The 144,179-nt window shown below is 39.4% G+C and overlaps 3 protein-coding genes and 1 long non-coding RNA gene across 7 annotated transcripts in view; 1 reads left to right on the top strand and 3 right to left on the bottom strand.

Annotated features, from left to right (window-relative positions):
• Positions 1–26,706, bottom strand: part of tspan9a (tetraspanin 9a) — a 186,431-nt gene extending 159,725 nt beyond the window's left edge. The window contains exons 1-2 of the mRNA XM_055009037.1: positions 26,408–26,706; positions 2,096–2,152 (exon numbers count right to left, since the gene is read on the bottom strand). The gene's annotated coding sequence lies outside the window, so the exon portion shown is untranslated. The remainder of the gene's footprint in view (positions 1–2,095; positions 2,153–26,407) is intronic.
• Positions 26,707–86,967: 60,261 nt separating this feature from the next.
• LOC111574746 (protein arginine N-methyltransferase 8-B) lies at positions 86,968–113,491 on the top strand. Of its 3 annotated transcripts, none has more exons than XM_035952511.2 (11): positions 86,968–87,143; positions 87,379–87,791; positions 91,606–91,851; positions 93,478–93,633; positions 99,499–99,562; positions 100,623–100,765; positions 102,808–102,898; positions 104,164–104,279; positions 108,635–108,785; positions 110,842–110,963; positions 111,473–113,491. In XM_035952511.2, exons 2-11 carry the CDS (start codon positions 87,723–87,725, stop codon positions 111,554–111,556), a joined length of 1,242 nt encoding a protein of 413 aa, XP_035808404.1. In that variant the 5' UTR covers positions 86,968–87,143; positions 87,379–87,722; the 3' UTR covers positions 111,557–113,491. The 3 variants fall into 3 exon arrangements, with proteins under 3 accessions (XP_035808404.1, XP_035808403.1, XP_035808405.1); XM_035952510.2 differs by having other exon boundaries at positions 86,968–87,253; XM_035952512.2 differs by having other exon boundaries at positions 86,970–87,253; positions 102,811–102,898.
• Positions 95,166–103,281, bottom strand: LOC129348601 (uncharacterized). The gene is made up of 3 exons (XR_008601200.1): positions 102,937–103,281; positions 96,093–96,230; positions 95,166–95,984 (listed from the first exon to the last, which is right to left on the bottom strand). It is a non-coding gene; the product is annotated as an uncharacterized LOC129348601 (long non-coding RNA).
• Positions 113,492–113,503: 12 nt separating the features above from the next.
• On the bottom strand, positions 113,504–133,741 carry cracr2aa (calcium release activated channel regulator 2Aa). 2 transcript variants are annotated; one of them, XM_055009304.1, is made up of 18 exons: positions 133,600–133,741; positions 129,133–129,542; positions 127,481–127,595; positions 127,191–127,380; positions 124,725–124,871; positions 123,722–123,812; positions 123,531–123,626; positions 122,301–122,488; positions 121,650–121,721; positions 120,290–120,335; positions 120,039–120,127; positions 119,573–119,912; positions 119,145–119,277; positions 118,341–118,422; positions 116,513–116,627; positions 116,222–116,323; positions 115,780–115,856; positions 113,504–114,855 (listed from the first exon to the last, which is right to left on the bottom strand). In XM_055009304.1, the coding sequence occupies exons 2-18, from the start codon at positions 129,352–129,354 to the stop codon at positions 114,768–114,770; spliced, it is 2,193 nt and encodes a 730-aa protein (XP_054865279.1). In that variant the 5' UTR covers positions 129,355–129,542; positions 133,600–133,741; the 3' UTR covers positions 113,504–114,767. The 2 variants fall into 2 exon arrangements, with proteins under 2 accessions (XP_054865279.1, XP_023135270.2); XM_023279502.3 differs by having other exon boundaries at positions 127,481–127,592; positions 133,600–133,740.
• Positions 133,742–144,179: the final 10,438 nt, after the last annotated feature.

The following is a 144,179-nucleotide window of genomic DNA, read 5'->3' as shown; positions in this document are numbered from 1 at the left end:
AAAGCTACTGCTGAAGTCTAGCATCTACCCTGCCTCACAGGGATTTAGAGCAACAACCTTAGGGCTATTAATTTCCCTTTTTGCACTCCAGAAAATGCCCATAAACACCAAACCATCTCCATGGATGGCCTACTAAGAAGAGATCCCTCATGTTGCTGGTATGAAAGAGATTCTACAGTAGTTTATGAAGTCATTCTCATCTCTTGTGTACATGCGTCCCTTAGAAATAGCTAAAAAAAATCTCTGCAACTGTGTCGCACCTTTTAAAAACATACAAGTGAACATTGGTAAATGTGCTACTGAATGTCTAGCAGATGTCGCTGCCACACTACACAGTCCACTACCAGCCAGCTGAGGCTAGAGATGCTCATCCTGATCATAATGAAGTGTTTGACCTCAGCTCAGAACATTTTAAGGAACAGAGGAGCAAACAACTATTAAGGGCTTCAGTGCAGCTTTGCCCCGAACAACGTGACCCAGAATTTAAAACCTGCAGCCTGGTTTCACATAGAGCTCTCGCTGGTACCTGGTCAGGCCTGTTTAACATGGATACTCATGATCCAGAGGTTTTCCTTATTCATGTTAGTGCACCTTTCAGTCTCAGTATTTCAGCAGATAAGAAGTTAGCAGCTCGTGTCATTCTTCATGCAGTCTTTGGCTTTCATGTTTCGTGCTCATGCTCTGAGTAACTGGAGAACAGAAGCACCTGTGTGATGTAATGCTACACAGAAGTCCTGCAATCACTTTTTTCCTCAGATTGAGACATTCAGTGACAGCAGTTTTAGTCTTGTGTATGTTGGCTGAGTTCCTTTAGCATTATTGCTGCTTACTAGGTTCTGTATAGTATACTTAACATTCCCCCTTAGGTAAATAATAATAATAATAATAAGCTCTTTGACTTGCAATGGAATCTCATAAATGCTACAGTTGTAAGAAATACGTGCCTCCCAGCTCTAGCAGTCAAAACCCAAGACAGTCCTTGGCTCTTGAACCTTATCAGTTAACACAATGAGACAATCATATGTGTTTGTTTAACCAGAGGCTGCCTCAGCCTGAAGTCCAGGGCCAGATCAATGCGAAGATAGCACAGAAAATGACTGCTGCTTGGCTAAATCAAAACGCTTTCTGTCCGTTTTGTTGATACGAACCTCCAGACATGCTGTAGCGCTGCTGCCAACACAAGATAGCTTGTGGCTGAACCACACTATTCAAACACAGTTGGTCAGACATGCTAATATGAAGTGACTAGACTGTATATAAATCATATTCAGATGCCTTTTGACACTTTAACAGTTCTGTCATTTAGAAATAACACATGGTAAGCTACTCACAATGATCACAGATTTGTTTGCCAACTTCCTTTTTAAAAAATATAACTTCAAATTTGTTCTTTAAGATGCACCTTTAAAGAAGCAAGCACATGAACTATGGAACTCACTATTCTTCCTGACACTCCGTGACCCCAGTGACCTCACGGAGAAATACTCACTCCTTCTCCACATGTGTCTGCAGCCCTCTTTGTCAAAACTAAGCTATGCCCATAACAAATTACTACTAAAGGCAACACTAGAGGTCATGCAGGTTGTGTCCCTTAATATTCAGGGCTTGTCTGGGAGCATGTGTGTGAGCAAGAGGCTATTTCCTGTAGTCACCCACCCCACAGTTTGGAGGGAGGTGGGCAGGAAACGCCCATACCAGAGCAACAAGTCAGCCCTGAACAGTCTGTAATTTAGTCCCAGGAGCGAGTTTCCTGGAAGGTCTATTGTCTGTTCTATCACAACACTCTCAAGCATGCTGAGAAACACCCCCAGCTAGGCACTACAGGGGGGCAGGACTGCTGGGATTTGGCCAATTCCATCTCATTACTCGATATGTTTTCTTTAATTTCAGCTAAATTCATTCTTGATAGTCACATTCTACTTGTATTCAGCTAAATGGTATCAAAAGGGGAAAAGGTTCATCAAACGAGAGAAGTCTTTTGCAAACAAACAATAACTTAGCGGTGGTTATAGTTTGATAGGCTAAAGACAGAATTAGGCCATCTCGAGGCTGGAACTAAAAACTAAGCGGAGTGGAACGTGGCGTAATTTCTTACCAGCTCTGATGTGGTCGGAAACAGAGGCAGCGGGCTCTCCAGTCCGCCTGTGACAGCCTGTCAAACAGAGGAAGAAAAACAAGGACTGAGAACGACTCCTCAGATTAAATCAACTTCTAATTGGAAAACTTCACAGTACGGTAATGGCACACACAGCTAAGGAAAAAAAAGTGGGCTGTTTAAAGGTAGATATTTAGAGAAATGACAACGTCACGCAAGCCTGTGAACACTGGAGCGGTGGAGCGAGGAATGCTCTTTACAACAACAGCATCCTGCACGCCAACACAACTGTCAGCGGTTGATATACTGTACATGTTTGTACAATTTTACTCGCATTAAAAACATGTCTATTAAACACTGTGACACACTAAGACATAAAAAATGACACACGAAGCCACATGACTCTACGCTGCTGGCTTCCTCGTGAGGCAAGGCCATTACGGCTGACCACAAATTTAGCATCTGGGCAATTCTTTGCCAATGGAGATGACAGTATGAAATGAACAGACAGGAAAATTACAGTCCTCACCATTGCACTTCCCAAGCATCCGAATGATGCTATACGCAACCACTATGGTTATGAGTAGCTGTCACAAGATCAAATAGTCCAACTGCCTGATAGTCACAGTCATGCACAACTATTTTAGGCACGGCAAGAGTAAATCACAGTGTGTTTCATGCATTATGTGACCTATAATGAGCCTAGCATGGTGCTGCGGTCATGAATCAGTGTCTATGTGGAAACTGCAGGTAGACAGTGCAGACCACAATCTGTCCTGTGAGCTCAGATTAAACCACAAACCCTCGGCCGCTGTCTGATGTGACAGCCACTCAGTCTGCTTTTTCTTGTGGACCTCTCCTCCACACAATGTCAGCTGGTCCAAAACCAAAGACAGTGGCTTCTGAAACTGCCGAACATGTCCACAACCTGCAGATTTCCACTTGCCGTCCTCATTGAATTTCTAGTCAGGCAGGCGTGCCACCACAAAGCCAGAGCAGGAGCTCCACTGGAAAGAATTAGACAAAAAAACAAAGCAAAACAGAAAGAGGAAGGGAACAGCAGGGCTAAGTATAGAAAGAAAGCAACACCGTGCCTTAGAAATTACATCTCTACACAGCTTATTATGTTTATATGCGACATAATTCCTGGCTAGCTTTCATGAGCGGAGCAGTGGGTTTAAACATGCGTTGGAGGCAGCAGGTGCTGGCTGAGGTGCATGACGTGGAAAGTACAACAAAAACTGGGGTTTGCATCCAGACTTCTGTCTGTGGTTTATGTTCAGGGCTTCAAAAGCACTTTAGTAAAGGCTGGGAAGGATCATAGGTGGGGAAATGTAAATATACATGTCGCTAATCAATCAATGTGGTCATTTTTTGTTAAAACAAACTATGATCTTTCCCTTACCTTAACAAAGAGTAACTAATTCTGATCATTAAAAATCTGAATAATGTTTTACTGCATGCAGATAGTGTAATTACTGATACATTCAGTCTGAAAATAGTTGCCAAATATTTGTTTCCTCAATATAGTGATAGAAAGATGTTTAATGAAAATATATCTGCTGTTGCAATTTTGCAATTTCGTTGCTTAGAAACTTTATTTCTAGAAGGAAGGTTTGGATGGAAAAGGTTAGCAAAATAAAAGGCAGTAGGCCAGAAAAAATGAAAGAAGGAGCAAATGTTAGCTGGAGATGTGACATTTATTTACGCAGTCTTCCCTTTGCTTTAACCAAGTGCAAAGTCAACAAGTCACTTGTTTTAATTTTCTGTTGTGGCTTCAACGCTATAAGCTTTTGTGGTACGAGTAATAAGGCCAGGGACTGACATTTCCCTCTTCCATATTTTCAATCTTTCATGTGTGACAAAAATCTTTTCTTTTTTCCTCAAAGAACAAAAAGGGCAGAAGGCTCCACTTCGTTTGTTTTTGGTGCCAGTAGTCAGCAGACCTCTGAGAAAACTATCTAATCTAGCATCAGTGAGCTGATTCATTAGGGGCCTAGGGTCAAAACTGATCTAAGATCTGAATTACTGCTCAAGCCAACAAGACATACCTCTGCAAGACGCAGCACCACGCTGCTATTTTCTCCTTTCAAGTAACACTAGTTGGTGAATTAAAGCCTCTTAGATATTTGACACTGAAGACTGAAGTATCAAAAGAAGGCATGCCTGAAGTCATACATCTCAAGCAGCCACCTCAGATAATGATGAGAGAAAAGAAAAGATCCCTGCCCTGCGGCCGCATACTGTAAATAATCACTTGACATTCCCACTGAAATGCGTGATGCGCTAAGAACCTGACAATTTGTCTGCCGAGCTACAATACATCTCAATGGAAGGCTCGCTGTGAGTCATGTCAAAGTTAGATTTAATTACACAACCTGCAAATCACACAGCCAGTTAACATTCTGTTGCACCTTCACACATGAATGCTGAATACTTTAACACTGAGCACATTAACAGGATGCTGCAGGACCAACAGCATTGTAGAAGTTGGATCTCCTAGTTCTCAGTATAAACGGCTGCAGTAGGCAGGTCTGAAGGACATCCCCATGAGTGAGAGAATCCCTCTAACTATAATCTTAGTACTTCCTCTCCCATCTTGCTTGTACATTCTCTCTTCGCCAGATCCCGCGGGCCCGCCTCGTTTTTTTAGGCTTTGCCCATAAATCTTTTATTTTTCAATTTCTCTGTGACACTAGAATCTGCCAGCAAGATTGCACAACACTTACACTGCACAGAGAATAGAGAAGAAGACGGCACTTATGAATATATTTTTCTGTAACAACCTATCTATCTGAGCACAAACACACAATTATTTCTGATATCAGCCTCTCCAGTGACAGGATGAGCTGCATTGCTCTGTCTTACATGACTGTAATACTTTTGGGCAGTTGATTGGATAAAGTAGGAAAACAATGTCACTATAAGTTTTGGGAAGTTGTGGTGGAAATTTTCACTCTTATTCATTCATTTAAAAGAAATGCCGACAGTATGTTCATCAATTCAGAGGGCAAAAGAGTCGTCTCACTTAGAGTCTACCTTATCATTCTGCTACAGGAAAAAGAACAGCTCTGGCTTGTTTCTTCTTCAAACTAATTGTAGAGACTAAGCCAATGCTTGAAGCCCCTGAGGTGTTTCACCAGGACTTAAAAAGTTGACGCACCGACAAATTTTACCGCATCTGATGAAGAGAGCCTGAGACAAATGCTTGCGTTCCAATAATCCATGCATTTATTGCTCCAAACAATTGTAGCCCAACATTCTTCATCTAAAACAAACAATTCATCATTACTGGCTTCTTCAGTGGTCGAAATTGTTTTACCTTTACAAAGATTGGCTCCTACTTATAATGTAGCGCTCAATTGGTTCCTACACCAATCACAATTGACTTGGGTGGAGCTAAATGAAGAATGTACTGTTCCTTAAAAAAATGTTGCTTTGGTGGAATATTTGCAAGCAAGATTAAAATGGATAATTCTCCAAAAAACAACAAAAAAACTAGCAGATCTGCCTTAGTGCACGATCGAAATCCTCTGAAAAACTTGAAATTCATAGTGTGACTGGTTGTTCTGTCCTGCGGTGAAAGAGATTTTGAAAATGGTGAAATGCAGTTAGCAGAAAGGAAGTCAGACTTATACCCACAGTCTACATCCAGCGAGTCACACTAATAAAATAGTGACACCTACAGGAGGAAAGTATGAACAAGAAATGATAGTGGTATCACCCTTTAACCGCTATTCCCTTCCCTCCATTTACCCGACAACATGTAAATATAATGAGGCTAAATGTGGGATAGGCCCTTCATTGTTGTCATAACAGCTTCAATGACAGAGACATCTGCTTGCTGGTATTTCTCTCTTCCCCCTATTGTTTATCTCCTGTGCAGCCACCATGTTTGTTTCTTATCCATCTACTAAACTATCTGCATAAGTTTGCCCGAACCCTATTTTATCCCCCAACCCTGCTGCATGTCTGAGGGCCTGAACCAGACAGAAATCTACCCTCAGGAGCAGCTCACGTTCCAAACAGGAAGACTGAATCAATGGAGATAAAACTCTATTTATACCCTCCCAGCAGGCATCCTGAGAGTCAAATATGGCCACATGATGAGCTGTTTGTGATGTAATGCATATCAGCCGTGAACGTAATGCTTTAAATCGCTATAGAATGACCACACAGCTACATTTGATCAATAGCAGAATTTGTGTTGCTAGAAAATAGAGAGCTATAAAGGATGCACAAAGCATTGATTTAAACTGAAGCAGCAGTTGTTTTTTTTTGCTTTTTCAAAGTGGCCAGGCATTCTATTTTAATGACAGTCAGTCAACAGCGAGACGCACACTCACAGCTTTGGTCGAACACCAAGACAAATATGGTGGTGATCAATCACTGGAAAGATTTGTCAGCTTTAAGCATTCACACAAGCGGGATTCAACTTCCATCAATTACTGGGAACTTTCTTTCCATAAATAATTGATCATGACGCCGAGAGTGCAACAAGAGGAAAATGACTACAGCTATTCAGAGAAGTGCAACGGCTTGACTTACATAATGAACTAACGCAGCTATATGTATGCGAGGGAGACAGAAAACATGCAGGAAAAGGTCACAACAGGTCAGGCTGTTGGACAGGAAACACCTAATTCATGCCTGAAACTACTCATGACCTTTGAATAGGAACAACAGACCTGTCAGCCTCAAGGAACACTGACATTATAGTGACCTGGTTGGTACATCTAAGCATTTCATTGCAAAAACACTTTGTGCTACTGATGTGTTACACAGAGAACACAATGTTTCTGTCAAACCCTTCAGGATCTGACTTGTCTTCATCAATTCAAAAAGCATTCACAGCCTTTACTGGCCACATATGCCTCCTAAAGCACTGGTCTGAACAGCAACACAGCATATGTTTGTGGTCTGAAAACTGAACTGAAAATGTTTGGTACATTTTTAAAAATCAGAAACATGACCAGCAAAAGAAAGGGACTTTTGTGCAAAATTGGTTTGCAATTGTGCTTAGTCATCATACACCATGAACTGAAGAGAAAGAGTTAGATAGCCCTGAATAGGGTGAAATGAGGTCAAATCATTCATTGTTAATGTGGGACGAAAAGCAAAGACATTTGAAAGCAAAATCTATTGGCAACATAAAATCATTAGTGCTTTTGACTGTTGTTTTTTTCCTTCCTTTGGCATTCTCTTCTCTGACTCTCTTTATCGGCTTTTCATTACTTCATTAGCCGCATTAATATCAGCTGCAAACACAACTTAATGACTCGATGACTTGGTATGTTTTCCTGCAAGTTTGCCTGAAGCCTTCATAAGTAAATGATTAAAGATTCAGGTGGTTTAAGATGATCAGCAACAGCTTTTTTAAACTTGTCCCACATGCACAACGTGACATCAAGTCCATATGCTACAGCAAAGTCATAACAGGCAATCTTTGTCACTGCAATCTGTTACTGTCTCCAGAAATAACAGAAAAAGAATCACTTGTACTATGTGGAAGTAGTCGGTTGTTTTGTAGAGCAGTGGGATGGAAGATATTGCACAGCATTAACAGCATTCTGGTTTCCTATCTAACATTTAACGTAACACACATGGTAGCCGCTGTATCGGGTCCAACACAAACTGAATGACATTATTTTTTTAAAATGGTGCTTTTATTTTCTACAGTGGAACCGTAAAGCTTGAGAGATTGACATTTTAAGTGACATCTTAGTTTTTAGCACAATATAATCTAATTATCAATTCTGAATCAGAGAGAAACCCTAATGAGAAGAACATGCTTGGATAAAATACTAATACAGAAAATAAGAAACACACAAACATTCTTTTAGTTAGATGGCTAAAAAACCACAGCTGCAGTTTGTCCTGACAAAAACTGTCTAGGCTAGAACCTGACAGAGACAGACAATACGCCGATATAAAAAGGGCCCATCACTGAAATACAGCCCCTATTCATGGCCAAGACACTGGAAGGTAATGCAGATGCAGCATCTGTTTCTGTGGTCCAAAGGTTGGTTTAGGATTGACTTAGGGCCTCTAAACGATTGTGCAGGAATAGTATAAATAAAGAGGAGTGAAGTGTCCTATAGATTTTGGTGTTTCAGTCAAGCAAACTGACATAAATTGATGATAACTTTAGAGTTGAGGACATTCTGACATGAGGTGTGATGAACCCCAACACAGCACTGAACATATGAAGTAGCCATATAGCCTTCCATGAATGTTAAATGATGAGTGCCAGTAAATCGGAACACGTATGCACACACTGATGAGGACTGCCATTGATTTAACAGGACATTAACAGCTACACTATGGCAATAGGAGCCAAGTCTTGAATGAGATACTCTTTAAGGGATTATTATGGCGTGACGATTGCCCAGGAGAGACAGGCCAGTTGCTGAAAAGTCCTCACTAACAAGCCTGAGTAGCAGTATTAGGCCTCAACCACAGCCTCCTCAGTCAGAAATATACCAGAGCTGGGACACCTACACCAGCCTGACGCTGCTACAAACATAATCATCACAGAAAACCTCAGTCAGTCTGTGGAAACTGGGTTTTTACAGAGAAACTATTGTGCAAAACCTGGACATGATTCAGCAGAGCACTGCGTCTTTCATGACATCAAGTATGCCCTTTGATCGTTTATAGGAATTATCAAAGCATGATTGTGAAAAAAGAGGTTTGAGAAAACATCTGTCAACACATTCAGTTATACCGCATCAGTCTTACTCCCACTGAAAATTTGTCGTGAGAAATAGTTCCAACTGTGATGCCATGCAGTTTTCCTTGAGAAGCCTAGATCTGCCTTTGAGTTAACATTAATTTGCATGAACTTATTTCTCGGGAAAGATCAACGTGTTCTTTAGACAATATTATCATGGAAACTCACAGACATGGAACGAAATATTAAGAGGAGTGTGTCATGAAGCTATAATGGAAGAAAAAAAATACATACACTCATGTCATTTTTATCTCTTCTCAGGCTTCACGGTTATAATGGAAATCAAATACCTGTGATATACAATTAGACCGGCCTGCATGATAATTTCACGGTTGTGGGAAACTCCAAGCAACTCAAATAGAGAGAGCAGCAGTCAGCGTGGATTCCTAGTGTGCAACATTAGATTGTTCAAAATGACATAAAACAAAATTCAAAAAAAACAGTAAAAGAAGGAAGCTGACTAGCCAGTTTTAGCAGATTGATCAGTAATGGTGTATATGTTGTCAGATATATGTCGATAAATAAACTAGGGACGGAGCAATGATCGACCTGGCCAATTATCGTGGTCGATATTTGGCGTTTTTCCCATTATCTGTGTTTCTATTGGCCGATTATTGATGAATTAAATGCACTACTTCAGGTCTGGGTGCAGCCTCCTCTCTGTCTGTCGTCACTCTGTGGTCTCAGCAACGTCTCTCAAGCAGCAAAAACTGAACAAGAAACACAAGTTGCTTCCACAAACCAGGAAATTAGCTACTCTCACAGTGGCTAAAGCTATGCTAATGGTTAGTGGCTAAGTTAGAAGGCAGCCAAATTACCCTGAAACAGAGTCTGGAAAACAATAATAATGCTTTAAGATATGGACCCTGTTGGGTAATAAAGGAGACAGAACAGTGAAAGATAGAAGAAATAGAGATTAACAGCAGGAGATCTCAGTCGAACCCACATAAACAGAATTTACATATTCAGTTATAGCCAGGCTTGTTAATGAAGAAGCCGAATATCGGTAATTGGCCCTGCTAGATCACCAATAAATGCCACTGGTTTCGGCCCTGAAAAACAAATATTGGTTGATCCCTAATGCGAACTTTCTATTACAGAACCCAGCACAGAAAAAGGTGCCTGAGGTAATTCACGAACACTGTCATAACATTGTTTTAGCAGAAAAGGTGCTCAGATTTTTTCCAGTCCTCTCAGCACTCTCTGCAGCACATGTAGCAGGGCAGACAACGATGCGGAGTCAAGCTTCGTGATTAGGAAAAAACGCTAACTAGTTTGTGAAATTCATTGCTGCACAGTTAAGAAACAGCTACAGTTACAGCATACAAGATCCCTTCGCTGGGCTGTTTCAAAAATGCTAACAAGAGCCAGACATTGGCAGACAGACCTCGGAGCTTGGACCAGCAGCACTCCCACAGCTGAGAACTTCAGTCAGTGAGCTCAGTGCGGTCTGTCAGAAACACGAAACATCACTCTTGGCCACAGTGTCCGAAAAAAACAGCAACACCGATGGAAATGCATCTGTGAAAACTCTCAGTCCAGAACTTTCACACAGTTTAGACAGAAACCAGTGCCACCCTACACGACTTGATGTGGCTACCATTTTTTCTGCTCTCTGAAAAGCATAAAAGACTCTAAAAGGGATCTCACCTATACTTCATCGAGTGTCCTCACACCCACAATAGGCGCATTCACACAGTTCACTAGTGGCCCATTTGTAGCCCCAATCGTGAACCTGAAATCTGCTTTCCATGTGAGCTGAGTGTAAGCCAGTCCATTCAGCGTGCATGCTCGGGGTCCATCTGATTTGCATGTTAAACAGGATCTCTCAAAATATGTGAATGCATGTGTCAAACAGGCTCAGAGCAGGGGCAGAGAGGGTCCCTGCTACCACCCTCCAGTGGTGTTTGGAGAGAGGGCAAAGCGAGTAGCTGGAGAAGAGGATCATGGGTCAAGCAGACTCTGTCCCTTCAACAAATGCCAAGCAGTTTGTGGTCCAGGGCTGGAAGAACAAGACCCTACTGTGTGCATCACACACCTGCCAGCAGCATGTGGAGCAGTAGCCTATCCGACACAAGACAAAACAGGCCAAAAACCTTCACAAATGAGAAGCAAAGATTAGCATTTTGGCTGAAAAAAAGGCTGAAAATTTTCTGTCATTTTGGGTTCATGAGGAATTTCCTTGAACTATCCGCTCCACTGAAATCCACCTAAATATTTGTATTCAGTTGTTTAAGTTGTACACATGTTGGTATACCTGACTAAAATATTTTCTATGTGTTGCTGGTAATTAGCTGGCAATAAACAAATAATGTCATAACGAACACTGTCTTTACTTTCCCTAAAATGTTAGATCGCCCCGTTTCAAGAAACTTCCCATGACACATCTGTTCCTTTTTAGGTCACTTAAGAGAGTAATGCGAGTTGGATAATAAAATAAAGTGTTGCAAACAGATTTGAGAAAAAAATCCAAGCACAGTAAATAAACACGATAAGGTCAAAGCCATTACTGCTGTAGTCCTAAGCTTAGCTACACATTACTGCCAGTGTTGTGTTCTTTGGGTCAGCGTTTATTCACACAGTAGATAAGCTTGTGCTTGTTGTTGCTTCCTTCATTATAACCAAATAGTCGCCCCACAGCAGGTTTTGTACCCGCTTGTCATCAAGAGTTTGCGCGTTTTCGCTGTGCCCAGCTTTAGCTTTTTCTCCAGTCCACAGACATGTATTATAGGTTAATTGGTGATTCTTAATTGGCTGTAAGTGTGAGTGTGGGCAGGTACTGTGTTAGCATTGTGATAGACTAGAAACCTGCTCAGTGTGAACCCCATCTTCTATGGGATAAGGGGGCTATAGCTGATGGATCGATGGATATATAGCCAAAGTCATCAATGACATCAGCAGGTGTATTTAACAACATTAAAGATAACTGCAGTCAGTTTTGTTGTTGTACTTCCAGGCCCTGTCATTGTACTGCATGGCGTTACTTATCTCGGCCATTCCTCCTATAATTCAACAGGTCAGAATGTCTGCCTTAAAAAAAAAAAAAAAAAAAAAAAAAAAAAAAAGGTTGCTGCAGAGCACCTGGTGGTCACACATATGCACTATCCAGTAAGGTTGAATCCTTACTTCACAGGTCCACTGGAAAAATGCCCCTCTCACAACAGGAAAAAAAAATTATCTCAAGGAACTTTTGCCTTGAAATAAGTGAAAAAAATCTGCCAATAGAACAAGTGAAAAATGGCTTGCTAAGATTTCTTGAAATAAGATATGACATTTAGAATATTGAGATCTTAAAATTAGCTGGGAAAACTTATTTTAAGCTATATTTTACCAGGATTGTCAAGCTTAGGTGTCTTATAATAAGCCAGACATGCTAAAAAAAATTAGAAGTTTTTCACTCAAAAATAGATTTTTGCTTTCATGTAACCTCATAGTTTGGGATGTATTAAACTTATTTTTAGTTTTCTTGTAAAATTCAACTCAAAAGAAGACAATTTCAAGATTGTTTGACATAACAAGAAATTTATGATGTATTGTCTTAACCCTCCTGTTGTCTTCATTTACAAGCACCAAAAAATATTGTTTCCTTGTCTGAAAAAAATCCAAAAATTCAGCAAAAAAATTCCCCAAATTTATGAAAATTTGCAAAACCTTCAGGAAGAAAATTCCAATAATTCCTTAAAAGTTTCCCTTAAAAGTCTTAATTTAAAAAAATACCCCAAATACCCCTTGTAAATATTTTCAAAAAATGAGTAAAAATCTTCCAAAAATCCTAAAAATATCTAAAGTGATTCCATATATATCAGTAAAACTTCTAATATTTTCTTCAAGAACATTCACATAAAAATCAACCAAAATCCAGCGAATTTCACTGGATTTTTTTGTGAATGTTCTTATGAAACATTTTTAACATTTCTTTTTTTCCACCAAAAAATGTTCAAAGATTTTCCAAAAATGTTGAAAATGTGGACATCAGAAGTTTCACTGTGAAAATATATATTTTTTCCCACATTTTCAAACTTTAAAACGGGTCAATTTGACCCGTAGGACGACACGAGGGTTAAAACAAGTCCCTCCATCTTGCTGAAATGTCACTTAAGTGAATTTATCTTAAATGAAGTGGGATGAAACATTTTGACTAAAAATAAGACAAATAGACTTGGTAAGATTTTGAGTTTTTGCAGTGTCCAATTCCAGTTCTGATGCTACATGTCCACTAGATGTGTTTTTCCTGCATGTAAACGTGTCGCATCTGAAAATCGGCCGCATGGTGGGCATGTGCTTGAGGCCAGTAGCTGGTGTTCAACTCCTGCCGACCTTCTTCTCCAACTATCCTGCCTGCCCCTGATTGGACAAACGCATCGACTAGGGAGCTGTCTGCTCCTGGATTTCAAGCCGGACCAACATGGCGGCTCGGTTGCAAACTTTCTCTTTTATTACGAAAACAGTTCAGCAAAAATTATTTCTGAATGCATCTGAGATGAGAAATACGCTGTGCAGCAGTTGAATCTGCCCTTGTTTTAGTTCACTGATGGCTAGTTGGATGTTAGATGAAAGTTTTGCGATGTGTCAGACCTCCACACGCCGCATCAAATTTGCATAAAGCAGAAGTCAAGTCTACTTTATGCAAATGAGCTACAGCCTCTAATAAAGGCAAAACAAAAAAGTCCACTAAAACTAATTAAGTCCTTGTAATGATAATAAAAGAATGGCTGATACATGTTATTCCAGTAAATTCGAAATCTAAATATTCTAGTTATCTGTAATTTATTTCTCTGCTGCATGACAAGAGACGGTTTCTTAAAGTAACATACCACTCTGCTCTCTATAGCTCTATTACATTCATTAAATAGCCTCATTTAAGACATCAAATCCATTATGTGGGATCAAAAAGAGAGTTCTTAGTCAAGCAGCAGCAACTGACATTTCACAAATTAACTTAACACATCACACAGTATATTTAGCTTTACCATCCAAGAAGTTGTAAGCTGGGACATTGAGAGTAGCTTCCCTGTCAGTCTGTACATTAATCATTAAGTTCTGTACCTGAATGAAGAGCCTTTATTGTTTGACTAAATGTTGCACATTGTTGTTGATATCTGAATATACACATTTTCCTGAAGTAACTCCAACAAACAGCATCCTGTCCCTCTTACTTAAGTAGAATTTCATACACAGCATCCAAAAAATGTTTAATCACCAGCATTAGATCTTAAATTCAGTGAAGCGTGCACATTTTAGTGAATATCTAATGTTTTTTATCACTATTTAGAGTCAAGTTTCTCCACAACAACAATACCATTTGCCACCTTTTTGCAGTTTTTTTAACAATATGTTCATAAATTGTCGAGCTGTAATGAGAGACGGTTTTATTGTGTGCTAGGGGAGCTATTCTGGATAACTGAACATGTCCTAAATGTCCTTGGCAAAACGGTAAAAGACTCCAGCTGAGCCTAACAAGTTGACAGTTTTGCGGAAACCAAAAGCCAAGTCGTTTTCATTCTCTTCAACACACCGAGAGCTCGTCTGGCTCGAGCGTCAGAAGTGTGATTTGCAGTGCTACGTCTAGCTTTGTATGTGCTTTCCCTGCATGCTTGGCTGCAGAATCTCATTTTGCAACAACAATGCAGAGAAAGTGCCAGTTACTCAACACAATGCTCCAGTCCATTGCCCTCAATTGAAAAGCATCACTTCCTCTCAAGATTGCACTCCCATTGTACGATTTGAATGAATTCCGGCAAATACAGGAAACTGAGATGTTCCCTTCTTTATTTTGAACTCTCAGAAATAATCAATACAGCCTGTCAGCAAGCGAAAAGGCTGCATGTGCATATAAATAAAAGTAGCTTTTTGAGTACTTGTAGTTTTAAAGACAAACTTTTTAGGTAAGCATGTCTCAAGGTTTGGTGTGTGACTGGTTAATACAATTAAATACAAAAGGTTTATTAAAATGGAATAAATCTTACTTTCTGTAAAAATGTCAAGGCTTGTCGGAGGTTTTATAAAAGCTGACCTTCAACTACAAGTAATTCATTTCTTCCCTTCAAAGATGTGTTTCTCTCTCTCTCTGCACTCTAAAAATCAATGTTTGGGCTAAAATACACCAAAAAAGTAAGTCTGCATCAGTCTTTTTGAGTTAAGAAACCTTCTAATGAAATTATGTTCAACCAACAAACTATACTGAATTAGGCGAGTTACTCTGTGCGATACGATCAAAGGGATCTTAAATCACCAGTTACTTAATATATTTTTATGTTTTTAAGGACTTGAAGTCTTAAAAAATGCATTTACTGAGGAAACTTGATTAACTACAACTTAAATTATGTTCAAAATCAACTAATGTTTAAATTTCAGTTTAAATTAGAGATAGGCATGGCCAATCATCGAGGCCTATATTTGACATATTTCCAATTATCTGTTTCAGTATTTTTATTAAGTGATCATCGATCAATTAAATACACTATTTCAGGTCTGATGCAACCTCTTTTCTATGTTTGTCGTATCTCAAGCAGACACTACAAAAACTGAACAACAAACACAAGACGTTGCCACAAACCAGGAAATGAGTTCCTCTCACAGTGGCTAAGGCTACGATTATTAGAAGGCAGCCACAGATTAACCTGAAACAGAGTGTGGAAAATAATAATTAATAATTCTTTAAGATATTGATCTTATAAAAGTGATCTAATAGTGAAAGATTAAGAAAGTAGAGAAGAACAGCAGACGTAAATGCTGGAGATAATTGATATCAAGAGCGTCCTAATTTAATCACTTTTAGTTCTATTTTCCGTGATCACTTGTAGTCTCCTTTATTGATGAAGGAACCTAGTTATGAATGACAGGTTCTCTTCTATCACATGCTGTTAAACATTACATTTAATGATCCCAAACATTGGTTATCGGCCTTTCTTGAGTCCCTATAATTGCTATCGATTCTCACTTTAAATTACACACAATACTGATTTGGTGAAATGTCAGCATGACCCATTAAAGCAATTTTTGCAACTTACAAGGTTTATTTGTGTTTCTCTAGATAAATAAATTAGATATTTTCCTCTGTAAACATCAATTTAATTAAATGGTGGTAACCGATCCCAAGGGTGTTGGCTTTTTCCAGGATGGATCCATTATCAACATCCAAACCCAATTGAGCAAACCAGAAGGTTCACAAATAAATCAAAATCAGTCACGGGTTGCGCAATTTAAGCTGTCAAGCTGAAATAAATTCCAGCACTTTCCTTTTTTTCTAACCATTTTTAGACCAAGACGTCAAAAAATCCCCAAATTGCCAGTTAGCTGACCACAGCAAACACACACCATTCGTTTTAAATAAACACAAAATACTTTAGGCAGCTTCTGTGTCATACAAATAACACAACAGGAAATTGGGAAACCATTATAACCATCTTGAAATAACAGGACGCAGATAAATAAACTGAAGTTAATCTTGGAAAAATGCATTCAGTCCCTGGTGATTTTTTAGAGGATATCAAAACACATCAGCTTTAATGACAAGATGAAAACGTCCCACCTATGATGCACCTCCATACTAAAAAGGTTGAGACAGCCTTCTCTTCAGGGTGTCACACCTGTCAGTCTCAGAGGTCAGAGGTTGCAGGATGTGCAAGATCAGGAATAACTTTGCCAGAACACTGCATTCAGTTCTTGAATGTGTGAATAAACACTCAATGAATCACATCACATTCATTCACTTTCACTGTTTGTTTCTCAGATCTTAGTTTCTGTTTCATTCTGGCAATGTCTTTGTTTCTATTAAAAAAATACAAATGTACAAAGAAAAGAATACTTTGTACACAGAAACCTTTGGCATCATTTGAGTCCAACAACACATTTGTAGGCTCTTTTATTTATTTGCAGCTGTGCAAATCAGAGAAAAACAGGCTCTAATCAACTGTTAAGACCAGCTCATGCTTCCTGCACCCATGTTATTATCAAGCTCACTGTGGTGTAAATTTAATCATCTGCTCAACTCCACAAGGATCTTCAGATGTCCACATGAAGCCCCACATTGGTGGCAAAACTATCCACAGTATAAATTCACCAACTGTGCACGTGCTTGAAAAGTAAACTTGTTGTTGTTTCATGCACCGTATGTAGGTCTTGTATTCTATCTTTTCTCCTGGCATTCTGGTTAAAAGGTCACACCAACGGTTTTCTTTTTTTGACTTTTCCATTCCCTCCACAACATGTTTGTGGGTGTCTGAGGCTGTTTTGAACTTATTATGGAGCAAAAATGAGCATGCTAAAATACACAGGGATGCAGATGTTAACTGGGTTTAACAGTTTCCCACATTTACCATCTTAGTTAAACAGTTGATGGTGCCGATATGTTCTAAGCACAAAGAAGGAGAGCCTCATGTTCCAGAAGTTTTGAAGGAATTTGGAAGATCACCAAAGTTTTGACACTGAATCACATGTTAAGTGGAAACTTTGACCTGCTTGTGGCGCTAGATTAGTCAGAGGATTTCCAATGGTGTTACATTTTTCCCTGAGTGAAAGATGAATGCATGTACCAAGAATTAAATATAAAACCATCCAGTTACTGAGACGTTTCACTCAAAATCGCAAATGTGAAGCTCATGATGGACCTACAGGATGTTTTAGTGGATTGAGATTTATCATCTACAGGGCTACCGTGAACATCTGTACCACATCTGGTGTCGAGCCATCTGATAGGTATTTCAGAGGAAAAGGGAACTGTTTTACTGAGTTGGTGATGACAGGAGAAGAAAAATCTGCACATAACCAAAGTCCAATATTTCACTAAATGAAAAATATGTCAATCTGCTGGTGGTGCTTGGGGTGAAGTTAGGTGATCACCAAAGTCAGAAATATTCATCCTCTGGGGAGCATGAACCATGAATTTAATGGAAATCCCTGCAGTAGTGACAAAGCTAATTCAGGCTAGACCAAAGGTGTGTAGGTTCAAACCAAGACTTTTTGATTATCAAAAACCAGGACACTCGGCCCGGCAATGAGATACTCAAATGACACTCAAAGATTACTCAAAGATGCCTTATAATTTCTATACATTTAAAGTATGCCTCCTCTATATGAATAGAAAACTGTTAAATATTATCTATAATCAAAGACACAAGTTCAGACAGGCTTCTCAGAGGATACTCAACATGTTATATTATGACGAGTTTCAAAAATACTGAATGAAATAATGATAGAAATAATGTCTCTTCTGTATTAGAATAAATACATAAATAAATAAATAATACCTCTGCGATATTAGCAATCCATCTTTAAGAAATATAGCTCTCGCAAACTTACAAAAACTAACAAAAAACATGTGTTAGTCAGTTTTAGTTCAATTTAGTCGCCCAATGAAAAACAATGAAAACCAGGACATTTTCAATACTTTATAAAAAAAAAACAACCAGGACAGCCCGGACAGGATGTGAAAACAGAACAAGTCCTGGGAAAACAGGACGTTTGGTCACCCTAGTATAGCCATGGTGCTAACATTGCTAAAAATGAGGGTTGAATTTTGTTTACGCTTCAACAACTCTGATTATGATTTCCCAATCTGATTCTTCATCCAATTTAGATTTTTTTTTATGCAGGTAGGATTACTACAGCAACAATATCCTGCTTTTAAATTAATACATACAATAGGTTTAAACTCTTATTGATTCTTTTAAATTTGGGCTTCTAGAGTTGCAACCAAATGACAGATCCAACTAAAAACTAAAAGCACTAACAGTAAGAGCAAGAAAGAAGTGTGATAAACTCAACAGAGGCAGCCAGCTGTCAAAAAGGTGCAGAATCGCATATAATTTTGTCATATTTTATTTGCCATGACATGACATAAAGTAGAAAAGCAAATATCAGACGTCTATTTTCCACTGATGGGACAGAGTTTTCAGTTAGAACGTTCCCTTCAGAGCTGTGTGGCTCCAGATGCTTCAGCAACTAAACTCACACTACAGCCAACATATATTTTATGTCCATCTGGATCTTTGAATGTGGAATTATAACAGAGCAGCACAAGCAAATGTTATCCTCGATATTCAGTGTTGGTGGGTTTCAATACAGAGAAATAATGAGGAAGGTTTTACCACAAACTTGGATTTAGATCATGTACTGAAGCTATTGAAGAAATTCAGCCAGTAGTTATGTGTCCAGTGTTTGTTGTGGCACCATTTAATGGCCTGCTAAAGGTTTGTGGATGCATGGAGCATAATGGTGTGACTGTCGTTTCTTTATTTTATTAAACCAAAAATGTCTCATTTAGGTTCTTGCAAATAAATCATTGGTTAAGTTTTTTTTGTTTTTCATAATGGCAGTCTATGATTGAAAGCAACAAACGAACACACTACTGTGAGAAACATTCATGAAACCAGGCTGTTTAGGAGTCATTTTCATTACACTTTTCACTCTATCGCAATAAAAGTGACGAATGGGTGATGAATAGTCTGATCCATCCCTCTCCCCAAATCCATCACACATGGGACATAAAAAGGCAGCACAAACTTCATGGGTCTAATGAGTTCCAGATATGTTAAGTAACAAATGAATGCATCACTTAATACTGTCCTCCTCCCTAAATTATAATTCACGGATGATGAAAGGAAGAGCCAGGTCTCAAAACAGTATGTCACTGCCAATAAGCGTCTAAAGCAGAAAGGATCGTGTTTAAAGAGTTCAATTGCCATGGCGAGGTCTCAGTCCAAGAAGCACCAGGCTCTGCAGTGACTCACAAGGGTGCTTTTGATTAGAGGACTGGCATGAGGCAGACGGAGAGCAGGCTCTGCCTCGCCAATGAGCCTCCCTTGTGTACATTTAATCACGGCAGGTTCAAAGCCTAACAAATTACACTTTCAGGATCTTTTCTATTGTACCAACAAGCATTTAGGACAACAGACAGCACAGGACAGGGGAGACTGCCCTCAGAGTTGTGTCAACCAAAGGTGGCAGAGGAGGAAATGTGGAATTGATTGTTCTTTCAAAGTACATTAAAATAGTTGCAATTCAGAGTGAATCTCCAAAGTGAGACCCAAAGTAAGCTCCATGCTGCCTATATTCAGCACAAGGATTAAAATTTCCTTCACAATGCAACATATGACACATTGGTTGGTTTAAATATAACCTAAATATCATTCAAATATAAACTATCGTGGTAGGTGGCGTGGCTTACTGTCAAAAGTGATGCCCTTGCATCTTTTGCAGTTCGGTGACTAACCATGAAAGAGGCCAGACTGAAGTGTGAGCGGAGGTGTAGAGGGAGGTGGCACAGAAATTTGGATGGCAAGGATTAATGGTTTGACAAAAACTTGCTTGTTGTCTGTGGGTGGCAGGCCTTTCATCTGCAGCCTTTAATTTAACGGGCATAGTTGGTTATTTTTCCTTTTAAATTTCATAGTATGTAGCGCTTAATTACACACGTTTTTAGAGAGACTTTGCAAAAGACAGAAAAACAAAAACAAATGTTGGGGATGTTGCGTCCAACAAACCGGCCTCTTTTGAACGCAGCAGGATGCAGAATAGTTGGACCAGAAAACACAGCAATTAAACTTGATTCATCTTTTCCTTTATACTCATTCAAAAAACATGCAGGAGGATGTTTTTTCCTTCTGGCATAGTCATGATTTGTGATGAAAAAAAACATCAATACACTTATTTGAGTCACCATCAGTTATTATCTACCATTTGCTTGGAGCATTGTGCAACTTGTGGCAGTTTTTACCCCAGACTTTACCTCTCCAGTTGCACAAAAGCTGTCTTGCCTTGACAATGGAGGCTGGGTGCATGCATAGCGTACAGGATGTCTGCAGACACCATTCAAAATAAAAAAGAGATGTCATTCGTTTTGGTGGCAAACCTTGAGTCTCTGTATTTTTCACCTTGCTTCGATCACTCAAAGAGTTCCTCTTGTGAGAAAACTCTTCAATTTCCATTACAACACAGTCTGTTGTGTACAGGGGAACAGTGCCTTTAAAGAGGATTAGAGCAGCAGGAATGATTGATGCCAGCTACTATCACACCTAATAATAGTGTAATCCTCCCAAACCAAACCTTTCACAACTGCAGTGCCAGTGCTTCTGGACACACAGCATCTGTCAAATCCAACTTCTTGCTCTTCCACACTGAGTCTCATAAACACGACTCTAATGTAAAACTAAACTACACAACTGTTCAAAAGTCCTGTTAATTGCCTTCTTGTTTTCTGCCAAGACGTCATTCTACCAACATTGGGTAATTTGTGCACTTACAGTTTGTGATGTTTTGTTTAGTTTTTTTAATTTCATTTTGCAGATTATTGTGAAAAAAATCTTCTTATGCTTTAATTAGGCAATTAAGTGTTGCACAAGTTTGATTTTTCAGGCTGCATTACTCATTGTTTCCTCGATCTCCAGCATAAAGATGAGCTAACGGCAGGCTACAGGCCAAGCGCATTCATTCTCATGTTGTAGGAGTGATGTACTGATGTGGATTCTGGTGCACTGTATCTCTAATTTAAATGCATTTGATCTATGTTTGTTTCTTCTTGTAGGAAACAGGGAACATTTGTGACAACAGACAAATTCCAGACAAACCTCCACAAAAAACAGTGCAATCTAAAGTCATATATTCTAAATGCCAAAATGAGTTATTTTATTCTCGTCTGAGACTCCTGCACTTTGTCTCTTTACCCAAAACATGACATCACTTGTACTGACTTAATGGTCACATTTTATACAGTACAGCTATTCAATTAACTGCTGAAAGCTGAAACTTTACATGCACTGTAACAGTTCACGATCAAAGTCCTGCTAACAGTCAGCGGTGCCATCTCTTACATATGACCGGTCAAAATGGTCTGGAGCGGAGTTATAGGATCCAACCAGTCCTGGACCCACTACACCCTCATACACTAAGAGTGTAAAGTAAGTAATGACAAATAAAATCAACACCGTCAAATCAAACACGGCTACAGTAATGTGATCCATTCGCTTCAAAAGGAAACTCTGCAGTCCAGCTCTCAGCTCAGCTATGACAGCAACACTGGAACTTACAACTCTGTTTATGACTGGAATGGACATGATTCATATCTATAAGAATTTTCATGATTCAATGTCACAGAAACGTCATTAACTACAACCAGGCACCTGCTGGCTTTCTCTGCTTGCTTTGGACATCCATTAAATTCTATAATCTCTGAAACACAACATCACAGAATGACAGAGAAGTGCAGGCATTGTGTAGTTTATATAAATCATCAATGCAATGGGATACTTTTCTGTCTAAGTAGTAATATTATTATCTCTTATTGTGTTCTACTGTTTATTTACGATAATCACAAAGCGCAAAATCTAATTAACACTCTGAACCCTAGAACCAGCCAGCAGGTTTGAAACAGATATCATCTTTTAAAAAGATTAAAACTGTACCATTTATCAGAACCAAAAACTAAAAATAGCTAAATTTGATGGATTTTTAATTTAATCCTTGAACTGATTGCGTTTCATGCAGTTCCATCCGGCAATACAACCGATTCTAAGCTCAAAATCCAGATATTTCAACGAAATCACTTAATTTTACATTTCTTGTTTAAAATTACACCAAAAAATTTATATTTGCAGGAACCAGAGGGTGTCAAAAACAAAAAAATTCTTCATAGTCATGAGTTATTCAGCTGCAAATTATATCGATGTTTTATCCTAGTATTGGTAATACCTGTAGGTACTCGGAAAAAGGTATGTGGTGATTTCAGGTTTTTTTTTCAATGTTTGTAAAGTAAATAATAAAGAAATTTGAATGTGGTTTCTGTTTTTATGATTTATGGCATCGCCATGCTGCACAGAAGACACTTCTGAGTTCTCTACTTCTAGTGATGGTTCTGCTGTTTCCATAGAGGTGCAGGAGTTCATACTGAAGTGAAAAATGAGCCCACAGTGAGGAAAAATGTGACAGAAGCATTTAATTATTCAATAAAAAAACACTTTCGTAGGTCACTTATCTTTAAAATTTGGTATGCAAAGCTCTAAGCAACATCTGATATCTTGTGTCCTCGAGGTCAGATGAAAAAAATTCCACACCAGCCTCCCAACAAAGACAAAGGGAACAGACAGAGGCTATAGCAACGGAGGCCACTGGGAGAGGAAGTTCTCCAAGCTAAAGTCAACAAGTCTGTTGTTTCAAATCCCACTCAGCCTTGAAACAAAACTGCATGACACGGTGTGAAAGCAGAGCAGGGAGCAGCAGTCCTGACCACACTTCTAAGCGTGCAGTGAACATGTAGAGCATGTATGGCGTTTACTCTAACGTGGCCTTCACTGTAGTGACATTCAACATTAACAAACTGCAGCTCCAAACTGAGCATGAGGGCTACAGCCTGCTGTCGTTGGCGCCCTTCCATGGTGAGATGTTTCAGCAATGATCAACAGAACAATGGTCCAAGCCGAAAACAATGCAGGGAAACAATCGACTCCTACGGAATATTAATATGAAACAGGATTCATCCCATCCTGCTTGTCACACGGGTTCAGGCATGAATTCAGTTTTCAGTGAGAGACGTCTGCTGCACCTTGAACCCAAGCAGACGTGATCCTGACTTAGAAATAGACTCGAGTGTAAACAACTGCCTATCACTCACAGAGCGAGGTCAAAATATAGGCACAGAATGTGCTGCTCACAGTGTACGTAGGACTGCGAGTTAGATATCTGATCTGTATCTCATGAATGCACAGCCAGAGAAGGCCAAATGTAAAAATGGGTAGTCTCGCCTGGATGCCTGAAATAGGGGCCACAGCTCAGGCTTTACTGACATAACATGCAAAGTCAGAGTGAGTCACGGCACATGTTGGTCTGCAGCAGAGAACCGGTGATATCTCACCCAGACAAAGACAACCTTCCTGTTGCTGATTGGCCCGGAGGGATGCGATTAAAGTGTCAGAAAAAGAAGAGGGGGGGAGACAAAAGAGAGCTAAATGTTGATATAGCAGCACAGCTCATCCTTTGTGAGACCTGCTGGGATCAGATCACGAACAGTCCTGCCCCCTTCGACCCAGAGAATAGGAACGTTCATGAAGGGACCGAACAGAGAGCCCAGCACTGTGGCGACTGTGTGGGGCAGAGAAAGCCGAGGAAGTAAACACATTCGGAGGCTCACATTGTTGCTTTTGTTTACCGCTGCAGAGAATCAGCCAGTATGTCCCAGAGGAAAGCCTCCTCACAAAGGTTATGATTGTCACTGACTGAAAATAGTCACAGAGAAAGTTAGCTGCTGATAGCAACCTTTGAAGTCGGTGACTGAGTTGGTCTCTTTATGTAAACCGAGGACCAACGAGAAGCAGCTGAGCACTAAAAACCACTTACATTTATGTTTAAATGTAGCTTTTTCATGCAAACAAAGCATAAAAATGACTGTAAAATGAAAGGACCACTTAAACATGCTGTTTGTAGTGAAATACATTACGGTAGACTTGTACGGTTAAAGGGCAGCCGAAGACAAAATGCACCCTGGAGAGTTGTTGGAGTAATTAACCGCAAGAGTGAAATTAAGTAGAAAACATATATATTTCTTCCCAGCAGTGGGTCAGGGGGGCACTGACCTCATGCCATGAGAAGAAGAAGAATGTGGGGTCAGATGGAGACCTCTCTTCTCTCCCACACACCAGAATAGACGGCATACCACCATACTGGTACACATGAGGTAAAAAATAAAGAAAGAGACAAACCGGGCTGTTGTTTTGATACGGCCCCTTGTGATTACTGAGCTGGGATCTTGGTGGTGCAGTATGTTTTTAACAACCTATCCACTGTGATATTTCATCAGTTTATCACACTTGTCTCAATTCAAAATTCATCAAAAATGAACCATTTTCTTGAGCCAAATTCAGTAAAAACCAAAAATTCTGCACTAGTTGTTCCAACTGTGAAGCTATGAGTGAGATGCTACCTTTTTAAAAAATAAAAATTACACCATTAATCAGCAAGATTTGTCAGTTTTTCACAAATCAACCAATTCGACACCTGATATTCCATCAAAATCACTTCATTTTACAAGTGTTGTTTAAAAATACACCAAAAATAAAATATTTGCAGGAACCAGATTGTGTCAAAAACGAAAAATTCTACAATCCTGAGTACAACTGAGAAGTCATGACTTATTCAGCTGTTAGCAACAATCATGTGACAAAAATCCAGGGACTTTTGGCTAAACTGGGCACAACTGTGGGTTGTTTTTACTCAGAGTTGATAGGAGACGCGATGAAAACCAGTTTAAAAGCTACATAATAAAATATCTGTTGCATGTACAGCCACCATTCTATCCAGTATTGGCAGCACCTGTGGGCACTGTGCTTGTTGATTCCATATTTTTTCAGTTTTGTAAACGAAATATTCATAGAAATTTATGACATTAAAATCGTGTTATGCACCACAGAAGACATTTTTTAATACTCTCAACTTCTAGCCATGGTTGTGCTGTTTTCCTAGAGGTGCAGGACTTCATATTGCAGTGAAAAATGAGCCCCGGGGAGTAAAAAAATGTGGCCAGAGCAAAGAAATGTCTCAAAACTGCTTGGGGTTCATTTCTAATCATGATCAACAAGCTATAAAAATCAAAAATAAACTACTATTGTGTGTAAAACTCCACAGGACACTCTGCACAAATTTATCAGTGAACAGGATACTTCGCAAAACTTCTCACTTTCAGTCACCACTCTGGTGTACAGGAGCTGCTCTGAGGTCAGCGGATGGAAGAAGCTCCTCAGTGCTCAGACTCTAAAGGACATTTTCAGCGTCAGGCAGTGATCAGGCTCATCAGAGTGTCTGCGCTCAAAGAGGAGACGATCGGCTTGTATCCAGTGATGAGCCCATTGTTGAACGAGTCGTGTTGTCGCAGCATCTCATTCAGCTGTTCACTCCAAATTTCTGCTTGGAATTCCTGACATTCCCTCAGTCTTATGTAATCAACTTCAAATGTGACACGTGCCAAAATCTATCAGCTACGACTACACGTTAAACCAAACAGGAGTAAAGTGATTTCATTTTTTAAGAACAGTATTAAAACATGACTTTTTCAGCCTGTAGAATAAACAGAATGAACTGTTTAAATGATCAGTTTCAGGCCTAAATTTGGCCTCAGTCACAGCTTCTTGGCATGTGACCGACCCATGACAGCTTGCCAAAAAGTAAGCAGCCTGTGGCCATAAAATGGGAATATTATGGTCTGTACAGGAGTTCATTAAGATACTGTAACCAGTGGGTTGTAAAAGCACACTTCTATGGACTCACTGTAACAACTTACAGTGGAGTAATGGTGCAGCAATATTCCCACAGTACTTAAAAATACAAGAAACTGGCTGCTACTACTCCTCTGCTTATTATAGAGACGTCATGTCGTGGCTGATTTATGGTCAAATATCCACATGTGCCATAAATAAATAAATAAATAAATAAATAAATGCAGCCCAGAGAACAGAAGCAGCATGCTGTCGTTTGGAATCCACAGTAAACTTGGACGGGACGCAGAACTCCGGTGTCATTACGCAGCGTAAAACGTGGCCTAAAAAAAAAACAAACACTGCTGTCAGTAAACAACCACAACGTAAACAAAGTCTTACCTGGTAAAAATATCTTCTTCTGTTACTTCACTGCAACCTGTCAACGAGGAGAGGAAGCAGGAGGATCCGTGTTGGAGAGGAATCACCGCCACGCAAACTTCGGCTCAGCTCAGCAGCTTTGCTCCAAAACTTTCCAGTCGGACCTCTTTCCGTCTGTATTCCTCTTCTGTCCTGCTTTTAAATAAATGATCTGGGACTTCAGCACTTGTAAAAATCGATGGTTTCTTTCTGACAACTTTCTGTGCCGCTACATACGGTATGTGGGATGAACTGGGGACTGAGTTTTCTGGTTGGACGAGGAGGAAATGAAGTTTGGAGGAAGGAGAAAGGGGCTATTACTGACTCCTACAGGCGTGTCTGCGTCCCGAGTCCTCAAATGAGAATCACAGAGGCTGAGGAAGCCCATAAAAAACCCAAACACGTTTGATTTATTACGATATGACTCTGGGGTCCGACTATTTGTTTAATTTGACTACTGCAATAAAGTGGCTTTTAAGAGATGACCACAGAGATTAGGATGTGTCAATGTTTTTCCTGATTTAAAAAAAATCCCGTTGTCATGAAGTGTTTTTTTTTCTTTTAATGTGGGCATTAACTGTCAAAGTGTAGTTTTATGAATCTGTAACAATGATTAAAAGTAAAAATGAATACAGCAGCACTCTGTGGTCATGGTGTCTGTACAGAGCAAACATTAGTGGTGTTCAGAGCTACCAGCTTCCTCTGCTGCCATGTGTGGAATCAACAGACCTGACTGAAGCATGGGGAGGAAACTGACTTTTTTAATGCCCCAAAACATCAATTTCAAAGAAGAAAAAAAAAGATGCATTACAGCAGCAGACAGGTTTCTGTCTAGAATAAAAGGATATAAATACAAATAGGGATCAAAACCAACATGTTAGTCCCAAACTGTATACTTTGGGAACTGCAAGTAAATTCATCAAGAGTAGAGTTCTGGAGAAAGTCACAAATTTGGACCCAAAACAGTCAAAACACTTACCCACAGCATGAACTTTTTTAAACACATTTTTTTATTCAAACTACATGTTTTTATACATATTTATTTAAAAATGTAGAAATACACAATCCAGACACAAATATCATTACATCTCCATTTGCAATTCAAACAAAACATCTCCCCCAGCTTGTCAAATATGTAAAATCAAATTAAGATAAATTAAAATAAGCAATAAGAGGAGCCTATAGATTCATAAAGGAACCTAACTTCAAATGGAGTTTTGCTGGGGGTTTTTTCTCTCCATTGAATCCACTTTCTTTATTCTCTCTCTCCATTGTTGGAGGGTGGGAGGTAGTGGACTGAGCCAATACACAGTTATCATTTTCTTTACCACCAGTAGTAGGATATGTAATAGATATGCCTTTTTTTAACCATCGCTGCTTCTGAAATAGAACTGATTACATAGAAAAATGACTCAAATGGCAAATCAACGCTTACAATGGATCTTATTTCTGCATGAATCCCCTCCCAAAATAGTTTCAGTTTTGGACAGTCCCAAAATAGAAAGAAATATTTTATAAACTCTGCCAATTCTTTTTAAATACGGGGGAAAGTATTTGTTTTCCCAACATACAGCATCTCTACAACAGAATGAATACCATTAAGCAATCAAGTGTACTCTATATTAGTAATGATGCTGTGCAAATGAAAGCAGGGTCAAATGACATAAATATAAATATGTGAAGTACAGATTTAATGAGATTTTGCTTGTTTAATGTTGTCCTACTCTTCCTGAAGGGTTTGGTTAAGTTGATGGACATTTTGGGGAACATTGTCAGACACATCCTCTAAGGACATCACAAGGCAGATTGGCTGTCATATCATGCTGTTTGAAATGACTTTTTGATGACAGTTGTTTGAGTTGTGGACATTCGAGTACCTGGTTACACCTCTACCTGTCATGCCAACAGTTTGTCATTGTCTTGCTAATTTCATCTGTGGCATCGTGTCTTTTGACTAAAGCTGCATTTTAAGGAGGTCTTTTACATTCACTGGTCTGTGTCCTTTAAAGCCACATCTGACTGGAGTGTGGACTAACTCAATATTCAACAATCTGCCACCGTTTGAACAGATCAAAACTTTTTTTGTACACAAACAGGTGTTTTAAACTTTTTCACTAAGTCAGGAAAAAAAAATAGCATTTGTACGCTGCATTTATATTTCGTCCATCCATTCATCTATTTTCAGATTCAGCAGATTATTCCAGATGTTCCTGTCCCAAGCCACGCTTTCCGGTTCCTCCTGGGGGAGGCGTTCCTGGGCCAGATGAGATATGCAATCCTTCCAGAAAGGTCTGGGTCTGCCTCGGGGCCTCCTACCAACTGGACTACCCTGAAAACCTCCACAATAAGGTGACTAGGAGGCATCTTAATCCCACCTCAACTGGCAACTCTTGAGCAGGTCTTTGCCCTATCTCTAAGGACATGAGATTCCACACTACGAAGGAAACTCGTTTTGGCTGCTTGTAGCTGCCATTTTTGTTCAGTGTGTAAAATATTGTTTTATTGTTTGCTACAGCATGCCTAACAGGCCCTAATTTAGTGGCTTTATTCCAAACATCATTTTTTTACCAGCTGAAGTTAAGAATTACACACCGATGCAGAAAACCTGGAAACATTCATGTACATTATTTCATCTACCAGTTTTCAACTCATTAATGTTGATGTGTGTCGATGCCAGTCTTGCGTCTGGAGCTACTGTAGTCCCTCAGTTGTTCATATAATCAGGAACAGACCAGAATCAGGAAAAGAAAGTGCACTGAGTTCTTCGTGGTTTACAGTGTATTTATTGAGTGCCCACTGTAACCTTCAGGTGACCTTCAAAATAAAATCATCGTTGTGGTTTTCTGTAAAGAACACGAGGACAAAGCCTACTGCTCTCTGTGGGTGGGAAAATCGTCAAGTCATTACTCATTGTGAGAGTCTCTGGGTTCCCCCTGCTGTCATGATTACTCTGCCGTTAACGGAGTGTTTCTGAGACAAATTTAAAAGACATAATCGTTAAACTGCACATTCCAGTCGCCTGATGGATGTCATCATTTGAGCAGAAAGCAGACTTTATGTGTTTAAACTTGGCGTAGTGGCAGTGTGCTTAAAAACTCTTCTGTGTGCTTGACTTTCTAATCAGACATTATACGTCCAGTAGTAAAACCACAATGTTAAGGCAATAGATGTACATGTTGTGAATAGTGGCTCTCTGACAAAGAATTAGATGAGAATACTTGTAACTGTCCTTCAATAGGAAGCAACAACCAGCAGAGCCATCAAAATGTTGCACTTCTAAAGCGCACAGGCAACCAGATTACATAGTGTGTCTTTAATCCAAGCAAAAATCAGTGTGAAAACAATAACTCGCCCATTTTACAAGGAGGACTCTTACTTGACCTTGGAGCAGTTGCCAGGCAACCAGCAGTGACTCTTGAGATGTATTCCTCCCAAGCAAAAGCTAATTTGGCACAACCCTCCCATTTACTGGCAAACTGCCATTTTTACACTCCTGTGCTTAACTTTGTACAGAACCAGGCTAGCTGGTTTCGCCCCAAGTGTCCAGACTCTGTGCTAAGTTAAGCTAAATGGCTATTGGCTCTGGTTTATTTAACAGATAGATTTAAGAACAATATTCATCTTCTCATTTCAGCAAGTGTGTCCCTTGTATACAAGCATGATCATAAAGATTATGGAAGATTATGTGTTGGAGATAATGTGGGGTCGTGTAAAATTTTCATCCCTTGTTACTATTTAAAGCTGTACCTGATGTCCTCTCTTCCAGATTTATTCTCCCATTCTTGCTGGTGCTTCTTATTAACTCTCCATTCTAATTTTAATTTACTGTGGCTTTATGTCCATAATTGCTTTTCTCCTGCTGCCGTGAAAATCCATCAGCTGACATCTGATGAACTGGGAGCCACTGCAGCTTACAAACATCCTCAGTCAGTGTTTGCTCAGGCGTCCTGAGTCAGGAACAACGACCCAACCTGCACATGTAGATATGACCACTAATTTGCCTCACAGCAGGGGTCATAATTCGATGCTAATTTGGCCTCTCTGCTCAACAGCAGTAATATATACAGTATAGAGAGCAGCACAGGTGGAGCATGCTGAGTTAATGACTTAATAGCCAGCATGGGATGTACCTGGAAACGTGCCAGACCTGCACTAATTACAGTTCCTGCACGCTTGTGATAACCAGTGAAGCCTATCATGCGGATCACTCTCACCAATAACGAAGATGAACAGCCACAGCACAGCATGCTGCGGGGAAACAAATGGTTTGGGACTCTTGAGAAAGCTGTCATGTGGGCTCTGCTGCTCATGTTATGAGTGGTGTTTTCCTTTTACGCATCATTTCAGTTTCTGGCAAGTGGCATAAACTGTTCATCACTGAAATTAAGAAATAATTCATATCACAAATGCTCTATAGTGGCCAAGTTCTAAGCATTTTTTCTGCTTTTTGGTAGTAGACAGTCGGGAATAAGCTGAACAGCAGGGACAGCAGTTGTAAGATATTATTACCCTTATGGAGCTCATCATTATGATGACAGACGTCGATTAGGGAGTAATTTTCTCCTAAATACCTTGATGCAGTATTAATCCATGTGGTGCTAAAACAGTCCCTAACCTGAAATCTTTGTGATTCATTTTTGCTTGAATAATATAATGACCAGCATCTGTAAAAAGGGTGTTAGAATGGAACTTAGCGGTGGACTAGTTCAGAAAATGTAAGTATCCTGTTAATTGACAAATGGTGGGCCATAGGAAAAACGTCCTGTGCATTGCTTTCTGCATGTTTTACTGGTACACTGATGCCAGTATGTTTACACAGAGGCAGCATAGTACTCAGCTGCTTCAAAACAGGAACGATCTGTTTGAACCTGCTGCCCGGTTGGGATCTTTCTGTGTTCTCACTGTGCTTGCAGGGTTTTTCTCTCATCGTTCCAACTTCTTCCCACAGACCAAAGACATGCACGGTTGGTTAATTAGTGATTCTAAACTGGAGGTAGGTGTGAGTGTGTGTGGTCCATGGTGTACCCTGCCTGTAGCCTCCAGCCCCCCATGACTCTCCACAGAATAAAGTGGGTAAAGCTAATGGATGGATGAATGTTTACACGTGCCATGTTCTATCTAATACTGATTATACTGTTCACCCTGTATATATATAGTATACATCTCATAGTGTGATTATAGTTTACACTGTACATGCTGCTTATATTGTTTAGACTGTTAACTCCTACCTGTTCATTTAGATCATCTGTTCTATGCTGTAACCACAGCTGTATATTCATATATTCTGTCCATACTGCTCATTCTGTTAATATTGTAACATACTGTATATACCCATATTCTATAGAAAGCACTTCACGACTGCTTTTGCACTTGTGGTTAGATGCTAAACTACATTTCTCTGTATTTGTACTCTGTGCAATGACATTAAAGTTAAATCTAATCTAATTTAAATTCCTTCTGCAGTCTTTGATTAACCCCCTAACTCACCTCCGTGTATCAACATTTCACATTTCCATGTTTTCCTTGAAAGTAATCCTTTCCTGCCTCAAAATGCCCGAGATGACTTCATCAATTTGCTTCCTTTAGAAAGTGTGGCTCTGTGAAGCTCCTGCCTCTCTCTACCCATCGCTCTCCACTCGCTGCAGCTTCAGCACACCAGTTCACATGAGAAAACTACTTTACGAGTAATTCAGCCATACATGTTTAAAGAAATCAATCCTAAAGAATAATATTGATTAGGTTTGTTATGAATGAAAGTCACAATGTGTAAATCTGTGTTTTTGAGACCGTCATCCAATGGTATTGAGTGCTTATTTCCTTCACAATGTGCCTTCTACCATATAAAAGCAGACCATGAACATGTTTATAAGGTAAAAACAAAACTTGATTTTCACCAGAAAACTTCTTTAAATCCCCAAAACTCAATGAGAAACTATATAGATTTTAGTTGGAATCTGAATAATCTACACTAATAAACTGAGGACTTGCATGTCTATGCAAACCACCATGAGATGTGTGTTTCAGAGCTGCATCCTCCACATGCCCAGCGGTGACAACCAAGGCCAGAGGCATTATGTTTTCAGGGTGTCTGTCAATTCATTCATCCATCCATCTATATGTCTATACACATTATCACTGCAAACACGATATCTCTAAAACGCCTTGAGGGATTTTCTTCCCATTTTGCACCAACATTTACTTGGACTGAAGAATGAACTGATCAGAGTCAGAATCTGTCTCTTCTTCTTGTTTTATACTGTACATGACTGAGAATATACTGAGAAAATACAGTTAAATCGTCTTCTTTTGACCCCAGTAGCTGAAGCTCATTCATTTAAACTCAGTCTTAGTCCAATCAGGGTGTGTTTATTGTTGTAGCTTTTGGGGCCCTTCACATCGACTGGTGGCTTGAGCAGGTGGGAAGTGTTTTTATCAGCTTTGTCAGAGCACAGACAGGAGCAGCGACCTTGAACAAACTGAACTCAGACACTCACATAAATTACACTGGCTATTTGTCCTGATTCTTTTCAGGGGGTACTGGGCTGCTTTCTAACAGTTTGAGAAGAATTTGATTTGAGTGAATTACATCTGTAATTGTTGAGACAACTACTGGAGGACTGATAGTCCTGATTACTTTTTAAGTAAGAGACACTTGAATAAGGGATGGATTCATTTTAATAAAGAGAAGATTTTCCCTTACTGGAGTCCTCAGCCCAGCTTGAAGAAGTAAAAGAAAATTAAACAAAATAACTGGGAATGTGCTCAAGCGATAATTCAGTTCTTCAGTTAATTTTCAATTCTGAATAGCTGAAAAGAAGGGATTTGCTCTATAAAAAGTATATATCTTATAATAATGGATTGCAGTGCTGCACTCTATTTACATACATAAAATTTTAAAGGATTATATGGACTTACAGTACATTTAAATGAAAACTATATTATTTCCAACTGTTATATGACACGATATTATGAAACTGGCAAAAAAGATCAAAGTCACAGTGAAAGCTTGTCATAAATTATTCACTGAGCTGAGCCCAGTGCTACAGTTACACCTCAGTTGTCTAAACTAATGCCCTTCAAACGACACGTTTGTGTTTGCAGTACAATAGCTCACATCAAACACGGTTTCATACACTTCACACAGCAGAGCTTGAACAAGAAAAGAGCTGTCAGCCTTCACTTGTCACCGTGGGGTTGCATGTAAATCAACGAGTCAATAGTCAACCAGCACCTTCAGCACTGAAGGTTTCCTGCAGTGACCACTATGATATGGACACAGGATCACAGCTGGGTTCAGGACACTTTTAGGTCTCCACACAGTGTGCAGTAATGAGCATTCCAGCAGTGTCATTGTCTGAGAGATGAACCCGGGGACAAACAGTTCCAGATCCAAGCATTTCTCGACGAGCACTGCAGATCTCACACAGAGAAACAGAAAATACCACTTATAAAAATAGAGATTCCTTTTCTTCTGCAAATGCCATGCTTTCTTCCTGTCCATATGCCAAAGTGTTCCCCTCCCTGGGAGTGTCCTGCATGGGACCAAAGGCAGTGGGCTTTCCCTCAGTTGTAAAACCTTCACACTCACAGTTGATTTCAGGGTGGAAAAGGGCTTTGGTTTTACGACTAAAAACTGCAACAGGGACCCAGCCATGGCAGCTCATATACTATCCTAAATAGCTTTGCTTATATTAGATTACATGCTGCATTTCCCTGGTTTTAACATCCAGCAGTTTGTGAACAACGAGGCTCTATATGCTCACAGTTGACGCTCCCACTGTGGGGAGCTACTTTAAAAGCTATTATAGTAACACACATCATTCATCCTGGTCACAAATGAACCCTGAGGTAAGTGAAAATTGAGGAGATTCGTATGCAGTTGGGCTTTAAAACACGTGTAATTGACATTCACCAAATGCATGTTTTTTAATACAGGCAATTAAAGATAACATAAAGCGGCTGACGGATTAACAGGGAATCAGTCATCTTTAACAAGAACAAACAGCTTTCCCCCTGCATCCTACAGACAAGCTTTTAAAACTCCGACACCACAGCGAGTGTCTGCGTCATTCATTTTGCAGCAGTAATGGGCAGGCATGAGGACCAGCTGAGAGGTCAAGGACTTGGATCCCATTGTGGCAAACTGCTGATAAATTCTTCACTGGCCACATGATTAAGCAAAAAGATTTGTTGCAGCTGCTCCTGCTCCCTTTGCCATCGACCCATTCCATACGCTGTTTGGTTTTCATCATCACACCGGCCACCTGCTCTGATCCTGCATTAGGATGCCAACTTAGCTGAACAGACTGAATACAAAAATGCAATATTGGCAGCGGAGGAAGAATGAGGGCTGCAGCTGTTCCGGTGGGCATGCTAATGTGCATATATGTGGAAGTTAAAAGGAGACTCATTTGATATTTATTGCCTCTAGCTGTCCGTATCAGCAAAAATCCTGCTTAATTTAGCAATTCTTTTGTCATGGGCACTCTACGGCATGACCGTGACCATTAATAAGTATGACTCTAAATGAGTTTCCCTACAATTATGTCTATATTGGAATTTGGAGGCAGTTACATGAACTGAATAATGCCCAACACAAAATATCCTTGCTGCTGGAAATTTGTTTTGGAACCTTCTAATATCACCTGACCTTGAGCAAATTTCCTTAATTGAGCTGCAGGAATGCAGCAAAATAAAAGAGTTAAAACCCAAAACCATTTCAAGCAAAAACCTGAAATGCACAGAAGCAAAACTGATTTCAAGCTGAATGAATTGCCAACAAAGTTTGATTAGGGATGACAAGCTTTTTCCTGGAGAGAAGCTCCCAAAGCATGAGAGGCAACTGATGCAGAGAACTGAGCTTGTTTCACAATGATCCTCTGCAGGCTGACACGGAGTGGTAAGACAACTGCTTTACACACTACAGTCAGAGAGTTGGGACCTTTTGAATGCTTGCTTTGCAATTTTCTGACATCCGACAGAGACACAGAACAGCCATGGCTGTTTGTTCTGCTTATTACCGAGGTGAGCACACAGTGGTGTCTGTTTCATGGGTTATTGGCACACTGAAGCACTGCAGAGCAAAGCTGACTGACTGTGAGTGATATTAGACAGAGGGAAAGGCAGCATCGTAAGATATCTATTTCTCAGCAACACCTCTGTGACAGAAGTGTAGGACTTTGCCAGTGGTGTGATTTACATAGACGCTGCGCCAGTGTTCAGTGTTTCTGGTGTGATTATTCAAAAGGTTTTTGCTGAAAATAATGTCTTTCACTCCTATTTATGACCAACTTCATACTGTTGGCAAGACTGGAGAAACATGAGATAGCATTTACTGTGAAGCAGCAGAGGGAGTCATGATGCATTCAGCAGAGTGATACAAACTGTCTTTTCTTTCACTTTTTGGGAATTTTTGAACAGTTGCAACTATTGCAGGGAGTAAAGTAACAAGAAGGAGCAGCCATAATGTTCTGTGTTAGATGATAAGCTTCTACCAACAGGTTGTACAACTGCAACTCCTCAGCAAGATAAGCAGGTCCTGTTTTCTGGACTGTGTTGTGTGAGGAAAACTACTAGTGGCATGCACAATATAATCAAATCACAATGGCAGTTGCTATAAAAGACAATGAAAATATCATTTACATCAACATCAAATGACATTAAAAGAACCCCAGTTTGTTTTTCTGAGCTGTAAATAGACACACAGTTGTTCTTCTGTTGTATTTATACAAAGAAGCTTCACAAAGAAAGTTAGTATTAAACCACAGCAGCATCCACGAATCAAACACTCTAATCTAATCTAATATTACATGTGAACCTTCATTCGTTGATTCAATCTTTCATTTCCTTTCAGTTATCAAGGGTCAGGTTGCAGCTGCAGCAGGATAAGAAGGGCATTCTAGATGTCTATTTTCCCCAGGCATTCCCAGGCCAGATGAGATATTTAATCCCTCCGATGAGTTTCAGGTCTACCCCGGGATCTCCTCCCAGCTGGCTGTGCCCTTAGATGGAAGGCACCCAGGAGACAGTTGACTCCTTTCAACATGAAAGAGCAGCGACTCTACTCCAAGCTACCTCTGGATGTCGCAGCTCCTCCCAGGTTTTCAAGCCTGAGCTCAGCCACCCTAGAGAGGAAACTCATCTGTGGCACTGTCATCTTATTCTTATGATCATAGGTGAGAGCTGGAACATCAGCTGACTGGTGAATCGAGAGCTTCACCTTCCAGCTCAACTCCCTCTTCACCATGGCTGTCTGGGACAACGCCTGTCTTACTGCTGATGCTGTACTCATCTGTCTATCTGTGTCAAGCTCCATTTTCTTCCTAAATTTAGAGCAGCAACTCATCCCCAACTCAGAGGGAGCAATCTGCTGGGTTCTGGCAGAGAACCACGGCGTCAGAGGTGCTGACTCTCAGTTATACTGCAAACTTTCCCAAGTGTCAGTGAAGGTCACAGCTGACCTACTGAAGCCAGGAGAACCACATCATCTGCATAAAGCAGAGATGCAACTCTTAGCTTCCTGTCTGGTGTCTTTATGTCTTGCCTCAGCCAAGCTTGTGTGGTGCTTTTCTATGAACTCCTGATCAGCTCTTTAAGATTAATTTATTTCTATCCAAAGTGACATGCATCTGAGAGTAGATTCAACACAAGCAAGGATCTAGTCTGGAGAAAACAACCTGGATAAGTGCCATAAAACAAGTTCAAGTGTGATAACAGGACCGTGGTGCCTACACAGACAGTGCGGAGGTAATAGGATTTTTTTTCTTTCTTTTGCAGGTGTTCAGTGAAGAGCTGGGTTTTTAGTCTTTTCTTAAAGACTGAGAGAGACTCTGCAGATTGAATAGTTTGGTAACTCGTTCCACCACAGAACCACTGAGGAGAAGAGTCTAGCTATGGACCGGCCCTGTTGTGGTGGTTGGATCAGGAACCTTTTGTTGGCCGAACCTAGTGAGCAGGAGGGAGTGTAGACCTGGATGAGAGAGTTCAGGTAGGAGATAAGATAAGATAAGATAAGATAAAGTTCTTTATTTCTCCCCACTCCAGGGGAAATTTACATTGTTACAGCAGTTTTATTTACAATATATACAAGGGTGGCAAAATTTTTAACAGAAAAAATAAAAATAAAAATAGAGTTTAAAAGTGCAAAGATGTGCAGTGCAAGAGTGTCAGTGCAAATTTTATGGTTTGGGGTGGTAATGATATAGTCCAGTTTATGTTAACATCAGCCAGTGATGCTGATGTTGTAAAGTCTTATAGCAGATGGGATGAAGGACCTGCGATAGCGCTCTTTCTTGCAGGGTGGATGTCTCAGTCTGCTGCTGAAGGAGCTGCTTAAAGACCCCACAGTGTCATGCAGTGGGTGAGAGGGATTGTCCATGATGGATGTGAGCTTTGCCAACATCCTCCTCTCACCCACCTCCTCTATGGAGTCCAGGGAACAGTCCAGGACAGAACCAGCCCTCCTGACCAGTCTGTTTAGTCTCTTTCTGTCCCTTTCAGTGCTCCCTGCTCCCCAGCAGACCACTGCATAGAAAATAGCAGACGCTACCACAGAGTCGTAGAATGTCCTAAGCAGAGTCCTGCACACTCCAAAGGACCTCAGTCTCCTCAGCAGGTGGAGACGACTTTGGCCCTTCTTGTACAGGACCTCTGTATTGTGTGTCCAGTCCAGTTTGTTGTTGAGGTGAACACCCAGGTATTTGTATGTGTCCACCATGTCAATGTCCAAACCCTGGATGTTCACCGGTGCAGTCCGGGGTGTCCTCCTCCTGCGGAAGTCCACGATCATCTCCTTCGTCTTACTGGCGTTGAGCTGCAGATGGTTTCGCTCACACCAGTCCACAAAGTCAGAGATGACCATCCTGTACTCCCGCTCGTCCCCTTCAGATACGCACCCAACAATGGCTGTATCATCGGAGAACTTCTGGAGGTGACAGCTCCCAGAGTTGTAGTGGAAGTCCGATGTGTACAGGGTGAAGAGAAAGGGGGAGAGCACTGTCCCCTGGAGGAGGGAGCTGTTTTCATCCTAGTTTTGAATGCAAGTGTCAAGAGTTTTGAATTTTTTGCAGGCATCAACTGGAAGCCTTTTTACTTTAATTGTAAATTAATATCTTGTGTTACCTAATCAGTGCCCTATATTTAACCCATTTTTTCTTTACCATAGTTGTTACTCCCCTCATCCCCCTAGCTCACTTCCCAAACAGGACACTCTCCTCACCTGGGCTGGGTCCTGAGTTCCTCCCCATGAACATCACAGTCCAGCATCCACCAGAAAGTTTTCACTGTGGATGCAAAAGGACCAGATGGCTTCCAGCAGCGGCCCCTTTCACTGAATATAAACCAGTTGATGTTGAATTGATTGAGCTATGTGCTCTACTACTGAAAGACAAAAAGTTACTTAAAGAAAATATTTTGCAGGCCAATTAGTACCATTAAACCCGCAGGAACATACATAGGTTCCAAATTTGTCATAGTATTTCTGCCACATGGCACTTCAGGGATAAACACATCGCAGTCATCAGTGTTCAAATAAATATACATCCACTCCAACATCTTTGTGCAATTAGAGCAGATTTTCAGCTCTCTGTTTGGAAACCTCATGAAGATGTACTGAGAAGATTGATTGGTTTGATGTAGCTACACAGCATCATCCACATCGATCATCTGTTTTTTATGTTATACAACAGATGACTTGGTAACGTGATAGAAGGACGGTGCCTCCCAGGGGATTTCAACAGGATCAATTGTCCAATAGAATCAACTAAAGAGCACTAACATCTTTATTACTGATCTGGCTGAGGTTTAGTCTAAAGATCTAAAGATTTCAGTCTAAGATCTAAAGATTTGCACTTTTTCAGCTTCCTAGAGAGACAGAAGTATAAGGCCAACAAGGTTTATGGCTTCCACATATAAAGGCTCCCTGGTTTCTAATCCCAGCGGGTTTTCCTCTTTAAGCCTCCTCTACTGTAAAAACGTTTCCGTGTATTTTCTGAAGAACATGTCAGGAATTCCATGTAAAATCTGATATCTGTCACAGTGCAGTGAAAGCCAGCATTTGCCGTAAATTGAGGTGGGTGGATGACTGGGGAGACATTTTACGGTGTGAAAGCTTGCACATTATAGTTACTATGGGAACTGGGACTATGTGGTTATTCCAGAGGAGCAGTAATTAGGTTGTTAAAAAGAAAGTTAGAAGAAAAGGAAGGTGTAGAAGAAGTTAATAGCACAGTGCGTGTGTGTTCATGCGTTTGAGGATCAATGGCATGACGGTTGAACCTGCTTTATTCGCTGACTAATTAGGAGTCATGACAGATTGGTGCAGTTTACACTCCACCGTTCATTTACTGCCTTCTCATGACTCAGCTGATCAACTCAGCTCCATCTTTTATTTTTCTTTATATCTGCAAAGGGGCTAATCTGGCCACAGGGAGAACTGGGAATGGCAGGAGCACATCAAGTCCTGGAATACGAGGAAACATCTGTCTGTAACTGTAATGAGGGGAAATGTTCTTACAGAATGGTTGTAAATTTCAAATGCTACAAATCCAACAAATCAAACAAAAGCAGAATATCTGCAATTCAAGACTCACTCGTCTGCTCATGCTCCAGGCCATGTACAGGTCAGGGTCAGCCTCTAATTTGCACTCTAGTTGATTCCCATCCCTTTTGGAAGTCCTCCTCCTGGACAGGACCCCCAGAGCCACATTCCAATGGTGGGTTGGTCCCAATAATGTGACCAAGTAGCTGCAGATGTCTCATCCTGATGATGGCTGGAAGTGGTGGCTGTGCTTGGGTTTGCCTCTGACATACTTATAACAGCATATTAAAAACAAGCTCGCAGGCAGAAAGTCATCTCTAAAGATAAATATTTACCAACATTATCATCAAACCTCCATTGCGCTAGAAATAGAGGGATAATCAAATACGATGAACATCCACAGAGCATCATCAAACTGATGTCTGGTTGTCTTTCAGTCTGTTTGTCTGTCCGTGGGGCCCCGAAGACAAGTGTCTGAATGTGCACGATAAGGAGCATCTGAAAGCCAGCCATCTGGAACAGAGGGGTGTACCTTGGCCGCCATGCTCCACTAATCAGCCTCTGTAAACATACAGTAGTGTATATGTAAGCCATAATGAACATGTTGCTGAATCCTGAGGATAGCAGTGCTCATTCTCCTTGTCTTTGATACAGATGGCATGGTTAGATAATAAGTTGTCAGAGCTAGCCGGAGGGTCCTGGCTGTTTAGATTAAGGTCTCCTAAGCTGAGTACGTGAAGGGCCATGGCCATGATACTCCTCAGTGGAAAAAGAGTGTCGTCTCAAGAGTTTCAGGGCAGAAAAACTCAACTAATTTGATGATAAATGCTTCAGGTTTGCATGCTACAACAAATCATATGCTCTCAGCTTCTGTCACAGCACAAGGTTAGTTGTCTTTTCCATTCTTTACTTTGAAGAACCCCCAGTGAGTCACGACTTTTCAGTTAATCATATTAGAGCACAGGCAGACCCCTAATGGCATTATAATGACACAAATACATTATCTGGTGCCTGGCAATACACCATAGTCAATATGACCTAAAGAGATATTGATTCAGTGTAAGACATGAGGAATGCGAGGTGCTCGGCTAAAAATCTTATTAGGTTTAATGATGAGAGCCAAACTGAGGAATAAAATAATGATTCTTTTGCTCTAAATCACAAGGCCAACATGTAGTAGTGGAAATAATGGAGCTCTTCTGGCTCTTTAATTCACCATTGAATTTCAGCATTGCTGAGAAAGCAAACACTAACAGGTACAAGATAACAGATCTAATAACTTTTTTAAAAATTGACTCATTTTGTGTCATTAAAAATATCATAAAACTGAAGTTCCATATTTGGACATAGTTGTGATATCAAGAAGAGTTTGCACATTACATAAACTTTTGAAATGTTGTCTTTTTAATAGATAACAAATTCTCACAGCCAACAACAACATCAGAGAGCCTTTATTTCTCATTCCTCTTCTGTATTGACAAATGTATTTTCCTGATGCTACTTGCACGCATTGTGAAGCAGAGATGTAATAAAGAGACACAAAATTAGACAAAGAAGACCCAAAACAACCAAACAAGACATGAAACTACAAACATGAGGCACAAAGCAATGAAAAAAGCAAGACACAAAATAACAAAAATAACACAAACAAGGCAAAAAAGAGACACAAAACAACAAAAAATGTGACAAAAAATGACATGTCAGACACAAAACTACAAAATAAAATGCAAAGCTACAAAAACGAGAAAATATTAGACAAAGAAGACACAAAACTACAAAAACTAAATAAAAACAACAAAAATCAGGTGCATAATGACAAAAAAGACACAACATGACAAAAAATGAGTCAAATGACATGAAATAAGACAAAAAAGACAAAATTAGACAAACAAGACACGAAACATCTAAATAAGACATGAAACTACAAAAACGAGACATTAGACAAACACGACACAAAAGTACAAAAACAAAACAAAAAAACCCAAAAAAGACGCACAAAATAACAAAACTGAGACAAAAAAAATGTCTAAAAAATGAGACTAATGACAAAATAAGTCAAAAGAGACTAAATTTATCAACAGAACACACCATGAGGAGGCACAAACTGAAAGTGAAAGTGCACTGCTGGCGGTACATGTAAGAGCAATGAGGAAACTGGAGAAGCATAACTGCAGTTACTGTTGTGAGGGCAATCCACCATCAGCAGGTGGCGTTAAGGTGAGGCTTCAGTAACGACCAAACCAATCAGCCGGCACCTCTCAGCCCCTTCAACTACAGTCGAGTTCGCTGCCCTCACAAACTGACAGCTTGATAATGGGCAGGGAGCGCAGTCCAGAGGCTGATTCTTACAAGAAAGCGCCCTTGTCAGGCAGGCATGAATATACAAAGCCTCGGATGCAAATACACCACGCTCACATAAATTTTGGCAAGCGTGGATGATGTCTCTTTTGAAGTTGAATTAATGTTCCAGGGCTGTGCTGAAATCCCTGTCACTATGTTTGCCATGCAAATGAGCAAAGACAATGTTTTCTGTTCAGCTGCTGTAGAGCAACTTGTAGCCCAGTGAAATATGTTTCCATCTCCTTTTTTTGTTTCTGTAGGAGCCATTTGCATAACTCTATTAACTGTCAGCTTGCAATATTACAGTAATCCTATTTACAAAACAGTAAATGTTGAGATTATCTACAGTAAATGGCTTTGCATGAAATTCTGACCCATTCTTAATAAAGTGGTTAATGTAGCTCTAATAATCTGCACTAGTTGAACATGGAATTACAGAACTTCAGTGAGAAATCATATAAAATGGCCTTTGCAAACAATTGTATGAGTGAATGTGATAAACTAGGAAGACAGTCGTGCTAAATTATGCCTCTACTTGTGCGTTTGGAAGGCATCCACCCAAAACAGATGGACTGTTCTTTCCTAGTTTATAATTTAATGACTTGCAGGGATGTTACAAGTAAAATCATCTTTATTTATACAGCACATTTAAAATGCATCTATAATCATAAAGGGCATCTCTTTGTAAAGCAGTTGAGCTTACACACCTACATGTTTGAGAAATTTGATTCTAAGTTGTGTTTCTGTGCAAAACGGAATCACTGGACTGAAGAAAAACAGCAAAAAATGAAACATCAGTTTAGTTTCTGTTGTATAACACTGCAACGACAATTGTATTTCTTGACAATCTAAACAAATCATAAGGCCTGGAAGTTTATTTTAAAATGTAATCCTGTTCCTGTTCTGTGTCAGATTGTACAGTATTCAGCATGCTGCACTGTTCTCCATTCCACATCCTGTTTTCCCAAGATTACATACTGCGAAAGCATCTTTGATTTAAATTCACACTGACTTGCCAACTCCAGGGGAGTCTAGATTCTAAATATTGCCACATGGCTCGACACAAATCTTGCAGTACAGTAAAATACTAGTGATTACCTGCATGATCACATGTACTAATTAACTCCTAGACGCATCGCTCGCTGTCATCAGTAATGTCAACACTGAGTGATCGGCTGATTACACACATCATTAACAATTACCTTCATTTGCCAAATGCTCATCAGCACATTTTCTGCTGCTGCAAAGGATAAACTTTATATTGCTTCTGGAGCAGAAATGGACGCCATTGTGACCTTTAGTCAAATATAAGTGACTCATTGTTGTTGATAATGCAAATGTGGTAGTTATGAGCTACAAGTTCTACATTATTCTGAAAGAAATTGATGGTTAAAAATTAGATGCATGCATGTGTCAGTAGAAAGTAATAATTTCTAATCTTTTCCTCAATGCTAATTAGTGCAGAAAAAAACATGAACAATAACATTTGTATAAGCTGGACGCAGTGGTTAATTTAGAGTGAACAACTGTGCAGCTTCCACCTCAGGACACAACAGATGTCAGCTGGATTCAAATCAAGGCAAGGCTCACTAAGAAGGACCTGTGAACAGCCCTGGATTTATCATGGCTGTATTTACTTTGTGGAGGTGTATCTAATCATGTTGTGACTCTGAACCAGATGGCGCCATGCGATATAGAAATCTCGCACATTGTTTGCTGTTAATAGCAGCGAACTTTGATACAAATCAAGCATAATGGCAAAGTCAAAGTTTGATTAGATTACCTAAACTAAATTAAGTAATGTTCAGTCCATTTGATTTGACATTACTGTTTTATACAAAATTCTGTGCGATATTACACTAAATCTCTCCTATTAGTATATAAATATGAGTGATTAGTAACATAGAGACAGGAAAGGAATCTGAGTTGCTGTTCTTCACTGTCTCTTTAAGTCTGAGTATGCATCCTCTGAAGTGACGACGCTATCAATCACTACTATGAGCAAATTGATGCCATTCATCACACAGTGATAAATGCAAGAAAAAACATCAGGAATGCATATAAAGTCCAAGCATAACACTGGTGTGACAATATTCACTCGTGTCAGCAGCAAATTTGAGCATATGGTAGAGCATAGTGATATTTATATCAATAATATATGAATATGAGTTATGTTATTTGGAATTATTTGTTACTGCTGTGTACTCAGTCACATCATTTTGCACACAGCATAAAGCCCCTGTTTGCTAGTTTCATACCTGCTTTCTTTCCTATAATACTGAAAAAGCACCGTGATATTTTCAGAAAGCAGAATGAGGTCCCTCCAGGTCCCATTCTAATACAGAAGGGGCAATAGCTTTGCTGACACATAGAACCCACAATATGCTTCTTCTTGCTTCAACATCAGCCTGCAGGGAAGAAACTTTAATGAGCTTTTGGTGTTTTCCAGTTGCCCATTAAATTTACTCTGCATTTGATTATTATTTTTTTTTTAATCTCTGCATGTGAGTACACCACCAGAAAGGACCTTCCATTTTTCTTTTACTCATTGCTATGAAAGATTGTTTTGTCGTGGCTGACAGAAAGGAGAGCTGGGTCAAATTATGGGTCACAATGAATGAAATGTGTACACCTTCGACAACAAGCACTCCAGAAAATCTAATTAAACCCCATAACGCGCCTATTGGGAGCCGTTTACTATTATAGTACAAGATTACAGTTTAACAGCAATAAAGCAACACAACAACAACAATTCCTTCATGCCTCAGTGGTAAATGTGGAACTGATCAACGAGCTCCGTTTCCACTCCGAGTCCTTCAGTGCGAACGTGAAAAAGAGTCCAATACAGAGCACTGCTTCAGCTGGGACGAAAAAGTGGCATTTTACTTATTAAAGTCTTTAAAGTCCAATTAAGGTGTCTAATTATCTGATCCTGCCGGAGAAGGATTAATGAAGCTGCTCGGCTCCCATCTGCTGTCGACAGTGCTGCTGTGTATGTGCACAGGTGTGTGTGTGTGTGTGTGTGTGTGTGTGTGTGTGTTTGTGCGATACAGGTGCTATCACAGATACACAGAGCCGAGCAGAGGAAAGGTAGAAGTAGCAGGCTTCTCTTCCCCCACACAGCCTTCCAGTCACACATGTGGAAACCATCAAAAGGAAAAAACACACGCGCGCACACACACACACACGCACACACGCACACACGCACACACACACACACACACACACACACACACACACACACACACACACACACACACACACACACACACAAGGCTGAGTGACTGAAAGACACTTCAATGTCGATTATCTGTCAGAACTACAAGCAAAGCTGCGAAAACCTTGAGCCGGGTTTGGGGACGCTGCTTATCATCAGTACATCTATTTCTCTTTCTCATTGTCATCCTCCAGGGCTTCTGGCCTCTCCCTGGAGAATACGATCGGACTGACAAGCGGTTTTATATCCACAGAGGAGTTTGTTAAGGGTTTAAATGAAGCATTAAACTCCGCTGAGCAAGAGAGTGGCCTTTAAATAGATCCATATGAGCTGACGAGTTTTGATAACAAACAACCGAGATGCCAGCCAGAGTGCACACTATCTAAATGGACTTGTTTAATCAGTGTGGATGCAGCCATATGGGAGCGATTCGTATCCAAAGATAGCTTTTTTTTATTTATCCATCTTCAGTCGGTGCCGCTCTGCTCAACTTAATGCTATTATTTAAATTTTTTGGAGAGAGATTAAAACATATGTCGAAGGTTTAAAGCAGATTTTTTAAATTCCGGGCACAGCAGGGTAGTTGGTTCCCCCTATAGCATTAATGCTACGCTACGTTAACAACTGCTGGCTTTTCCTTTATGTTTAATGAACAGACATGAGAGTGATATTCTTATTGAAATTAATTCAAGAAGGTAAATAAGCCCATATTTCCTGAAGTCCACTCTTCCTTTAACCCTCCTATTGTCCTCATTTACAGGCACCAAAAAATATTGTTCCTTTCTCTGAAAAAAATTTAAAAATTCAGCAAAAAAAATCCCAAAATTTCAGAAAATTTGCAAAACCTTCAGGAAGAAAATTCCAATAATTCCTTAAAAGTTTCCCTTAAAAGTTTTAGTTTAAAAAAATCCCCCAAATTTGGCAAGAAAATTCTTATACATATTTTCAAAAAATGAGTAAAAATCTTCCAAAAAACCCTAAAAATATCTAAATTGATTCCATACATATCAGTAAAACTTCTAATATTTTCTTTAAGAACATTCACATAAAAATCAACCAAAATCCAGAGAAATTCACATCTCAAACGTGAATGTTCTTAAGAAACATTTTTACATTTCTTTTTTTTTCCACCAAAAAATGCTCAAAGATTTTTCAAAAATGTCAAAAATGTGGACATCAGAAGTTTCACTGTGAAAATATTGTTTTTTTTTTCCATATTTTCAAACTTTAAAATGGGTCAATTTTGCCCCGCAGGACACCACCAGGGTTAATACAAGGATACAGAATATGTGCATTCAACAATAAACTCAACTTAACAGTTTATCCTTCAACATTAGTTAATAACTTACAACTAGGGCCTCCTCCAAGTCAATCTGTTTAATCTAACTCGACCACCTTGTAGACACAGAGACTGACTTCAGGTTTATTTGGGTTCAAGGAGTAACCAAATAAAGATGTTATCATGCAACGCTTCCACTGTCTTTATTCTAAAATGTTTTATCTGATCTCTTCTCAGGAGCACAGAGACATGAAACAGCCATGAAACAGCCAGAGTTAAAGATGATGTCTTCTTCCTGTGTGTGACTGATTGGACCCTCCTGTAAGTACCAAGCACAGCAGCAATATTTCTGTTTACAAAGAGACAGAAAACTGCAATGTGTCTTCTTTGCCTCAAGTGACAATTAACGTCAAGGCTGCTGTCAGCTAGTCTGCTGGCTGCAGCAAAACGTGGCCGTAGTCCATTTTTCTTAACTTTATTACCAGCGTCTGTGATGTTTGAGTTGATGTGAATGATGATGTAACCCTCCACCTTGGAAAAACTACCGCAATCCATCTTAAGAAGCATCTCAAACGTTCATTTATTTCAAGGGACAAACAGGCAACAGGCAGCGGTATTGCGTCTTCAATCAAAGTCAGCATATTGATCTCCAACAAGCTCTGAACAGGATGCCAAATACGGAGGATTTAGAGTGGTTATGTGGAAGTGTGTGTAGCATTAAATCAGTTTTTGTCAGCTTTCTTTAAACTAGTGATGTGTAATTTGATAGATTTAAGTGGGGCTGAGGTTAGAGAGGTTAACTGGGATCAATGGGCCAAACCACTAAAATGCAAATCAAAAGGAATGAGTGACCCCGATTATTACCTTTTATTCAAATTTCACTCTCCTGGCTGTTTTGCCAAAAGCTCCAGTGTTTTCTTATGATGAGGAATTCAAGCATAACGTATCCAATTAAAAAGAAATACACACAGTACGGCATGTTCTACAACCAATACAGGTGTAAAATTAATTTAGGGCACCTTTAACACTTAAAAATATAAGGTTAATAGGGCTTTGTTTGGTTGCATTTTACAACTAAGAACAAAGAGAGCAGAAATGTAGGACTTAAAGTAATAACAATGGCATTTTAACAACATGTAATAAAATAAATTACACATAACGACTCAGTAAATGGTGTCAGCTTGGTGGAAAGAAATTAAAGGTCAAGTCTGAATGCAAATTTTCCCAAATAAAAGCAATTTGGTGGTTTAGTGTTTGTCTAAACAATGCCTGGATGGAAGCCCCACACAGGAGAAAATGCAAGAAACTGATGAAGTGGAAACTAAGTCACAAATCATGGCCCAGAGTCTAAGACTGGACCGTATTCAAATGTTACAGATCTTCAAAAAATCACCAGGAGAAGTCAGCATTCGGAGGCAGAAGGATGTCTTGTCAGCAAAAACCCAGGAGTAGTTCTTAGCAGTGATAAACACCCGAAGAAAAAAACACAGATACTGAGCTGTGCTTCGTCTTTTATGCTGTGAGAGTTGGTCATTTTTTCACACCTATAGGGCGTATGATAGTGACAGTTTTGATACCATTATACTTTTCTAAATGTATTGGTCAAATCATAACGTCAGGTTATCATATTTCACCTCTAGATCTCACTTCACGGAGGACATTAGGTTATAATTAGGTCATGTTTTACAGAGAACATGTTCAGACTTTGTCCTATTATTTGGAGACAGATTTCATGCATATTATACCTTTATGTATTGCTGTGTTTCTGACACACCACTTTTAAAAGTTATATTACTTTAACCCTCCTGTTGTCCTCATTTACAGGGTTAAATTTACACCATTATGCTTTGAGCACACCACATATAATTTTCTAAAAAGCATGTATCTTCACACCAAAGTTACAGGCTATACTTTGTGATTTTCCAGCTGTGCATGTCTGTGTTCACAATACCATCAAAACATCAAGGATTACTAGAATATTCATCATTATTTAGTTCATACTCATGTCTTGACTCTATTCATCAGTTTTAATAGCATTTGCCATAATTATATCTTCTCTTACTTTTAGCACATTGCACCCAGAAAATATTACACCACAAAACCAAAGGCAGGATTGGAAATGTTGAGTAAAAGGAGCATCTGGAAAGGTGGAACCGAGCAGCAAATAGTCCTTTAAAGAGCTTGAATGAGACTTGCTCATCGCCACTGCACAGCAGGCTGTCGCTACTCTCCTTTTCAGCGCTTTAAACTCTAATTTGAAATGACACTTGTTTACATGCAGAAGCTTTTCAGTAAAAGGAGCTCTGCCGATGAGAAGATAGCAGAAGAGGAAGGTACTGTAATTACCCGCCTCTGTGTGTCTATGATCTGCTGATGTATCCAGCAGTCGACTCTACCTGTCGGGCCGAGGCTCTACACCGAGGCTGCCCACAGCTAAGGGCTGAAGACCAGATGGCTCAACATTTCCCTTACTGGAATGACCTTGACAGAGGAAAGAATGCAGCCAACTACGGAGGAAAAACACCCTTTTCCCTGTTTCCCCCCAATATAACCATACACGAGGAAAAAGACCATTAGAGAAGCAACAGATTTGCATTGAATGGGATTATACTGAAACATTTTTCTAGTTAGTGTGTCCATCCCAAAGATTTAAAAGGACCATTCTTACATCCATTAAGTCTAAAATGAAACACCGCAGTGCACACAAGAATAATAAATATCTACCGCTGTAGTTCGTGCCATTTTCTCCTCATTAAGCAGGTATATTCAGGCATAAATGGATTATTTATTCATGATGATTAACCGTTCTTCTGCGGCCCTTTTTTGGAGCTCCTGAAAGAGACGATCTGTGATTGAAGTGCAAAGAAAAAAGGGTCTTCTCATTACCAAGCTTGAAACCCTGGCTTGAAACTTTTGCTCTTGCTACTTCTGTGCTGATTTAATAGGTTTCTGTTTTTTTTTTTTTTATAAAATGACAGCAAAAATGAAAGGCCTCAATCTCTTTCCCCTTAGAAATGCAGGTCACTGGAAAAATTATTTTGTTTTTTAACCCTCGTGTCGTCCTGTGGGTCAAAATTGACCAGTTTTAAAGTTTGAAAATGTGGAAAAAAAAATATATTTTCACTGTGAAACTTCTGATGTCCACATTTTCAACATTTTTGGGAAATCTTTGAAAATTTTTGGTGGAAAAAAGAAATGTTGAAAATGTTTCTTAAGAGCATTCACATAAAAATCAACCAAAATCCAGTGAATTTTGCTGGATTTTGGTTGATTTTTATGTGAATGTTCTTAAGAAAATATTAGAAGTTTTACTGATATACATGGAATCACTTTAGATATTTTTAGTATTCTTTGGAAGATTTTTTCTCATTTTTTGAAAATATTTACAGGAATTTTCTTTCCAAATTTGGGGGATTTTTTTTTTTTAAAAAATAAAAACTTTAAGGGAACCTTTTAAGGAATTATTGGAATTTTCTTCCTGAAGGTTTTGCAAATTTTCAGAAATTGGGGAATTTTTTTGCTGAATTTTTGGATTTTTTTCAGAGAAAGGAACAATATTTTTTGGTGCCTGTGAATGAGGACAACAGGAGGGTTAAAGATATGTTTTATCTCCATAATTCTGCACAAACATCGGTGAAGATATTTGATATTTTAAGAAATTTTGAAAGGCTTCATACAGACCATCTGCTTATAGATGGGGTCATCGTGGGCTAGTAAGGTGCATTTTGTGCTATTATTTGATTTACTTTGACGGATCTGGTATTGTCTTCAGTTGACCCTGTGCCGGGTTGTGACCTCTGACCCCCCAACACCTCCTCACGTCGCTTCAATGGGCCGAGCTAATAGTTTGAAGAAGCCTTCCAGTCAATTCCTCATGTGTGGTGTCCTTGTCTGGATCTAACCCTGTCACTGATTCCTCATTTAGTATGTCAGAGGCCATTTTAGCTGCATATCAGGCAGTTAGCCCAACAACATATGTAAATAGAATACATAATCAATAGCAGATTTTCAACAGTATGTCAGTTATACATAGTGGATATGTAATGATGCAATTAAAAATACTCTTTTATGCTATTATGCAGAGTAATTAAGGTACAATCTTGTTGATTTATATCTATATCAATGTTCAAATGCTGTCCAGAGCAATGCAGAGTGTGGTAAAGAGGTGAAGAATCGTGTGCAACCAGGTTGGAACGGGTGGCCTAGAGGAGGTTTATGGATGTAGTGAAGGAGGACATGAAGTTTTCTGGTGTGAGAGAAGAGGATGCAGAGGATAGGGTTAGATTGAAGCAGGTGATTCTCTGTTGCAAATACTGAAAGGAAAAATCGAAAGGAAAAGAAGAAAGAAGATATTCAAATGTTGGCTAATGTCACTGCAGAAGGTAAAGACGACAGTTCGGTTGAGGTGCACCTAGAACAAGATATTAAAGTTGCACATTAAAAAGTTTTGAATAGTAGGGTAATTTTTGACTTAGGCCAAAAATAACATGGACTTTTAAATCCCTCGTAGTATTCCTGTCTGTCATCACACTTTGCCATAAGCCAAAAGAGCAGGTGAACTCAGAATTACCTCACTAATGACTTCTGTGATCAAAGAAATGGGTGCTTGTCTTTAAATATTTAACACATGGCAGAAAAAGGGCAGGAATGTTCCTTTATGAGGTAAACCTATTCTCCCTCCCTGACCCAGCAGATTGAGCCGTACATGTGTGTGTGCTGGTAAAACCGGAGTAGCACCCCTGTGTGGGCTGTAACTGCTGGTGGGCCAGCAGGTTTGACAGTCTGTGCTGACAGAGCTACAGCTCTTTGAATCTCTCGTAACAAGCACTTCTGGACCTGAAGCTGTTTTCTCAGCTCTCGCTTTGTCTGCTCTCCGGATCCATGTTTGCTTTACACTCTCTCACCCTCGCTCTTATATTCCCAAAACCATCTAGCCTTTCATTCTCTGCACTGATAATCATGCACAGTGTCACAGCTCACACAGCCTCCCTCTCTCTGTTCCTGACTTTCTCTTGCTTTATGGTTCCCTTACACAGTACTAACCATGGAGAGAAATCTGCTCTGTCTCACTCAGAATGCTGGGAGGCAGACCCAGCTTTCTAATTTCCTGACGTGAATGTTGATTACTGCTGTGAGCAGCGACTCGCCAGGCTGCAGGAAAACAACCTTCAAACAGTGCACATTTCCAGAAATTCCGCCACCTTCTATTGTCATTTGGAGCTGAAATTAAAAAGTGGTGCAGACAGGTAATGTGACTTTGCCAGAAAGAGAAAAAAGAGAGGGGGCGAGGTTAAATCACCTCAATTTCAAGTGGTCTGACTCATATCACCTGGGTAACAACACAGACTACAAGAGGTAAAAGCCTCGGAGACTGGAGCACGCTTTGGCAGGGTCCTTGAACCCTTTTGGCTGCATGTTGGGGTTTAAACTGAAACACAGCAGTCACATAATTACTTTCAGATTAGAGGCTTGCATATGTCATGACTTCAGCTGAAGAATAAAACCTAAATTATAAATAACAAGAAAGTTATTTCTAATGCAATAAAGTCACTAAAATACAATTAATAACTTTTAAAACAGTGACAATTGAAAGACTCCAGAACATCTGTCCCTTTTCACCGTTATTTACTGTAGACTACTGCTTCTCATCAGTTTAATGAATCTGTGCAGGCTACAGGGAGATCAAGGCAGCTCTGAGTGCAAAAATAGAGCACGAGAAATGCAAAAGTAATCATAGTTTTTGTGACATATCACTTGAGAAACAGTAAAACTACTACAAGTGACGGGTACTGGAGGGCTTAATAAGGGCTGAACAAAAGTCCAGGACTGTTGGAGAATGAAAATCAACCTCTAGTCAATTTAACGAAAGAAAAGGAAAGAAAAAGGGCAAAGGGAAACAGTCTGCACAGCTGTAGCCCCCCGAGGAGATGTGAGAGGCCATGTGGCTCACTTTAGCTTGTTTCAGTTAGCCACAGCTGCTAAATGTCTACTTCTGTATGAATACATTGCCTTCACTTCTGTTTTTGTTTTGCTGTTACATCAGTATATGTTCTTGTCAATCACAGATTACATTATCAAATGAATTTCAATCAGGATTAATAAAGCATCTATCTATCTATCTGTCTGTCTGTCTGTCTGTCTGTCTGTCTGTCTGTCTGTCTGTCTGTCTGTCTGTCTGTCTGTCTGTCTGTCTGTCTGTCTGTCTGTCTATCTATCTATCTATCTATCTATCTATCTATCTATCTATCTATCTATCTATCTATCTATCTATCTATCTATCTATCTGTCTATCTTCCTTTCATCAGCATTGCAGACCACAATGTTAGGTTTATAACAGTTTTCTTTCATTTTCTATTAAAAACAGTTTCAATTTCCATTAAAACAGAAAAATAACACAATAGGTAGAATTTAAGTAGGATTGACACATAGTGTTAAGTCATCAAATCCTTAATTTAAAAAAGTTAAAAAAAAAACCAGTCTGTTCTTTTGCATTGTTTGTGTTATTCCAAAAATCAAAAAAAAGAAAAATGTATCTTTGCAAATGTTCGGACATGAAACCACTGAGGAAGTTCAATTTATGACCTCCTGATTGCATTGTCAAGGCATCACCGAAGTGATTAGGATTCGTCCTCTGGTTGCCATGGAAATGTCACGGCAATGCATCCTTCAGTTTTCAAAGGAATTGCAGTAAAAGCATAAAGTGTTGCTGAAGTCAGAGGATTGCCACTGTGAGCAGGAACCATGAATTACGGGGCAATGCTGGACTGCAATATCACTGACATCATACAGAGTGCTGTTTGAAAATGTAAGTGCTTGAGTGGACGTGATTGTTCAAAAAACACAAGCTGCACATTCTCACACACTTTCACACACACTCACACACACACACACACACACACGCGCGCACACACACACACACACACACACAAACACTGTGTCTGTTTACACATGGGGCCTCCTCCATCAGACTGACTGTTTTTCTCTCAGGCTGATGAGGCGTGATGTAAATAAATTACAAAGTCATTAACTTCGTTAACAACTTCTGATTTACAATATAGATTTTTGTGTGTGTGTGAGAGTGTGTAAAATCATATAATATCCATATATTTTTGCCTGTTTTCTTCCAAATACCAGTGTCTTGGCAAATATGGACCATGTAGTTCTGGTAGTTGCGAGTGGTGAAGAAAAAAAAGTTAAACTTAAAGATACATTTAAAAAAATCATCGAGACAGAATGTTTTATGGTCGGTGCTTTTTAGCTTTACCCGCCTGCTCCCCTATAAAGAAACTTTAATCTCTTTAAAAATAATTCATCTTCCAAAAGGTCCCGATGGAAAACTGATGGAATACATTTAGGGATCTTTAGATAAAGATTCAGCTTTACTGCAATGATAAAGATTTCATTCAGCTCATTAACTGAATTCCAGCCTTGTTATTGGCATCCTAAATTTGTTTTCACATTTAAATGGTTTGCTTTCCATTTTCCTTCTGACAGATGACTTCCTTCGAGACAAGCGTAGAACAATACAGATTTTTTCCATCTTCAGCTATAAACATAACTGAGACTGTTTTAATTGCTCAGCGCCTTGAGCTTAAACCTGTGCATGTGTTGTTGTTTTAGCCTAATATGTGTCCCAGTGAGCCCAGAAACATGGTTAGTATGGGGAAATTTGAGAAAACGGTGTATTATTGAATTGAATTATCTAAATTTCAATCTAATTGTTGGAATAACACAACTAGAATAATGTTTTTTTGTGGACCACCAACGTCCTTGAACTTCCCCCATTCAACAGCTGTTAAAGTGCTTCATTGCCTTGACAATGCGATGACTTAAAACAGGATAATGTAACACTAAATGGCACCGACTTGGCATTTTTAGTGAGACAAGCATTCACTCTAGATACAACAACAAGAAGAGGCATCATGCCTTTGGTGGCCAAAAACTGCTGGAGGCATGTGAGGGAAGAAATGGAAACAGAGAGAGGCAGGGGGAGACATCAGTGGACCAGGGAAAATGGAAAGATGCAGGGAGAGAGGACTCGGGCAGAGACACTAATAGACTAGAGGAAGCAGGGAGAAGCAAGATGAGACAGTTGCAGACCAGTGGAGACAGGGAGAGGCAGGGAGAGGCTGCAGAGATGCTTGGCATTGGCTTTCTTGTGTGCAGTTGCCCTTGTAGTGACACACTGGAGCCTTGGCTGCTATATTTATCAAGCAGCTGTGTGATGCTGGAGTGCACAGAAAACTAAGTGCTTCCAGTAGAGGCTTAGAGGCAGGTTCAAGCTATGTGGGATAAACATAAGCAGACTAAGGGGCTTTGGATGGTTTTTTATTGAGCCAACTGTCCAGCACTCCAGCGAGGAAGATGGATGTCTATATTTGTACCCGTAAGGTTCTCCGCATTAGAGTTTCAAGTAGTACTCAATATCAATCTTTAAAGAAAGAAGCACCATCTTCCAGTAGCCGGAAAGGTGGGTGTGAAATATTTCTAGCTTCTTTTCTTAAAGCCAAATAGAGGTTGTGGTCAGTTTGTGTTCAATACAGACGATGCATTCGAATACTGACCAATTAATGGTGTGTTAATTATTAGCAGCAGTGATAATTAGCCAATGTTAGTATGCTAACATACTGCCTATGCTAAGATAGTGACGTCAATTAGCATTAGACATGTTAATCTTCTCTATATTACCAATGACACTGTGCACATGTTAACATGACTGATTACTGCTGTTATTTATAAACATGGCATGATCCAAACAGGTATATTTTTATGAAAATATAAGTGAATGTAAATTCAGTCAAAAACCTGTAAAAATGTTTGATGCTTACGTACTTTTGATCAATTTCTTTCTGCTGGCTTGTGTTGTATAACATGCAGTTTTCAAATTCCATCATTTGTGGGGTTTTTTTTGTTTTTTTTTTAACTTTACACATAACTTTGCATTAGGATGCCAGAGGGGTGGAAGCAGTAAAACACTTTCATCCAGGGGACAGGAGTCTGGGTCCCATGTGGAATCACTGATCTGTTTCATTGTTACTCACTTTTTTACATTTGTTAGAAGATCATGGTTTGGTTTAAAGTGCACTACCCAGCTTTGGCTACTTTCCGTGTTGTTAGAGTTACAAGTCCTGCTTTAATCACACACCTTACAAATCATGTCTATCACCTTCCAGTGCATCTCACAACCTTACGGCCTTTTTCATGAAAATAATATGTCTGCATTGTGGACCAACACGAGACTGCGCTACAAATTTACAAGCAGAAGTGGCCCACAATAAAATTCTCCTCTTTTAATCTGAATACTGTAGACATACATTGTTTGTAGATCAGGGACATTATACTGGCACAGTTGTCATTGCAAAGATTATGCGCTCATTCCTGCAGAATACAGAAAATTCTCCATCTGTGGCTGAAAAAATGCTATAAATAATGTAATTTTCTAACAGATTTTAAGAAGGCCATCACAAAAAAGCAAGTTTAAATGTAGCTGTGCTGCCCTGCTATGGATTAGAGCTTTTATTAATTCTTTGAATCCATCCATCCATTTACTTTCTTCCACTTATCGAGGGTCGGGTCACTGTGGCAACAGATCAATCCAGACATTCCTCTGCCCAGCAATGCTTTCCAGTTCCTCCTGGGGGACATACCAAGGCATTCTCTAGTAAGATCGGATATGAAATTACTGTAGTCAGTTCTGACTCTACCAGGAAAACCTTGAAAAGAATCTTATCCTATCCTACTCAGACCTACGTCAGTTGACATCTTTGACACAAAGGAGCAGCAACTCTCTTCTGAGCTTCTTCTGGATGTTAGAGCTCCTTTCTCCATCTCCTCACCACTTACTCTACTCAGGAAACTCATTTTAGCTGCTTGTATCTGTAGCCTCATTATTCTGCTGACTAAACACAGCTCGGTGAGAGTTGGAGCTTAGATTTCCTGGTATAATGAGAACTTTGCATTCTGGCTAAGCTCCCTCTTCACCGTGATGGTCCGGTATAACGCCGGATTCTGCAGCGAACCATCTGCCCCATCTAACACTCCCTTCTCCTGTCACTTGTGAACCAGACTCCGAGATCCTTGAACTTCTTCGTAACTCACATCAGTGCTTTGAATTCCTCTAAAACTGTTATCCAAACACTGATAATAGAGGGCAAATTAATCCAAAGCACTCTGGAGCATTGCTCTATGCCTGGACAGTGTCTGGCTTTCATCAGTTTTAAAAATATATTTTATGCTTTAGGATAGTGCTTACAGTCAACATCTACAGTCCAAACTGCTGGATTCCTCATCATCCCTTTATACTTGCACATTTTAGTCTTTTTAAACTTTTAAAAAACTCTCCCTGCAAAGACTAAAGTGGAAAAACTGCTGTATACATGCATTTAATGGATATTAACGGCTGACTTAACTCCGAAATCAAGAGAGCCCAAGTTGTAAATGCAAGTTTCAAGAGTCATCTGGAAACACAAAGGCGATGGTCTCATTTTCCTCTGTTTGTTGGTTATAAAATTTCCAACACCACTTTTGTTTCCATTGTACCAATTAGACAACACTTCAGATAACCTTTGAGCGAGCAGCAGAGAGGCAGCCAGCCGGCATGCAGGAAATGAAAACAGCCCATAAAACCGTCAGCTGAACATCATTTGTTCTCCTGCTCATTACAAATGTGTGAAATGCCACGTACAAGCTCAAAAAAGGACAAGATTTATCATTCATAACATTAGTTATGTCTGACTCAAGGTGTGTGTACAAACGCGGATATATTTGTAGGTGTGTGTCAGATGGAAACCGAACAAATTAAAAAAGATAATACATTGAAATGCTCACTGACAGATGTGTACAACGCCAGGCCTATCTGTCAGCAGCTGAGGTAAATAAACATCTTCCTGCCGTCCTCAGTGACACATGGCACTGTCATTAACAAAGGGAAAGGGATAGGAGATCCAGGTCGCTAAATTAGTGTTTTATTCCGCTTGCCAGACAGAGAAAAGACATTCGGAATAAACAGCGAATGGAGAGAAATACAGAGTGGAGAGGAGGAGACAGGAGTGGCAATGAGAATGGAAACAGAGAGGATAAAGGACAGATTTAATCACAGAGTATTTCCACACGGCTACCAGGTGGTGCTAAAGGGAGCAGCAATGGTGCTGATGATGGATCTGGTAGTGGCTGTGAGGGAAACTCAGAGAAGAATTATTTCTGCTCTCGAGGACACAATTTTAAGCCCTTTTTATCAGATTTGAGATTTAATCATTTGAATTTATTCATCCTGTCCTGGGTTTGAGTTCACTGTTAATGGAGAGGGTTTTAAGAATAACAGTCATGTGCTTTAATGAATTTCTGTCAAATCCAATTACTGGAAGTATTTTTTATTCCTACAGCGGGGCTTTGGTTTTATTTAAGGGCACACTGATGCTAAACTACAGCTGTACTGAAACATTTGATGGAAAATTTGCAAAAAGCTTCCAAGGCCAGTGGATGTAAATATGTTTTCTTTTTTCAATTGGCAGCGTTTAAATTGCCAACCTAAGAGTCCATCATTTTTCCAAATCCTCCATTTATCTCTATCTCTCTGTGTTCTGTTAGTGTGTCTGCCCATTCATTCTCTTGGCCCAATTTAAACCCATTTTGACCATGATGCCAGTTCCATTTGTGTCACCCTGGAGGGCTTAATGCTCCAACAGTCCACAGCATTATCTCCACTGGAGAGAAATGCATAATTCACTGCACCTATAACAAAACACTGAATACCGCACATGGTTTTATATTTTTTGTTGGTAGACGGGCTAAGCTTCGCATCAACAGCAAAGTGGAGAAAGATGAGAAAAATACAGATAAAGGGACACAAAAAACCCCATTTTTCTTCAGGCCTTTAAATCAGAGCAGCAGAATACAGACTGTACATGTACAATCATCGTTTTCATATTGAAACCTTGCAGGAGCACTCCAAATCCTTTCCTTTTCTAATCCAGGAGAGCCTAAAAAGCTCCATCCAATCAGTTAGACAGGACTTTCCCGACCTTTCTTTTTTTTTTTTTTTTTTTTTTTTTACATTAAACTACTCATTACACCTCCTTCTTTCTAAGCCTGTATCTGAGATGTGGGTTGATATGAGTGAACTGAAACAAAAGTCCGTGGTTACAGAAAAGAGGGATAAACAAAACGTCAACAGCCATTGTAATCTGACTAACATGCTGTCATTTTATCCACAAAGGAAGCGAGTCAGTGTTTCTTGGCTGACTGAAGCAGGATTATGAGTAGAGACACTAACATTTATTCTCTGGAACCAGATGTGTTTGTAGTAATAAATGATGACTTGAGAGAACTGAGCATTAGGCAGGAGCACAAAGAAATATTTCACTTGATTATAATCTTATTTCATTACAATATATTCAGTGCTGCTTAACCAAGGAAAGAATAGCAGGTGTGTTCACTATTTATCCAAATATGGAGAAATCCATTCACAAATATATAACATTTTTAAACACCAAGGGAAATGGCAATATTGAATGTGCAATATGGAAGAAATGCATTAGGGCAAAAATAGAATATAGGTCTAGCTGCAATATTAAGTGCTGCAATGAAGATTAATTGACATTTTTTGGCCACTTGGGTTCAGCAGAACAAGATGTACACAATCATCAACATCACCATCTAAAAAAGCAGATTTACAGCAAAAGACTAAATTAGGGAATATCTTTTGTTAGAACGGTGTTTAATCCCTCCATTAGATTTTACAATCAATGAGGTGACTCACTGACACTGTTCTGGTGGCATGTGGTGGCCGAAATTACACTTTTTGTTGTTTTTTTCTTTAGATAGTCACACACCTGCAGTTGCAAACTCCATTGGCGTTTTTTCCTTTTCAAAGCGAGAACACAAGGTGTGATTTTCCCTGCATAGGCTTTGTAAATGAGACTTCCAAGTGTAGGACTGCGGCAATCACAAATTGCAAAAAACGAAACAGAACAAACAATGCCCTATGTAAGGCACAAATTTTATAAAATAAAATATAAAGTCACACAACAGAAAGAGCTAATTACCACTGTAGGCTGAAAGCAGAAAAAGAGTTGAATGTAGCAAAATCACCCCTGAAAGTCTGCAGTATTTCCTTTTAACAATAAAAATGGATGGCCAGATATGAAACAGTACAAATTAAAATTCCTGTCCAATATTTCAAAACAACAATGACATCAACTTCTATCACACTGAGCCACTGGAAGTTTAAATGAGTGAGACAAACGAGAAGAAAAGCAGAAGTCTCTTCAGTAACCTGCTCTAACCTTCTCAAATGTGTGCTTATGTAAGATCTCATTAGCCACAGTCAGAAATTAATTAAGAAAACTGATGTTTTATGGGGTTTAAAATAAAAAAAATATCTATTTGGTACAACTTAAATGCTATAAAGGCAATTTAAGTCTGCACGGTCTGCTGTTTCTTGCATATCTTGATACAAGCAGATACTTTGAGCATTGTCAAATTCATTTCCTTCGCTGTATAATGAACCCTGATGCATCCTGCAGAGAAGATAGAGTCGCTTTGAGAAATGTGTTTGTGTTTTATTCAGGTTCATTAGAGCATGAGGCCACTTGTTGTTTGTGTGGATCCGGCATGTGACACTTTGACAGACTACTGAATTGTGCTTGTGGGCAGCAGACCACATCTTTGTGTGCTGTGATTGTAACTGAGAACGTCTAATGCGAGCAGCTTTCTTTCCATTTTACTCTCCCCCAACTCATTGCCATTCTGTTAACAGCCAAACACACTGCTGTAGTCAAACAATAAGAACTGCAGCAAGTTATTCAAACATGTGTGATCAAAGTAAAGCTCCAAATCACTGGCTAGAGTGGTAAAACTGGCATTACAGTATTCAGCAACACTCAGTACACCTCTGTGCAATATTCCTGAAATGTTAAATAATTCAGAATTGTTCTATTTTTGAAGTTGAAGTGTGTGGCATCTTATGCATGATTAAAAACAAATAAGTCAGACAGACCAGGGATGATTGAGACCTTTCCACACAGGCTCAATGCTACAATTGTAGCCAAAGATGCATCTACTAAATACCAATTCAAAGGGGGAAATAGTTATGCAATCACTTATTTTACCTTTTCTATTTTTAAATAATTGACATTACTGTGTAGAAATCTGTTTTCATTTTGGCATGAAAGAGTGTTTTTTTCTAAATTCTTGTCAAAATAATTTAAATGACCGTGATTCAATATTGAATAGCAATAAAAGGAGGAAATTTCCACGTGGAGTGAACACCTTTTTAGAGGCACTGTATACACCCCACTACTGAACTAAGAGACAACTCAAGTCTCAAGATGCTTTGCAAGAGAGGAAGCTTCCAACATGACAAATATCCCAAACATAATATAGCAATAGTGACTGCTCTAAGTCTGTCCCCTGGCATAAATCCAATAGACCTTGTTTTAAAGTGAAGGGTTGAGCAACTAAAGCCCTCCAGCAAAAAGAAGCTGAAGAGATCATCTGTGAAGAGTGGAAAAACATTTCTCCACAGAGAAATTTGTGCAAGACTGGTGTCACCTGGAAGATCAAATCTGTCATCCAGAATAAGGCAAAGTTTCAGTATAAACTGTCTAGTCTGTTTGTTTTAGTGCCGCACACTCAAACTTAAAAATAATCCAGTTATCGGAAGATGATGATGCCAGATTTCACTGGCATTGCACTTAGCTTTTACTGTAAATATGCTGGTTCAAACTTCTGTCTCTGACCAACCAAATCAAATCAGTGAGAGATGAATTAGAATGTTGAAGTGTGCAGACCAGGAGGTAGGGACCTTCTGTCAACAGACTGAAGCCCTCTCGTCTCACCATGAATACAAATCTAGGCTGCGTTGTAAAAGCCTGTGTGATAAATGTGGAGGAAGCATTAAAGTTCACTCGATACCAGCGTAAATTCCTCCTGAACTCTCCCTATTTCAATAATGAGCCCTTTTAAAGGATTGTTTTGCCCATGTCACTGAGTCCTAGATGATGAAGACTAATGTTTTAAGACCCGCTGGAGTCCCAAGATGAAGAGCATGCCACTTTATTCACTGCTAATGTGTCTGCTGCACATGGTTGCCAGGAAATCTAAGTCCATGTAGGCCACACAGAGCCAAAATGGCTGACTGGGGCCTCGTTGGTCATGATGGTCTAACTGCACGCTTGGAAAAGTATTGTGTAGCTAGTTGTGAATGTGAATCCAGATGTAAAACCCACATTTCTCTGTTCTGTGCAGATCTGGTTAAAGCTACACATTGTCAGGTCACAGATCGATGACTTTCTTCCATTCAGAAGATGTTCCTGAAGAAGACGTTCCAGTGAGTCAGTTACACAGTCAGAAAACAAAGATTTAGCAGTGCAACGAAAATCATTTGAGGAAATCTGTTTTTTCTTGACCAAACTAGCGCTCTTTTGCAGACAACTCATTCAAAATGTAGGAATGGAAGCTGCATAAAACCCATCGAGACACTGTACACAATGTCGTCTGTAATTACCTGTCATGGAAGATAACGGACTTAACAAGGACTTGTTGTCAGATCTATTTACCACACATCCGACATCCATCAAAAGCAACACAACACCGGGAAAACAACAGATGAAAAACAACAATGGATGTGGATGTTCAGATGGTGTCATTGTGGAACTGCAGAGGAGGCAGTTAGTTGGAAGGAATGATTGTTAGCAAGCAGTCTCTTCTCTCATCATGTGTTTGGTTGTCTGTCTCTTTCTTTTTAATGATAGGCCTCTCGTTATCTTTATCTGCCTCTTCCTTTTCATTGCTGTCTTTCTCCTCCACCTCTCTGCTTCAACTCATTCTTCTCTTCCTTCATGCTGGCTTTCCATCACTTTATCTTCTCCTCAATCCCTCTGCTCCCACCTGTCCCTCTCCTTAACCCCCCTCAGTCCTCCTTCTCCCTGTTCTACCCTCTCAAACTAATGGAGCACATAACAGGGTTCCTAAAAATAGCCACACGGCAAAGTCAGTTCATTTTTTTTCTTTCAGTCTTTCTCTTTTTTCCCTTTCTAATGTTCCCATTTTTTCTCTTTTCCTTACCTCCCTCAGGAGGGAAATGAGTAATGGGGAAAAGGCTTGTCAGCTCATTCATCAGCTGGCAGCCCATGTGCAGCTCTCTATGCTATCAGGGTTCAGCGGCTGAGGCTGTGGGACCGAGGGCCAGGGACCAGGCCCCTGGCTGTCTGTCTCTCAAGGTTCTTGCTATATGGCCAACGGAGCTCGGGGGACAGGGTGAAAATGAATGAGTAGTCGGTGTTTATGGGGGGAGGTAGGCACCACAGACATCACCTTCTGGTCAGGCCAGGAGTCTTAAATCTCCAGGCCAAGCTGTTGTCAGACAGTGTCCCAAGAGAATATATCAGGAGGTGAGAATGGACGAGATGCATCGGAGGAGAAAAGCCTGTGGCAGTTGCATGAGTAAAGAAACATAACGTGGAATTGATCAAGTCCTTTGAGAAAATGGAATAAGTTTGACCCCAGGCAGCAGACTGGAAGTATTAAAGGATAATTTACAACAATAATAACATCATAAGCACCATCAACTATTAAGATATGAGGACATGGCTTTACCTGGAGAGAAAACATGTCAGACTGAAGAAGAAACACAAACAATCAGAAGCTCATACATATTTTATACAAACTTCCAGGTTAGTTTTGTTTTTTAGGAAGAGAACAAGTCTACTGCAACTGCAGTTACTTCCATTTTGGGTGCATTTGGATTCATCTCCAACAATCATGTTGAACTGTTGCACTGTTTCTAACCTTCCTGCCTTGTTCTCTCCATGAAGATGTTACTGTATTCACATATTAGCAATTACTTCTGTTAATCACAACATATGATTAACCTTGCCACCTTATAATACTCTCACAATTTACTGTTAATTTGCAAACAAACAGAACATTTGTAGAGAAAATAAGAGAGAAAGAAAATAAAACTGAGGCACTCCTCCGATGAAAATGTGTTCATTACATTAACACGTCCAAGCTTGATGGTTAAAAAGACACCCACGTTTAGCTGCTTCTTCAGGGCATCACTGCCCTCCTTTGGTCTCCTGACACCAAAAAGCCCCTGACCCCAGCAACATCTACAATTAAGACTTTTTAACAGAGAGCACGCCTACAACTGTCTTTCCAAAAGAGCAAATTTGTTTGGAAAATGAAAACTTAATGAGGTCAACATACAGCAGTGGCAGCATTTTGATTTGTTTTATCTGTAAAATCAGTAAACGTTTCACTGTACTGTATACATCTGCCAAATACTCACAGTTAATTTCCCTTAGGATATTTAAAGTAACCTTGATTTTGCTTTTCTTACAATATCCACTCCTGCCAATTAAAAGCTGAAGCACTTAATTACGATCAGGAAAACAGCTGTCTAGTTAAATACACCCCAACCACCTACCAACATGGTAAAGGTATATATACAAAAGGATCACCCAGGTTTTACAAAATGAATTATTCCGTAAGAAGAAAAGCAAAAACTAGTTTTTTTTGACTGATAAGTTGTGGCACAATGTGCAAAATGATTTAAACTGCTTCCAATCAAAAAGGACTGGCACTGAGTACAAGATGTGCAATAAACAAGACAAATGAGAAGAGAGAGCCATGTGAAAGCCCTCATTGTTACAAATGAAAAAATTCATGGCTCAAATAGCACCGAAGCCTGGAGAAGCGACAGCGGCATCAGCAGAGGTTAATGATGCTAATTGCCAAGTGATGGCTGACTCATTACAACTGTCATCTGTGTGTCTCTAATGATGCCGCCAACGTCTTACGCCCTTCATGTCTTCACACTTTGTGAACAGAAATGGATGCACGCGATGATACAAACACTCACAAACCAAAGGAGGGCTTTCTGGTGTGGAAATACCCCAGTGCAGTCCAGCACATTAATTCCTGTCTGGGGTCAGTGAGAGAAGTTTTCTGTTTTGCTGCAGAAACCACCACTGGCTGTGACCACACTGCAGAACATAAACCTCATGACTGCAGAGCAGAAACAAATACATCCAAACTCTGAGTGCATGTGGCTGCTCACGGCAATAAGATGTAGTTAAAGAAATCCATTCATGCAAGAAGTATCACACACACGCGCTTTCTATTTTTACATTGCAATAAATTCAGATTAATTAGAAGAGTAAAGGATGGAGAACTCCTGGAAATAGCTTTGTGCAGAAGATGGAAATTGGATTCCTTCCTCCTCTCCTCCTCCTCTTCTTGATGGCGAACATTAAAAAGCACTCCGTAGATAAGAGTTGATCATTAATGTCAGTAATGTAACGGATGCTCAGTCGCTTAGAAAAAAAAAGCTTGTTAATGTGTTTTCATCCAGTGTTGCAATATCCCTAAATAAGCAAGTGGATATTTTTCTTTCCTATGTGCATTGTGGAGGTATTTTTAATATTCACCACTGTTTTTCTGCACAAGGATATGGTTGAAATCCTGCATTCAGACGGCGTAGTTTAAGGTGTCCTGTGTTTTCTCTCTGCATAACTAACGGTCTCCCGTTGACTTTACGGTGCAATCAACGCATGATGGCGGCACTCTGGCAAAGACACTGTCATTCCTTCACTTGCTTCTATCTGATGGATTTGTCCAACTTAGCAGGAATAATTGGAACGGCACTCATGGAAGAAAAAGGGGGAAATTGTATGCGTGTGAGGGGCTTTCTCCCCCATTAGAGGAGATGAGAGAGCATCTGCAGAGCCCTAACCGTTCATCTCGGCAGACGGCGGCTGCGTCTTGTGAAGCGATGCATCAACATGGAGATGACACGACGAGCATTACGTTCACCGCCACCGGGGCTCCAGAGCCACCTGCCTCCTCCTCACCCTGTGGCACCTGGCAGATGGTGCAGCGGCCGAAACGCTGCACAGATATTTGTGTCCTGGACCTTTAAGACTCTTTCTGAATGAAGCTCATGTAAAGGAATTGTTAAGTCAGTTTGTAAAATGCACTTATCTGCTTTGCTGAAGAGAGGAAAAGATTAGTATCACTGTCATCTTTGTGCCCTGAACATACCCACATGTAAAGACTGAAACTGGTAAAACAGCTAGCTTATATCTGTTCGAAGGTAATAATTGGCCTACCAGCAGCTCAGACGTTCTGTAAGCAACACATTGCATCTCTAATATTTATATAAGAACCCATAGATCGAGGGGCATCTAAGCCAGGCCAACTGTCTCCTTTTGTTTCACGTCTTTATACTAGAATTCAAGTCTTCTGGCTTCTGCTTTTTGTAGCAGACACATGCAACACAACAATCAATATTCTCATCTAATTATCTGTAACAAAGTGAATAAGCACATTTACTAAAATGTCAACTAAATTCTAGGAGAGTCTCACTTCGAAGACCAGCTTGGCTGCATCTCACTATCCTTATATAGGCGAGAAAAAAAGTTCTGGCTTTTGATTCAAACCAACCAGTCATCTTGGGCGATGCTAATGGTAGTGACAGGGGAACTGTTCAGATTGAAAAAACTCAATAAAGACAATTTACTTTGCAACTTACAGATCTATAACGTCCCTGTCTCTCGACCCATACCTCCACACACACTGCAGCTCAAGCACACCAGCTCACCTACGACGCTGCTTAAACACTGTCAGACTGCTCCATTCTACACAATGGCAAATTGGAATATTGATGTAATTCAGCCACACATGTATAAAATGAAAACATATTCTGAAGATTAATCAGAGCCTCACCCACAAGGTGACAGGATTGATTCCATCAGTTTTTTTTTTATGTATGAAACTCTGGAAGTCTGACTCTGTGCTTGAGCAGCACACCGCAGTTTCAAGGTGAAAATGCACAGCCATTGTGTGCTTATTTCCCTCAAAATAACACACCATATGAACATGTTATCAAGGCACAAAACTTGATATTCCTAAGCCACAATGCATCTTGAATCTGTTGGTCATTTCTAAGAATTTAAGCCGCCTATGGCCACTTGCAGCACCTAAAATAGCGATGAGGTTGTTGTTTTGGTGGAACATTTGCATGGAGGGAGGTAAACACCATCACTAAAATAAATGAGTCACTGAAAGAAATAGCTGGGCTGCTTTAGTGGACAAACCTTCAGCAAAAGTTGGAACTGTCAGGTTTCTGCCTGGAGGTTGTTGTTATTTCTCATAATGAAGGAGATTTTCAATACACATAAATAGCAGAAGGGAATGAGAAAGCCTTGTAAAGGGTAGACTTTAGGGCAGGAAGTCATGCACAGCCTACATGTGTTTAGTCAGACTGCTCTCTGGTCATTGATTTAACATCTAAAAACACATCTCTGGGTCATTCCACCTCAGTTCACCAAATCCCCCACACCTGACCATCTTCAGTTTGACTGATTTATTTTAAAAGTGTTGAATTTTGATTGAGTTGACCAAGTGTAAAATCTGGGGTCATAGGCAACATTAGTTTTTGAGCTTAAAATTGTTAGAGAAGGTGGGGTCATGTTGAGTTTTGCGCTGTTTTCTTTGCACTAATCTGTTGATCAACATTTGAAGTGTCATACCTTACTGAATAATGCAGCTAAAGTCGTGACAGTTTGCAGGCTCAGTGGTACAATCCTGCCATGATAGAATAATACAAACCAGTTATATGATGGTAAAAATTTGAAGAAAAATCTCAGTGTTTCTGTCCACTCCAATATCCCACCAACCACAAAATCTTTGCCGTTTGTCACCCTAATGCTACAAGTCCACTAGATGCGTTGTTCCTGCATGTAAACGTGCTGCATATGAAAATCGCCTGCTTAGTGGGCGTGTGCTTGCCAGTATCTGGTGTTCAACTCCTGCTAACCTTCTTTTTGAACTATCCTGCCACTGACTGGACAAAGGCATCGACTCGGGAGCTGTCTGCTCCTGGATTTCAAGCCAACATGGCGGCTCACATGCCTGTGATCGGCACCAATAGGAGCTTTACAAATGCACACCATGTTTTATTGCTAACAGTTTGTCCCAACACAATGTATTTTTACATGGGAACTTTTTAAAAAATTGTGTGTATTCTGTGTACCAGACATTCATATTTAGAAGCATTTTCCATGATAATCATCTGTCATTTCTTAAAATATCTTAATAGTAGCTCGAGCACGCCAGCTCACCCATGACTCTGCTCAAACACTATAAAACTGTCCTACACAACGGCAAGTTGTAATATTTAAGTAAATCTAGCCATATGCTAGTATGCTTGAAGCAGAAACTAATTCTGAAGAATAATAATGATAACAGGTTTGTTAGCGATGAGACCCTGTGAGTCTGAATGCTACACTACAGTTTCAACATGGAAAAGTTCAGCCATGGAGCTGGCTGCTTATTTCATTCATGATTTGCCTCCTTGCATAAAAAACAAAACAAAAAAACACCATATGGATATGTCACTAAGATAAAAACTTGATTTTCACTAGAGTGGGTCTGTAAACAAGGTATGTTTTATTCCTACAACACAATGTAGCAGAAATCCGCCTTCATTTATGAGAATTTAAGTCGTGTATCCACACTTGGAGCAAATGTGATAAGAGAAGGATAAATAATGATTCCCTTAGAGTTTAAAAACAATGGTGTCTGGATTCTCACTAACAGCTGCCTTATATATTCAGGATATTACAGCATTAACTTTGAGCTATGAGCTCAAACAATGTTAGCAATTTGTGAAATATTCAATATCCATTTCCCTAAACACAAAGGTCTACTCCACACCTGGTGTGAGTTAAAATCTATTTCCCACCAGCCACTGAGTCATTTCAGATGCGGCCTCAAAGCTTTTTTTCCCTGAGCTTTAATCACGTTACAAACAAAGTGCATTATCCTCGGCAGGTAGCAGGGGAAGTGGAAGCACTCAGACTGAGCGCTTTGACTGAGAAATCACAAGCTCGCTGCGTATCGTCTCTTTTTCCCCTCGCAGTCAGATGGAGTTAAACCTGATTAGAGGAGATTGGTAGGATTGGTTAGGAGCTACTGATGGAGAAAAAGCCGTCAGAGCTCCTCTTTCTCCCATCAGCACCACTCTCTAATTAACTCACAAGGACTGGTGTGTGCAGGCTTGTATGTGTGCGTTCAGGACCAGCAGGGTGAGCTCTGAGGCTGATGCTAACCTGATTATTCAGTCTAGACTTTATTGAGCTATCCTTAGCGGGAGGGTGAACTCACAAAGTGGGGTTTTAGTCTGTTTGTGTTTGTATGTATGTGAATGTTGTGGCTCTATCTGTGTGTCTGACAATAATCCAGACAACAACAGGCTGCTTCCAGATGGCAGTAATAATGCATTTGGGACTATTAGGGTCACTGCTTTAAAGCCTTAGGAAGTCACATATTCTGAGTACTAAAGGACTAATTGGAGGCAACAGAATGATCAGTCCTTCACGGTTTAACATCACCTTTTTTTAAATAGCAAGAATGTGATCTAATACCTACTATGACCTGAATGAAAACGTGAGAAGGAGCAGCACATTACGTGTCGTTTTATAATAAATAAAGTATGGTTGCTTTTACATATGTACAGGGAAGGACACAAGAAATTAATCAAGTTTTCATCAGAACAAGCCGTTTCACATTTTTTGCTATTAACACTTATTTTGCAATATAAATATGAGTGAGCGCTTGGTGAAATATGTTGCATTTGGAGAGCAATGAACATATGAAACTGAACACGTAATTACGACGACATGTAAGTGTGAGGAGCATGTTGCCATCACTACCTAGTGAGGATGATTCATCAGATAACGTTTGTAAAATAGAGAAACATTTATTAAGCACAAATTAGGTACTTTAGCTAACCTTTCTTGCAGAATGTTTGTGCAGTCTAGAGTGATAATTCTGGCAGATTTGAAATTAATTTGAGGTTTTTGATTTAGCATAGATGCAGGCAACAGCAACCTGCTCATTAGTGGTTGAAAAAGAAGTGGATTTTGATAGCTCCAGCTGTCATTAATAACATATTAGCCAAAAATCCTAACTTTATTCTAAGTCCTTGAGTGGTTAAAAATGTTAGTTTTGAGGCAAGAATGTGGTAAAAGTGTCTGCAGTTGATGGGTACATATATGAAGCATGAAGCTTTAGTATAGTCTGATGAGGTTGAAGTTTATTACAGATTGTGAGTTTTTCCTAGAAAATCTTTGTTTAGATGCTTGTTACACTAAATTAGATGGATGTGAAACTGAATGGATTGCTCTAACCACTCTGCCAAGTGCACAGATTCTACATGTCCAACTGAAATAAACATGATTTTTTGTCATGATGCTGTCACTGTACAGCATAAACATCTGCTCTGGAAATCACAAGTTTTGTTCTTGTCTGAAGAAAAATATCAGAAAACTACACATTTTTTAAACTTAATAATAGTCCACATCCATACAATTATTAATGTGCATATCATTGTTTCAAACTTTGCTTAAAGCAGTGATGACTTAGGTCAGCGTTCTACTGAAGTAAGATATGACTTGAAGACATATGAAGAGCTGCTTTACATTCAAACCGCCATCATCGTTGCCAACAACCACAGAATCTTTCCTGCTGAAGTCTCCGTCTTATCTGACTCAGTCCTAACATCACGTTGCAGGCTAGAAGCTTCTCTGATGCTTCGGTTTGTTTAGATATGGGTTCAGGGGTTATTATTCAAGACCGTTGTGATAAAATACTGTCTCTGCCTTGTGAGTTACAGCTTCACTTCATCTATCATTCTTCTGTTGGGTGTGTCATCCTGGCAGCTGTTGTCAGTAAAACAAAGACATGTCCCTAAAATCACTGAGAAGAAGAGGAACATTTCTGGTCATTTTCCCAAAGACCTGAGTGACCTGCTTCAGTTTTCTGCAAAAATAAACAAAAATACAGCAAAAAAATTCCAATGAGAAGACTGTATGATTCCCAAAAAAACAATGCAGTTGTGTATTTTTTGTCGTTGATAGCATACTTTTAGTAGTTAGGAACAGTTCCGTGTTCCCGTCTTCCACATTTAAGTCGGTGAGACAGAACATCCTCTACATCCTTATCATTTTAACCATTACATTCCCAGCTAAATGCATTTTACTGAGAGGGATCAAGAAGCTGTTAAACTGTCATGAGAGGAAGAAATATCAACATATTTTTAGCCGTTTGAGGTCAGGTGTCCTTGGTGCCTTTGATTCACAGGGTGCACTCATCTTTTATGAGTACAGTTATGTGGAAGTGACGTGGCCTTTATCATCGAGGCTCACAATGCCAAGATCAGATTTAAGAGCCATGGAGTGGCATTCTGATCCTTCAAGATGGATGATGAGCTGTCATGTAAATCTTTTATATGTCTTCCAGCCTGTGCTGCCCACCTCAAAGAGCAGAGCGATATAGATAGAACCACGCTGTAAATCTGCTGACTGTGTTTAAGAAAGAAGCAAAAATACTCAAAAGAATGAACCTGAAGACAAACAAGAGAAAGTTTTTATGTGTTTCAAAGCATTTCCTCATTTTCAATCAATACCTAAATCAACTGACTTTGTCTGTCTGGGCTTAAATTCAGTCAGAATCAATGAAACCTCGACACACCGGTCTTGTTATACAAACTCAGGGCTCAAGAAGACAGCAGAACCACAGATGGCTTTCGTCAAACGCCCTCTGAGATCACGCGTCTGTACTTCTGATCCCCCTGATCTGAATGTCAAATCCATAATAAGGCTTGCTGTCCATCACCGTCTGTCATCTGCAATCATCAAAGTCAGGAAGATAGCAGCCCAGGTAACTCTTATCTTGCTGAGCCACACCTGGGCTTGGATAGACAGCAGCCATCTCTGCTTCCTCCACGGGCAAACAGAGCCCCATCAATACACACATCAGCGCTTCTGTCACTAACCGGGATTTATCTTCTCCGCTGTCAAAGGTTTAACGTTTGGAAAGTTTCAGCGAAATCATGAATTACTGCATTCATACCTGCCGGGGTTTATTTTACGTCAAGAAACAGTGAGAAAAGACCAGAATGTGAATGTTGAGATGCCTCTGGCTGAATCTGCTCTATACAGAACCTTAACATTCTGTGCTGCTACTGGATTGAACTGCACCAGCACTTTGACTCACTGAGCTGCTAAGTGAACATTTTATAGCACTTTAACATATTGTGCTTGGGCTCCTGCTCCACTATTGTGTTTTTTCCCTTTATTTGTCTTCTAGCAATCTCTATTATACATTTTTATTACTCTTTTAACCTACTATTGATTGCTGTTTTCTGTTGTACTGATTCAGGTTGAGGGTAAAGATATTTAGTTTTTTTTATGTGTGTGTGTGTGTGTGTGTGTGTGTGTGTGTGTGTGTGTGTGTGTATGTGTGTGTGTGTGTGTGTGTGTGTGTATAGACACAGATGCACAGGGAAATGGCAAATAAAGAAATCTTAAATAGTTTTCCTAAGAAAAGGAAGCAGAAGAGGGGAAAGTAATGTGCACAAGTATCAAACTGTGCATTATGAAGTTTTTGTAATGTATGTGCTGTTTTAGCTGCTGTCCTCTGCAGCCTCAGTCTGAAAAAATACTTCCCTGATGATTTTCTTCTATTTAATAGTCAATAGTATTTCAAATCTGACACTTTTATGTTGCTGTAATGCTAAAGACAGGAGACTTATGAATACCTGAATATTCATAATTTCAGCTTGTTTATTCTCCACTGCATTTCAAAATAAATCATCTTTTCATTTCACTAAAAAACTATAATTACTCTTGAGATTTTTGTTTTCCATAAAGCAATATACACTAAAAGGTACTTCCACTTCAGTAAAATGCTACTTGAACCACCAATCTGATCATATAATGGTCACATGGCCCATTTGTTTGCAGAACAAACCCTTTATTTTGGATATTTCAAATACATTTTCATACTAATACTTTGGTGATATTCCTTAAAAGCCAGACGTTTATTTCTAATGGACTATGAAAATACTTGTTCCTCATGGACCTCAATACTCTGTTCACTCCAAATCAACATCAAGAAGAGAAGCATTTTAAAACACCCACACTGACTGCACTTCAATAGACTCACTCCACCAGCTGCTCTGAACAAAAACAAGTCTCCTTTAAGGATTTCCTTTAGTATTATCCCCTTTAAGAGTGACCCCTCTCCCTGATGTTCACCCTCTTCCTTCTCATCCTAATTTCTCCCGGGTCCCTCTCCAGTCGCCGCTCTGCTCCTCAGACTCCAGCGATAATTAATCAAGTCACTCGGGGACGGCGGTTATTGCTGATGGAAAGTTGGCTAACGGAGAAACAGTTTGGGTCTGCATTCTCAGGCAGTCTCAATCAATCTGTCATGTTCTGCAGATGTGTGAGAGTAATGAATATGAATTGGTGCTTCAGAATGAATGAGTTTTCAGCCTTCGTATGGGTAGAATGCCCTCAGGAGGATGTCACCTGCAATGAGCCATTTTATAGCCCTCCTCACTGCTGCATACCAAACAGGGCCAATTGGCTGTTAGAGCTTGATGGATGTCCGTATACATTGTTGGAGGTTTTACACCATATTGACAGGGTGATAATCATGGTCTAAATTAATGGTGATTAATGCAGCTCTTTTACGCAAGCAAAGGCACCAAATGTTAAAAACTCAAAGGCTGGTATGGAGTTAGCCACGATTTACAGTCTGCATTTGTACGTGTCACTGACTAGTCACTTTCTAAATGTTTAGGCCGCTGCATTTCATCTTAAAGGGGACATGTTGGGCTTGGGGATGCAGCAGTAAAGTTCAGATCACCGCAGCCACTAGGAGTCATAACAGGCATGCTGTGTGAGCGCCTGCAGCTCCGACAAGCTCTAATGAACACATGAAATAGGTTTCATAGGCTAGCTTTGGGCTTTGGAGGGATTTATGCACATTTACACACACACCTACCAGGTCCAACCTAAATCCTCAAAATCTCAAATGTCTTTGTTTCCAAAATGGCTTGTTAGAGCGCTGTGATACTGATGGGAGTCACTCAGTTCAGTTAGGAAAAAAAGTTAAGTAAAACATATAACTGTGCAAACATGAAACACATGCAAACTGGCTGTTTTTTTTAAGCTTATAAACATTTATCACTTTTCAGTTCATCAGAGTTTTTGCTTGCGATCTGAGCCGCTGCATTTTCACGTTGCTGGTCGAGATTAAGAGACGCGTCGTGCTTCAGTCTAGGCTTCGGTCTCTCTTTATGCAGATCTGTGATGATAGAGGTAATGAAACAAACAGCTGTGGCCGAGCAACACACACACACACACACACACACACACGCACGCACGCACGCACGCACGCACGCACGCACGCACGCACACACAGCTCTTATTGGAAACGAGTGAGAGATAAGAGCTTCATTATGAAGACTCGGTAAATAACAGCTCATTGTGGAGAGGCAGTTTGTCTACTTGAGCAGATTCAGGGGTTTTCTGTTAGTGCAGTATTTCAGGTATGCATCTCATTCACTGTCATCAAGTGTGAAAACAATAAACTATCTACATACTGTCAAACTATATAGAAAAAATAAACATCTAGCAGTTTTTTCACCATTTTTAATGCTTTATTTGTATAGAAAGACAGTTTTTGTGTCTCTGTTGGACACATTATCTCTGCAGCATTTAAACATCCCATTTGCTGCATACACAACACACACTTCTGACATCTCTGCTTTTGCAGACAAAATAGTTCAGCCGACCCACCAGGCTGTGATTGCCAGGATTCCTCAGAGCAGTTCGCAGCATGAGACAAGAATCAGCATTTTCCTGATTCAGCACAAAGAGAAAAAAAGTTGATTGGTCCCTATAGATTGGAAGGGTACATCTCAGATTCTTGTCTCTTAACACAAGAATACCATGTAGCTGGCTGCAGCACCCGCAATCAATCTGTGCACTGGATGGATGTGGGAAAATGAGGAGGTGGACCAGAAGTTATCAGCCCATTTGCATTCTAACCATCTATGGCATACTGCGTCATTCCACGTCAAATCAACTAATTTTAAAAGATATGACCATCTCATATCTGTCAGATTTTTCTGTGCAAACTTATATTAGTAAGTAAAACACGTGTAAAATCTTTGGTCACAGGTGTTGCAACTTTTTGAGTTACAAGTTCTTAAAGAACATGAGATAATGTTGATTTTTGCATCTTTTTTTCACATCAATCTGTGGAGTAATGTTTGAAGTGCCATCATTTGTGAAATAATGTTGCTAGACTCCTGAAATTTTGCAGGCTCACTGATATGTACATGTGGTGTACAATAGTAGTCCCAACTGGGCTAAAAGAAAAACCATGGTTTTCCATCTCATAGTGCTTCAGATAATTTTAATGAAAAGTGGTACCATAAATTGAAGATGGTCATCTGAGGTGGAATGATCCTACTGACAATAATGTCACAAACAAAGGGCACATTTGATTCACCTTCACAAGATATCAGGACTCAGGGACAGGGACAGGACGAGGAATCTCAGGAGAAACACTAGAAGGCAACAGTGACGGGTTGTTTTTTGATTAAAAGGGTTCTTCTACACCTCAGAATGAAAGGAAGCCACATAGCGACCATTGAGGAGTGGTCTAAATGTTGATAGCTTGAGGACTCCTACTGAATCCACTGCATCACTCTCACTTAACGCTTAATTGACATTTCTGTAAAACCAGGCATTATCTGACAAACCCCCCCCCCCCGTACCTCCTCAGCTGTTTTGCATACTAAGTCAATGACTCATTGAAAAGTTTAGCCAGCACCCTTCCATGGCCGTCCCATTGGGGAATGGATCTGCATTCATTAGTATGAGTTAGCCGTCTTCCTAAAAATATCCGTGCAGCATTAAAAGGCAGCTAGTGGGCCCGTCGCTGGGTTCTACAGCGGCCCATTTCCATGAAGCTGCTGCTGCTGCTGCTGCTGCTGGGTCATTAAATATGGATCCTCTCTCCAGAGAGTGTCACAATTGCAGGAACTTGTAGGAGAGAAGAAAACAGGAAAGGGCGAGGAAAGAGAGCCGAGACTGAGTGCAAGAAAACTGCAGTAAAGCACAAATGTTTAACTCTTAGTTTCCTGGCAGTATTTTATCACTAACGTGAAGCTCATCTGCATTTTATTCCCCATCTCTCACAGTCACATCCTGAAGAAATTCACATAAAAAACAATCGTTTACATCACACAGCATTTTATTTCTAGATCTTCACCCTCGTGTTGTCCTGCAGGTCAAAATTGACTCATTTTAAAGTTTGAAAATGTGGAAAAAAAAACAATATTTTCACAGTGAAACTTCTGATGTCCATATTTTCAGGAAATCTTTGAACATTTTTTGGTGGAAAAAAAGAAATGTTAAAAATGTTTCTTAAGAACATTCACAAAAAATCTTTCTGTGAAAGTTCTTAAAGAAAATATTAGAAGTTTTACTGATATATATATATATATATGTAATCACTTTAGATATTTTTAGGATTTTTCTGGAAGATTTTCACTCATTTTTTGTAAATATTTACAAGAATATTCTTGCCAAATTCCTGGAATTAAAAAAAAAAAAAAAAATGTTTAAGGGAAACCTTTAAGGAATTTTCTTCCTGAAGGTTTTGCACATTTTCAGAAATTTGGGGAATTTTTTTGCAGAATTGTTGCATTTTTTCAGACAAGGAAACAATGTTTTTTGGTGCCCGTAAATAAGGACAACAGGAGGGTTAATTATCTGCTTTCAGATTGTTTTACTTGTTTGCTCCACAGGTTCACTTTTAAATATCTGGAGATTGAAATAAACATCTGCACCTTCTTCAAACCGACAGCCTCAGGATGTCACATAAAGGTACCCACCCCCTAAAAAAAAATCTGTCACACCTCCAGACCCTGACACTGCTGAATTCTAGGCCAAACGATGTGGGTCGAGTCCCCAACGCCCTCCTACGAGGCTGTAACATCACTCACCTCACCGCTCAGCATGACCTCGATTTCTCAGAGTGCCGTCGTGGGAAAGAAACAAACAATGACGGCTGCACTTTTGAGTGACTCAGCCTTTTCAGCAGCTATTTCTAGGAGAATCTGTTTTTTTTTTTTCCTGGATTATATCATAAGGTTCTTCTATTTTTTTTCCTGTGGTGGGAGTACATAAACTAAATCTTATGTAGCAGTTTCTGATGGATCTATTTAAAATGTCTACCCCACAAAAACACACAGTCCTGCCGGTGCAAAAACCTCACATGCAATTATTGTGTCTGCAGTCTGTGGAAGGTTTGCAGGTTTTACTGAAAAGAAAGTTGTTTTTCTCCCAAGAGACACACTACAGTTTGAAATACGATTTGAAATTCTGTCAATCCTAGAAACTTTCATCATTTTCTTTACCTTACTGGGACTGTAGATGGTTGGTAGGAATGTTGGTGCTCTGATGTTCAAAACATTGTAAAACATGTAAAAATTCATACTTATCAGTTGGTAGTGATGTTAATCATACACATTTGTTTAATGATGATAGTGTGACTTTTTAAATGGTAAATCCATACATTTTAAATGCAGACATATTTTATATTATGTAAAGTATGTAAAAAGTCATTATGTAAGATATAATCTAAAATTGATAGAAGATCATTTCAATGAGAAACCAGATTGTTTATGATTCTTTTTGTTGATTTATTCATCTTTTTAATTTATTTTAGAATACTACAACAACTATATTATATAATACAACTAATCTTGTATTTGTACAATTGTAAAAAAATGCCTCGTTTGAGCAATATTAGGCCTGTTTATTTGTAGTATAACATTATTTAACCATATTTAGGTACAATTTTACTGTTTTACACATCTGAATGAGCTTTATTAAACATTTAAAAAGACAAAAAATACACATTCATGTAAAATTAAAGCTAGCGACTGTATTTTAATTATGGAAAATTATAGATTTTTTAAGAGATGGGTATTTCCTGTTACTTACTGCTTGCTTTAGTGCTCCAGATGCCAAATATTCCTTTTTTAAAAAAAACATTTTTCTTTCTTTTTTTTTTTTTTTTACAGTGCATTTCACACAATAAATCCACACACAAAAAAGCTAGTACATTAAATTGCAGTCAGATATTATTTCACATAACTTACAACTACGGTGCATTATTGTAACCCATAAAGACTTGACAATGTCCCTCATTATTCTAAGATTTGTGTTTCTTTTCTTCAAGCTTCCTGCCCCGAAACTGCACGTACCTGAAACCCTTTTTTTCCTCCTACAGCACCTTCTGTTGCCTTACTGTACCCCCATATATTTGGTATTAAATCCTAACTGTGAAATACAACACACCATAATAACTTTATAGGCTACTCAGATATCAGTATTCTAAACACCATTTTCTGCCAGCTTTTGTTTCTCAGTACTGCACCCAGGAGATCCTTTGAGAATAATGTCTTTCTTCTTTACTCTCAAAAGCATAGTTTCTACTATTTAGTCCACAGTAGTCTTGTTTTGTTCTGCTGTCGCTACATTTAAGAGCCCGTAGGAAGCAGCTAAGTATTTTTTCATGCCTGAGTCATTCTGTGACAGCACTTGGTGTGATCAGTAGTCACTGTAGGTTCTTATTCTCTACAGGTGTGGCAAAAATCCAGATCTATGCATACAGTGAGGGCATTTACTGCAGGACTGTGTGGACACGTTGCCATGTGCTTCCTCTACTTCCTGCTTCTCTAGTTTACATAAACAGCGCAATATTCTGTGTAAAATGAACATGTGCTTCACTGTGTCTGCACTGAATATCCTGTTTTCTATGTATTGACAGCCAGGTGGATTTGACAGCAGCAGTTTGTTTGTTTTATCTTCAGATTCACAGCGAACAAAGACTCTGTCAGTTTGCTGTGTATCCTCCAGTCCTATCAAACCAGCAGCAACAAAGGATATCAAACAGATACCGAAGCGATAAAAGCCAAATGGATCTATGTGTGTGTGGGTATGTGTGTGTGATGTCAGTGGAGATAGAGGAGTGTTTGCATGTGCATGTGTACTAGTGCACAACCATGCGCTGTATGGTTTTCCCTGTTGCTCCCATGTCTACATGTCTACAGTAGCACCTTTCCTCATCAAAGTGGGAACAAACGCGACAGTCAATTAATTGAGGCGGCTCCATTTGATCCATTTCCAATGCAGAAACCGAACCCGCAGAAAGCTCCACGGATCGGCTCGTAATGAGGTGGAAGGCTTTGTCTTTGAAACAAAATTTCCTCTGTGAGCAAAAAAAAGTCTATAAAAGTGTGAGGCGTGTAATTTGCCAAGTTTTCTCTCTCTGGAATGTAAAAATAAACCAGCATGCAGCTCGTACTCACAGCGCCTCCAGCAATGATCAATGAACTCTGTACGGAATGACTGCTGTGGATATCACTGTCTTATAGCTTCCCACACTCATTTGATCTCGTTGGTGTGAGTTAATCACAAGATTGCACTGATATGTTATCTAATTTCCATCATAGGATGAGGATACTTTATTAATTATGGTTCCCAGCTCGATGTTTTTGGCTTTACACCAACATGCATCATTTTTATTATTTTTTTGGACAGTGCAGAAGATTTAGCCTCCAATTCAAATGGCTACATCGATGGCTGTAAACCACAAACATCACCACGACTCATTTGAATGCCCGTGTAAACACGCTTTATCATCTGAAGCCAATCACAGTGGCTGTCGGTGATGCGTGACTGCAGGGGTATCCAACAAACCAGCTAACAACAGCCTCAGCCAATCAAGCAAACATTTAACCACAACACACAGAAAGCAATTAATAAGTTTCCCAGTCCAGCTTTCAAGTGCCAATCATCTCCTCATTCGCTGTGATGCAGTAGGCGTGAATGATGGCTACATCCGTCCTCTTCCTCGGCCTCATTTCACAACACCGAGGTCTAATCAACACGGAACAAAAAGAGAGCCAAACAACACAGCTACCGCCCTGAAACAAGCCACAGCGTTCCACTCCAGTGTGAGTATCTTGCATCTTGTAGGATCCCCACTAATGTGAAATTATTTGCTCTGACACTGAGAGAACTGATGGCAAACACGGCGGCGGTCTTCAAGGGAAGCAAAATTTTAATAAGACGCTATCAGGTCAACTGCTGTCTTATCTATGTTATTTTTGGGGGGGAGGAAGTAGGTGTGGGGGTGGAGGGAGGCGAGTCAGGAATAAGGCTGTTCCTGCGAGCTGTCAGAGGCAGATTGATGAACTGTGGAAAGAAAGCGAGCGGCGACTAAGTCCATCGGTTTCTTAGATCTCATGGTGGGAAAACAACACACTGATAAGTAGCAGTAATGAGGTGCTGGACTTTACCTGCCTCAGTCAGGCCCCTGATCCACCTGCTACCTGTCAGACTATGAGCCCACAGAGCAAGGCTGGACTTTAACTGGATAAGAAGACATGGAAGTAGTGTATGCATGTGTGTTTGCACTCGTCTTACTCCCTTTTGTGGGCAAATGTCCCCATAAAACAAACTAAATGTCACGATGAAGACGTGGCTTTGGGTTTGGCTGAGGTTAGGTTTAGATTAAGGATAAGATTACAGTGAGTATTAGAAATAGGTAAGTGGGACTGAAACAAAATCCTCATCTTCTCTCTGCTATGTCCTCCAGTTCATGACCTGGAAAACAACCTTGGTGCGACGTCAATAACTTGTAACTTGACCCTGTTGTGGCATTTTAAGATTGAACAAATGACAAAATTAGACGAATAGGATGTGTGAATCAAATTTAAGAGCAAACAATGATAAGATTGGATGACTAAACATGTCAACTAAAGTTATGAATTCACTAAATAATCCTGTGGAAAGCAGCAACCCAACGGAAGCCCATGAAGTCCATACAAGGCAGAAGATAGGAAGTGCATGCCCTCTCTTCATCTACACTCATGAGCTGAAACCAAGGTCACACTGAGCTAAGCAGAAATAATGCCAACCTTACAGAGCAGGTGGTTTAACTTTTGATACGATTACATCATATACATCCTGATTGGGTCTTAAGATGATGGGTTGTGGCTTTGCAGAACAGAAGAGGAGTGTTTAGAAGAAGTATGTATGCGTGTAAAAGATGATGTACCTCTTTGTGTAGTCAGTTAAAATCTTGAGATTTTGCTCATGTTTGTTCTTACAGCCCAGTATTGAATAAACATTATTCACATCAGACTCTGAAGACTGCTTGAAGACTCTTTCTTGAGAACTTTTTGAAGACTCCAACATTTGATCCAGAATTGATTTTTTTGACTATATGTTTGACAAAGCTGCCTGATCATCACTGGCCCTTAGCAGGCAGACTGACTCACAACAACCCTGTACAGAGACAGTATTACATCCTTCAAAGGCTGTCTTTAAAATACAATAACAGACAAGGAATGCACAATCTGTTTAAATTTAAGGTCATGTAAACATACTAAAGATACAGCAATGTCTTAGCAAAACTTTGAAGCATGAACACACAGCAACAACGTACAGCTGCATCACTGACTCAGACGTGCAGATAATCACTGCCAACCTACTTGTTAAGTTATGATTTTGTTGTGTGCAGATGTCAGGTTGCTCACTGTCCTCTATCAACTGAACTCAGTTTCTAAAATGTATTTCGAGGAACGAGGATGAGGTACGAGGAGATTTGCTAGAGGAGCTATGAGGATGCACAGATGAATCCTTCGGTCTTTTTCATACATAAAATGCTGCTGCAGGGCTTTAAACACACGAGAAGTGACCACATTACACCCTGCACTATGAGTTTTAGAATTGATCATAAGGTTTAACTGCTTGTTTTTAAAGCCTTGAATGATCAGGCTCTGGAGGCAAATTCAGTGTTCTCTTTTGAATCGTATGTTTTTCTCTTAACAGCTGCTTTTATTTTTGCAATTTCACTGTGTTTTGTAATGGGATTTTACTGTTTTTCAACAGTTTTCTCTTATTTGTTTTTACTGTAAAGCACTTTGGAACAGTGTGTTTTTAAAAGGTTCTGTACAAATAAAGCTATAATTATTAATACAAAAGAGGCATGACACATAGCTGGAACATACAAACCATGATGGGAGCAAGACTGACAATTGTATTTATATAATATGCATCACTCAATCATAATATATGTCGCTCTGTATTTGTATAGTACTACTTTGTGTGCCACACGTCTTTTATACTTTAACGCACTTGTGAGTTAAATAAAAGAATAAAAATGTGAAATCTGCACACTCGCATCACATTGTGCCATGTTATGAACTGAATTATAAGTTAAAATAGACTGTAATTTATCATAAACACTGTCAGAGATCATTAAATACATGCACAAATGTTTTTTTTTCCATGACATCCATTCTGTTGTAGAGATTCTGTTTCAAACAACAAAACGTTAACAGGAATGGATAAAAGTCAATAAAATATTGCATGCTATGTTTATATGTTTGTTCAGCATATTATAAGTCACTGTAATGTCCTCTGAAGTGATGCAAACTTGACTGTGTTTGTGTGTCAGTTTGAGTTTAGTCCCTCTGCAGCAGCTCCACGAGGCCCCTAATTATCAGTTTTGTCCTCCTGCCAGCAGCTCAATCTCTGTGTGCGGTAAGCCGACTTAATGGATTGATTAACAAACTGTTTAAGTTGGGCTACATTAAAGACCGATACCACAGGTGTCTCATGCTGATTATTGGATTAGGATGTGGAATTCTCTCTCATTTTAGGACTTTAGAGGGTTAAAATGTAAAGCATAAGAAAGACCATTTCCCTTCAGGTTGATTTACAGTAGCTTTTGATGGAGAAAGCAATTTCCCCCATCGGTACAAGTGTGCACGCTCCACTCCGACATTTAAATCAATATGCATGTTTCACCCTTATTTATGGGCAGACTTTTAAGGAAAGAAACATTATGCAAAGTGCAATCTGAGTGCTTTAGATTGGAGACAAAACACCGTCCGCTATCAGACAATATGCAGCACTTTAAGCACAGTAGATTCCAAATGAAATCATCTGCATGTGGGAAGAAAGCCAAGGGATGGTAAACATAATTAGACAGCATAGGAGGTAGAGCCTTATGATGATGACAGAGCAGCTTATATATGCATGTGTGCCCTCAGTAGATGACACTTAGAACAAATGCTTAGAAGAAATATTCAGCTCTCTAAGCATCCAAGCTGCAATGAAACTCTTGTTATCATAAAGGGAATGAGAATTAGAAGAAGAAAAAATCCTCACAGGAGCTGCACTGACTGCAACTGTTGAGGAATTATTGTGACAGGCTCGTAGCTGACACTTTTACATGAACAGCGCTTCACAAACAACCGCTAAAAAGTGCAGATATGCTTGTATTGCTTATTTGCAGTTGGTGTTACTAATTCAAGTGAGCCTGAAATGTGGCACCTCATCCAGTAAATCTCACAGTGTAATAGAGAAATACAGTCTATCACTAACTGGCAGACTAACCGACAGCAACACAACATTAAAGTCAACCCTCTTCAATCAAAGTTCCATTATGAAATCAACCGAACTCATAAACTTCAGTTGTATTTTCTAGGAAATTATCTCCGTATAATTCACGCCAGCGGTGAATAACCTCCAAAACATGTTGTACTGCAGTTTGCTGACCACGATTTTCCTCACGAATGAGACTTCAAAACCAGATATGCATGAAAGCACAACACTCCCGCTATACATGTGAGCAGACAAAATTAGGAGAGTCATTATTTACAGTAAGAAAAAGGAAGCTGGATAAAACCCAAAGTTCACATCATTCATCTTATTAGGACTTCAGAGAGTTCGTCTAATCTGGGAACTTGATATTTGTATGATTACAGACTTGGCTGTGTGAGGTGCAAATAAAAAAACAAAAACACTGCACGGACATTCTAGTTCTTTTAAAGGAAAATCTGGGTTGAATTACCTTGATTGTTGTATTTTCAGGCATTTCAGTGTTATTACGGAGCAAGTTTCCAAGGCGTGATTACAACTTGTTGACATACAGTAAACACTATTTATAAAATGGGAAATGGATTATTTATTAAATATAATAATTCTTTAAGACATCATTTGTTGCCACAGGAAGAGATTCAGTTCATCATACTAATTTAAAGCATTATACTGTACTGCATTATATTGCTTTTTTTTTTTTAAAGTGCAACCTAGAATGAAACATAAAAAGACTTTTTGATAATAAAGCATATTCCTGATACCATATTCCTTTTCTTTAAAAATAACATTTTAATAAGCAATAAGAGAAAGAGAAAGGGAAAAATATGTCAGCAATGAATGTAAAATACTCCTACTGCTAAATCTAACTTGTTTCTACAACACAGAAATGAGTCAAAATCTGAAAATTCTTTCACAGTTACGTGCTCTTGTTCTCTATCTAAACTACATATGTAAGCTCGAACTTCTGTTCAAACAACCCCACAATTCATGCCTCAAAAGCATATTTTGCTTCTCAACAAGAAACCTATGTGCTATAGTTGGAGAAAAGCTGCTGAACATGAACCCACAAGGAACTCTCGGTAAACAGATATGAAAAGAACAAATGCTAAGCTGAAAAATCAAGCAAGAGCTCAAGAGAGTGGGTTGGTTGTAAGAGGAATACAATCTGAATACTTATTAAATTTGACTTCCTGTGAACCAAATGAATAAGTAAAGTGGCAAATACAAGCCCGCTAATCTATTAGCAGCTGTCCACGCTGAATAATAAACTCTAAGTACATAACCGAGCAACGTCTGACACTTGTTCGTGTGGCTGGTACACCGGAGCTAATGGAGTCCAGGCCATTTGCTGCTGCTGGTGCTTCTGCATATTTGTAAGTGTAACTACAATTCAGAAAGTTCATGTTCAAATGAAAGAGACAGTATTGCCTAATTAAGCTTCACGGGGCTGTAGTGTCCTATCAAAGATAATGACTAGCTCCTTACACACGCACACACACACACACACACACACACACACACACACACACACACACACACACACACACACACACACACACACACACACACACACACACACACACACACACACACACACACACACACACACACACACACACACACACACACAAAACACAACCCCTTGGAGGAGCAATTACTCTAACTCTGGACAATGGACTATTCCCATTGATCTTAGCACTGCTCTTTTATCAGAAGAAAAAAGTGAGCGTATTTTTCAGCGGCAGCCACGATAAAAGACCAGAAGATACACATCAGAGGGAGGCAAAAACGAGGTAATTGAAGTGATTTCAGAGCATCTCCAATTCTGATCCTGCGAGAGCGACGAGGAGCGACGGACGGCCTGGCAAGAAAGCCAAGTCATCCACTGCCATTGTCAGAAATGATACAGCACATTAGAGGAGAGTAATTAGACTGAGATCAAAGAACATCTCAGCAGTAATCTGCCTGACTGCATGATCAATTGTCTATGTGGTGAAATATTGATCCTGGTGCTCTGGCAGGAGCCTGAATTTGTGGATTTTTCAGGTGTTTTTAGTCATGCTGGCACGACGGCTTGAGATATAACCATGTCAGTCTACTTGCTAGCCATATTTTGTATATAAAGCTGGATGAACCCTTCTGTGATATCACCTATAGGTTTTCACCATCAGTGTGGTGTTTCTGTCTCTCACCATCTTGGCAGTATGTGACTCCTCCTAACTCCAGTCTAATCCAAAAATGAGCAAATTGGTGGAGCTTCAGTGGAGCTGAGTCGGGCCATGGACTGTCCATGTTTTTTGATTTTTCTATTAGCGATTAGAACAATTTAATCTGATTTTTTATCTGGATTTGAGTTGTAAATTGCCTCAAATTTAAATAGATCCATCCTGTGATTTGTGATATTGTGTCTTTGAATCATCTAGTTCATTTGTACTGTGCTCAGTCTCTCACTACAAGTACAATATGTTCCCATCAGACTGTAGATAGAGATGAGCAAATCTTTCACCCACTCTGAGTAACTTTTTATTCAAAAATGAGCAAAGATGCAGAGTGGAAGTGGAGCTAACATGATCCATGTAAATTTCTCTGGGTTATAGATTATCCTGTGACAGTACCACTTGTCCCTCATAGCAGCCACAACCTCAATTATGCACAACTTTAAGCCCTGATTTAAATTAAATAAGTGACTTCTATAAAAATTCACTGTTTATGCAGTTGCTATGAAGAGGAAAATCAGCTATAGAGACTAAAATTGTTTTAGTATGAGGCTGTTAACATGTTTATTTCTGCTATAAAGATGGGCTTTTCAACATAGAGGTCTATGGGGTTGACTCGGAATTGAAGCCAGTCTCAAGTGGCCACACGCAGAACTGCAGTTTTTGTCTTCATTTTTGAGCTACTTGTTCCAGGCTGAAAATTTCTCACCAACTATTGGATTGCCAAGAAATTTTGTTGAGACAGTCATGTTCTCTAGAAGTGATATTCAGTGACCTTTTGAGTAGAAATTTAATTTAGTCAAATATTCAGATTTATGATCAGCTACCTGCAAAACTCATGACATTCTCATTACGCTCAGCTGCACTTTGTGTTCACTGCTACACGCTAACACATCAAACTAATAAGACAGACAGAAAAATATTTTTAACTCAAGCACAGCTGTGTATTTACATGCATCCAGGGCAAGAAGGCTCAAGGTGAGGGCAACAGCAGCAGCGAAAAAAGGAAGCATTTGGCCAGGTTTTTATCTTGGTGCCTGCCTGGTGAGTGTCTGCCAACGCTCTCTGTTGAATAATGTAACAAGTGGTGAGTGATGTGGGTGGTAGGGAGGGATGGCCTCTACTCAAAATAGACTCCTGTGCAAAAGCAGAAGACTTCAGAGAGGAGATAAAGTAGCATATGCTTATGTTACGAAACTGTTCCTGACAGAATTCGCAGTAATTTATGAAACTAGCACTGCAGCAACTGCAGCAGCAGCAGCAGTAGCAGCAGTGTGGGGATAACTGGGGTTACAGATGGTGTGGCAAAGATATCTGAAGAAACCAGTGGTTAAGTAAAGATGACATGCAAAAAAATTAGAATGCAAACGCAACATAAAACAAGGACAGCATGTTTTTATACATAAAGGGCTGCAAGGTGAGATGAATTTTCATTACAGGGGGAGAAAGAAGCATCAAGTAGAGGGATTTTGCAAATGTGAGTTTTTTTTTCCCTCTGGTTCATCCCTGGAGTGAGAAGAACAGGTGAAGCATATAATAGGCGTGCAAACAGCAGCCAGCTCTGGTATCACCCTTCAGCCAGTGAAGCAGGAGTGGTCACTTCCTCACACACTCCGTGTGTGTGTGTGTGTGTGTGTGTGTGTGTGTGTGTGTGTGTGTGTGCAACCTGAACATCCTCTCCTTTCAACACAGCCCCAAACTCCAACTTTCTCTGGACAGGCGCTGTTGGGCCACTTTTACGCAGATGGAGAGCGAATTAGTCGGAGCAGAGATTCCCGAGGAGTTCTATTCAAGGTGATGACATTAGTGGCGGCATGTGCTAATAAGAAATTCGCCGGCACGTTTTAGGACTCATCAGATTTCTGTGCGTGCACTCAGCGGAGCAAGTCTTTCCACTCTGCCAGGTAGCGGCGGCTGCGCTATTTTTAGAAACCATGTTGCGGTAGAGGAATCCATCAAACTGGGGCTAAAACATTGTGTTCATGACAATCTGCTGCTTTTCTCCCTCGCTTTCTCTCTCTCTCTTTAGTGCTGCAATCTGCTCAGATTCCTATCTGCGCTGACCGGTTCCGTGGGACAGGATGTTGCATTCATATCTCAGCTGATGCCAAATGCCAAATGATGCCTTTTCCTCTGGTTCTCTCCAGGAAAGCACACCGGTGGACTGCAAACTTTTGTGCCATGGAATCCACCACACTTGGTGCCAACGGGGGCTGCAACGCTTTTGGGACCTCATGTAGTTTTCACAGTCTTAGAATTTCCAAAGAACACTGCAGTTGGGGATGTAAATGAGAATTATTTGACTGAGGAGTCTGAAAATTTGCCACGCACACGTTGCTTTTCTGTCATTTTTTTTTTCTTTAGCTGGCTCTTATGGGAATTAAGCACTCGTCCCGCTGCATGCTCCTCAGGAGAAAAATGGCGGAGTCTGAGAGCATTGAGGTAAGTGTTAGAGACACCTTTGATTCTCCTAACTAGAATGACAGAGCTCACGGTTGTTTTTACGCAATCTTGATGCGTCCCGAGGATATGCGTTTTAGTAGAAGTTGCATCTCGGACAGAATTGCAGGATGCTGACTGTCCGGAGAGTGAGACAGCAATCTGACTCTATCTCTGTTTGTGAGGCATCTCCATCCTCCGACAGATCAGGCTTTCTGTTTTTCTGGCGCCGGATAAATGCACAAACGTGGTGCACACTTGGAAAAGTCTTATTTTCCAAACCACATCCAAACAAACAAACACAACAAACGCCAAGGTTAGGATGCTCTGCAGTGATTTTAGTCCACTTTCATTCCTCTGGGATCTGCCAGCTATCTGACAAGGATCCATGCGACAACTCTAAATGCATTTGAGTCTCAAAGTTTGAATAAAAACCACTGTGGAGGGGGTGAAATGTCAGATGGAGCAGGACAGAGTGTTGCTGCTTCTCCCCGGAATCAAAGCGCTGTCCAAGGTACTGCAGCACCTTGCAGACAAAGCTGAGGATGCTGAGACTTTGGTGTGTGGAGCAGAAAGTAGGTTTGAGCTGAAGATTTCATGTGTCAGCGACGTCTAACTAAACCCCAACCCCCTCCTTACACCTCACTTCATGCCTCAAATGCAGAATTTCATCTCACTGTGGCTGCTTTTTCTTTTCTCTGCCTTAAAATTTAGCAGAAGGCAGCATATGAGCCCTATGTTGTATTGAGTCGTGTGCCACATCTGTATTCCAAATGTGCCCAGGCTACAGGAGTGATGCTGACTTATCTGGAAGTGATGCTTAAGAGATTCGAACACCCTGTGAAGTTAGAGACAGCCTCATGTTGCTTTTGTTCTGCATTATTCATCACAGCAAGTTCCTTCAAAGCAAGTTCATGGAAAAAGACTCACAATATTTTCATCAATAAGCTCATGAGTGACGGCAGGAGGCAAGTGATACATTATACCGGCATGGATATTTCCCTTTCTGCTGATCTGCTCTCTGCTGCTTTGGTGTATTTGTGTTATCAGAGGCACCTAAGTGGCAAAATGGCAGAAGATCAAAGTGGTTCTCTTTCTTGCCTGCTAGGTGACCTTTTTCACTAATAAATGATGAGTTAAAATGCAAAAAAAAGGCCTCCTTGGAGCAAACTGCTGTATATCAACTACATCTATATGTTGGCACACATTTTAGGGCATGCAAAAAAACATATTCTATCACTTATCCTTCAATATCTGCAGAGTTTACCCAACAATCCGCATCTAGGAGTAACAGAATACACACATTGGTCATCTCCAGCAGGTACAAAGTGACTGTGTGTGTCCTCTCATATGTAACACAAGATGCAAGTCTGTGTCCTTCTCGAATAACAGCTCTCACCTCGGTGCAGAGATGAGGATGTGGTCTGAAATAGAACCCCAAATATGTTTATCTGTCGCAAGGGTCAAAGGCAAGGACGCCCTCAGTTCTCCTGGCTCTCGGTTCCCCTCACTGCAGCTGCTCTCCTCCCGCAAGTTTGCTTTAATCGATCCCAGTAATGACAGCCAAGAGTGATTTTTGTTTTTTCTGCAACTTTTTAGGAAGTGCTTATAGGATTGCATGTTTAACTTGGCAGCCTTAATCACCTCTTCCATGACCCTGTCTTGTAATTATTGACTCTCTTGGCGTTGGCTCGGAGCCAGCTGTTTATCAAATCCTGCTTTTTTTTTATTGCCTTCCCTGTATTTTAATTTATTTATTTTTTTTTTTTAGAAGATGCCAAGATTTAATCAGCAGCATCTACACCTGCAGCGGCATGCATCTCATCGCTGACCATGGTGCAACTTTAGATCAGTGGAAAGTCTCCCAGATGATCCAAATGATTAACATGTTCCTTCACACAAATAGTAGGGTAATATCCTGCACTGCAGCTGGGAAGTGCTTCCTCTTCAGATCCACATTAAAGCTGAAAGGATTAAGTTCAACAGTTGGTCTTGATTTACAAGTCAGCCTCCATCAAGAATGTGATCTTTTATGTAATCAAGAATCAAAATCTGAATTTTATGAAGCAGAGGCAGTGATCAGTCTCAATGTTATTCTCGTAAAACAGAGAATCTACTTGTTCTGATGCTCAATCACTCATCTTTTCTCTACCGGTCAACTTCAGTAACATAAAAAAAAACAACAAAAAGGCAAAACTTCAGTCAGTTTTAGCTCTTAGGTATTTGCTGGCCAACTTTAGTTGAAACTGATGGGAAAGACACTAGTTCAGGTAGATGCTTGATAAGAAATTAATCTGTAGACAAAAAGTCAAGGGATGACCACAGGTGTTGTAAATCATCCACAGATAGACATAAAATGTCTAAACTATGTTTCACAGCAAGTCTGTCAATAGTTGTACACTCAAAAACTCAAAAGCTCCATGGCCAGTAACAGTAATGAGATTCATCCTCTGGGAATCATGAACATCTGGATCAAATTTTAATGACAATCCCTCCCATCGTTGTTAAATTATTTCAGTCTGGACCCAAGAGGAGGACAGATACACCAGCGCTGCCGTCCCTAGAGCGCTAGCATGGTTTCAAGTGTGCAGCGTAAGTGAACACCTGGCATTTATCTGACCCAGGTCAGCCTCACTGAGAATGCTGACCCATTATTTTCACACATTTATTTTCTTGCCCACGATGTCCCAGTCTTTGCCATTTAAGCCCAGCAGGAGAAAGGAGTGCAAAGATAAATACTGTATGATAGCCTTTTAAAAGGAATAGATGCAGGAAGGAGGAGAGGAATGAACTCTTTCCAACCAGGAAGAACCAGCAGACAGAAATCCCAGTTGAAGTCCTAACAGTGCTGTCACTGGAGGGTACAACAGTATGAGTTCTTGTGTTAGGGAGATTATCCACCTCATTGACTTTGTTATATGCCACTTCTGTTAGAATATATTACAGGAGTAATGACAAACCTGGATGACAGATTTATTATTTTAAAAGTAACACTTAAATTCAGACAAAGGGAAACTACCTGAAATCAGGACTGATTTCTGTCAAACTCTTGTGCTGAACTTCCTATAGGATGTTATTATCGTAATCTCAGCATGAACATGGGGAGGAATGTTTATTGAAAAAGTCTGCAAGGTTTAGTAGCATAATTAAAGCATGCAAAACATGCAGTATGACACAAAAGGTGCTGCAAAATGAATAGGTAATACTAAATGACACCCATATAAAGATAATAAGTATATTGTTGTAGTAGTGAAACATCACTGCTGGTCTCTGAAAACACCAGCTAATCTTGTCCAGTTTGCCAAATGTTTATAGCATTTATTTTTAGAAGCCTGAAAGTTGGAATGAGAATAAACACCAGAATGGCTTATTGGCTCAGTACTAAGATGCGGGGTGTCTGATTCCCCATCCCTCCCTCCCTCCCTCTGACACACCAACACACACTCCAGGACTAGATCTTCCTAGCAGGGCTTCTAGGTGATAATCGGGGCATTATGGGTGTACCTTCTGTGCAGAGCAGAGCTTTCTCATCATCTCAGCCTTCTGCTGAGAGACAGACTGACTGCATGTCACTCAATGGGCTGTCTGCACTTTGTGAACTCACCAGACGGCTGCTTGGAACATGAGCTGCGAGGCACGAGTGCAGATGAAAATGTTAAAGGGAACAGTTGATAAGTGGAAGCTAATCACTCCATCTGAACCACAACCTCTGATGCTGCTGCCTCTATTCTATTTTGTGTCTTATTTTAAAACTAAACAGACTAAAAACCTCTGAGTCCTCAGCATTAATGAAGTATTTATCTGCTTCTCTTTCTAGCAACCGCAGTTGCAACCGCAGCCGATCCGCATAATTCCGTCCCAGTCGGCACAGCCAACCTCGCTGCCCAAGCCTGTGCCTTCTATCCAGCATGCTCCTCGGCCTCCGCTACCACCACATACGCCACACGCTGCCAGCCTCCCGAGCTGCCCGGGGCGGGGCAAGATGTCCAAGTTTCTTAATCCGGAGGAGATGACCTCACGAGACTACTACTTTGACTCTTATGCCCACTTTGGTATCCATGAGGTACGGCTGTAGGACATTTTTAGATAAATTCATCTCAAAAAATAAGGAATTTCAGGAACTTAAAACCAAACATGATGATTCCTGTATTTCTGCTGCATATTGCATAGCTCATGCACTGCTACACTGCCTGCAGTAAATGCCTGAACCTTTAGAATGCAGTGCCACTTCATCTGTCTGCTCATTTTCTATTAAATAATGACCATTACAGCTCCAAATACAACTGTGAACACAAATATATACACATTTTTAGCGTATTTATAGCATTATGGTACCCTTTATGGTATTAATACAGCCATATATAAACAAGCTAACTTTGTCAGGTGTCAGATATCATTCAATGAAGTCAAGTAATTCAGCTATATATTGAAGTTCAACGGGATAAAATTAAAGTAGGAAATATCCCTGCAAGATCTAGTTGATATTCACATCTACAAACCTCTTCACTTCCGGTTAAATGCTTAAAATAACATAGTCAAACTGAAGTTCCTGTCTGTTTGTAGTTTCTTTGTGCCCCTCTAGTAGAGCCACAACAAACAAATCTGGGCCTAAAATTATAGATGGAAGTCCAAATTGGCCAACGTTTTTTTGGTCCAAGTTTCCACTTTTAACTTGATTTTAAAATGCAACAAATACGTTCAGGAATGAAATGGCCACACCTAAAGTCATCTATATTTCTGTTCATGATGCCTTCTATGTCTTTTTCTTTGGCCTGTTTTTCTCTTTTAGACCTAATTGTCTAAAATTGCTCTATTGTGTGCTAGCATAGCACTTTAATGATGATTTTGTGTTGCTTTTCCTAAAGTGAGTCTCCCAGGTAGCTAATCCTCCAAACTACTCCAGCAACCTTTAAACCAACAGCTTTATGTCATGGATGGTTTGGGCCAAGGTTGAGGTTACAGTCAGCCAATCTCTTTAAAGGAAATGAGATCTGAACCTTCCCTGAGAAAAAATATGTGCCTGGGAAGCTCAGCTCATGGCAGATGTCCTGCTAAGCTCTACACACCGTCTGGAGTTGATGAAGGATGGCGAGGGACTGAGGCTATTTCAAAAATTAGGAAACTTCTCCAATAACGATCAACAGTGAGCCTTTATTAAACATATTAAAAGTCTTCCTTTCTTTTCTTATCAAGCTCATTTCTGCTATTCAAGTCTGTATCCCCTTCAGCTCTACTCTACAGAGTGGAGACAGAGAGTATTAGAGGCTGCATAAAAGGAGCATGTTCCTGGTGTGACCTATGAGATGATTTTTTTAATATAAATATATATTTTTGGAATGTAGGTCAGGTGTATTTTTGTCATTTATGAATATTCTTCATGCAAGCACACACAGTGTACAAGAGAAGGAGACAGAAAAGAGATGCAGACAGACTGAGCCTGGAGGCTCTCGGGGCTTATTCAAAACACCAACTATGGATTTGATTGTAGAACTGCAGGGCTGAGAGGGAACAGAGTAAGATTAGGTGAAGGCCATCTGTGTATTATTTGTCACTGCTTCACTGCAGATATCACAGCAAATCCAGAGCCGCAATGTCCAGCCAATGTTGTTGTTGTTTTAATTTAATGAATACAAATTGTCACTCTCTTCACTGTGTAAATATATTACTGATATTATTTGTCACAAACCAGGAAATGCTGAAGGACGAAGTGAGGACACTCACCTACAGGAACTCCATGTACCACAACAAGCATGTCTTCAAGGACAAAATCGTGCTGGATGTTGGAAGTGGGACTGGGATCCTTTCCATGTTTGCGGCCAAAGCAGGGGCAAAGCATGTTTATGGGGTAAGACATGTTTCCTTTCAGCGGAGTGCTATCATGCTGGATCCAATCAGCCCAGCAGGTTTACAAGCTGTACACATGTACTGCATGCATGCGTCTGCTGCTGTGTATGAAAACATACTAATCTTTAAGGAATAATTTGTCAGACATGCAGGCGACAAAAGTGTGCGACCTTGCTGTCAGGTTGACCAGTGGATCTGAGGCATTTTGAGAGCTGCTGTTATTGCGAGCTGGAGCAGAAGTAATTGTTAGTCAGTGCATGTCTGAGAATACATGCTGCATATCCACACACTAGCCTGGGATAACCATGTGGAATTTATTCTTACACGGTGTCTCCAGACAGCTTGTATGTGCTCCGGGGAAGGAATGATTAAGTTGAAATAGCCAAGGGACTTGTTCTGAGCTACTGCTTGACATTATGCGTTTGTGTGTGACTTTGCCTCACAGTTGTGTTTGTTTGCCTTTCCTCTTCCGCTGTCTCACTCACTTTCTGTCTCCCTCTTTCACCATCATCCTGTTTTTGTGCTTTAAACGCTGTCCTTCACTTTGCTTTATGTTACTGCTGTCCATCTGACAGGGTTTTATCACATAAATGGTGCTCAGATTTCCGGGATTTACTTCACTTTTGACTTAGAGCCTCTGGGTTTTAGCTCTGCACCAAAGCCCCACAACCTTTATCATACCTGAGGTTTATAAAGCTTGATGTGAGAGATGATCCTGAGAGGTGAGAGAACTGGGATCTGGTCCAACAAGAACAACGCTCTATCATATGGACCTTGTTAAAATGTTAGCGTCATTTTTGGACAGACTAGCCATAAAAGACAAATTCATAAGTTCCATATGTCCTGATATGTCGAGTCCACATTTAATATAATTTTTACTTTATTACTAAATGATTATTGTAAGAATGAAACTGAAATATCTTTAAACTTTATGTCTTTTGTTTGCTTCTTAAGTTAAAAAAAACAGTTTGCATGCAAAAAAAAATCTGTAGCTCATGTAACAGATTGCAAGATTCAGCGTTATTTGCAAATAGTGTGCACTTTTTCTGGACTTGTAGCAAGAAAAGAATAGTTGCAAACAAGAAAGCAGTATTTAGAAATGCTAATAAACAACAAGAAGTCTAGGAAATTATATGCATGTGTTATGAGGTGAATCAAAACATGCTTAAGTCAATCCAGTTCTCAACAATCCCTGATATAAAACCACAAAGAGAGAAACTAAATGTGCCAAAAGTAATCCAAGGTGAACTACACATGCACTCAGATACATCCAAACATCCAAAGCAGTTCTGAATCAACAGGTAACAAGAGCACTGAGGTCATCGTAAAAAAGGCCTTAAACAGTGGTTTGGAATGGATCAGGTTGACTCAGACGCCCGTCTACGGCACTCATTTACAGAATCTGATCCAACACAATAAATCCTTTTGCATCTCATTCACTAGTTCTTAAAGCATCTTGTAATTTGAATAGTGCTCTCTGCCTTACACTCAAAGCCTAAAAAGGCCAAAGAATGGAAGTAAAGTGTTGGTGAATGAAGCTGTACATGTAGCAAGCCAATGAAAAACAGCCTAGCAACAAATCTAGTGAGCTTTTTGGCAGACCTTATCTCTTCTTCACTGAATAAAGATGTCAACATTTCTCATGGCTCCTCTTTTTTTAGTTCCACAATCTATGAACCAACCTACATGTTAAGTTTTGTAAATCGGAGGGATATTTAGATACATATTGCTGAATAGTTATTATTTAGTATGTGAAAAATTACATCAGCAGCACTGAAAAGACCTTTTTTTATTTATTGATGCACGAGTGAAATGCAACTGGTGCTTTTTACACGGATATAAGGACTCCAGTGTGAAGCATATGACTGCTAGAAACTGATAGTTAAGCAGTATGTCAAAGCTTGTTTATGTAAGTTCGTTGCAGAATTTAGTTTCTGCCCTCTAGCAATCAAAAATGCTTGAGGCCACTTTAAATTCCATCAAAACTACAAAAGTAACACTGAAACAAAATTGAACCTGAAATTGGCCAATTTGGAAGTAAAACAATATTCCCGACTTTTTCTCTCGTGTTGCTCAACTTATCCTGCATAAGTTAGAGGTTAGCAGCTCGGTCGCTAGGGAACAAGTGCCATGACATCTGGGCAAAGTTAGAAACTCGTACTTGCCATGTCTCCAGAGTAAAGGACTCGCTCGACGCGATGACTGGAGTGACGGTGACTCTGGGTGACACTGGTGAGAGGTGCGAGAGGCAGCATGTGAGGTGGTGCCTCTGTCAACACGCCCCGAGGCTTCAGCGCTGCCACTGAAGCGTGACTCTGACGGACACGTGGCTGATGGCTGTCTCTTCTCAACCTGATCCAGAAAGAGATGAGGAATCATTGCCAATTAGGGGGGCTGCCGTCAGAATTATTACACACCAGCAGCACAGGAATACACATATGCCTGCGAGTGCACACACACCTGGTGAAGCGTTGCTGTTTGTTTATGCAGTTGGTTCTAATGGGCACCAGAGGCAACAGTGGGCCTCCTGACCGGCCCTCTGCTAATAGGTAGCAGAGAATAGGGCTGCTGCACGGAGCCATTGCTAATGTGAAATCCCTAGAAAGAGAAGATAGAAAGTAGATTTAAGAAGTTTTTTTTTTTTTATGCTACATTGTTTTGCAGTAAAAAGAAATATCCAGTTTGAGATGTTTTGATTCAAGGACTGCACAGTGGCTCCAGCCCCCCGCAACCCTAATGAGGACTAAGTGGTGTTTAGATGATGGATGGATGGATCTTTCAATACAACAATCTCTTAGGTTTGTTGCTTATAGAGCACGTCTAATCAGTTTTTACTGCAAAATAAAAGCCCCCAAAGATCTTACATGATAGGCCCAACTGAGTGCTTTTTAGCCTCCACAAGTATCCCAGCCTGGCTCAGCCGGTTTATTGTCCGGAGCTCCTAAAGTTCATTCAAGAGTCCCCCATGTTTGATTACGACCAGATGGATCTCTTGTAGCATGAATGAGTCTGCAGGACTCTGACAAAAAGAGCCCCAAGGTAAGAGGACCAGAGTACACACACTCAGGTGAAAATCTATACTCTCAGCCTCCCCAACGCCGTTAGAGCCGAGTATTGACAAATGTCTGCCGCTGAATTATGTCCTTATTTTGTCTGAGAGCTGCTTACTTTAAGTGTCCGGAGTTTAGTTTGATAAATGGGGGAGCTTTACTAAACTATAATGCTGTCATTGGTGGCAGTACAATAAATGAGTTGTGCATTTGCGGGCAGAACAAGAAAAGACATCGAGCAAGAAGCTCAGGACTCAGAAGAAAAAGGTATAAAAGGTAAGGCATGGAAGAAATGTAACAGGAGGAGAGAAATGAAAAGAAAAAAGCAGTGGGATGATTTAAAATAATTGAAAATGTCAAAAGAGTAATGAGATTAGAAGTTGAAGGTCCCATCATGGCCAAACATCTGTAGTTGCAGTTGAGCAGTGACTAATCTCCACCTTAATTACCTTTAATTAAGATGCTCTGGCAGTGCTTCAGTGTCTCTCACAGAGTCGTGTCACCTTGTAAATTCTATCCCCTTATATTCTTTCGCCATCCACTATTTTCAGCGTGACTCCAGGGCACTTCCTGCAATGCTAAATTAACCTCAGTGCATGATGTCAGGTGATAATCCGTCCCTCTCTAGTTACCTGCTGCTGTCAAGACACACAAGTCTCAAACATGCTGCGAGTGATAAAAGCGATAGTTGACTAAAATAAAAACAACTATCAGACACTGCAGAGAGAAAATTGCATTCAAATACTCAAAGCTGGTGGGCTATTTTATCTCACTGGCCAAGATCCAGCTGCCCATTTTTCCATTTTCTGAATCTTTCTTTTTTGTAAAGAAATAATGCAATGAAAGGCGGTCATGAAGTTCCATCAACTGAACTTCTACTTTCAGGTTTGCTAACCAGGTGCCAGCCTGCAGTGTTTTATGCAGGAGCCCCATGGACGGCATCCACATAGAGATACTAAACAAAGATGACCTTGTTTGCTTCCCCAGAGAGCGCCTTACGGATGGCTGCAGTGTTGGGCAGACATTCTTGCCAGGAGCAAGGATTGAAAAATAAAGATTTGTTTGGATTTGGATTTGTCTTTATTTGAAACCGCACACAGAATTAGTCCCCAGAGAAGAAGTGGAACCAATCTAGGTGGAAAAAATAGCATCCTTGTATCTACAGACACTTTCATGCTGATAAACAAGCTTATGAAATTCATCACATTGTTAGAGACTAAACTGGTGGTTTCTAACCTTTTAAGCTTGTTGCATCTTACTGCAAGGAATGACAAGTTGGGGTTCTTGAAACGGCTGAAGACCCACTACTAAAGGTCAAATTATCCATGTAATTATTCATAATAAGCTACAAAATGAATGAACTATCTCACTACTCCCAATTCATACACAGCAATACCTCAGTTTATGCTGTACTTAAAACTATGGATTGTTTACAAAGATGGACTTACAGTACCATAGCAAGGTTGAATGTCAACCATTGGAGTTATTGCTTCTAGTTGGCACCAGATTTTCTGTTTGGAACCATGAACTTCAAATTAGTAATGGTAAAATGATTCCTCTCCATAACAAACCATTAGGTCATTTCCCCTCAGTTCAGCAAACTGTAAAGAAAAGTTCAAGCCTGACCATCACATATGTGTCAGATTTTTTTCCTCTGTGCACACGTATGTTATTCAGTAAAACGTCAAATCTGGGGTCACGGGTAACATCAAGTTCAAAATTCATAAGGAAGCTGGGGTCATGTTGATTTTTGTGTCATTTTCTTGCCACTAATCTATGGAGCAATGATTGAAGGCCATAACTTGAGATATAATGTAACTAGAGGCCTGACATGTTGCAGTCTCATTGATATGTACAAATGGTCTTCAGTGGTACCAACCTGCCTTGACAAAACAATACTAACCAGTCAAAAAATGTCCATGTCTTTTGTTTTTTTACACCAATCATAAAATCTTTATTTTTCTCCCTAAGGGGCAGATTTTTTAAATCACACGTTAATCAATATGAACCACGAAAAATAAATAACTATCGGTCAAACTGAAGATGGTCCTGTGTGGAGCATTTGGTGAATGGAGGCAGAACGACCAAGTAGCTTACAGGAAACCAGTCACCATAAGCAAATACCTTTAAACTTGCAAAATACTGTCTTCACTGAGGGCAAAACAGCAGCCATCAAAGCATCCTATGAGCCATTTTCTCATTAAAAAAACCACCATTTCTACAGTAATTACCATCAACACACTAATTTTAGCATCTGAGAACATGCAAAAGAACTACCAACAAATTATTTCTAGTGAGAAGTTGACACTTTCTGAATGGGAGACTGTTGGAGATGGGGAGATTTGGAAGGGCAGCATCTATCAGCTGTCTCTGGCATTCAAAAGTAAAACACCATAGACAATAAATCAGTCACATGGATGAAATGAGCACGTTTACTTCTGTTGCTTGGATTGCATTTTGTTGTGAGTTCTTCTGTAGTTTTACTGAATCAGGAATTTCATGCTATTTGTCTACTTGATTAACAGGGATCCTGTTCTTTTATGAAAAGTTGTGAGTTTTTGCAGTTTTTCTGGTAACAGCATAATATTTCTGTTTTTGCTTGCCTTTCTGTGGCTGAATCTGCAGTAGGCATGTTATTTATCAGACATCTAAACCAGTAATGGAGACATAGTTGGGCTTTTATCTGCAGAATTCCAGTCAATTTCAGTACAGCAGTAACATTTAGACAAAGTGAGCCCACGTTATTGTGAGAGCAGTAGACATTACATTAATGATATTCTTCATTTAATTAAGTTTTCCTTTTCCCTCCCTGCCAGATTGAATGTTCCAGTATATCAGAGTACTCAGAGAGGATCATCAAGTCCAACCACCTTGACAGCGGTAAGAGCTGCAGCTGTTCTTCCTCATCTCTCTGTTCTGATGACACTGCACTTCATCCTCAGTGATGGGAGCAATAAACCGGGTTATAGTCATGATAATGAACGGAGATGAGGCAGGAGAGAGGAGATGAAGAAGGAAAGGAGGTGTGGTCTGCTGTCTCAGGGTTGGAAGGACTGGAAATATCTGAGGATGGTCAAACTTCCAAATCTCTATTCTGATTCCTTCGTCAAACTGCTCATTTGTATTCATTTGAGCAAACATGCCTCCAACTTATGTAACTTCAAAGCGTGTATTTTTATCATAGCACCCGTACAAATTTGAAAACAAATTTCCTGCCAAGCCACTGACTGTGCATCCACCAAATAATACCTCTATAAACCATCCTGTCAGCAAATGTCCTATCTATAAACCTATGAATAACAAGTATGCTGAAGTAATTTGGAGAAGAGTTAACACTGTGTTTACTCGGAGGTCTGGACAGTGAATAAACAGGAAGAAATCACCGGGTGGGGTCCACATGTCACTCTGACAGACACTTACATCACCGGGGAAACTCTGGTAGCTTCACGCCAAAGCAGAGCAAACAAAACTGAAGTTGAAGCTAATCTCAGGCGGGGCAAAGATCTCATTCTCCATTATAGTTCTCAGCTGGACAGATTTCCATAAGAACTGCATGGCTGCCATGGTAGCACATGATGTGATATGTCAATGCTGAGTTTCTTTTCTTTCCTTGTTTCTTACAAAATTAGTCAGTGCACATGGCGATTTGATAAACTATTGTTTCATCTGCAGTGGTATGATAAATGACATGAATAGTCTTGATTAGTCTTGATTGCACTGTCAAACTGTGCATCAAAAACTGCAACTAAAGCTATAGTTATGTAATTCATTAAATAATATTGAATGCTTTTGTAATTTGTCCCTTAAATCTGCTTTTTAATATCTCCTAAATACTTAATCATACTTTCAAGGCAACGGCATTCAGAAATTTGGTGCTAAGAAGTTTTAAATTACACCTTTTTTTAAGCATTTGGTTCAAAAGAGGTGTTGTGTGTTTCAGTCATCACCATTTTCAGAGGCAAGGTGGAGGAAGTGGAGCTTCCTGTGGAAAAGGTTGACATCATCATATCTGAGTGGATGGGTTACTGTCTCTTCTATGAGTCCATGCTCAATACGGTCATCTTCGCCAGGGACAAGTGGCTGGTATGATTTTTATTTTTTCGATTGATGTCTGTATCAAACACCAGACACTGTATGTTAATGTGATGAATCCAGCGACTGGGCTCCTTCACACAAAACCACAAAAGTAATAACCATGAAACCATAAATTAGGGCTATCGCAGCGACTCTTCAATCAATTATTTGGTCACAAGGGAAAAGAAATTATCTCAGGATTAGCTAAGGATTAGTTTGCACTTGGCCTGCTAGACTTATTAGCTTAAATGAATTCTAAATAAACATGAAAAGCTGATATTTGCAGTACATTGAATCATTTCAACTTGTTTCTTTTTTCAAACTGAAGAATTAACTTCAAATTCGGAGCAGATCATGATGCACCTTTCAAGATTAATGATTTCCAAAACAACATCTCAGCTCAAGAACTATTGAGGAGTTTAGAGCAGACAGTTTAGCCTAACATGTAGGTTGTTGAGGAGTGATATGAAGACTGTTCTTCATAAAGTTCACCTTTTAGTCATCTTTTTTTTTTTTTTTAAAAAAATGAAGCTACACTGTTTTTGACATGGTGTCAATTAGTTTTCTAGCCAATTCCAAGTAACTATAATCTTAAATAAGTTTAAATAAACAGTTTCCATTAGATTGGGTGAATTCAAGGTTGTAGAAATGAGGTTTTCATGAATAGTTAGTTCTGCCAATCAATAATGGACTCATCCTGGAAAGCTACGGAAGCAGGCCGACGCTTTCACTAGTGTCTCTCTAAGTAAGACAGGCAATAACCCAACAAATGAGCAATTACCAAGCAATTAGCAGGATACGAGTCAATCAACCAATTGACCTAGAGTCTTCAGCGCTACATTAAATTTAACATTTTAAGCAAATAACATCATTTCCAATGTAACCTTTTAGAACAGAATCTAGAGGTTTAGGCAGATTATTCTAGTCTTGGACTGAGAATTAAATTACAGTCAATACAACTGATACTGCAAACAGAAAAGTCCAAAGCAAACACAAGTTGTTGCCTTATTTTTATTAAGCTATAAAAGCCGATTACTACCCTGTGAAAGAAAGACTAATATTTACACTACCGTTCAAAAGTTTGGAGTCAACATAATTTCACAAGGGTTTTCTAATCATCAATGAGCCTTTCAACACCATTAGCTAACACAATGTAGCATTAGAACACAGGAGTGATGGTTGCTGGAAATGTTCCTCTGTACCCCTATGGAGATATTCCATTAAAAATCAGCTGTTTCCAGCTAGAATAGTCATTTACCACATTAACTAGACTGGATTTCTCATTCATTTAATGCTATCTCCATTGAAAAAACTGCTTTTCTTTCAAAAATAAAGACATTTCTAAGTGACCCCAATCTTTTGAACGGTAGTGTATGTCAAACGACTATCATTGTTTAATGTCTTTCACAGGAAATTATGATTTATTATTCAAAATTACACCATAACCTTCTAATTATCATTACCCCCACAGTTAAATGTAATTCTTTTGAAGCTTTATTTTCTTTCTTTTTCATGGATTTGTATCAAAAACACCCTTCCATGCCATCTACCTCATAACTGCTAAAAATGGTTCCACTCCCCCTGATGGGGCCCCGACCCCAGGTTGGAAACCAGTACTGTAAGAGAACAGTACTGAATAAAAGTTAACTTTACTGTTCATATAATGAATCCAATTATGCAGTAATTACTACTATAATATTAATAGTACTTTTTTTTTTCAAAAAACATACACGGGTAGGTAATTTTATTATGTTGATAAAAAGTCTACAATATTTCGAGGATTGTTACATTATTAAGAACTATTTGATTGTTTAATATTTATTAGCTTTTGCGATTGGAAAATAATAGTTAAAGTCTAATAGTCTTGTAGTGCTACATCATTAACAGTGCCTCTACTAAATTATAGTTTGCACGCAGAGTGAACAAAAACACTTCAATAATATAGACGTGTTCTTGGCTGGGGAATGAAATATCACTGCTGCTGTAATGTAGACTTTTCATAATGTGTTTAGAATTAATTTCTGAATTATTTCCTTTCCTCATTTGTCAAGCAGAAACCCGGTGGATTAATGTTTCCCGACCGAGCCTCCCTGTATGTGGTGGCCATAGAGGACAGGCAGTACAAAGACTTCAAAATACACTGTGAGTGCAGCTTGAGTGTTTCTGAATCGCTGTATTACCTGGATCTGGATGGATGGATGGATGGATGGATGGATGGATGGATGGATGGATGGATGGATGGATGGATGGATGATGGATGGATGGAAGGATGGATTTGGGCACACAACCTTTCCGGCACTGCAAATAATTTAGAATTATTCCTCAGGCACAAAACTGGGGGCGATAATTGGTATTATAAGTCAACAGGACTCTCCATCTCTCCATCATCCCACTCTGAACCTGCCAGGAGGACTGTGGGCGATGTTTAGCTGCTGGACACAAAGCATAAGAATGGCAGCGCAAGTCAGCGTTAAGCCAGAGCACAACCCAAATGACAACAGGCACACAAACACTGCAGCAGCCAATAGGCCTCCTACTCACACTCCTCCATACATCTGGGAAATTATACAACCACAGTGCACTAGATAATATCCAGAGAAAGTCATGTCACACTGGCCCAAAAGCTTTCTTATGACGTCTGGACAGTTCAATTTAGCGAGCCATTATTCTGGAACTGTAAAGTATACACAAAACGAGCCTGAGACAAGTGCACATATTGACCACGAACTTCTTTCTCCCCTGGCAAGAGGCCCGAGAAGACCTTAAGGGTGAGTTATAAGTGGCCTTCTGAAGCACTCCGGTATTCTAAGAGCATCCTGTGATCATTAGTGGTATTCTGGGTTGCAGACTCTCTTAGCTAAGTGGGCAGCAAGAAATGCAAATACGCTGCATTACAAAAGCTCCCGGGGGATTGTGACCTGTTCATTATCACCAGTTCTCCAACGGACTCCACTTGTTCTCCCCTTTTGGGTCACGACAGAGATGTTTGCTCAAACACTATCTAAGGGAGCTTAATGAATAATGCATGGCTGATTTAGCTTAAGCAGCAGGGATATCTGAGGCAAGAATGGAGCCTGTGTTCAAGGAGGCTCCTGTTTACAAACCGTTGCCGAATACAATGTGACTTTTATCTGTCAAAGCGAAAACCGCTGCAAAATGACAGGAGGTATATCTTGGGGGTCGTAGATCAGACTATTCTGGGAAGCTCTGTGAGTAATGCCCCTGAATTGGTGTCGTTTTACAGCTGCAGCCTGACTGTTTACACCTCCTGTGGCTATTTCCACCCTATTAAATAAAAAAAACTTGGAGCAAAGACAACAGAGGAGAAAAGTTGAATATGCTTCCAATTTACAAACAACACCTGAAAGCATGGTGGTGAAGTAACTTGGGGCTGCTGTATTTTCCAGGGTGGGAGAACGTGTACGGGTTTGACATGACCTGTATCCGTAACGTGGCCATGAAGGAACCCCTGGTGGATGTAGTGGACCCCAAACAGGTGGTGACCAACTCCTGCCTGGTCAAGGTTAGTACTGTTAAATATCGATTACGTTTAGGCTCACAGTGTGCAAAAATATTAACTGTAAATCCCGTACAGGGTAAATGAGATTAGGTTGGAGTGTGTGGTATAAGACGAGGATGGTAACTTCATTCAACATGTGGCATAAAAGCGTTACAGATGCTGCTGCAAAGATGGAAAAAGCTTCACACTGCCTGCTGCATATCGCCGCCTTTGGTGGTGGTTATTAGTCGACGCAACAGCGATTATCACAGCAGCTAAAATTTCCTGGCCTTTAACCACATTTAAGAACATCCACAAGATTAATAAAGTGGCTGTTCTGGAGCTTTTGATCATTTAAGATGATTTCCTTCAGTGGAATTCCAGCAGACGGAGGTGGCAAATTTAACTCAGACTACCTGTCCATGCTGGCCTCAGAAATGAGGTTCAGTATTAACAGCCGGTTTATCATATATTCTAATTTTTTAAACAAGGAAGATAAGTCCAAAACAAAGTTGGTGATCTGAATATGAACAAACTGCATCTACTCATGGAGAAAATAAAAGCTTCAGGAAGCTACTAAACAGATCTTGCAGGGACATTGTTTTCCCAATCGAGCGAAGTGTTGGCACATTTAACTGTGTTCCGGCCCAGTAATGGCTGCCAGATTGGGCAAAGTTTTGGGTGTGGACTTCGAATAGTTTGGGCTATGAATGATCACATCTACAGTAGCTGCATTCAAACTGACAAATGATTATCTGAACTTGGGAAAGAGGCAGAACAAGTTCAGTTTCAGAACCTGGATAATGGGGCGTCATATGTGGGCTGAGCTCTTCCATCTGGCCTGCTGGATTTAGGCCATTATAGGACCAAATGATTTTTGCTACAAACTGATTACTACTGAGGTGTTCCCGGAAGAACAATAATGTCAATTCACACAACAGCTAGGGAGGAAAACTGAATGAAAAGTGAATGAGCTTACCACAAAAAGGAATAATTATAGTCAGTGTGAAATCTAAACCATGACTTCTGGGGTAAGCTCACTTTTTAAACGTTTTTCAGTCAAAAATGACAGATACAACATCTATAAGACTTTGATTTAGCTTTTATTTATCTCCATAATCAAAATACAAATGATAAGAATAGGAAAATGGATGAAAAGTAAAAGCTTTCAACACCACAGAGGGTTAAGTTCTGTCTCTCTATTTTGTTTTATTGCAGTTGGCATCAAGAAATGTATTATCTTTGACTTTTAAAATGCAGTGACTGCAGTTTATGATGTTCTGCTGCCACACTTCGATGCCAAATGCAAGAACAGCATGCATGCTGGTATCTTTATTAAAGTGAATCTGTGATGAATCGCCCTCAGGCACGAATCATACATCAGTAATAGCCTAATTTTACGCATGAACCGCAACGATGAAGATACAAAAATACGGAAATGTATAGCAAAAACAGGATATTGTCAATATTTTAGAGACCTAACAAACTTCCACAGATCATCTTTTCAGGGGAGCTCATGTCTTATTAAGAGCAGCTGTGCTCCCTCCGGCTCCCCTGTGGTTCCCACCCTGATTACAGTTTAGCACAAGTACATTATCATTTCATTAGGCCGCCTCGTAGACGATGCTGTTGCTGGCATGATTTACATAGTAAAGCATGCACATATGCTAACTATAGCTCCTCTGTGACACTGATTGACTGGTCAACACCGTGTCTGACACACTGCGGCTGGTAAGAGTACGACCTTGATGTTTGCCTCGTCTGCGTCTCTCGCTTTGTGAATTAGACTGATCAGACTGCTGCGTCACGCATGTCAATAGCAACCTGTCTAGTCTTACCCTGATTGGGCTCCTTGTCATAGTGACCTTCTTATTGCTGACATTGATTATATGGCTCTGCCCCGGCTCACCTCTGACCCAGTGGAAAATCCTACACAGTTCAGCCGCAACATTAAAACCACTGACAAGTCAAGTGAATCACGTTGATCATCTTGTTGAAACGCAGTGTTCTCCTCAGAAACCTCGGTTCCTGGCATTCATGTGGATGTCACTTTGACACCTAACACCCACATAAACATTGCTGCAGATTAACCATTTCCTAAAGGCCACTCATTGAAATACTTTGAAATTCTAAATTTCAACCCTAGAGTGTTATTGGAGGATATAAGACTTTGTTACTTTTGTGACATTTTTAAAAAATTTTAATTTTTATGTTGAAATTCAACATCAACGAAGTTACCACATATGGTTCCTTGCCCGTTAGTGGTAAAAAAAAAACAACAACATTCCAAGACATGTATATATCATCACTTAGCACAACTACTCAACAGTTAAATGTGTGAGTTTGGTCAACTAACCATGGTTAGTTTTTGATGTTTCAGCCAAAAATATGGAAGAGGATCGTGCCATAAGTCCGTCTTTTTCCAACTTCGGAGAAAAGAGGAAGTTTGATACATTCCAGGCCTCTGCTGATTGGTCAAATGTCACGATGTCAATTCTGTAATGTAGAGTGATCTTTGAGGATTGGCTGGGTGAAAACCACATGCTTCTGTACCTCACTGAGACGCAGACATTTAATGTGTGTGGAAGTTACCAAATATGATCACTTGCCCCATAAAGGGTTAAACCCCACAAGTCCTCCACTGTAATAGCACTAAGACAGCAGTGGACACCAACAATGTAACACACAAACTGCTTAGGAATGGTTCAAGGAACACAAAAAAGGTCCAAGTCATTGACCAACACTCCAAACTCCTCAGATTGCCGAACACCTGCAGGATGCACCAGAACAAACTAGATCTCCACAGGTCTAATGTCCACGGCCTGAATTGCCAGAACTGTTTGGGTGAGCTCAAGGAGACCTACACAATAGTATTTATAGTAGTAGTAGTTTTAATGTTGTGGCGGATCTGTATACTTTGATTTCAGGGTAGCCTCATCATGCTGCTGTTTTTGCTGTTCTTTTACATCAGTGTGATATTATAGAGAACAAGTAAATTAAGAATCAAGAGCACTGAATAAATATTAACATGGGAATGCTGCGTGTCTCTGGATCTCGTAAAGAGAAAAAGCCTTGCAACAATGATACCCCACTGACAAGCTATATTGTGTTCAAATGGATTACTGAATGACCTCATTAAAGTTGTATAGCCGAGGAGTAGTAGACACAGGACCTGGCGTTATTAAACCGCTGCTTGGAACTTTTGTAACAACACTCAGGGAGGATCATTAATGAGCATAATCTCAGAGAAAATTATTAATTTAACATCAACAACCTGCATGATAGTGCTCTTAAATTTTTTATTTTGCCTTTAGAGTAATTGCACGAGGGTAAACATTGCTCCGAATTATATTGCTGCCTTCGACTTTAAAATGTGACTTTGAGAAGTTTATGCTGCACGGCCAGAGTAAATATCTGGTAAAGGTGTTTATGGGAGTGATTATTTTTTAAAGACAGCAGGAGGAATCTGACATTAATATTGCATTGTTTTTATTGCCAGTAAACATAAGGCTCATTCCTCCACAGCAAATGTGGCATCTGGCACCAAAGCCAGCGAGCTAGAAGTGAATAATTATTAGCGCTGATGGTACATAAAACCAGATTATGACAGCGCTGCGTACATGTTTGTCCTGCGGCGGAGCTTTCAGGTGAGCTGCATTCCTTCTGTTGCTCAGTAATCAAAGCTAATATGATATGTTGGGCGCAGTGCCGAAGCCACAATGTGGAACACTGTGTTCCTCTTTGAACATGACCTAGTGGGATGATGCAGTATCAGATACCCCGTTAATCTGACTGGAACCGGGGGGCGTTCACAGATTTGGGGTCTGGCACGATGCATGAGGTACACTTGGATCCTGACAAGAGTTAGAGCTCTCAGATGATCCCAGTTCCTTCTCATTTTCTGTCCTAAACAAGGGTTACTGTCCTGCTTTGGAATTTGGCACAGTCCCATTGGGGCTTCTCTTTTTGCAGGTGGAAGTTGTTGTACTTCTTAATGCTGGTCTTTTAGTGTCCTATTGTATGTGAAGTCAGATTTTCTGTCTATATTTCTGCAGCATTGAGGTCAGAATAAAAGTGACTGCAGCTTGAGGGTATAGGTCAACCTATTTTCAGTGTTTTGTGCGAAACTATCCGTCTGCTGGTGGGAACTTCATATTTAGCAGACACATATTAACGTAGCACTGCATCTCCTCTAATCTTTACCAAAATGCTAATTTAGTCTCTTTTAAAGGCACATTTCTTATAGTCAAAGGTATTCCTTCAAAAATGAAACGTGATGAACAGAAATAACTTAATATAACGACTTGTGGATTAAGAATTTAGTTTTACGTGGTCTGTCTATTTAAGATGAGTCAAAAGGATTCCCTTTACTTCTACAGGAGGTGGATATCTATACAGTAAAGCCTGAGGACCTCTCATTCACCTCAGCTTTCTGCCTGCAAATCCAGAGGAACGACTACATCCATGCGCTGGTCACTTACTTCAACATTGAGTTTACTAAGTGTCACAAGAAGACTGGCTTTTCCACAGGTAAGATGCTACACACTTGCTCTCCGAATAGGTGTTTGTGTGGGAGTTTATGCTTGAAAACATTAGAATTATACTTTATTTATGATTGTTAGTGGTGCTGTCTGGTTCTCAACAAGGGTTTAACCTGAAATCAAATCGCATTTAGAAGCTATCCTAATGTACGTTGCAAACATCTGGTAAATGTGACGCTACAGACAGCAGGTTGTTATATTAAATAAGCATAAAGACTAGAAGCACAGGGAGGGACTAGTTACTCTTTAATTATATTTTTATGACAACATAATGCTCTCAGAGGCAAAAAATCTTGTCTGCCAAGTGCAGGACACACAACTGTCACAGTCACCTGCAGCATTGATCACGTCCAAGTAAATTAAGAGGAATAGCAACTATTTCTGAAGCTCACTGTGTCTCATCTCAGCCCTGCAAGCTTAGGCAGCTGTCTTACTTTGCCTTGTAGGAATAGTAAAAATCTTGGATGTTTTGTTTTTACATGCTGTGTGTTCCCAATGGTGCTTCATAAAATCCCTCAATTTCTTTCAGAGCATTTCAGATCAAGTTGAGTGACATGATGTGAACAGTCAGGATTGCATGATTTAAGGATTCAGTATTGAGTCAAAACCTGTGCGTGACTGACCTCTAGTGGTGCAGGAGAAAACGTTATTTTTTGGAAAAAATAACGTACAGAAATTGAGACGAAAAACCAAATGAATTGTCCTATCTGTTGGAGGAACAATGTCTTTTTTTAGCACTTTTGCTAGAAATCCTTTCATGTTAGCACACATCACCTTCAAATGTAAGATGCTTTTCCATCATAGGGACCTTGTGACTTTCACACAAGGAGACGTATCATTTCCTAACCACAGCTTTTTCTGCCCTGCCCACTGCCTTTTATCGATTTTCTGCAAGTTTGTCTGTCAAGCAAGTTTTCCAATGTCAGACCTGAAGACTCGCCTGCCAAATACTTGAAGATGCGGATCTAAACTTACACACACAGAGCCAAAATGTGCCATTGATTCCCCGTACGGTCTTGAAAGACAGCAGTATCACACACACACAGACTTCTCAGCCAAGGAGAGAGAGGCAAGCAGAGGTCAAAGATTCCACTTCATGCTGGTCAGTAGAAATGCCATTTCATCTCCTGCATTAGCATGAGAAACAGAGCTAGCTTGTCAGTGCCTTTGTTGAACTATGCCCAAAAAAAGTGCGAGCCGGGCCTGTGCTGATTGGCAGGCCCTTTTATCTATGGACTCACAAAGAGCTGGCCTATGAAGCCAGCGCTACCAAGATACCCCAGGACAGCTGGCAGAAATTCGATTTAAATGGTACTGACCTTTTGAATCTCGGCCAAGTGATGTGATGGTCGGGGCACCGGGGAATACTCACATTTGTTTTGGATTCTGGGTGTCAAGTTTTACCTGCCTGCCTTTCCATGCACTCACACACACAAGCAAACATGTACAGCACACACAGATGGATGCACATAAAGGAACACAACAGACCCAGAGAGGAATAGTGATGACAGAAGACTGACTGAAGCAGCAGAGCAGAGGTCAGGGAAGCAGTCATGCATTCTCTGCCATTTACCTGAGAGCTGTCATCTTGAACTCAAACCGACCTACCTGCTCTTTTTGCAACATTACTTCACCGTTTGTGTTTACTCTATACCTGACATTCACCATCAGGTAGACAAATCTGTCCAGTGTATGCTTGAATAGACCTGAGATCCTTGGAAACACATAAAAGGCTTAACTGGATGGGGAAAAGAACACTATTATTGACAAGGGGAGCACATACTGTACTAGTGCCTTGCATCTGAAACATGTTTTTTGCATGCCATTATTCAAATCCTGGGTTGCCTACCTAATCTATCCTCCTGGCTTTCTCACTTTCCAATAAGTCAACAGTTGTAAATATTACATCATTACTGAAGAATTTTATTTGTATTTCACAACTCTTACATGGTTATAAATGTCATTCCTTAATAAGATTATAGGAGAGCGAAAAACACTTCACAACCTGGCAACCTGACGATCATTGTGTTTTTTCTGTGTTCCAGCTCCAGATGCTCCGTACACCCACTGGAAACAGACAGTGTTTTACCTTGAGGACTATCTGACAGTGCGAAGAGGAGAAGAAATCGTTGGCAGCATCGCCATGAAGCCTAATGAGAAAAATATTGTGAGTGTTGCCGTCTCTAATGTTCCTGTTCTGTAAGCAGTAATACAAACAGGGTTGTTTTTTTTTTGAAGAAATAATAGAATATAAACAATGGTTTACAGCATTGTTTGAGTGTTTCCCTATAGAACCTATACATCTAAACTGTAGGTAACAAATGACTCATTCCCTCCCTGCCTGCCCACAGCAGATTGTTTCTCCTCAGTGTTGTATTGCGGTCAAGCAGCAGCGGCAGCACTGCAGAGACTTGAACAAACAACAGATTTTACTGTTGACCTTGCCAGTGTCCTCTCCTCCCCCTCTGGGATGGAGAAGCAGCGCTGGCTGTCTCATGATGTCTGACACAAACACTCAGTGTTTATTTAACACCATGTTCTGCTGTCAGGTCAAAGTCAAGAATCTGATAGTACTCTCCGCTCTTACACTTTCCACCGCATGTTTGATCAATTGTTGTCTCACCAAAAGCCATCCTTCTTTCTTTCTTTTTTCTCTCTCTCTCTTCTCACTTGCAGCGAGACTTGGACTTTACCTTTGAGCTGGATTTCAAAGGGCAGCTGTGTGAAGCAGCCATATCCCACGACTACAAGATGCGTTAAGTTTGATTGTGGGAACGTTAGTGCCCCACTGAGTGCAACCACCGAGCACCAGAGGGAGACAGAGACACTCCCAGACCACAGACGGATACGCCATGAGATGTGAGAGGATCAAAGAGAAAAGACCAGGCCAAAGAGCAGGCAGAGGCGGCCCCATCGACAACATCAGTGTTGTCAGTAAAGTGTATGATGAAAGCAGAACGTTACTGAGGCTGACTGTTAAACAAATCTGAATGTAACACTGACAAAAGAGGTCAGGAATATTTTCTAGTCTTGATGAATGTTACTGAATATCGTCGTACGTATATGTGAGATGGAGTGACGTACCTGTGTGTTTTGTTCAGTATTTGTTTTCCACAATAACTTGGACCTTGTGGAGGGATAGATGGCAATTTTAGAACACGCAGAGCTCACCTAATGGATTATTGTATTCTTTTATAGGTAGACAAAAAACATTTTAAGTGTAATTCTTATGTCCTATTATGTACTGTAGCGAATAATTATCAGTGAAATGATTTAATTTATAGTTTAATCAGTTTAGAAATTTTGGAAAACTAACAGCAATTGAACTCCACGGTTAAGGACAAACAAATGTGTGTCATGTGAAAGGTAATGTGCTTGCGTAGTCGGTGTTCTAGTGGTTTTCTGTAAGTGTGCAATAGAAGGCGTCGAAGCTGCTAAACAAGCTTGGACTCCAGATGTGCTGTGTGTTGTCAGTTTGAGCTGTGATGTTGACATGCCAATAACATGCTCTCCCCATCCTAAATGCCTTGACCAAGTGCCGAAGTGTTCCTAGTTCTTTTCCGCACTGCTGCATTTAGCTTCTCGCTATTGTTTCATACATAACCGCTCTCCTTTTAATCTTTTTAAATTAGATCTTACCTAATATGGTTTCAAGCCATGACACTTTTAAGTCTATAACTGGACATTATCCATATCAACCAAACTTCACATCTACTTCTCTCCTAGCAACTAATCTGAGACAGATAAAGTACTTCTAAAAGGAGTCAATAAAATAACGATGACCTGCAGTAGCCCTGTATCAGTATCTTAGCTTGAAGCAAATTGATGGATATTTAGAAACTTGCAGCATGTATACGGGTTCCTTGAGGACTATCATAAATTATGATGTTGGACTTTACTGACTCCAGCTCCCACTGCAGTGTACTGAAGCTCATGAAAAGCATCTTTCCATTTCACACGTGCTCTTACTAAGGTCACTGCCAAGGTACCCACTGCAGGGTTTTCTTTAGTCAATACATAGACCTAGATTATCTCAAGAGGGTTTACACATACTGAAAACTAGCATTAGTGGTTCTGTTTGCCTCAAATATACATAGTTTAAAACAATAGTAAATATGTGATGAGACGTTACCTTTCCCAGATTGTGTTCTATGATATTGTCCAGAGACAGCCGATATCCAGCCTGTATTCCTAAGTCTTCTACACGATGCTCTAATGACCAAACTGTAACCAAATGTACATTATGTGCACTTGGACGCAAAAGAGATAAATCATCATAAAGCATGCAACTAATGCAAGTAACAATCAACAAACAGCGTAGTATCAACAGCAATCAGCACACAGTTTGGTTACTCCTTTGGTTCTGTGGATTTTACCCTGGGTGTTACAAATAAGCAATACAATGCTAGGCGTTATCAATACTTACACTCAATTATACATGATAGGTCTTCTTATATACTTTAAATATCAGCTGCATTGAAAGAGCACCTTTGGAATCTGAAGGATAAAGTTTTCTCTGCTCAAAATAAACAAACTTAGATTGCCATATTCTATAAGTCATAAAAATTCTAATAAACTGGCATGTTAATTGCACATGTATTAATTCTTTTTTGTTATTTTAAATATATTCAATATGTTGTTTCACATATTGTCATGTCAATTCAAAAACTGAATAAACTGCAATGGTCAAACTGATCCACTGGGTGATGCTGTTCAACTCATTTTTATTTCAATGTAGCAGGAAGAAAAATTCTAATGTCCAACACTTTCCACTTGATACACACATAAACATATAACTATTAATTTATTTATGTTTACATTTTTATATACATTAAAGTGACGTGCATGATCCTGGCAGTAGCGAAGTGCTGTGAGTGACAGTGAAAGAATTTTTTACCAAAACCTGTCAAATTTTACCCATTTTGATCCAGACTATGTAACTTCATGGATTACAGTGACATCATTTCTTAAAATACTTGGCAAATGAAAGGGATTTGAAATACATAGTTTGTGCACTCAACCTTTTTTTGGTTTTCTCTGAGAATAATATGTCTTATCTACTAACTGTATTGTTAATCTGACAACTGATCCAACCTCCCAGCTAAATGCTCCAGTGTTGCCACAACAAAACTATCACAGAACAAATCAATTAAAATGTACAAATGGTGCACAAAAACACAAACATTTATAGAAAATACTATTAAGTATTACAACCCTGGAACAAATATAACACAAAATTTTAAAGTTGTTCAGTGAAAATGTATTACTTTAGCAACGGGCCGCATGGCAGTTTTTTCCACAACATCCTGAAATACCACAAATAATCTTGTTCCTAACGGGAACCACAGACATAAATGAACGTGTCAACTAAAACTCAACACCCAAAGCTTTAAAAAGGCAGTGTTGACTGCAAGATTCTTAGATAATGTATTCAATTTTACAACACCCCATGTATACGTACAAAAAGGTGAAAGAGTGACAGCTTAAAAAAACGTACACTTAACACTGAATTACTATTTATATATTGTAAAAAGCCCACATTTAACAAGTAAATGGCCTCTGGAAGCTAAATAAATATATGAAACATCTCAGAGTTACAGTCAAGTTTGATGGAATATCCTACATTTAAAAAAAAATCCTATAAACTCAGTTTAGCTTTGCACATTTGATCAGTTATTTTTAAATCTCACCCTCCAAGGAAAACCCACTTTTCTAGCATTGTTTTTGTCACTATTTTAAAAAATCTTCACGAAATAGCACTTTTTAAGCCAGAGCTACCATTTATGCATCTTTAGAAAGGTGTGACACTATCTGTGACGGGTGACAACATGGTTCATTTTGGTGTTTAAGGTCAAAAACTGGGTGAAAAGCTGCTGTGCTGACAGTCAATAATGTGTCCTGTGATCACACTGTCACATTGTGTAAATTGGTAAAGGGTAGTGCTATTGTGTAAGTGTTAACCGTTTATGTGTTAGCAGCAGGATCTCTTCTTCTCTGAGGGGCTACTGACCAGCTCCACTGTCTTCTCCTTCTCTCGATCTTCTTGCTCTTTCAGAATTCTAAGAAACATAATGAGGCATAAAGAGATGAACGTGTTCTGCCGTGACACCTTGATGCCCTGTGCCCTTCTGTACATGCACAGCTGTTCCTGCTACTGCACATGTCTTAGCTCTGCTGTCTTTATCAGAGGGGCTTTTATTTCCCAGTTGGGGCTGAGTTGCATTCTTTGTCATGCTGCAATGGATTAAATTCTGTTTTACTGTATAGTTAGTATCCAAAAGAGTGGAACCACAGCGTTGACTCAAACTGTAATTCTATATACATTCAAATCTACAAAGTACAACCGGTTCATTCCTTGCAGACAAATGTCACGATTAGTAGGTTGCTGTCCTGTAGATATTTTTTTGACAGAATCTAGCAGGAGAGGTGAAGGTGTGTTAATGATGTCGGACCACAGAGGAGAGGTCCTACACTCGCTAGTTCACTGTCATGGAAATGAGTCATCGTTCGAGTTATCAATTCCTCTTGTGCTTTTCAGGCCATGACAAGTCAAAATGTGAAAAATGCAGTGAGAAACTCCCACTGCTGACAGAAAGAGCAAGCATAAAGTAATCTAATGCTCATGAACGACAAAAGGCTTTTCTGGAGCATATTTTGATAAATAGTTGAAATCATTGACATCCCACAAAGAGGAGACAAAATATGATTTGATAGATTTTTTTCACTGCACAAAAAAGAAATAGCAAACAGCTTCAGATATTTTCTGCTTTCTGAAGTGATCTTCACAACGAGCTGATAAGAAAAGCTCCTTTGTGTCTCCAGCGCTGCACGAAGCATTTCAATTTCCTTGTTTCAATACAGAAATAGTCTCGCTTCAAAAGCTTTTCAAACAGATATTTGCTCCATTTTTCAGTCCAACGCAGCTACGGTTTCTTCAGTTTTCTTTTACGTAATCTATCAGAAAGGCTATCACATTTGCTTACCTGGCTAAATGAACCATGGACTCCACCACGTTGAATCCAGAGTATGCACTGCATTCATAGAAGGACATCTGGGAGTCCTAAAAAACAAAGTGAAATTATGACAGTGGCAAAGAAACAACAACCTGCGTGCCTGAATATTTTACAAATTACTACACACTGATCAGGATAGGCTTCTCAAGAAACATAAAAAGTAAATCCTGTTGTTAAAACTGCAAAGGTAGAAAGAAAAAACTGTTCTGATGTAGCTATATCGACTCGCATAGTCCCTTCCAGTCACCATAGAAACTACAATAGACATCAGAGACAAGAGGAATAAAAAACTAATAATGATTAATAAAGAAAACAAAGAAGATCAGGATCACACTGGCACTGTTTTCGCATTCAATTATCAGTCTAATTTCTTTCATGCAAGAGCTTAGTAGTAAAAAAATAAAATAAAAACCTTGGCTAGTCTTTCACCCACTGCTTTCTGAATTTGTCTTTCGATCTCCTTGTCGGTTTTGTTTCCCAAGAGCATGAGAGGGATGTCTTCACCTGCACCTTCCTGTAAAGGAGGAAAGAAGACAGAATGTTCTTTAGAGAGTCTACTGGACTTTAAGGACAGGCTTATCTATCCGGATTTCCATTCAACAGATACAGATAATTAAAATAGAACAAAAACTGGGGAGAAACATGAACCAAAACAAACACGTCTGCTCGTGGTACATATGTGAACAGACATCCACTCTCATACCTTTACACTGGTCAGCCACTGCCTTACAGCTGTGAAGCTCTGCTCAGCGGTGATGTCATACATCACAACCACCCCGTCAGCCTTACGAAAGAACTGTTTGGTGATGCTTCGATACCTGCAGGAGGAGAGAGAAGACAAAATGTGTTCTGTTTTTTTATTAATCCAAAAGCTCAAAAAAATCTCTGGGCGTCACCTGTATCGTTAGGACAAGTACAAATATGAGAACACAGCTTCAGGGCTCCAGATAAACTTTTTCATTGGTAACATCGGTGCAACCAACGTCCTCATTTGGTCGAACCTCCCACCTTGTCACAGGTAAAATACATCACTTGTTGAACATGTACTTAACGACAGACACCACATTTACCAATGTTCCCTAAACGCCCCACAGTGCAGGCTGTGGTGTTGGAAAGAGTAAAGTAGGGCGTTCTAATGTCAGATTTGTCCCAGATGGAACAGAGTGATTTTTTAAAAATGCAGTCTTTTTGAATAAGCAGAAAAACAGCACATGTAGGTGGGTCAGTATATAATTGAGGGGCTTTTTAAGTCCATGGGATAAATCTTGCATACATTTTTATTAAAATTTAAAAAATGTATGTTTTTTTATGTTCATTATGATCATGTCTTTACAAATTCCATAATTATTTATTATGGAAATAATCATTTATTAATAAAAAATGAAGGGATATCACTAAAATGTCAACTAAATAACCGTCTGAATTTAATAACAACCGCCTTCTAATTAGCTAAACAATAATAAAATGAGTTCATTCAGAAATAGTTTGGATTGTGTTCTTTTTATTAAATTCAGATAATCATGACAGATATTTCTTCTTTGGCAATATATCAGATTTTATATGGAAAATAACTAATTGTATCTGTGTCCAAGAAATCACTTTCCACTAAGTTCCTCATTCCAAAAACACCTCTCCAGGAAGTGTGTTAATTCCAGATCACATGACCTGCTCCACATGATGTCATTTCCTCCTGAAGAAAAGACTGGCCAGACTCCACTTCTCTAAAAATGCCATGTGGTGTTTGGTTATAGGCGGTCATGTTGATTTTTAGCCTGAAAACAGCAAAATTGTCAACTATGATACAAAAAGTCCCACAATCATACATTGACCTAGGTGCGTGCTGCATTTCATGAGAAGACCTCATTTTAAAGCATAAATACCACAGTAGATAGTGCTGATGTAATGCTGCAGAGCGAAAATCATTACTGTGATTAATGTTCATTTAATTTTGCGGCCCTATTTCTGCATTAGCATTGTAAGTGAATGAGTTGCTTCTTTTCCTTCACCGGTTCAGTATCTTCCTGCCTCCACCTGCCCTCTGATCATCAGGTGTGTTTGTGTCAAACCTCTCTTTGTCCTGCTCCTCTTCTTTCCTCATTTTCTTTTTTAAATATTCAGCTACAGATCACTTTATCTTTTTAACAAACATCAACTTACCAGCTTCTTTTACGCACCAGGCAGGGACTGACTGACGGAGCCACCGAAGTTATAAAAGTAAAACAGCGACACTAATACAGCTTAATGATCATCATTAACTCGCATGAATGCGACCAGTTGAAATTTCAACCCGCACACTTTGGGCTGAAATTTTGAAATGGTTGCACTTGAACAAAGGTTTCAAATGCAACCATTCTGGAGCCATGTGCTTTCAAATGAGTAAAGGCTGGGGGTGTATTAGGTCAATGAATGTGGGACATATAAAAATCAAAATGTACACTCTTTTTGAAGAATCTATGAGCAACCAGTGACCTTCTAAAAGCACCACACTCAGTTCTTTTTATCCGTCTTTACTCTGTGTGCTGAAACCCCACCTCTCCTGTCCGGCTGTATCCCACAGCTGCAGTGCAACCTGACTGCTGTCCACAGTTATAGTCTTCACACTGTAGTCTATACCTGCACATAAAGACAAGAAATTTACAAGACAGGTGAGTACACACTGTTCTCAGCAAACAAGTAGATGCAAAGTATGTTTAATTGATGGGAAGAAAGAAACAGGAAACTGGAAACTACTGTATAGATATGTACCAATATGGAATACACAACAGTTCCCTAGTTTTTCTTTAAAAGTGTTTGGACTGAATATCTTTGTCAAGGCACTCTTGCTTTTTCTACCTCCTGCACATCAAAAAGAAATCCTGTTAACAACTGCCCAATGTTTGAATATTGTATCCAAACCAGACTCCAACAAAAGCAATGTGCAAAACAACTGTTCATAAACATGGAGGAAAAATATGAAAATGTGAGGCCTCTTCTTTTTTTTCTCTTTCTCATGTCCTTGTGAGTGTTTTACCTCTTTTTAGTCATAATTTTAGGGAAGCCACAAGACAAAAAATATATTGAAATCAGATTCTTGGCTGTTCTGTGCAACCCTGATCTAGACAGCATATTACATCGATCCACATAAATTATTATACAGATAAATAATTCATTATGAATAATCCTGTACAGTAGAGGAAGATGATATCAGACAGTAAAAGGACCACAGCATTGAGTGTTAATCAGGATGTTCAGCAGTAGATGAATACCAAGCCTGATCAACCACAAGAGTGGCTGGTTTGACACATTTACTCACAGGAAATGACAACATGCATGTCTCTGCCCTCTACATTACATACCCACAGTGGCAGAAGTGCCTGAGTGGAAGCTGTCATCACAAAATCTCCGAAGGAGGGACGTCTTTCCGACACTAGAGTTCCCCACCAGGACGATCTTGAAGAGGCGGTCGGGTGCTGAAGGGCCACCTTCCTCCTGGAAAACGAGAATAGTGGGAGCAGAGATTAACGGTTCAGAAAGATCAGTGAAGTGGTTGGCTCTTATTTATGTGAGGTGGACTACAACAGTGTGCTTCTGCCCTCTCACTGGGAATATAATATGCCTTTATCCAACATCTACCATTTGGCTTATAAAAAGGGATCGTTTGTCAGGAACAAAACAGGTTTATTCATAGTTACAACATTCCTGCAGCTCTTAAATGCTAATAAAATAACACAAAGGGCAGTATGTCCATGTGCCTTACAGTGGATCACTGTGTCTACATGCTTACATTTATGCTGGTCTCCTTGCCAACAGGTTGACCCCTTGGAGATGTTGGGATATCCGTTTTCTCCACACTTGCCTGTGATTGCTGCTGCTGGGCTGATGGGTAAATATCACTCATCACCAAGTCTATATTTTCTTCACCATCTGAGACTTCCTCTCCTTCATTACATTCCTGAAGTGTGGTTTGAGCCTGACAGTCATTCAGCAAGTGGGGAAGGTGGTCCTCTTCGATGGAGATGATCCTCTGGAGGTGTCCTCCTGCCTCTGCTGGGAGAGATGGTTGGCATGATCCGTTGGCTAGACTCTGTCTCACAGAACTGGAGGTCAGCTCCTCCTCATCCTCACTGCAGGAGTAACATGACAGCACAAAAACACCAATAAAAACAACACAGCATCAACTGCAACTTGTATCCTATTTGACATGTTTAAACAAACATTAGTTGTCTAGTTATCAGCTGTAGATGGTTTACCTTTTGAAGATATTTGTGTTTGCGTGTCTCAGCACACCGATCGAAGGCCTCTGCCTGAAACCTAGTGTGTTCTTGGAACTCTTTGGTTTCTGTAGAGTCAGAACATAAATGATATATTCTTAATAAGGCAGAAAAATCTGATTCATTTCTCATCTTATTCTGCCTGTGATCTTTTAAAAGATTAGAAAGTGTATATTATGCAGAGAAGGTAAATTTGAATAAATGAAAGCATTCCAACACATGAAACGCACCTGATAGCACATGTCCCTTTCATCTCTTAAATGTTTGTTCATCTCCCTGGATGCAACAAAGAAAGAAAGACAGAAAGCACCCAATGAGAACTTCATATTATTTCCCTAATATAAAATTTTTAATATTGTCAAAAAGGCCAGAGTCATTATTGACATGAATGCCTAGCTTATTAGATGTGATGTTTGTGATACGTTTGCCATGATTAGTCTACACATGTTCTTTGTTCTTCAGACAGAAAAACTGTGGAAGAAATAACTCTTTTAACATCAAGTACCCAAAGTTAAAGGGTTCAAAAGTAATTGAAAAGGCACACAAATCATAATAAGAAAATCCTATGCAGTCAATGATTGTCTGAATCTTTGATACTTCAGCAGACATTTTCTCTCCCAGGGCTTCACTGCAGCTAACTTCAGTTCTTGCTTGTTGTGGGTTCTGTCTGCCTTTAGTTTAGTCTCCAGCAAGCAGAGTACAAATCATCCAGACTGAGATCAGGCGACTGACAAAGCCAGTCATATTCCATTTCATCACCCTGATCTCTGTTTGCTTTAACTTGTTGTCCTGCTAAAAAATGAAACATCAGCCACTGAGATTCAATGCATACGGCTGAATCTGTGCACACAGAATGCTGCTGTATACTACTGTATTTGTCTTGTTCCTTAAATCAGCAGTGACATTAATGCCAGTGTGTCGGTTCCCCTGGCAGCCCTCACAAAGCCACAACCATGTTTGATGTTGAAATGACACACGGCTGCCCATGAAACACTTAGCAGCCAAATGCATTTATATCCTATGTGTTGAAAGGGCTACGTCTCACACAGAGCTCTTTTAGTATGTAAACCTTCTCAAATTAAAGCTGAGATTGGCATGTTAAAGCAGTACCCATTATTTCATTTCAAATTGGACTGAAGCAAAGAGCCTGAAGAGGAAAGCAGACGAAAATGTGTAACTGTCTAACTACTTCTGGTTTGGACTGTATATTAGAAAAAGTCTCTCATAGGATAATCAAAAAGGAATGCTGACTCTTTAAATTAACCATAAAGCAAAGAATTTCTGCAAAGACCCTTTAAGTGATCAAAAGGGAGACAAATTACAAATGATGATGTTCATTTGTTTGTGTTGACCAAAATTGTTGTGATTTGTTGCATCAAGAATTTATTATATAATTTATTATATAATTTATTATTTATTATAACGGAGCAGCAGCATTGTGTTTTTCTTGACTTAATTTGCTGGTCATTATTTAGTACAAAATCAACACAAACTAATCACAGTAACAGTAATTTCTACTTGTCATGTCCTATTGTGTACACTGGTCCAGTAAAGCTGCACCCTTATTATTACTATCATCCTGTTTCATACCTCAGCAGGTCCAGCTGTTTCAGAAGGCTTGCTCTTTCTCTCTGCAGTCCTTCCGTTAGTCTGTATACTTCCCTGTGTTCAACAACAACGCATCAATCATTAGTGTTATTACACAACTATGCAGACACAATCGGCTCTGTGGTTACACAAAAACACACACCCAGAACAAAGACAGACAAAAGGTGTTGTCTTTTCTTGTCTAGTCTCTTTAAGATGCAGTATCAGAGCATTTGAAACAGAAGAAGCGTCTGTCTAACTGAACGTGGCTTTGCAGTGAGAACAACAGTCAATACACACAAATGCATGTTGGTAACAACAACTGGACTAACTTTAGTATTATGACTAATCATTATCTAGCAAATGATCTCGATAGTTTTGCAGTTTGAGGACCATACGTTAATCAAAATGTGTAAAAATCCAATGGTACAGCTACTAAAGACGAACAATTATTAAAAATAAGCTTTTCAGTTTCTGCACACTGACAGTATAAACTTTGCATAAATCATGGCTGACATGGATGGGTATTAGTCTTTTTATTCAGTAATGATGCGTTGTTCCATCCTGATTAATCACCAAGAACTAGAAATTGAGAGGTCAAATAATCAGGGCTGGAGTTCTACAGACGTCTGATTAATCAGCTCATAAACTCACATCTCCTTCTCCTCATGAAGCCTCGTCGACTGCTCCTGCAGTAAACTCAGCTGTTCCTGAGCCAGGATCAGCTCCTGGCTGGTGTGTTCCAGCTCCCGCGCTAACTCATCGTTGGTCTGCTTCAGCTTCACGTTCTCCACTTTGGTCACATGTTGTTCACTGTGAAGTTCCTGGCACTGACACTCCAACTGGAGGGTGGAGAAAAGGAAAAACAATGTGAAAACTAAATATTTAAATACTACAAAATCAGTCAGGCAGCGTGTACATCATTATTTCACCATACAGTGGAAATGTATTAATCAATTTTAAAACCCTGTATAGAAAAAAAATCCTGACTTGAACAACTCCTAGTGGTACACATCCTCACAGTACATTCCCATCATTGCTCTCTCAGCTTGAAAAATCCATGTTTCAACCGTCGTCATATGATGAGCAAGAGACAGGATATAATAAAGAAATGCATACACCAACAAGCTACAATAATCAACAGTATCATACTGAATGCTCTTAGAGCTGCTGTTTTACCATTGTATGGCTGAACTGCTGATACATTAATGATATATTAATGTTGCTAAGGAGCAGTGAAGAGAAGAAGAGTCCTTGTTGGCATGAATTGAATTATTTTCAGCTGACCTTAAAGGCATTAGTACAAGTCTGTAAATGGAGGTGTGATATAACCTACTACTCTATCTATGAGGTTCATAAATACAAGGTTATCCTGCTGCTGGAGAAAAAGCTCTGAGAGGCCTTGATCAGATTTGATTGAATAGACTGAATTTAAAAACAACACTAAATGTACCTGAGTGGAAGGTTAACGCCGCTATATAAACACTGTCTCTTGCAATAGTTAGACTGTGTATATGAGTGTGTTTGAAATCCACACCTTTCTGTTCAAACAAATAAAATAGAGTAGAGAGTAAGCCCAGCCACTTCCAATTCTTATTATGTATGCACTAGACATATTGTATAATTACCATTGCGCAGCGCTTGAATGTGTGAGGAAATGTACTTGAACAGTTTGGCTGCATGCAGAGATCTATCACTATATTGGCAGTAAAGAGGCACTAAATCACTTTATTCGCTTTTAACAGCATCTGTCATCTTGTTTCATGCATCTCACCTGCTGTGAGCTGAATTTACCTGTGGGACCACTGCAGTGAAAGATTGTTTATTTGTCATGTCTTTTAAGACTGTACTCTGAGGGAAATCATTCTGTTAGCTCCCACTCACCCTCCTCTGTTTTTGGAAGAGTTGTTCCAGCTCCTTCTCTTTGCTGGACAGCTGCAGCTCCATGTCCTGACTGCGAGACAGAAACCGCTCATAGTCCTGGAGCGCAGTGATAAAAGAGACATCAGGAAAAAAAAACTTCAGGAAAAAAAGAGTTTTGTTGCGAGACGTCAACATCACTGTTTGAGTTCTACCTGCAGCACAATCCTGTCTTTTTCATTTTTTATTTGCTGCTCCATTTCTTCATATAGGCGCTGGATCTCATCGTCATGTGTTGCTGCTTTCCTGTGCGGATGAAACCCAGATGTGATAATGTGCTATGCATGTCATGTCATACATGCATGTGAAGCTACACACTTTTAACTTATATAGTATAATGTAGTTAGAAATGACAGTGGAATGTGGAGACTTGAGCTCCTCTCCTGTGAAACTGTGTCCCAGTTTGAGTTCAGGAGGCAGATGTCTTGTTGATTTAAGATTTGGCTTCAAACTTTACATTTTGGATTAAAAAATATAGTTAGGACTGACTCAGGTGAAACTCAAACATCCCTTAGTTGTGCTGCTATAGGCCTGGGCTGTGGGGGGACATCCCATGATGCACCTCTCTTCTACTTTCCATGCGTTTATCTCCTACTATTGCATGTTGTTAATGTCACGTCTAGTTTGTGCTTTTTCATCTCTGTCATCTCTCTCTGTAATTTTCTGCAGGTATCTGTAGTTCTGGAGCTGCAGGTTCCTTATTTATGGCTACTATCTCCACCAACCTGATCAGTGTTTATTGTTTGCCCATCTTTTCTCTTTCTGCTCTCGTCACCACAACAGCCACCCACTCTGAGTCTGGCTGTGTCAAAGGTTTTTCCTCCCCACTATTGTAAAGTTCCTGCTCAAGAGGAAATTGTTGGGTTTCTCTTTATATTATTGTACAGTCTTGTAACATGCCCTGAGATGATTCATGTAATAGTTTAGCGCTGTGAGCATAAAGCTGAACTGAACTGCATTGTTGATGTGCCTGTAAAACTCATCATTCAAGACCAAGAAACTCAATGACTACAAGAAACTAGCTAATTTAAATAATGTACATACTGATTAGGGAGCCACTTAACAATACAAAGAAGCCCCCAAATTGTAATTAATCTCCAATAAAATCTGAACCTTCAATGTTGGCTGATGATTAAACATACAAAGATGCACACTGACCTTTTGAGGGCACTCTCCATGTCCCTCTTCTCCTGGTTGGCCTCTATGATCTGGGATGTCACTCTGGCCAGGAAGTCCTCAAAATTGGATAAAAGTTCTGGTTCATCCCGGCGCAGCTGGGCCCACAGACTACGTACTTCAGCAGGACTGACAGGACAGAATTACAGAACAGGTGTCAACAAGTGTACTGTCAGTTTGTATTGATATTAGCAACCTTTTCATGAGGTTTCACAAACAATTGAAAGATAAAAAAATTATGTACTCAGAACACGATGATAAAGCATGGCTGCCTATAACCAAGCACCACATGGCATTTTTACAGAAAGATTCTTCTAAATATTATATATACAATTAAGTAAAATTGACATTGAAGTTATTTATAAAGATATTGTAGTAAACCTGGTGACTACTTTATATTAAATAACTCCTTGGAGTCTGGCCAGTCTTTTCTTCAGGAGGAAATGACATCATGTGGAGCAGGTCATGTGATCTGGAATTAACACACTTCCTGGAGAGGTGTTTTTGTAATGGGGAACTTAGCTGAAAGTGATTTAATTTGTTATTTTCCATATAAAATTTGATATATTGCCAAAAAAGAAATATCTGTCATGATTATCTCAACTTATTAAAAAGAACACAATAAAAATATTTTTGAATAAACTAATTTTATTATTGTTAAGCTAATTAGAAGGTGGTTGGTATTAAATTCGGACGGTTATATAGTTGACATTTCAGTGATATCCAGTAATTCTTTTATTAATAAGTGATTGTTTCCATAATATATAATTATGGAATTTGTAAAGACATGATCATAATGAATATAAATAACATTTTTTTTTACATTTAATAAAAACGCATACAAGATATATCCAAAAATCCCTCAAATATATATTGACCCTCCAGCTCATACATTTCTTACTGTACAATATAGACTACTGCTGCAGCTGCTGCTTTTGTTTAGGTGCACAGACGAGGAACATACTCTCTCCTGTTATCAAACCTCATCTGTCATTGTGTAACGATGTGGGCGTGAACATTGAGATCTGCCCACAAATGCAGATTTCTAAGGAGACAAACTGAGCAGAAAACCTGTTTTCTTTTGTTTTTTGTTTGAAAACATGACTGACAGTTCAGTAATGCTGATGTGATCCTCAACAGCGGAAGACTTCCTGATATTTGGTACAGCAAGCTTTCACATGTGAAGTGAATTCAGAGTCTGTCTCTTCCCAACAGACCCAGGCACAGATCATCAAAACATAAAGTCTATAAAAGGGGGGGCTGTTTGAAAATATTAAATCAAAACAACTACTTAAAAAAAGTCTCTCTGTGATTTGAATATTTTTCCAGCAAATCAACAACTTAACTAGACATTCATTAACAGAACCGACTTAAATGTGATTATCTATGCATGAGAAGGACGTGATTCAATTATTTGGTTATTCTGGTAATTCATAGAAAGAAAGAAAAATAGCCAGTTAGTGCAGCACTGTTGTTAAGTAAATGTTTTCAAATGTTCTTAATGCCATGCCTGCGTAGGGAATGTAATGTTCACATAGACTTAACATACTGGAGTTTGGGCTCAAATATACTCGAGTGCAGTACAGAGAAAGTGTAAAAGCACCATGAACAATTGGTTTGAACACTGTAATTATTAATACACTAAAGAAACAGTCACAGTTTGCATGAATATTTTTGTGTGTTTCAAGGTCTACAGCTACATTAACAAGACAGTAACTTCAAAATGCTGAATACAAAGATTTAGTTTTCTAGAGATAGAACATCAAAACTACACAACAAGGTAAATGTCTTGATTATGGCATTCTGTTTCCGCAATTTTATGTAATGAGCTTCTGAACTGTAAAGTTAGAAATTCAGAAAAACTATTGAAATACATATTTATAAAGTCTGACCAGAATCAATAATAGTTACTGCTGCACAAATGGATTAGATACAAAATGTCATCCAAATGTCTCCGGCCCCAAAGACGGAGGTGGAAGCCAATAATGTGGCATCCACCTTCACTGCTGTTTACTTTTATTGAGCTGGAGTTGTTTGTTAAAGGTGAGTCTAGTCATGCATCTCCTAAGATCCCATCGTTACCTTTCAGTCTGGCAAGGCAGTATCTAAATAAACCCCGACTACAACGACACATGACCAGTTAATAAGACCGGAGAGAAGGCTGACTTTAATGATTCAGATGAGTTTGTGAGAGCTTTCTAAGTGTGACGGTTTCCAGAAGTTTTAGAGAAAAGACTTGAACTGCAAAGCAGCAATACTCTCAGGCAGAGCACAGATTGTTTGGTGCGGGAGCACAGAAACAGCTTTGCTTGTGGGTGCAAACTTCCAGCTCTTATATAGTTAGTACAGCTGTCACCTCGAGAAATGCAGTGTAGACTTAAGGGAGACACCAACAAAGTGTGGAAACACAAGCTGCAATCACAAGCACCCCCATCATACGGTACTCACTCTTCAAAGACACTGTTAGCTCCGAGGCTCTCCATAAGCATGCAGAAGTGTTTTTCCTCCTCATCCTCCTCTCCTCTTGCCAGGCTCTCCTCCCACTGGGTCTGGTACAGGACCTCTGGCAGGTTTTTGTTTGGGTTTTTCTCCCCCATGCCTTCCTCTGCAGAAATCTTCTGGCCAGACAAAAACTCACCTAAAAAAATAAATCAAGAGCTTAGGTGCACAATCAAAACATCCTAAATCCGGATGATAGTAGTAAAAATGTTTAAAGCTGAAAGCGACGAAAAACGTACTAAAGCCGGAGGAGAATTCTTCAAGGGTAAGGTATCCGTTGCCATCGGAATCAAGGGTATCAAATACGTTCTCCAACTCCTCCGCACTGAGAGGAGGCTCACCGTTCAGCCTCTGCTTAACAAGACACAAATCACAGCGGCTATTGGCATGAACAGCATTTCAAGGACATTAACAACACCATGGCTGTAACAACTGCTACTTCAGACTTTTGAGGAGACATTTGTGCACTGGGAATGATGTGAACAGTTGGTGTACTTTCCCCTATACTTAAAATCAGATTAAATCAGCTCTATTTCTTCAGAGTGAATGTTTAACAGAAATGCATCCTCTTCAGCAGCGCAGTGCTTTACAGTCATGCAGCTTAACAAACATATGAACTTAGGACGTCCCAGTGCAGCTACAGTCTTCATGGACTGACCACTGGGCAGCTCCAGACATTTTAGAGCACATTTTACCAAAAGATCAACACAAGATCTTGAGTAGACTCGCGTATTGTTAGCAAGCGGAGGAGCAACAGTTGTTCCTTCACTAAGATGTTGATTCCAAGGAATAGAACAACGTGAGATCCTCCCAGGAGAACTAGACAATGACAGTAACTGCTGGACCATTTTCAAGAAAAGCCAACACAGCCACACCTCTGTGAGCAGCTTGTTCTTTGTGCAGTGTTTACACTGGCAGCAAATGTTGACCAAAGCCACCCTTAAAATCCCAGGGAGGGACACAGAAAGGATACCATCTGCGTGAGATGATCAGCTGTTCTAGTAAAGTGTGTTATCTGGGCAGAACATATCCCTCATGTCAGCAAACGCTACTACTGTAATGCTGCCTTCGTTGCTAGTCAGGGTGTGAAATGCACTTTAGGTCGTGAAAATCCAACAAATATTCTGTGATGTCAACAGTGAAACTCAATGTATGCAGTACCACTTACTCAGCTGTATCACAAATCTTTGTTAGATGTAAACAAAGTGTGAAACAAATCTAATAACATGAAGTACAGTTTGTACTCTTCAACACAGATGCTCACACAAAAAGTGTTGAGAAGGCCTGGACCGCTGTGCTGCGTGCCATCTAATTTAAAAACCATTATTATAAACACCAGATCAAAGCTCAGCCTCTGTGTATTTATGCTTCCCAGAGTGAGAGCCCAGAAGTGCTTCATCAAAGGATCAGCCTTGGCAGGGACGGACATCCGAGGGGTAAGTGAATCTGCACAATAATGCGAGTGGAGGAGCTGCATGACAAAGCGTCCACATGGCTCTCTGTGTCTCAGTTGCTTTTGTGCCGCTTTGAAAAAGGTGCACATGTTGTATCCGTGTTCTGTTCAGCATTATTAATGATGTGCATGGACCGGCCCTGCCTTTTATTCTGGATGAATGAGGACGTGAACTCTCTAAAAACATTAACAGAAATGTGAACATGATGTGGTAAAGTAAACTGTGGTGAAACTGTTCCAGAGTTACTGACACCGATAGTAATGATGTGTTTCTGTTATTTTTCAGGCTAGTTTGCATTAAAATGTGATCTATTCCAACACAAAACAAAATAAGTTTCATAATTTCATTTACTCCAATGCAACAAAGATCATTCTTCACTACTTTTAAGACCTTAAAACTTAGCAGGTCTATGATGAGACTTTAACCAGCAGACTCACCTGCATGTCCCGTCGGGTGATGAAGCCCTTGTTCTCGATGTCGCACATCTGGAAGAACTCGTGAGTTTTCTCCAGGATAGTGTTTGGTCCAACGTCTCCGTTCTCACTCTTCCTCAGGTTGAGCACCTTGTCGCTGCTTCCTTGCCTTTGCCATGCAGTCTGGGCCGCCACTTTGCTCACAGCGTTGTTGTTGTTGGTAGCTGGAGTAGTAAAAGCTGCCATGGTGTGTTTGTGAGTCTGTCGATGCGGGAGCGTTCCCTACGTCCTTCACATGAGCCAGGTACAGACAGAGGTGTGCAGGAAACAGATCCCACAGAAGTCGTGCTTCAAGCTGCTGTACATGTGAGGCTTTCACCAACGACATCGATTGTCATCTCTTAGCAACCACCTCTTTAATTAGTTGATGAAACCTATGAGAGACAGGACAGTATTCAGTTACAGCCTCTTGTCCACTGAATATAGACAATAATAATAATAACAAAAATAACAACAATAATAATATTGTATGGACTACCTCAAAAGGGCATCACGTGGTTTGGTAAAAAACACAAAAAGTCTATGGAATTGAGGGCTCTTTGAAAATATTAAATCAAAAAGTTCTTTCTGATTTGAACACATTTCCAGCAAATCAACAACTTAATTACACATATCCTTTAATAGAACTGACTTAAATTTATTATTTAAATTATTCTGGTAATTCAAAAACAGCCAGTAAGTGAATCATTGTTAGGTAAATGTTTCTAAATGTTCTTTAATATTCTCGTACCTTCAACAACAAACACACAAACTGATTCAGAGTTCAGCTTAGCGTGAGCCGCACCTAAAACAACTGTTGCTCTCCTCTTTCCCCTTCAGGGGCGACGGTTGCTGCTGAGACTAACGTCATCTGACAAGTAAACCCCAAACTGAAAAGAAAGTTGTGGTCTGACGAGGACAGACTTGTTTGCTTCAAAATATTGACCGACATAACTCTGCTACTGGTGGGTTCTGTGCAGGCTGCACTTGTGTGTGCATCGGTTTGGAAGACTGCCTTCCAGCTGTGCAGGATGAGTTTGATCAGTCGATTCATGAACAAGTGCTTCACAAGGTGCGTGTGTGTGTGTGTGTGTGTGTGTGTGTGTGTGTGTGTGTGTGACAGCCCACGCAAACATGTGGGACAGTTATGAGACAGACAGGAAAAAAAACTGACAAGCATGTAGGCAGACTGATGGACAGAAGAGAAAATTAGATCAGACACATAATACACACACACACGCACGCACGCACGCACGCACGCACGCACGCACGCACACACAAACACACACTACCGAGTCATTGCGCTATCATACTTTTTAAAAAAAATACTTGTTCTTGTTTACTTGTGTGTGTGTATGTATGTATGTGTGTGTATATATATATATATATATATATATATATATATATATATATATATATATATATATATATATATATATATATATACATACACATATGTGTATATATACATGCATATAAATATATATATATATATATATATGCATGTATAAATGAAATACTTGTTTACTTGTTTTATACAGCTCTTTGTTGTTTGTTATACTATGTTGTTTTTTGAAAGTGCCAACAAAGTTTCGCTGTAGAAATGCAATGACTTTAACCCTCCTGTTGTCCTCGTTTACAGGCACCAAAAAATATTGTTTCCTTGTCTGAACAAAATCCAAAAATTCTGCAAAAAAAATCCCCCAAATTCCTGAAAATTTGCAAAACCTTTAGGTAGAAAATTCTAAAAATTCCTTAAAAGTTTCCCTTAAACGTTTTATTTTTTAAAAAAATCCCCCAATTTTGGCAAGAAAATTCTTGTAAATATTTTCAAAAAATTAGTAAAAATCTTCCAAAAAAATCCTAAAAATATCTAAAGTGATTCCATATATATCAGTAAAACTTCTAATATTGTCTTTAAGAACATTCACATAAAAATCAACCAAAATCCAGTGCATTTCACTGGATTTTGGTTGATTTTTTGTGAATGTTCTTAGGAAATATTTTTAACATGTCTTTTTTCCACCAAAAAATGTTCAAAGATTTCCCAAAAATGTTGAAAATGTGGACATCAGAAGTTTCATTGTGAAAATATATTTTTTTCCCCCATTTTCAAACTTTAAAACGGGTCAATTTTGACCCGCAGGACAACGCAAGGGTTAAATATCCTTGATCCCTTGAATCTTTTTTGCTCATTTAAGCATCTATAACTAATACATTTAATCTAGATTAGATTGTACTGGCTGCAAGCTTTATCAAACCGGACTAATAAAATAAATATTTTAAACACATATTAAACCTTTTTTGTATATTTCTCTTAAAAGATACTTTTCATTCGTTTCAGTTTAATAACAGTTGTTATTTCTGAATATGTCACACCTGCAGGTTTAAGCACAAACATTGTGCAACGTTCTGCAGGCATGACACGGCTCACGAGGAACGCCAACAACCCACAGCGAGCAAGACGAGGTTTAAGCACGCGAGAGGAAATAAGAAAGGGAACTGACGTGAACTACTGTTCGGAAAGACTGACATAGTGTTTTTGCCCTCTGGTACTCGATAAAACACAATATTGTCTAATCTTTAAAAGCTGTGCTGTTGACCATATGGCACCTAAAAGTTAATGACTCCTTTGGTAAAACTTGGCAGGACTGTTGAGGCAGAGAAGGGCAGTGACCGAGGACCAGAGCGGAATAATATCAGACAAAAAACTAACAAAAGTTGATTTTGTCTAGATGCTTAATATGGAATTTGTCCAAAGATGGTACCATGCACACTAAACATTACCTAGTCTAGCTTCCCAAAACTGGAATCTGAAGTTTAGCAAATAAAGCAGCATTTGTATTAAAACTCAAGTGCTTGTCATTTTCCAGGATCCAGGATGTAAATACAGGAGCTGCTCTGCATACGTATCTTATCTGTCTTAGAGCTGGACATGTAACAGCTGGCAGAGCTGCAGGAGTTACCAGCATTTAAAGCAAACACTGTGGTCAGAACCTCAGAATGACAAGTCTAGGTTTTGTTTCAATAGTTGTAATCATAGCAGGTTTCTGCAAAAGTTCATTTGTACTCCTGCCTGATCCTCAATCAGTTATATAATTTTGAAAAGCCACAATGATTATAAAGTCAGCTTTCTAGAAGAATCAAGATTCAGAATCAGCTTGAATGGCCAAATACGTACAAAACATACAAGGAATTTGGCTGTTGGTGTCACCCTAGGAATAAGGAAAGAGAATAATAATAAAAAAGAAACCATAGAAAGAAGAACAGGGGAGGGGAAAATAGTAGTCATAAAAATAAATATAACACAATATATACAGATGTTTACAAGCTAGAAAGGAATATATAAACACAGCAGTGCAAAGGGATAATTGCTAGATGATGATACAGTGCAAAAAGCAGAGAATGCTGCAAAAACTACTGTACATATCCACTGGTATACTGTCTGTTATACAGGTGTGGAGGAATGGCTCAGCTGTTTCAACGTCAAGTAGCCTGGCACATAATCTATGAGATATTTGTCATTTGTCAGAACTGTCTAGGTCCTGTGGATGGAATTATAAAGTTGAATGATAGTGTCCCTGACAAAAATCACAAAGTAATCAAGTTTAAAAAACTAACCCAGTAGGCCATTTTGCATTATTCATGATCAAAATGTAAACATGGTGCCAAAAGTGAGTCTAAAGAGACAGAAACAGCATGCTGCCTGTTTCCTCCTTCAAGTAACCCTTTAAAAACCAGAGGCAACTGTGACAGCTGTCCTCTGAACTTACCTTGGAATAAAACTGCATTATTCATGTGCATGCTGTGCTGCACTTTACTACTGCTACTTTAATAGAAGTCCTCTGAATAAAGTTGTAATATCGGATTGCGAAGTAAAACATGTCCAGCGTGCAAAAAGATGATGTTTGACTGCATATCTGTCCTGTGGCAGCTTATTTCTGGTGTTACAACAAGTGAAGCTACTAAATAAAAACATGCATCACTTCCTACCATACCAGGCCATTTAACCATGTAACAACAACGTGCAGCCACTGGGAGGAGTCGAAACAGCCGCAATTTCTCAAATAAATACCATAATTCCACCTGTCAAGTGCTAAATTGCCACACTCAAAACGAGTATAAAATAGATAGTATGATATAAAGACGGTGGCGACAGAAACAGAAATGGGAAGAGTTGTAAAAAAAAACTAAACTAAAAGTAGCGTCACAAAACACGTGTTGCTACACAAGAAAAAAGTTTGTTTCCTTTCCGATATTATGAAGCTTCCTGTTACAAATAAAACCTCCAGGGCATTGAAGAAATAAGTAAATGAACTTTTTACGCCAGCTAAAGGAGCGTTAGCTACAAAGAACTTCCTTGTATTATCTAGTAAGCGTTGGAACATGAAGCTGTCACATGAATGAAACTAGTGTGTCTTCAGGTGTTTGTGGGGAAAGTAAAGCACGTACCGCTGGATAAAGAGCTGAATTCACGCTGCAGGACTTCATTGACTTGCTCTGTCAGGCTTCAGGTGGAGTTCAGAGTTAAAAGTGTCAGCCGGTGAGAGTGCAGGAATTTCTCTGAGCTCTGACGGGGCAAATTTGGAGGGAGGGGCTTCAGTCATCGTCGGTAACTGTAGCAACGGCAACACGGAAGTGCGGAAACAGCAACCGCCCCCACCTCCTGTCTGTGTTTAGTAAAACTTTCAGATAACTCACTAGTTAAATGCCACCTCGTTTTAACAACATGAGGAAATAAGCTGAATTTACTCCACACACATTTCAAACAGGTTTTGCAGTGGAATCCTGCCCTACTGATCTACACAGAAGATTATATCAGGGTGCACTACACACTGTTCAGCAGATGTCCAAACAGCTGAGCAGGATTAAAAATAAAGAAATGAAAAAATGAAAAAAGAATAAATAAAAATTCAACTCTAATGACACAAAAGCAATGGCATTGTTTTTTATTTTGTATTATTATTATTATTATTATTATTATTATTATTATTATTATTATTATTATTATTATTATTATTATTATTGTTATTATTATTGTTATTATTATTATTATTATTATTATTATTATTATTATTATTATTATTATTATTATTTAGTTTCTTTTAGGGTCATTGTTAATACATACCATTTCATGGGGATTAATAACCAGTATTTGGACTTATTATATCTATTTACAGTAAACATAAATAAATTAATAAATTAATTGAAGTCTAGATGTCAAAATTCATAATTGACCAAATTTAATTTAAAACAAAAAAGCTATAATGACAGAAAAGCAATGACAATTTCTAAATATTGTTATTATTATTATTATTATTATTATTATTATTATTATTATTATTATTATTATTATTATTATTATTATTATTATTATTATTATTTATTTATTTATTTATTTAACTATTTATTTATTTTAAACTTTGTTTCTTTTAGGACCAGTACTAGTTATTTCATGGAGACCAAAAAACTATATTTGATATCTATTTACCATAAAGATAAAAGTCTTGGTGTCAAAATTCATAATTGATTACATTTAATTTCAAAGACAAAAAACTATAATGACACAAAAGCAATGACAATTTTTAAAAATTTTATTATTAGTTTTATTATTGTTGTTGTTATTTTGGCCTTTTAGGGCCAATACTAATAGATATTATTTCACGGGGATTAATAACTAATACTTTGACTTTATATCTATTTACTGTAAAAATGAAAGTCTTGGTGTCAAAATTCCTAACTGATTAAAATACATTCAAAGGCAGAAAATAACTATTATGACACAAAAGCAATAATTTTGTTGTTGCTGTTGTCATTTTGTTTTTTAATTTGTTTTTTGTTTGTTTTCGGTTCCAATACCAATGCCAATTATTTCATGGAGACCAATAAATAATATTTGGATTTGATATCTATTTACAGTAAAAATGAAAGTCTTGTTGTCAAAATTCAGAATTGATTAAATTTGATTTAAAAGAAAGAAAAAAACTGTTATGGCACAAAAGCAATAATCTTGTTTTTGGGGTGTTGTTTGTTTGTTTGACTGTTTGTTTTCAGAGTCAGTACCAATACCAATTATTTTATGTGGACAAAAAAAAAACGATATTTGGACTTGATATCTATTTGAAGTAAAAGGGAAAATCTTGGTGTCAAAATTCTGAATAACACAAACCCACAAACACAGAACTTCACAGAAAAGTCACTTTAATCATGTTTAGTATGTGTTCAATTCAAATAAGCTCTTTAACATTAATCATTCAGTGTTTACAGACTGTTACACGTGATGTTTATCCAGTCAGATAGAGCTGCAGGGAGAACATTTCTACAAGTAGGGAAAGACAACTGAGTCTCAAACTATTACTTTTTTAAATTACTTTATTTCATCAGGTTTCAGTCAAAAAAAAAAGTAGCTATGCCAATAATTGAGAAACTGCTGGATATTGGATCTGGTGATCGGTCAGGCCACACACACATACACACACACACACACACACACACGCACACGCACACACACACACATGCTATCAAGCAAACAAACAAACAACACCCCAAAATAAACAAGAGTATTGCTTTTGTGTCATAATATTTTTTTTCTTTTAAATTAAATTTTGTCAATTTTGACACCAAGACTTTCATTTTTCCGGTAAATAGATGTCAGGTCCAAATATTGGCTATTGATCTCCATGAAATAACACTTCTCCTTGTTCCTTGGTGGAACAAAAAATGGTGCCTGAATCCCATTTAGGTGTGATAGCAGCCTGTGTCAATAAGTTCAACTTACAGACCATTTTCACAGAGACGTTCTGAAATGTCAGAGCTGGGAAGGCGTATCGAACAATAAATACTGTGGTTAAGTCCCATCCAGTGTCCCAGTAAACCATCCCAGTTAGTGAGAATCGGCACTACCAAAGCCCTGATACTGATTTTACCAATCACAGCTGTGCTTTTCATGCACATAAAAGCGTGTGGAATCAGAAATACAGATGTACAATCAGCCAAATGTACTTAATTCATTCAAAATTAAAGTCCTCATAAGGCTTCTTCACAGATGATATCTTGGCATGTCACAGTAGAAAATAAACCTGGTGTTGTGTTTGCTGCCCCACTATCCGGCTGTCATGAAGAGATCCACTATTAATGCTCTTTCTTTCCCTATCTATCAGTCAAAGAAATCTATTATGCAGCTAGAATGCCCTCCTTGTATCATGTGTGTATTATCATATGCTCATGTATAAACAGTATTTGAATGTAGCAGCTCATGGTGCCACATAATGAACTGAAATGAAATAGTACTGAGTACTTGTACTTACCTGAATATTTCCCTATGATTCCACATCATTCTTTACCTCCACACCACTGTAAAAATATTGCATTGTATTACTACATTCACTTGACAGCTTTATAAAAAAAGTTTCACACAAAACAGATAAGAATATGACCAACTGATCAACTGTATAAATGTCCAGCTGTATAATAAATCATCAGCAATGATAATAAGATCATTTCCAAAAGCATAGGCATTTTGCTCTTGATATTTTAAAAACATTCTGCTGATAAAAGTGACTTTAATAAGTAGTGTAACTGTCCTAAATACATTCAATAATATTGAGATTTTCATACAAGTTTGTTTTAATTTCATTGCAATAAATTAGATTTAAAAAAATAAAATAAAAGGTAACTTTGAAATTACAAAACTCTAAAATGAATGTTTGTTTAAAAAGTGTAATCTGTATGTTACTTTGCTTTATTTTTATAAAGAATATAACAGGTCACATGACCACAGGTTAGTTCAGGAGCACACCTGTGGCATTATGGGTAGCAGAGGGAAAACATATAGTCCTAAAATAACTATTCTGACCCGTCTGAGAGGCGCACAAGGTAATTTATTACTGTATTTGTTCCATATTTGTGTGTAATATTTGATTATATGGACAGTTTGATGCATGTACTGTTGCTAGCTAGCATCTGTGGACCCGTCTATCAACTGGTTCTGGCTTTGGAGACTTACTGTTTGAGTTTCTTGGGAAACTTTAAAAACAACTGAACAGTGTGCATTTGTTGCACATCTTTTTTTTGTGTTGTCTTCACGGCATCTGCTGACAAGAGTGGAAAATAACTGTTAGAAAGTATCTGGATGATGGGTGGCCTTCATGTCATTGAGCAGGGTTCAGTTATAAGTAGTATTTTACACATAAAGGCTTTATTTTCTACATTGTGGTCTAACTACTTTTAATCACTGAAATGAAGTATACCATGAAGCCCGCATCTGAAATGTAGCAAAAATAGCATTAGATGGAAATATTAGTATACCAGTGTGGGAGGACAGCAGTGTAGAAGCAGTGCTGGGTCTTTAAATGATCACAAATCCATAGTCTTTGGGTGCTTGATGTGTACTGAGATTACTGCATTTTAAAAAGGGAAAAGTGAAAATGCAAGACTTCTACAGTAACAATCCAAGGCACACTGCACAGTTTATGCAAAATATATATAAATATTTATTTTTATCATTTCACACAGAAGTATTTATTAAAAATGAGCACATCGCGACCAACATAGATCTTCATCAGGCTCACTGTCAGCATTAACTTATGCACCAACACTGTGGCACATAAATGAGTTAAATGTGTGAATAATTGTTCATGTGCAATTTTTCATTTAACTAATTTTATCCATAGTGTGCTTTACACTTTATTGTCCTTTGGGCTGTTGTAAATGGCTATAGAAATCAATTTTGATTGATTAATTGATTTTGTATCTTAGTATATTTTTCTACATTTCTATTATATTTTATATTTTTTTATTGTGGTGGTGGTCACTTTAATCTTTGTGCTTTCTGCTGTAACAACTGAATTTCGACTTAGGGATCGATAATGTATTGCTATTAATTTCTGTTCTATTCTATTATTCAGTGTCAGTGGTCAAATATCAGTGCAGTTGTACACTGATGGTGAATTTTGTAGAAATCCCAAAGTGTGCCACAGATTGCTTTTATAAGAGACTTGCATCTTAATTGTTGGTATTAAGGCCATTTTTATCCAAGCAAGGAGCCCTCTGAGAGAGCACAAATAACTACAAGGACGGCGAAACTGTGGATTAAAGCACCGAAGAGGAGTTCATTGTTGTCCATGAAAAGTCAAAATGATAATTTATCCAAACTACAGAAAGGCACATTGACTTGCTGCTGAAAGTATAAAACTAAAGGAAAAAAGAATTAGTCATCACAATATCACATTTTAAACCTTAATCTGAAAGGAAAGTGCTCCGTTTTAAATATGACCAAATGATGAATCGCTATGCAGTTGTAGTACCAGTTATCCACAGATGAGGGCAGTATAGGATCTGTTATGGTTCCTACCAGTCTGAAAAATAAATGACAAACCTTTCAGCACCAGTTTTTCCACCATAAACCAGGAAATTTATGTTTAATCAGCTGCTTTTATAGCAGTTATTATCATACTTCTTGACCTTTCACTGTGCTGTAGCGAGTTCTAGACTCTCCATCTGGCCTGTTATAGCCTAATAAATGGATCACACGAGCTTGGACGTAGTCTCATAACCAAAGGTTCAAATCTGAGAGGGAAGAGTCTTATAACGTGCCATAACAATGTGTCTGCACATCAGCCAAGCAGGTGTAAAAGCACTCTCCCAGGCCACGTTTGTCACAGTTTCCCATTTCACGGGACAGAAACTACATGGATGTTCCACATGTGTGGCGATGATGAGAGCCCTCGAGCTTCCACTGGCTCCTCTTCAAGTTGTTTTTGAAAGGCTGATTTGCAGCAAACAGATGCATGTGAGGCGACGCTCCAGTTGAGATTTCAGGGCCAGATGTGTTTACACTGGGGGGACACTGAGTAATGATCATTAACATAACGCATGTTTCTTGCATGAGTGAAGCAGACAACGGCAAAAAAGTACTCTCAGTGATCCTTTATTTGGTTTTTGAGTTCTGTATTTTCATGTATTTTCATCATCTGTGCACAACCTGGAAAAGAACTACAGAAAATTGCCGATTATTTATCATCTTGGGACTACCGTTCTTCCAACCCTGTCATGCATGAAGCCCATGGGGGGATAAAAACACAGCCAGACTCTGAAGTCAAGCAAAGATCGACTACCAGGGGACCTCTGGGAGCCATTTCCACCAGCAGAGAGAAGAAGCAGAAGTGAGTGGCAAGAACCAGAGGAAAGTGCATGCAGTCGGTGTCACCACACGGCTCTGGTTTAAGGCCTTGGAAGGACTGACATCACACTTGGAGAGCTTCATTCTGCTCTGCATCTTAAAGTATGAGGGAACGTGTGGTCGGGGCTTTAGACTCATCTGTGCCACTGCTTTAGTGGTCTTTGGGTGTCTCTGGGACTACGCTGTGAGGCTGTGATCAGAGATATGCCAGTGGCTGGGGATGTGGCTATGAGTGAGGACAGCTATTCCATTTGAAGCCGTGGCCTCTACTGCATCTTCTGTGGCTGTGGGTTTTGGTTTTGATTGTCCATACGTGCTCTTTTGTGCTTTCAGGCTCAGACTGTGTGCCTGGGAAAACTGAAAAACTCATTCACATTTCTTTGTGCACGTCAGAAGTACTGACAAACTTCATAGAGAGGACTTGATCTGAGTCACTTCACCTCTGGAGTAAACAAGTGAAAACCCTCATATAGGGTAGACCTACTTTGAAGGGTTATTGTCACCTACAAGGACTCCAAATTTAGACTATTTCTGACAGCTATGATGCAGTGTGCTTGCTCTTATTTCATCAAGAGGTTCCCTCCTGGCTCTCAGGCATCATTTACTTCAGTGCCCTTTTTCTTAAGGTTCACGGACGATGTTCTGTCACCACCTCAAGATGACTTTAGCCTGGTTGTTTTCGAGTTCAATACAAAAGCAAATGTGTTTTTATGCACGTAAGGTTATTTGTGGACTTGCATCAGGAAAAAGTCTAACCAAATGATGTTTTTTTTAACACTACAACTGTGGTTTAAACATGTATCTGACAATCATCTAAAACACAAGCCTCCACTGTCCTCCTAGGACCTCTAGGTGGCACTCTGGAGAATACTTATGTGGTGACAACATAAAGCTCAGCACCTGTGGTCTTCATATGCAATGACAAAGCTCACACTAATAACTCTTCACATAGAGATAAAGACTTCCATGGTTAATTTATCACTGGTGCCAAGTAGAAATGATTTTATGAATGGATAATCTATGCTCTTCTATTCTTTTGTCTCCCCATTTCTGCAGCTCAAATGAAACACTCCCCAGAGATCTTTTCATACATGGCATCTTGTGTGAAAGGGGGTTATTTTTAGAGAGAATTGCAAGTGCCCTGTGGAAACTGGAAATGTTGATTTGTTTTTAATGTGTTGTTGTCTGGGAGCTATGCTTAATTCGCTGCTGCAGCAAAAACTGCCTATTGGCGTGCTTCTGTCACAAACAACTCCATCCCTCGTGCTCCCCCTCTGCCTTCTATTACTTCTATGTATTTTTACATTACGGCGATGAAAGATCTGACCGATCTGACTCGTTTTTCCAGGGATGTGGTGCATGGCTGGCGTGCAGTCATGTGGCAACCTGGCCTGTGACTGCTGCCAACTTGGAAGCGGAGTGTGCATGCAAAGCAACCATGCTGCTTGTATCACTTCTTATCACGCAGAGTCTTATTGTGCAAGACAAGCTATTACGTGCCCCATTTACAGGATGACTGCTGATACAGTGAGGAGCAGAATTATTAGCCCGGTGACATGACGGAAAGCTTCTAGAGCCGCTATTACTGCATCACCGCGTTCTCACTCAGCCTCTATGGATTCCATTATGATGAACAAATTACCTGCAATTGATTAGTGAGGCTCTCAGAGTGACCAGTGCTGAGAATCTGCACTCGGCCTTACTGTAAGTTTGCACCAGGGACTTCCACTCCCTCTTGAAACTGGATTCGTGCCATTAGATGTGATTACATGCAAGCACCACTTGCCACAGGCCCCTCCCCAAGGGATCATGGGAACATGTGTTTCCTATTGTTTAATTGGTTTCTTCATATGTTCACACTGATTTTCTGATTAACTCACTGAGCCGGTGCGCTTTGACAGACTCTCTTAACTTTTTTTTGCAGTTGCCTTCAGATTACATCACCTGAAAATGACAACTCTAGCTGACCAAAGACAGCCCAAGTACCTCTACAGCTTGAGTGCTATTTTTATGAATTCTTTGACATTTTGAGAAATGCATGTGTGCTCTCTTTGTAAAAATTAGATATAACTTATACCATACTGTAGAGCAGGAGTGTCAAACTAGTTCACATTTAATTAGTAAATTAGTAAATGTTCACAATTAATGAACATTCTTTTTACAAAACATTATGAACAACCTGAAATTTCTAAAGAAAAATATATTCAATTTCAACATTATTATGCCTCAGCTTATCATTTCCACATTGCAACTTCCAGATCACAGAGTGTCTACAAAGGAACACAACATTTAGTCACAGCTATCTGGAACTGAACCATAGAGGATTTTACTTTATGATCAAAACAACGAAAGTCATACAAAAAAAAGACAACCCCCCCCCAACAAAACCAAGACAAAATATTCCAAAAATGAGATAAAATGACAAAAAAAGAGATAAAGGATACAAAACAAAACAAAAAAAAAATTAGACAAAAAAGTTACAAAGCAACAAATGACAAAAACAAGACAAAAAAATAACACAAAACGGCAAAAATGATACACAAAATAACGAATAAAGCGAAACACGACAAAAATGACAGTGAAACCAAAAGGAAACACAAAACAATAAAAACATGAGACAAACGATAAGTCAGAAAAAACAACAACAAAAACAAGACAAAACATTACAAACATGAGACACAAAATGACAAAAAAATGGACAATGACACAAGTGAGACAAAGAGAACAACAAAAACGAGACAAAAAATGACAAAAGCGAGAAACAAAATGACAAAAAATGAGACAAATAATGCAAGTGAGACAAGAAGGAAACACAAAACAACAAAAACGAGAAACCAAATGACAAAAACATGAGAAAAGCAAAAAAAGTCAGACAAAAGAAGACCAACAACAACAAAAACAAGACAAAAATGAGACACAAAACAACAAAAGAACAATGAACAATCTAGTATTTTACTTTTTGATCAAAACAACTTGTCATGGTCTAGAAATGATTTTAAATTTATAGTTTTACTAATTTACAATCTGCAGTTAATGTCTTCTCTGGAATTTTTACACTTTGAGGGCCGGATTGGACCCTCTGGAGGACCACTTTTGGCTCACGGGCCTCATGTTGGACACCCTTGCTGTAGCGTATAAAGCGTGGAAACAGGAGGAAGCCAGCTACTTTTCCTTTTGCACAGATTAAACAAACCAGATACAGTAAATTATCATTATTATTTGATGAGATTCAGAAGTGCTTGGCAGATTTAAAGCTTCTTATTTGCAGCACAGAAACCAGAGTGGCCTTGATCTTCTCGTCTAACGCTTGGCAAGAAAATGACTACATTTTGCATAATCTAGAACTATTTGTTTAAACCCCGTAATCTTCTCACTTTCTATCCCTTCACTGATAGTACGCCTTAAACGAAAGAACTGATTCCAGCCTGATTAACTGTCATCCCAGGGATCAGATCGACTTTTAGACCGAAGACAAAATGCTTTTCATGTAATAAAAGAAAACTTGAGCCCTGCAGAATCATTTTCCCAGTTCCTCACCGAATGCGGTGTTTGAAACGTGTCCCAGCTGCTTTATTTTCAGCCACTTTCATAACCTGTGCATGTGAAAACATTATCTTTTTTTATCTTTTATTTGGCTCGGGCTTTCACAAGTCCCGTTTTACAACCCACAGGAGTCAAATTCTGTACCCAAAGGAAGAAAGAGGCCAATTTTCTGTCCTCCACAACTTCAAGATAAATGCTACTTGCAGGAATGAATTGCAGGTGTTATTTCCATCATGCCATAGACCTGTTTTGGGATAAATTGTCTGAGATTTGTGTTAAGGTGAACTAAACAATGATGCTTTTTTTGTTTGTTTAACCAAACGAGACAAAAATAAGATTCAGTTTCGCCGTAAAGACTCTTCGTTCACATTATAGTCTTTCTGAGCAATAAACTGTTCACTTCTTACAGAGAAAGAGCTTCATTAACTCTTTATGTTGCTTTTAAATATACATTTTATGCAACAGATTTATAGTTTCCAGAATAGAAATCCACTTTCAATGCAGAGTTAATGTATAAATAAAAGCAAAAACACTTTCACCTTCTCATCCACATGGTTTTGCCTCATGAATTTAATTATCTAGCTTTCACTTCCTTATCTTCAGTCACATTTTTCCAACCATTTCCCCCTTATCTTTGGTCCATTGCCCGTTTCTGCATGAAAAGGTGTTGATTCTAGGCCAGAAAGTAAAATGACATCAGAAGTTTACCTGTAAAAAATGAAAACCTGACAGGTCCCACCTCCACTGCAGCCTATTATTCCTGGTGATGGTTAAAATAAACCAGACATGAAGCAGGAATAGTTGGCAGCATATCACATTTTCTAGCTTAATCTAAATACAATGCTGCAATAAAGCATTAAACATAGTTTTTATAAGTACATCAACACTTTATAGGTATCCAGTAGTAAAACTTTTTTGAACCCATCTACTTTTTTATCAGCTTAACCTCAAACCTTTAACTTCTGGCAATCACCAGCCTCCCAAGAGCTCCAGATCTGGTTCAGTTAAACTTTTCATACCAGCTGATACCAGTGCAATATGCAAGGAGGTACATTTGTAAAAATACTATTCCAGCTGCATATTCTTTGCAGGCCTGACCATAAATATGTGATTTATTACAGAGCCGATAACCCGCCAGATGAAATAATCCAGTTCTGTCTTTTATCTCATGCCTGAGTCTTATTCTTCTGTTATTTCTTCAAGAATTCATCTGATTTGCCGCAGCTACTATTTCAGCATAATATCTTTATCTTATCGTAAGGTTTACCAACGACAAGTAATAAAAAATGTCATCAAGTTTTCAAAGGGG

This window comes from Amphiprion ocellaris, chromosome 3 (assembly GCF_022539595.1).
Source record: "Amphiprion ocellaris isolate individual 3 ecotype Okinawa chromosome 3, ASM2253959v1, whole genome shotgun sequence".
Lineage (NCBI taxonomy): Eukaryota > Metazoa > Chordata > Actinopteri > Pomacentridae > Amphiprion > Amphiprion ocellaris.
Note: the sequence above shows the minus strand (reverse complement) of the source record. Positions and strands in the feature narration are given on the sequence as shown.

What these genes read in the sequence shown, in the direction of transcription:
- LOC111574746 (XM_035952511.2), top strand. Translation starts at nt 87,723, where the DNA reads ATGGGAATTAAGCACTCGTCCCGCTGCATGCTCCTCAGGAGAAAAATG. An exon ending in TCGCCAGGGACAAGTGGCTG is followed by an intron (nt 100,766 to 102,807) that starts GTATGATTTTTA and finishes TCATTTGTCAAG; the next exon opens with CAGAAACCCGGTGGATTAAT. An exon ending in CAAAGACTTCAAAATACACT is followed by an intron (nt 102,899 to 104,163) that starts GTGAGTGCAGCT and finishes TGTATTTTCCAG; the next exon opens with GGTGGGAGAACGTGTACGGG.
- cracr2aa (XM_055009304.1), bottom strand. Translation starts at nt 129,354, where the DNA reads ATGGCAGCTTTTACTACTCCAGCTACCAACAACAACAACGCTGTGAGC. An exon ending in ATGGAGAGTGCCCTCAAAAG is followed by an intron (nt 123,813 to 124,724) that starts GTCAGTGTGCAT and finishes TCATCCGCACAG; the next exon opens with GAAAGCAGCAACACATGACG. An exon ending in TCCATGGTTCATTTAGCCAG is followed by an intron (nt 114,856 to 115,779) that starts GTAAGCAAATGT and finishes TATGTTTCTTAG; the next exon opens with AATTCTGAAAGAGCAAGAAG.